Source organism: Triturus cristatus, chromosome 1_2, assembly GCF_964204655.1.
Source record: "Triturus cristatus chromosome 1_2, aTriCri1.1, whole genome shotgun sequence".
In the NCBI taxonomy this organism is placed as follows: Eukaryota; Metazoa; Chordata; class Amphibia; order Caudata; family Salamandridae; genus Triturus; species Triturus cristatus.
The window spans coordinates 502,474,222-502,618,400 of NC_140580.1; positions in this window are offsets into that span (position 1 = coordinate 502,474,222).

Below are 144,179 nucleotides of genomic sequence, written 5' to 3' on the forward strand. Positions count from 1 at the left end.
GTCTGAGACGGTCGTCAAAACATTCATGTGCACTCTGAGTGGGCAAGCCCCTCCTCCCCCTGGCCCTGCTCTGTCAGCAGAGCAGCCCCTCCCGGCACCTGGAAATGGAAAATTAAAATGATAATAACCTTGATAACGTTGGTTATTATCATTTTAGTTCTCCTTTAACTACTGCTCGCAGAGCAGTGGGGCGACGCTCCTCCGCCTTAGTGGAGGAGCCGCCTCTGTAAGACATGTGAGTTTCACACTGCGCAGCAGTGAAAATGGTGCTGGTTATCACAAGAGCGGATTCAGTGATTCAAAAACAGCAATCTCCAAGTGAGGCAGTCCCCAATCAATATAGTATTGCTTTGAATTGACTTTGTACAGTTTGCGTCAAATTATCACAAGATCAATGTTGTTGGTAAATGATCATGGGATCGTCACGTCACTGATGATCATAGATAATCAGATATGAATTGAAAATAAAGATAGACAGACTGTTGCAAAACATATTTTCTTTTTGTTAAATATTCTATATAACAACTGAGATTTTAACATTTTGTCATGATTACCTCGCTCCACCTTTAAAGGGTGAGACGTTTTCATATTTTAATCTAGAAAATGAGTCACACAGAGATTATTGTGCATCAGATATAAACTCTTTTGAGTTGAAAAGCCGGCTAATACCACAATACCATGTCACTATGGTATCTGAATGGTCAACTCATATAGGGTCTAATTTGACCAGTACTGCCAAATTGAGCTTGTTCTTGTTTTTTAATTATGTTTGCATTTTTACTTCAAAGCTTGCTGCATTATGTTTTATAATATATGGGAATCTGCAGTCCCTTCTCTAATTTGCTTATTACCAGCAACTTGTGAGTCCTCTAGTCACTTGTAATACAGAAATGGCACAGCTGCTCAACTTCAGCAAGTTATTCCAGTTGACTTCTGATGTCTGATGTCACATTGTCTGCTTCCAGAAACAGGAGCTAGGGTGAAAGGTAGGCCACATAGCATAACTACAGCCACAGTTTAAGAAAGGGAAATGGGAATAAGCTTTTACTTTATCTGATATATCTCTCTAAAAAGAAAAAGTGACGAAAAGAAAGGATATATTTATGGTAACGTATTTATTTATCTCACTCTATAAATCAATGAAGATAAGATAGAATCTCAGCATGTTCCTACACAATCTAACCACCAGCATATTTTAACCTGATTTACATTAAATTGATTCTAATATATTTTTGCAAAATTACTTTGAAAAATTGGGTTGCTGGTTGAGGATTGTGTGAGCCCTTCTCAAGCAAAAGCCACAATCCTTGTCAGGGTGAACCACAAAAAGTCACTCAATTAACCTGTGCTTAACCATCTTGCAGCTTGGCACAATATCAGTCAGGCTTAACTTAAAGGCAATGTGAAAAGAATGTATGCAGCCCTTAAACAGCAATAAAGTGAAAACACACACAAAATCAAACACTAAATTGGAAAAATAGAGTACATTTCAATACATTATATGACATAAAAATGACCAAAATCTAAACAGTAGAGTTATGAATTTTTAACGTTAAAAGTGAAAATTAGCGCTTTAACGATCAAAGTTTTACCTTCGTACATCTAGACATGCAAGACCGGGGCAAATTCAAAATTTATGGCCGACTGCAATGGAGCGTGGTTCAATTATAATAAGTGGATTGGGCTGGCCTCCACTTACCTACAGACTTAAAAGTAATTTTGGAAAAATATGTTGGTGAAATTAAAGTTTAGCAGGGCAAGGCAACTGGTGTTATCCACGGAGAAGGCATCATTGTCTGGGAGTTGGTGAACGAAAATTCATTGAAAATTTCAATGTTCGGACTTAGACTCTTTTTTGGAAGTCAAAAATCTCCAGCGGGATAAAGCAGCTGACTGTAGTGGGCAAGGATTCCACAAAGGCGGATATCCTACCAGGGTCTGCTGAACAGGATTTGCTGCTGCGGAGAAGAACGTAGCTTCAGGCTGACTGGTGATGCATAAGGAATGGATTGGCAAGCAGATCGTTCCTGGTCTCCTCTTTATTCTCAGGGCACGTTTGGCTGAAAATGTTTTCAAGTTTTGGATTTGGTTCATCTGAGCACCTTTAAGCGCCACCTGTGAGGGTCCAGGATGGGAGGGGCACTACTTGGAAGGACATGACTCACTGAGGCTGGGTCCAGGTGCGGGTTCAAGATGATTGGAGTCTTTTCCATCCCTGAGGCTCTATTATCAGGAGGCCAGCAAACTAGCACTTGGAGTCAATCTGGAAGTCTTGTGTTCAAGCAAAAAAGTAGGTCTCAAGCAGCAGGGCAGGCCTCTGAGGGCACAGGGCAGGCTTCAGGCAGAAGGACAGTTCTCTTGGTGCAGCAGGCAGTACTCTGAAATACACAGTAGGCCATAGGTAGCAGGACACTTCTCTGACAGTCCTCCACAAGTCCAGAATTTAACTGAAGAGTGGGTCTGAGGGTCCTAATTTAATACCTGGTGTCAGCTTTGAAGGTGAAGAAACAAACTTCTGGATTTTCCCGCCAATATAAGTGTCTGGAATTTCCTGCCTCCCTGCCCTGAGCCTAGCCTGTCAGCAGTCACAATAGGCTAGTGTGAAGTTTTTGTGTGTAAACTGATGCAGTGTCTTTGAAGTGTAAGTGGGGTAGCACAGCTCTGCACTCTCATCCTGCTTGGATGGCCCATCTTCCCAACACTCAGTCCCTCTATTGTGTCGCTGTCTAGGATGAATACACAAAAGCAACTGCCAACTACACCTAGTCAAGTGACCCAAGAAACAGGGTGCAGGCACCACATGGTTAGTACAAGAAAAGGCCAGCTTTCTAAAAGTGGCATTTTTAGAATTGTAACTTAAAATCCAACTTTACCATTCAAGAGGATTTTAACTTACAATTCCTTAGGCAACAAACATTACATTTCTACCTGCTCCTAAACAAAGGTTATCACTTATTAAATGGAATAAGGTAACCCAAAGTTATGCTATGGAAGCGGGAGGTCTCACAGTAATGAAAAACAAATTTGTGAGCTTTTCACTATCAGGACATGTAAAACTTAAAGTCCATGTCCCACATTTAAAATACTCTGCACCATGCCCTATGGGCTGTTTAGGACATACCTCATGGGAGACTTTTATGTATTAAAAAGGGAGTTTCAGGTTTAGCAAGGGGTTTATTTTACCAGTTCGAGTTGTCAATTTAAACTGCGCTCAGGCTGCAATGGCAGGCATGAGACATGTTTTAAGGGGCTACATAAGTGGATGGCACAATAAGTGCTGCAGACCCACTAGTAGCATTTCATTTACCATCCCTGGGTATATAGTATACCACTTTACTAGGCACTTATAATAAATTAAATATGCCAGTCCAGTGTAAGTCAATGTTACTATGTTGTAGGGAGTGAGCGCAAGTTCTTTAGCACTGTTTAGCAGTGGTAACATGCACAGAGTCCCAAGGCCAACAAAACTATTTCAGCAAAACAGAATGGGAGAAGGCACAAAGTTTGGGGAAAGACACCCTAAGGCTGACAAGTCTAGCATCTACTTACTGCTTTTTGATGTGTTTAATTTCTTAGTACTTATTCTGCTTTTATTATTCTTGCCTGAAATGAATTCACAAGAGCAAGGCACTAAGGATTTAAGTGGTTTATGGGAAGGGTAACCATGTTTAATAAGGAATAATGTAACCTCTGCCATACACTTGTTAATGCAATTTTGCTTTCCTAAAAATGTTTGACCCTAAATTATTACTTTGAATGTCCTTTGGAGGATCCAAAGGACTATGATCCTGGAATAGAGATAAACCAAGTCAAAGCAAACTTACACCAGACAAGGTTCAAAGTCAAAACCATGAAGGTTTATTTACATTTTAGGAATCATTACAGAGGGGTAAAATAGTTAGTTAGACTGTTCAAATTTAAACAAAAATATTCGCAAAATGCAAATATGCGGGAATTAACATAGGGCTCTATTCTAGTTACTGCGCCAAAAACAACTATGGTTTAGCACAGGCAAAATAATGAATTTGCAGAAAGGCAGACATGAAGTTTGCAAGATTTAAAGGTAAGACCAAACCCAAAAAATCTCTACGTTCAACGTAAAGTGGAGTCTGCTCTCTATAGAAAGCCAAAGGAATCTGGCTCAGTTCACAAGTACATCATTATATAGGTTTTTCAGTTAGAGAAACCACACTGTCACTATGGTCTTAAACAAATGGTGCATCACAATATCCAATCGTAAAAGATAAAACACATCATGGATAATGAGAGCCCCATTAATAATAATCAGGGACATTTACCTAAAAACTAGTGAATAGTGCAGCTGAACAAAACAATAACATAATTTGAAATTACATATACAACCCCCACTAGCCAGAGGGCAAGGCCTTGTAAAGATACAGTCGAGCTCTGCTCCTTTCTTCAGGAACATTAGAAACATACAAAAATTAAGATGCATAAGGCACCAGACCATAAAGCTGGCTGAATTAAGGATATTTTACAAAATTCTGAAGGACTCATTTTAATTGGAGCTGCACAGAGAGAGAAACGAGAAATCATGCTTTTGAAAATGTGTTCAATGTACAACTAATGCAACTGGATTTGAAGCCTATTTGTCACCTTGAAATGCTTTTGAATGTTAAGTACAGCTCAACTATTGTTATTTATGACCTATTCATGTCAAGTAAACACACATTATTTGTAGATTCAAATTTCACGTCTGCACATATAAAAGATACTGCTAGTCACCATGGAGCTCAATGACCTTATAAAAGAATTCAGCCTTTAGCATTGTTCCCCTGTATGGTCACAGAACTCCTATGTGACTTACAATAGTCTTGTAATATATGGCAATTTGCACTTTATCCCATATATAAATGAATTCTGTAAAATTGGTTAGGAGGGTCGCACAGTGAGTGACATGAACATCTGCTTGCATGTTTTTGGCCCTATATGCACTGAACACATTTGTTTTTTAAAAACGCATGTGCTGAGCTACCTGACGCAATCATTTGTCCTCAATATAAAGTCAACTGGCACAGCCAGTATGCTACCCACCCAACATTTAAAATTGTTAATAGTTGACCTCTACGTACAAATAGTGTTCTATCTAGAGCAGAGCATTTCTTTGTAATTTGGCTGCTCTGCATGTTAGTGGTGGGCCGACTACATTACAAGAACGATAAGGCAGAAACCGAATGGAAAACATAATCAACATTCAGCAATGAATGATACAAAATAGAGAGGTGCTTACATCATGGAATACTGTTCTGTTGGATATACCAGAACTTCACAAAAATTGCTGCCTCCAAAATCACTTGCTAATTCACAACCAAGAGTGTTTAGATATCAACATACAGAAAGATGTGTAGCAGTTGTATTCCTATTTACCTAACTAATATCTGGCGCACCACTGCAGTCATATGTTTATTTCTACAATAGGAGACAACCTGTTCAATCTAATGTGGATTATACATTCAAAATCTTTGCTGTAGCTTTTCATTTTTGAGTTTGTAAAGATGCTTTCTGGAAGCGTTTGATATGAGTTTCCTTATTTTGAAAATTGTTTTTTACCCATGATTTTATTCAGTAGTAGAAAGATAAAAACATGTTAAGAGTGTGCAACCAATAAAATGTCAAGTCTGTAGAACTTGGCGGGGGCGTGGTCTGCTGAGCTGCGGAATGGCCGCTAGCTAAGCGAGCTCTGCCAGCTGAGACCCAATCCTTTGATTATCCGCACACACAGGGAGCTGTGGCTGTGCCACAAATACCCTCTGGAGGTGCATGATAAGCAGGGGAACAACTGCGCCGATCCCGGTGTCTGTGGCCTGTTCCTGCAACGAACGGCACACCCCGGCCGGGGGCTTGGCTGCGTGACCTGGAGCGGCTGGTGCCAGGTCCGGCTACGCATGATTATCGAGACAGCGGCGTGATTGCCAGTGTGTGCCGCGGGCTGCGCCCGGACCAGCGGGCCGACTTAGAGATCGTGTGAGGAGTGAGCGAGGAGAGCCGCAGCCTGGGAGGTGGGGAGCCGGGCAGAAGGGCAGGGCTGGACTAGATTGAAAGGCATACACCTGCGCAGCTTGTAAGAGGCCACGGGACGGAGGCACGTTCGCCCGGGGCAGAGAGGGAGATCCCACCGAAATCCTGAGACACGGTTGGAAGAGGAAAGGGAGATAAGTTCTGACTGTGGGACATCTGGGGCCACGAACAGCACCTGGGCAGCAGACATTGCGGATACGGACTGCCAAATCGAGCAGATTGGGGCGGGGCGCTGGGCCCGGGCTCCATTTTGCAGATCAGTGGAGGAACCTCGGCTCAAAGTGGAAACCAGAAATACAGGCAGGCACACTATCAAGGCCCTGAGGCATTTGGAAGCTACTGGATCGTGGCAGCTGGCTCCAGACCTGGAGGGCCCAGGCCTACATAGTGAAACACGAGTAAAGTACGGGTGCGAGAGGATGAAGTCATAAGAGGGAACCCGATTTGAGCTGCTACAACTGGCGGAGCCGCCATATACGCACAGCATGTGCCATTGATAACTGGGGTCTGCTACCACACCGCCACAAATATTAGCAATTCTATCTCATTGGGACAGCGGACATGGGCTGGAATGGAATAGATTATTGTAATACGGTCTACAGTGTCGGCGGCCCAGGGAAACTAACTGCGAATTCAACACCAAATTATGGTGTGTAGGAAAGTGCGCGCAGTGGACAGTGAGGAAGGTGGCCGAGTCTGTTTGTGCGGTGCACCTGTGCCATGCTGTGGCTGCAGTTTGTGTGAGGTTAGGTGGCTGTGACCAGTCAGAACACAGGCAAACAGGATGCAAAGCAGACAAAGCTGAATTTTGATGGCAGAAGGACCACGAGGCAGGCAGAACCAGACCCTGAAATCGGCACCGACAGACCACCCGAGACACAGACGGAGGACCATGGAGAGGATTTGCGAACTTTAATGCTAGAGATGAGATCGAGTCTTCGGACCATTGACACCATGCTGGATGCGCTCACCACCCAACTAGACACTCTTAAAACGCAGGTGGGATCCCATGAAACTCGATTAGACGTTCTTGAAATTGAGCCACGGATTTCCATGAGTTTCAAGTTGAAACTAACGAACAGTTGCTACCCATGGATAAAGTGCTGGGCATCATTTGTGCAAAGAACAAGGACTTGGAAGCCAGGTCCCGTCAAAATAACCTGCGCATCACCGGAATACCGGAGACGACTGCCATCTCCAAGATGGAGACCTATGTCACTGATCTGCTACGTGAGCTCTTTGATCCAAAACTGTCTACAGTGCTTGCCTTGAAACGATCTCATCGTGCCCTAGGTCCCAGACCTCCAGTTGGAGCTCCACCCAGGCCCATCCTGGCCAAAAAACTGAATTACCAGGACCGTGATCTGATCCTACGCTTGGCCCGTGAGAAGGGGAATATTACACACAAAGGTAACACAATTTCCTTTTATCCAGGCTTCACTCCAGCTGTGGAGGCGGCAAAGCAAGAGTTTCTCCCTGCAAAATGAATCCTGCTACAGGCTCAGATTCCCTATTTGCTTTTATATCCAGGTAACACAGGATGGTACTGCTCATTTCTTCACAGACGCAAAGTCAGCCTTGAAGTTCGCTAAACACATTGGTGGGAAAAAGCCGAAACTGGGTCCTAACTCGGCTGACTCGTTGGCAGATTGATTGAGCGACAATGACTGAACCTGCTTTGGTGTTGTTTTGCTTGCTTCCTGGGATGCGCTGTTATACACTGGGGTGGGTTGGGGCCCGCCAAATCCGTCTAGTTTTGGGTTTCATTGCCGGTGTGAGGTTTGAGACTGCCTGACAAGTTATGTTGGCACCACTTTATAATGTTGAAGGATAAGCACAGCTCTCCGCAGTTCTCTCGGCCACCCTGTTCCTGCAGGGGAGTAAGCCGACGTTACTGCGCCCCCCTGGGAGAGCTTCCAACAGTTGTTTTTCTTCCTTTAGGATGTTTGGGAAGGGCTATCTACAACCTGATTGGGGGATTGGAGGGGGAGGGGGCTTGGGGGCAGGGTTAGTTGTTATGTGTTTAGCCAGTACATTGCGATACAGCTCAAAATACCACCATTGCGTAATTTTATCCACTGACACGTGCGCTGTTCCTAAAGTAATGTTACATTATAAACTGCAAGCTACCATATGACTAGCCTACATTTTCTCACATGGAACATCTGGGGGCTAAATGAATTTATGAAGGCTAGGCTCGCTCACACCTATTTACTAAGTCATCAAATAGACATATGTGTGTTGCAGGAGACACACCTAAACATTACTCCTTCGCCCAGGTTAAAGCATAACAGATGGGACCACGTGTATTCCTCAATTTATTCAAATTATTCTAGAGGGGTGGCAGTGTTGGTCACGAGGGGTCTGGACTGGAAGGCCAGCGAAATACAGGCACACTCAGAGCGCAGATTTATCATATTACGAGGTGCTTTAGGCAGGGTCCAGGTAGTCCTGGTTGCAGTATATGGCCCGAACGTTGACTCTCCTGGGTTCTTTCAAGATATGTGAGCAAAGGTAAGAGCGACAAATTGCAAAACTATTATCTGAGGAGGGTATTTTAATGCTATACTGAATGACGAACTTGATAGGAAAGGTACATCTAGATCACTACACCCCTCAGCTAGAGCTGCATTGAACGCCATAATTGCAGACGGAGACCTGGTTGACATTTGGAGGCGGAGTCACTCACAGGCCAAAGAAGGGACGTGCATCTCTGAACATCATAGGGCGTGGTCCAGAATAGATTTTTGGCTTGTGTCTCGAGACGTGGCTGCATGGACCAGCGAGGTCTCTCATCTTCCTAGTTCCCTATCGCACCATGCACCCTGACTTCTGTGCTTGACTTTGTCACACTCAGTTCCACTCATGTTCACTTGGCGTTTGCCACCTGACGCCCTGTTGGATGACGCGTTCAAAGAGGAGATTAGAGGAGACCTCATTCATTATTTTATCCTCAATGACGGCTCGGTTAGCACGGAAGTGACGCTATGGGAAGCATTCAAGACAGTGATTAGGGTGAATTGCAAAACTCGTCAGGCTGGAGTAATGAAGGCCATACGAGGTACGCTGGCATCTTTAGAAAAACAAATTAAAGAGTTAGAGACACAATTTTACTCCTCTAGCGATGATAAAACACTGGGCCTGCTGAAGGAGAAACTGCTGAAATTTGAGAAGGAGGCGCAGCGCGAAGTTAAATTTTTAGGGAAACATGCCCAGGCTAGAAGGTATGGTGAGGGGGATAGGCCGGGGAGAACTCTGGCGGCAATGCTTCTTGCCCCAAGGTCAGCTGCATATATCTTGGAAATAAAAAGTTAACAGCAATCTGTGATTAGAGGCCCAAAAGAACTCTTAGATGCATTTTCTCAGTTCTACTCTGAACTTTACACTACCACTCAGGAGTCGGTTCAGGAGGGTCTTCAGCCCGTTCTTGAATCCTTAGAACTGTTATGGCTGGGTCGGGGACATAGAGAATATCTTGATGCCCCCTTTACAGTGGAGGATGTTGCCCAGGTAATAAAAAGTCCACCACTAGATAAGGCCCCAGGGTCGCGTGGTCTAACTACTGCCTTCTATTAGGCTTACGTGGAAGAATTGGTACCGCTCCTTATAGCGGTGTATGAGGAGGCCCAGACATCGGGCATTCTGCCACAGACAATGCGAGAGGCTATTATAATTACATTGCTGAAACCCGTGAAGCCTAAGGATGAGCTGGACTCATATAGACCGCTGTCATTAATAAATGTAGATGTGAAGATCCTGGCGAAGTTGGTTGCTAATCGGCTGCAGCCCCTACTTCTGCTAATTGCTCATCCAGATCAATCGGGCTTTAGTCCCTGGAGATCTACGTCACGCAACCTCAGGACCTTTTTTAGTATGGTAGACTATTTGCACCCTGACTGGCAAGCAGCCGCAGTTTTCCTAGACTTTACGAAAGCGTTTAACACGCTTGAATGGCCATACCTATTCATATTCCTGAGTCGGATGGGGTTCAATCCTCTGTTTCTTATCTTGATACGTCTACTATATACAAAGCCCTCTGCTCGAATCCGGGTGAACAGCCTGCTATCGCCTTCATTTGGCATCTCGCATGACATTAGGCAGGGGTGCCTACTGTCCCCTCTGCTTTTCGCGATAGCGATGAAACCTCTGGCAGCAGGTATTAGACAGCACCACACCAACAGGGGCATTGGGTTCAGCACCAGGTGTCTTCTTATTTCACTATACGCTGACGACGTCACACTGTATGTAACTGATCCCAAAAAGAATCTAGCTCCACTCCTTCGGGAATTTACCAAATTTGGGGGCCTCTCTGGCATCTCCATTAATTGGACCAAATCAGTTATCTTCCCCCTGACAGACAACACCAACCCGACATCCACTATATTTCCCCTTAAATGGCCAACAGAGCCAGTGAAATACCTGAGCATATGGCTCAGTAGAAACATGCAGGACATATGGGACATGATCTTTGGGCGTGCAATCACATGGTTGGAAGGAAAAGTCACTGCATGAGCCAGACTCCCATTGTCCATAGTGGGGAGAATAGCATTGGCCAAGATGGTGGTTTTGCCGAAACAACTCTATCTATTCGTAACTATCCCAATCCCCCTTACACAAGAATTTTTCAGAACCCTCAGATCCCTACTTGTGTCACTGGTCTGGGCGGGCAGGCAGGCACACATTTCATGGGAACTTTTGACCCTTCCCCTGCACCAGGGCATGCTTGGTGCCCCTGACATGCCATTGTATGCTTGGAGTGCTCAGGTGCATTTCCTTCATTATTGGGTGCACCGACCCCATTTCAACCTCACATAGCTGTTGACGTCGATGAGGCGGCCCCTGTCCCCCTGCAGGTAGCATTAAATCAAATCTACAAACATCCCTGGGAGGGTGTAGACACGGTCGAAACCCTGCGATGGGCGTGGGATGCGCTAAGGAAAAGAGCCAGCATTCCTATCCTATATGCCCCGTCAAAACCCCTCGCACACAATGTCACCCACCATGGGGGAAGGCGCTAGTAGAGACCTAGCACAACAAATGGGGCTGCGCACGTTTGGTGTCCTATATCCAGAGGAGACATTTCAACCCCCACCAGATCCCATAGAAGGACAGGCTATATATTTTTCTGAGCTTTTTGTATATTACAAACTCCAAGCCACATGTCGGGCAATACACAACACATTCCCAGGTCCCCCACCAGCCTTGCCTGCTTTAGAGAGTGTACTCACGTCAGACTCGTCGCGCAGGTTAATTACATGAACCTACAACCACATGCAAAGATCAGCCCCATTGATGCAGCCGTGGGCACTGCAGGCATGGAATAATGACCTGCAAACTCCACTCACAGAGGAGCAATGGGCCTACTGTTGCAGCCATCTCACGGCCTTGTCTACCAATTACAAACTCCGCTTGATACACTTTAAGTACCTTCACAGGTTCTATAGGAGTCCTCCTGCACTGCATTGCATGGGACGAAAGGAGGACGACAGCTGTTGGAGATGTGGCTTTGCCCTGGCTACCTTTTTGCACATGGCGTGGGACTGCCCGCTGCTGTCGTTGTTCTGGTCCAAAGTATTCACCACGATACATCAGATAACAGGTGTAGGGGATGATCCAAACCGTCTGCTGGGCCTACTAGGCTATGTGAAGGATACGCCAGTTAAAGTTCGGAAGCTACACGCTATACTACTCCTGTTTGCTAAACGTCAAGTGGCCATGCACTGGGAAAGGAAGGGGGCACCTACTAGGAAAGAATGGCTCCTGGACGTAGCATTTGGACATTCACAGTTGACTACCTTTTGGGAGCTGATGCCATCCGCATCTAGACCTAGAGACATATGGGAGCCTTTTGTACTGTGGACCCGAGAGAGACAGGCGGGTGAGGGTGGCATGCCAGAGACCCCTATGGCTTTGTAGACTTACACAGGTGACCTGGGGAGAGTTGTTGAATTGTGGTAAACGTACAACACACATTGGACACATTTTACATTGCCGAGAGTACCTATTTGTGAATTGCCTTGCGATGGGGTGAAATGGACTGTATACTGTCATCCGAATGTTAACCAATATGTTTATATCAAGATGGCTCTCAATCATATCACGAGTCATGTAGAGGAACGTGCATGTTGAAATAACAATTATAATCAGAGTGGTAAAATAATGTACAGTGGACTATGTACACATTAGCAACTGGCTTGTTGTGTTGAAATGTTTGTAACATTGATTGAAAATGCCAATAAATCAAATTAAAAAAATCTAATTAAAAAGTCTGTAGAACTTTGTTTTTGTTTCCTTTGTTTCTGCTTTAACAGCATGTGTGTATGTATATATGGGGTATGTATATAGCATGAACCTAATCAAAAAACCATTAAGTTCACTGAAGTGGCAAAGGCAAATATGATAGGAGGTGTACCTATTTCTACAAGTGACACTGGTCTGTTACTGCATCATAAAGTAGAGTCTTTTGAAGAGCGTGTGTCCTAAATTGAAGCACGGTTGGTTAAGTCCTGATGGAAAGAAGGGTGTCGTTATAGATCATGGCTGCTTAGATGCATTGTTTTTTCATTTCTGCACTTGTTCGTCTCAAGCCTGATGGTCCCAGGCTGCAGACTGGTCGACAACCTCTGGGGAGAGTGAGCTTATCATTCAGATAACATCAGTAATGATGGCTTTGTAAATGATGCAGCTGGTTTTGAAGATGGTGTGTGCTGGCAAGTGGAACGAATGGAGTTCCATTACGGTGATGGGTGATGCAGCCATATTTCTTCAGGTCTGAAATAAAGCATGCTAAAAATGTAGGTTGCCCGTAATGGCGAATGGTGTGGTATCTAGGAGGCCACCATTCACATAAAAAAGTGTGACAGCTTGAACAGCCATTATGAAATCACTTTCTGGGAGGAATGTTTTCACTTTCTTTAGTGGAGACAGCTGGTACCAGATGCCTTAGTTTTGTTGCAATGTGCTCCATGAAGGGCGATTGGTGTTCAGTGCAAATCTGAGTGACTTGGCATGGGGTGAAAGCAGGGCCTCGAGTCCATTTAGGTTCCGGTTATTGAGTCAGGTTTGGAATACTTGGAGCTGTTTTTGATGAATAGTACCAGTTAAGCTTCAGGTGAGTGATGTATATCCAGCTCTGGATGAGTTGCTAATAGTGTTTGAGGCACTGTATGTCTGAAGTAGGGGAGACTTTCAAATATAGTTCTCTGTATTGGCGAGTATTGATTTTATTATCTGTGTGTAGATCCCCAAGAGGAGCGATATATAGCTTGTAAATGACAGGGGACAAAATGGAACAGTGGGAAACTCCACAGTTGATTGGCATCCTCTGGGACCTGCAGGAGCCTATGACAAAGAACTGACCAATGCTATATAAAGTGTCCTGAAGGTGCTATAGGCATGTGCGACCACTTGCTGTGCTCCTAAGGAAATTTTGTATTACAGAATAGGTTGCAGATGCTTGTGCAATCCGTTCTGTAATGTAAATAGCGCCAATGTACTTCTAGTGTGTCCCTGTACTAAAGGGTTATTTCTCATTTGAATGGAAGGGTGGCCCAATGCAAATGAGGGAAACACTTCGCCCCATGGTATGAACTTGAGTGCAGAGGCAAAGAGGCAATCAGGAGGCCTACTCACTCTGCGCTACAAAGAGGTGACACACGGTCAGCCCTCTCCCAGAGCACCATCTGACAAGGGGAAAATTGGGTGCCCTGGATTCCCAATGCATACCCCTGGAGAAAGTTGCAGTCACTCACTATAGGAGAATCTATGCTCCCCTTTCAAAGTACAGGCCCAGTCCGACCTGATGTTTGAAATATGGAGCAGCTGATTCAAATAATCACTCTGCCTTTCAATAATGCACTGCTCACAAGGCAAGCATTAGTTTGCCTCTGGACTGGGGAATAGCACATTATCTGTTATAGGGTGCACTGTCAATATTTACACCTGTTGCACCTGCTTAAACATGCATTACTGTTAAAACTGGTACAGAGAACCCTATATCTAAGAAAGCATCTGGTGCCATTTGCATAGGTGAGGGAACTAGTTAAGGATGTTTCCAGTGAATCTTATTTGTAATTCAGGATGTAGATAAGGGTGGGGTGGTTGGCTCCATCAAAAATAACTGAGAGATCTAGTAATATCAGGAGGTGGGCCAATCTTTATCTGTGGTCAGGAGGGAGTTGTCTATTATATGTAACATAGCTGTCTCAATTATGCAGTGGGATGATAAGCCAGATTGATAGTCACAAAGAAGATCATTTTCATTGCAGTGAACTTGACTTTATGTATGGATACATTTTTTGATGCTCTTGCTGATATGGGCAAGATCAGTGATGGAGAGGTAGTTGAAGAGCCTGTCTATATCTAGCATGTATTTCTTGCTGAGTGGGGAGATCTGTTTTCAAAGCTTCATTTAACCCCTTCAGCGCGGCGCGGATTTCCGCGCCGCGCTGAAGATTCCGTGCGCTGGCGGGGCCGTGACGGAGCGGTTCCGTCATGCGCACAGCGCAACCGACGCACGTGACGGAACCGCTCCGTCACAAGCGTCGAAGGGGTTAAAATGCCTTGAGTGAGTGAGACATTGACAATTGTGTGTAGGTATGAGAGAAGTTGTCCAGAGAATGGGTTAATGGCAGATGAGTGTAAGACATCATCTCCATAGGCTTTGGTTTTGATGGAGATAAGGATGCTGGCAAGATCTTTGAGACATATTTGAAGAATGATCATTGTGGAATGCAGTACAGAGGAGTGTATTTCAGAGGAGAAGCAGGGTTAGCATTTTTGTTGTGCTGGAGAAGTTCTGTATTTTTTTCTGAAAACTTGGTGTAAGGCATTGTTCTTGTTGTGTGGGAAAGGAGGGTCAGGAACGGGGATGATGTCGTTCTTAATCAATTTGAACAGTGTTCTTCTTCTATTGCCAGCTTCAATGATGGTCTTGGTATAAAACTTGGCTATGGCTGATGTGATACATTGTCTACGTGTTGTAAGAAGAAATAGTAGTATATTCTATGAGTAGCATTTTGTTGTGATCTTGCTTTGCTTTAATTAATGCCTTGGTACTGGTTAATGGAATGTTGTTGTATGACTATTCTGTTGCGATGGTGCTAGTCTAAGAACTCAGCAAGACATGCAGTTGCCGCTGGCTGGTGAGAGGAGCACCAAACTTTGAAGAGCTGTGTAATATAACATGCAGGATACTACAAGCTGTTATCCTAATAAAGCTTTTCACAAGTATCGATTGTGTGAAGGACCCCGATACAACATAAATTGGAGACCAGTAGCCAGCCATGTGAACCCATGTCTATTCAAGTGTGGATGAGAACCAATGCATTGAGGGTACACAGATAAGTGGCATATAACGTGGAGTGAGTTAATTGTGCTAATAACTGATAAGATAAAGTGCCGTGTATACATGCCAGCATGGTTAGCATGGTCAGCTGTGCATAAAGCGTGGGACAAACACTTTCATGCAACTTGGGCATTAATCCTAGAGCGAGGTAAACTGGCATTTTACACGCACTGTCTACACGCTATCATTAAAAGAATGCGAAGAGCGGCCCGCACGATCTATGATTAACTATTGCAGCTGTCACTGTTGTAGAGACAAGCCCATGCGGCCACGTCCGGTAGCCAGATGTCGTGGGGGAATGTGAAGTGTGGCCTGCACTTAGTACAGCTGTGCTCAGCCATTATCTGTGAGTGTGGGCTTCACAGATTCTTAAATGCTATTGACTTACTGGATGGTGTTGAGCATTACGCTCTAAGTGGGCTTGCCGTTTTGAAAAGCGGATATCTCTACATTTAGTGCCCATTTAAGGAGAAGCTCAACATATCAGTCTGCATCAGATGTTGCAGGAATGGAGATATGTTGTGATCTCACTTTGCTTTCATTAATTCCTTAGCAGTGGTTAATGGAATATTGTTGTATGACTATTCTGTTGCCATGGTGCTACTCTCAGAAATTAACAAGACTGACACTGGCTGGTGAGAGGAGCACCACACACTGAAGAACTGCTAATCTAACAAAGCATTTCACAAGTATTGATGGTGTGAAGTTCCCCTGATTGCAACACAATTTATCAGGGACTCAATTTTTCTTACATGTTCTTTCCTGTGTGTGGATGTGGCATTTGCTGGTGATAAGATTTATGGACTGCCAGTGTGCTGAAGGGTTCAGATTGCACTTTTGTGTTTTGTTGGGGCACTGATCTTCAAAAGTTATTTTTACAGAAATGCTGTGAAGATATTTTAAATTGTGTTAATGACAGATTTGGAGGTGGGAGATGAGTTTGCAATTAAGTTGTCGATGGAGCATCCTTTGAAAGACCTGATTGTTTGTTTCTGTCTTTTTGGTTGACCAAGATGTGTTGGTTGGATCCATGAGGATAGCGAGGTGGTTGCTCTAGCCAAGGGGCATGGGAGAATTACAGTGGATGGCTAGTAATGTATAGAATATGAGGTCCAGGATGTGACCTCTGGAGTGTGCAGATAGTGTCGCACACAGTGCCTCAATGTGAGTGCTGATAAGGCTAAGAGTGATGTCACTTATATTTTGATGCTTGAGTTGTCTGGGAGGTTGACGTCACTGAGAATGGTGGTGTGGACATGTTGGGTGGATGAAGTGTTCGGGAGTTCTGAATATTTGCCCATGAACTACTTATTCTGTTCAGACATCTGTTCAGACACCTGTAAATGTATAGTGGAAGGTGGCAGCCTGAGGTGGGGAGAGTGGGTAGTAGCATATGGAATTAAATGTAGGCCTGGATTAAATTTTAATTACACTGCCAGAATTGGCATAATTTTGGTAATTTAAAGTAACAAAATTTACATAAAATTACTGAGATTATGTCAATACGCCACATCACATACTTTTGGGCAGAAATGTTAATGCAAGATGTACCATTTGGATAATTTTTGGAAGGGAGTAGCATTTCAGGTAGATTTTTTACCCAAACAAAGCATTCAGGTACTTTTTGAGCAAGTAAGTAAACATTTGAATGTGAACAGTAATGTTTTGAATGCAAGCAGCAGTTCCACTAACATGGGCGGTGAATAAATATTTCAGGTAGATTTCTTTACTAGATCAGACCATTCAGGTAATATTTGTGCACAAACTACAAAAATCCAAATGCCAGCAGGACTGTTTTGAATGTAAGCTACTGGAAATCAACTCGAAATTTCATTTTCGGGTTGAATTTTTTCCCAAATTTAACCGTTCAGATAAATCTAAGTGGGAGATATATTTTCGCATATTTCTTGTAATTTTGCGGTTATTTCGCATATTTATGCTAGAGCCAATAGCTAAATTTTTACACATCTTTAGTTGAGTGCTGTTAAGTTGCCGTTGGTGCAAGACCAGAAGTACTTATGGATGATAGTAAGGTGAGGCCACCTTCACTCTCCTGAGCACAGTCCACACACTGGGTGCTGTAGCCTATGGAAAGAAGTATATCTATGATGTGTAACAATGAGAGGGTGAGTCGTGCTTCTGTGATGAAGTGTGCATCGAGGTAGAAACACTAAAGTGTACTAAAAAGTGATGGATAGCATGCTTGATATAATCTCAGCCACTGGTAATTACTCAGGGCTGCATCCCAGTCCACTGTTATTTTGCACACCATGCCACCTCAGTTTGAACCCAGCCATTTGCAAATCAGATTCAACCCTACTCAAATGGGAACAGTCCAGCCAAAACTTCCGGGCCAGATCCTCCCTTAACCAGAACATAAGCAACCCCAGACCAGTTTTGCCCTTATTATGGCTCATCTGCCAGGTATAGCTTGGTTCAAGTGACACAGAGTGCGTAGGACCCACATCTGGGCATACCTGTCCCACTTAGGGCAACACAAAAAAGTGTACAAAAAGAAAATCATCGAATGCTTGAATTAATCTCAGCCACTGGTGATTACTCAAAGCCACATCCCAGTCCATCATTATTTTTGAACAGCATGCTACCTCAGTGTGTAACCAGCCATATGCAAATCAGTCTTGACTCTGCTAATGGGAACAATCGAGCCTTCACTGCCAGTTTGCAACAAGGTTGTACTAGGTGATAAGGTTTGAAAGGCATGTAGCACATAGCACTGCAGAGCGTGTATTGATGAGCATGAGATGGACCTTTGGCTTGGTCATTTGATGGTATGAGAAGGTTAGTGGAATTTATTTGAGATTGGGCCCATGCATTGTGAGACTCATATGCAGGTTTGTGGTGTAGGTCTGTGTATTATTGTGAGGATAGGCAATGAGGGATGTTGAGCAAGTCTCATGATGCCATCATACCTTTAGCCTGCAGTGGAGCTAGGCTCTCGCCCAATTCCCTTCTTGTCCCAAACTACAGCAAACAAGGGATTCTGCTGTCTGTGCTGTCCTTCGGAGGCCATTATAGGGCATATTCTTGCCAGTGTCTGCCAATAACCGTGATCATGCTGGTGGTAGAATGCCCTGAGGAGCTGATAGAAGTATGGGAATGTAAAAAGTGAGGTCACTTCCTTTGGGGATGGATGCTAAGAACTGCAGGGATGTCACCTTCTGTGGAGGAAGATGCTTGAAGCTGCATTGAAGTCGATTAATTTGTAGATAAATGCTACAAAATACAATACCCGAAGAATATATATTTATAGTTTAAGAAAGTTGAATTCAAGGCTGGTATTTTATTCCTATCTTAAGATTGTACTGTCTTCTGCAAAGTGTGTTGGTTGGCTTTGAAAAACAAATACATTCTAATAAATGACAAGCATATAGTGTATGTGTATTAGACTAGAGTACACACCATCAAACCTTCTTTACACATTGAATACCTTAGGTTCCCATGCATCAACTAAACCATGAGGTCATCAATTGATCACAGCAGAAGGCTTTGAACATCAATGCCAACACTACAGATGTCAACACTATTTTCTTCACAACACTAAAGCCACAAGTATATCCCACCAACCTCAATGAAGACAATTGGTCACTGCAAATCAGGAACACTACTCAAAATATTGAAGTTAAATACCAAATAATATACATAATGATGTCATATAAGCAAATAAAAAGCCATCACAGGTCCCAAATTGAGGAATTGATTTAGTGACATCAAAATCCAAAGTTCTGAAGAAGAAGGCAAACACTTTTGTGTCCACGCCCTAGAATAATTTTAAGAATAAAAGGCCTACTGTACTACCATTTTGTTTGCAAAAGGCGGCTCCTGCAGACCAAATTTTTGTGAATTAAATCACCTTTTGTGAACTGACCTATGTACTATTAGGTCTGTTTGCACAATCACCATTTGGAGTGGGTCGCAATCTAACCTACCTTATGAATAATAATGATGAGGAGTCTGGAGCCTATCAGTGGTTTGCAACCACAATTGCTGTCGCCAACCACTGATACATAAAATTACAAATTGGAATTTGGAGAGGACACCCAAAACATGCCCGTACCAAATTGTGAATTTTAATGCCTTTCTAAACCCATTTTGCGAATTAATAACCAGTTACCGAATCACAAAATGGGTTTAGTACATTTGTAAAAGCCACATATTGCTCCCAACCCCTGAGATATAGAGAATTTCAGGCTTAGTGACTGCTAAATGGCTTTGTATATCTAGCCCCTACTAAGTTATTCTGCCCTTAAAAAATAAGCATGAACCAAGCACTTTCACAAAGACAGACATCCCACTGAAAATCACAGGCATGCGTCTTTGCTTGATATCGCAATCAAACTAATACCTAAAAAAAAAATGATCTATTTTACACCAACCACTCACCAACCACTTGCTACTCTTAGATACACTGAATTGGTGTCACAACTACATTCAGCAGCAAAACCCTAATCTCACAAGGCAGCCTCCCCCCTAATCAGACTCCCTCTATGGCTCGAATATAAGTTGTTACCCGATTGTTAAAAGAAATTTAAATCCAATCAGACATGTAACCAATATTTAGTTGGTCATTAAAATACATTCATTCGATTACAAGAACACATAATTGCAAGGATTTCGAATGGAATTATATTAATTATATAGCATATAACAGTCTTGTAACACGTAGCTAAGGATTTCCTCTGTGTGGGAATGCATACTGAGGCTGATCATCCTCTTGTCACCCCTCAATGTCAAGAACCAATTATTGTCATTAGTTCCTAGAAATAGCCTGTTCTCCCTACTCGTGGTGTATCATTCCCAGCTAGTCAAGGTCGTCTCTCAGTTTAAATTTATCTCGGCCCAAATGTCTTGCTTGCACAATAGATCAGATATCAGATATTGATCTAAACCAATATCAGCAAAATCAGAGATGCAATTCATTATCAAAAATGCACGTACATTCCTTTAAAATCGAAAAAACAAAGACCCAGCAGTGGGAGCCCATTCTGAAAATGATTCAACTGGTTGTAAGGAAATTCTGGGCACTTGTAGGAAAGGGAAATCTTGAAAACTCACCCCCTCTTGCTAACAATATACCACCTAATGCATGGCAAGAGCACTTCGGCGCCTTGTACATGACTTTCCATATCCATAACATGGGGCTAATCCCCTTTGACCCACTCAAATCCACACAAGGCCTCTCCTTTACCAAGGAGGAAATTTTGACCTCTATAGAGGCAATTGCATCTACCAAAGTGGCTGGACCCGATGGCATCCCGGGAGATCTTTTTCGCTTCGACAGGGTCAATTGGGCCACCTATATAAAGTCACTTTCCAACGATATTGCTAGGGTGGGGGATATCCCAGAATTGTGGAAGGGGATTGAAGTGATCCCCATCTTTAAAAAGGGCTATAGTAATCCTTCCAACTACCTGCCCATCAGCCTGATCAATTGTGTCCAAAACGTTTTCTGTCGCTCGCCTTTGGAGAAGGTCCAGGGCTGGATGGACGAGAATCATATTCTTTCACCCCTTCAAGCGGGGTTTCGCCAGAAAATGGAAACAATAGATCAGGTTTTTCACCTCCTCCTTCTTTATTGGACGGTGGTATTGCTGGGCAAGGGGAGTTTATATATAGCGTTTATCAATCTAAGTCAGCATTTGACCTTGTGCCCAGGGATGAGCTCTGGCGGGTGCTTAAGGAGATGGGTATACCCCTGGAAATCCTGGCATTGTTAATAAGATTACATGAAGTTACTGATCCCATTAAAATCCAGCAGGGGTCCGCTGGGGTTGTGTCCTGCTCCAACTCTGTTTTCACTATATATCAATCAAGTAGTCTAATTCTTCTCTGCCATTCTAGCGGATGCTCCCTCTTTAGCGAATCAGAAAATCGCCAGTCTCCTATTCACAGACGATACCCTTCTCATTTCCAAAACACCTATGGGCCTGCAAAAATTACAAAATCAATTTAAGTACTTTTGCGGTGAGAGGAGCACTAAAATAAACACTCACTAACAAAAAGTATCCAACCCAAAAGGAATACTAAAGGGTAATGTACTTGCCTGTTTCTCTATCTGAGGGATAGTCAATTGCTTCAACCACTATTGGGAGCAATACCTCTTTGTATAGTTACCCTCACACACTCTAATAGTGTCATGCTTCATCATCGGGTCACCCTGGCTCCAAAAGGCCAGGGTGGGCTCAACCGTTTTTCGGGGAGCTCTTATGAGAAAAGGCCAGGGGGGTTTAAAGATTAAAAAACTACCATACACTCTAGGTATCCCTATTAATATGGAGAGATGATAGTTATTAAAATATAAAAGAATAGGGTGTGCCCAGGATGCAATGGTCCTATGACCCTACAAATGCCAACATGTTTCAGCCAATGAACGGCCCTATGGGTCCACGGCTTTCTTCAGGGCATACGTAAAAGATATTTTCCCTCCCTAGAAGTATAAGAAGAACAACACAAAGACAAAACTGATGCTTCTGAACCCCCATAAATCCTTCAAAAGGAGCTTGACCCTAGATAACATCCCCTTAGAGAGAGTGAGCTGCTTTGATTACCCGGGAATTAAATTATCGGAAGGTATGGCCTGGAAACAACATCTCAATAAGGCCTACCTCAAGTTTTCACAGGTAACTGGGGCTCTAAGTAAGAAGCATTGTCTCTCCCATACAAAACCAATTGCACCAGCCCTGAAGTTATACAATTGCAAGGCTGTGAGTAGTGCCCTATAGTGGCAGAGCTATGAGGCATGGAAAAAGTAAGCGATCTCACAACATCTGAGAACAAGTTCCTTAGGAACCTCGTGTTCCTTCCGTGAAGCACTCTACTTTGCCCACTAAAGCTCGATATGGGCATTAAACCAATCGATGATCTAGCGAAGCTTCACCTCCTCCTATTTTGGCAGAGGCTTGTCACCACCCCGGAACTGAAATCACATGGAGCTGCTTTCAATGAGGTTTGTGCCCTAGACTCCATGAACAAAATAGACTGGATTAAACACCTAAGAAACCTTATGTCTAGTATTGGGCTACCAGGGCACAGCATCAATTGCCCTTCAACTCCTACCAAAAAACAAATTAAAACGTTGCACTGGGAATGGGTTGAGCAGAATGGTCGTAACAATAGCAAACAGGGCAGATTAACCGAAGAATTTAGAGACTTCAAGGCCAGTCGCTCCTTAGAAACCTATCTCGATTTTATCAAGGTGCCGGCCGACAGGAAGCTCTATATACAATTTAGGCACAGCAATCTGCTGGTTAATGCATTTAAAAACGCTTGCTTATGCAATGATGCCCAACCTAAAGGTTGCCCTTGCTTTCCTGCCTTGATTTAATCAATAGGTCACGTTCTTTTTGCTTGCACTGCGTATTCAAAACCAAGGGGTAAATGCCTAATACCCATTTGTAGACAACTTGGAACTTGCGACTTTAGAGCGGCCGTGTGCATACTAAAATCAGACACAAGACCATTATGTGTGTGCGCAATTGCGAAGTTCCTGGGCCATTCCTGGGGATCAGAAGGAAGGCTCTGACACCAGCCCCGACTCATTCTTGAGATGCCTGGACCATGCTGGTGATGGAACTGAAGTTGCTGTGATGATCTGACATTGTTATTATTAAGGTCTACTGATTACATTCCATTTTAAATGTAAATAGCTCTCCCTTGCCCTTCATATAACAATTTCTAAAAGGTTTGTTGTATTTCCACACTAGGTATTATGAATTAAACAGCAGGCAGTAATATGCTATTTTTGCAAACCGTGATATAGGGATATTAAGTTTGCATTGATGAATTGTTGTGTTTTAATCGTGTGAACATCTACATTTTTATATGTATTTTAAACCCTGGTTGTGTAATATTTATGTATTGTACTTTTATGGTCTCACGACCGAATAAAGTTTAATGACTCAATACAAATCAGAAAGTAACCTTGTAAACCTACAAAGCACAAAACATATTTAAACACTGTTGAATGTATAAGAAAATTCTTTATTTGTTCAACTAAAAATAAAACAAAAAATATATATATAATATTGGTAATGAGAATGAACTTGAGTCCCGTCAAAGGGAGATTTTTCAAAAAAATGATTAGATCTGTTATCTCAACTAGACATCTGAAGCCTTAGATAATTCGGAAGCCAAACTTACTTTCAATACATCTTGTTTTTTTTACTATATTAAGAGCATAAGCTAGTTAAAGTAAATCTGTAGAGGTAATTGATGATAATAAACAGAAGGGGCATGAAGGATCCAGGGACAGACAGGCCTTATATTCCACTGTGCATTTCCCCAGTGGGTTGAAGACCTTGGCTATTGATTTTCATAGCCCAAGGTCACTCCTGGTGCATCTGTCACTTTCCCCAGCTCTCCGAGGTCACTTGCATTAGGCATGGGGAGGCTTCAAGGGGCATATCAGCAAGGCGATAATTTTTTCGCCTAATTAGAAAGCTAACGCGTGAAATCTTGCGCTAGCATAGGAATTCCTAACGCCCACCTTTGCATCTCTAATGAGATGCAAAGTGGGCGTTCCTGACCTGACATGACAGGAGAAATGTCGCTAAGCAACATTTCTCCTATCATCAAGCCCCACGCTATGAAGCATAGCGGCAAGAAAAGTAGCGATAACCCCTGTTATCGCTACTTTCCTTATGCCTGCTTCAGGACTGACTTAGCCATGATATCCTATAGAAGGTGGATATCATGGCTAAGTTTGTGGGGCCCTATCAACTAGCTAACACCACATTGCGTGAGATTATCGCTGGGTTTCCAGCGATAACTCACGTTAGGCAGTTAGCGTGAGGATTTTTATCGCTTTTGAGATAAGCGTTGCAAATAGCACTCTATCTCAGCGATAAAAATCCACGCTAGCCAGCGATAATCATCCTAGCGCTAAGTGCGCTTAGCGATAATTATCGCCGGTTGTTGCTGATATGCCCCCAAGAGAGCAAGAAAGAGAGGTGAAGAGATAGACATTAGAGAGAAAGTGATCAAAGAGGAGGACAGAAGGAGAGAGAGAGAGAATGGATGGATGGAATGAGATCGAAACAATGAGAAGACAAATGGAGTGGGACTGGTTTGAGCATTTTTGTTGGACTGCTTTTGGTTTCTGAGTTGAACCCTGTAAGGGTCACCCTCAACTCAAACTGACATTGAGCGACAGTGAACAATAATTTTGGTGCATACATTGACATTATAACCTGGAAGTAGAAAGCATCTATTCTTGTGGTCCAATATCTTGTCTATCAGCAACAGTGAGAACAGAGGCTATCCTTTGCTTAATCAGTTTAAAGGAAACACAGTGTGCAGTGATTCACGTATAATCTGTAACCTGACAAATGTTTCATATATCTGTTGCTAGGTGGATGTAGTGCACTGTTCTCTCCTTCATTACTTCACCAACCAATACCTGCACCTGACGGTGCAACTGTTCAGTTGGAACCTTCTACTTTGTGCAAAGGACTCCACAAATTCCAGAAACCTCTCTCCTTCCACAAAATAAATAGGCAGAAGGTCAAGTGCAAATGTGTTGGGCAGTTCCCCATAGTATGGAAGGCCAAACAAATGAGGTCAGTGGGACTGCAACTCCTTGCTGAATACAGACTTTATAGTGTGTTGTTGTGTTTATTTTTTGTGTGACATTCCCACCACAAGAGACCTCCAAGTATGAGGTGGACTGCTTGGACACTTTTGTGTGGCTATGGTATCCCTCTTTTCCTTGGGCCAACCTGAGATTGCTGCAGGTAATGACTACATACTATAAGTGACAGGGATAATTCTCCTAATGATGACATCTTCTTTTTCATCACCACTCTTTCTATCTGTTCAGTTTCTTGTCTCTCTACAGCAACTATATTTTTAGGTTTCGACCGGATTAATTGAATGTTGGTTTTTCATGGGGTCCAATTGGCCCTCAGTACGAAAATGTCCACCTGTATCCCGTTAAACACTGGGCTGCAATTCTCAGTATGGTACTCGTGTGACCTAGAGGTAAAGAAGTCCCAAACTGGGAGGAGAGATACCTGATGGAGCCCATGCCTGCAGTTGTTGTAGTGGAGCTAGTTGATTCTGAATGCCTTTCCCTAGTGCTGACTGTGACTACAGTAGATAGGGTGGCTAGTGCAGGTGAGGTTTTGAAAAGGTGGAACGAAATGATGTTTGGTGGTTCTGCGGGAGCAGTTTAATAGAAGTGATCTGCACTTCCTGTGTGCCTCTGTCAACATGGACAATCACTGATTCATCTTCCTCTCTTCCAGCTGGCTTCATGAAACTTTCCTTATCCCTTGTCTGCTGTGGCAGGACTTAAGGTTCCACTCCAGGTCACTTTCATCTGAAGGAGGCTTGAAGAAGATGGGGGAGTGTTTTTTTTTTCTTCACAACAGATGGTTAAGATGATGATGTGACCAATAGCAGTGAAGTCATTACATACTGCTGCACAGCAAGTTCTTCTTCCTACTCTGCTCCTACCGCAGGAAAATCAGGTGTAGGAGATGCTTGTTGCTGCTAAGTGTAGTGTGAAGATTCAGTTTGCTGGAACATTTCTATTTTAGACTTCCTGGGCTCAGCCATGACTAGAGTTACAACAGCATTGAGAAACATCTGCTATTGTTTTTGGTGGAATGGTGATATTGTTGATCTAAGGATGATCCTCCTTCCAAGAAGGACCCCAAGAAGAGCAGGTAAAGACTAGCCTATTAGATTAAATTAACCAAAGACAATAACAGCCATGGCCCAGAGGGCCAAATCCATGAGGCAAAACATGCGGTAAAAATCTAAAAATGATAAAGATGTGAGCCAGGGGTAGGCAGGCTTAAACTGATTACATTATTTTTAAACAACAAACAAGTTTTACTAACTACTGCAAGGGGTCAAAAACACAAATAAATATAACAAGAAATATATATGAAAACATGAAAAGTGGACATAAGTAACATGGCTCCTACAGAGCCACAACAATCAATGCTCTAATGATTAATAGTCAGACACAGATACTGGTTTAACAAAATGGTCAAGAACCATTTAGCACGGAAGGAGAAAATATGGAGAGAAAAGACAACATGGCCACCTATGATAAACACACTGGTTCCACAAAATGGTTGTTGACCATATGGCAAAGAAAGAAGCAGACAATGAGAATACATAGAACATGGCTCCCCTACCATGGCTAGAGCACCCTCATCATACAAAAACATGATGAATTACAGGGTAAGAATTGCACAAATACATACCCAAAATGTGTCTAAGTACATCCATTAGAATATGCACAGTACCAGTACCAGTAAACCAGCATTTACAATTTAAATACAATCAGCCGAGATAAATATAATCACAGCAAGGCAACACAGAAACTGACAATGAAAATTTAAATATATTTAAAAATGTCCTAACCACAAATAGCAATAATTTCCCAAGCCAAGGATTTCTGAAAATTGTGGAAAATCACATTAATTCTTCGTATCACATATTCGCAAACTCACAGATAAAAAAGTGTGTGCAAGCACAAGGTGAAGAAGGAGGCTGAGAATAAAAGAAAATATATGCTACATGAGCATTGACTCCTGGAGCTACCCTGTCCTAACCACCAAAGGGTACATGCGGACAAAAATTACCATAATCGAATCACAGTATATTAGACCGGAGGTTCAGTCCCAGAGACATTATCTCTAACTGACCACAGGTAGACGAAGTATAGACCCTAGCCTACTTGTGGGTCTATAGGTGAATGACACTTTACAAAGCTAGGGACCATTATTTTCCCAATTTCTCTGCCAATGTTTTTATGCTCAACATGGACCAGGAAGCTCACATTAAATATATTGCAGCATCTGGTTGATAGTTGATCTTATACTCACACTTTCACCAATCTTCTCACATCTTAGGACACAACATCTTCTGTCCTACTGTACTCATCCGGCGAATTTATTAAAAGATCTCCAGTAAAGAGCCCTCTCGCAGGGCCCACCAGGCATAGTAGAGCTGGCCTGTCGAAGAGCATAGCCCAATGATGAAGCATGTCACCTTTGGGTGAGTGAGGGCAACTGGTCTTATAAGCACATGCTTTCTAGGGTACCTGAATTCGGTAATAGATAATGTCTCTGGGACCAAACCTCCAGAAGAGTTTACTGTGATTTGATCACGATTTATATGAGGAGTGTGTATACTCAGCCGTCATTCTCCTCGTCCTCATTTTTGATATGACAAAAAATAACCTACATTTGGCAGGAATTTAATGCCACCCATGAGCCTCTAAATTAACAAACAAAATATCTCCAGCACAGTACTACTAGGTAGGTAGAAAAAAGGATTAAAAACTATATCAAGGGCCTAGAGAAGACTAGGAACCCAATGGGAAAAACACCATAGTATAATGACAAATCAGAACAAAATTCACAAAACCCCAATTAAATGGAAGATATATATTTTTACATATATTTCCTACTGGCTGTCTTCAGTAGGTAGTTATAGTTAGAACCTTGTCTCCATAGGAAAAGTGTTTTTTGATTTGCCAATATGTTTTGCATTGTTTGACGAATCTTAGCAAAATGTTCAAAACTAATGGCCCGCTCACTCAAGCTGCTGTGTTGAAAGATTCGGGGTGATTCGTGAAGCGGGGGCCAAGAAAAAAGGGGGGGTCCCAAAATGCTTTTTCTCCATATTAATTTCTATAGGAAACTGTTGACGCAGCTACAGCTCGAACTGCTGAACGGAATTAAACCAAATTTGGCAGAAAGGTAGCGCTTGGTCCAGAGTGCACTCTTTTTGTTAAATGGTGTAAATCCGTTCAGTAGTTCCTGAAAATTATAAACATTTCTTAGATATACAGATATGACCGCGCAAACCCTCCCGATCTCGAGCCTGCGATCTGATTGGCTGCGGACAGTTTCAACCAGGAAGTGTTGGCAGCCATCTTGTGACTCGGATGAACCGAGTCAATAGGCAAAAGGTTCAAAAACATTCAAAATTAAGAAAAGGGGGCAGGCAGAAACACTCTGACACCCTATGACTGCTGAGGGGATCGCACAGGTACCCCCCAGGGCCCCAAAAATATAATTTATTTTAATTCTCCGCCTGAGTAGCATTGGGTCCGCGAATCTTGCAGAAATATTTTTTTAAAAGAAGCACGGGCTCTCACTCTTCGTTTAATTAGGCCCCGGGTGGACTAGGTCCCGGGGACTTTGATCTAAATATATGCAGGGGAACATGAGGGCCCCCACAGCCCCGGAGGCAGCCACCTATCCACAGCTATGTTCATTAATTGTGGGGGGGACACGGGCCCCCGCAGCCCCATGGACCGCCACCTTCTAAGAGCTTTATTGTTTTTTAAAAGGCGTGGGGGGCTTCTGCCCCCCCACGGAGCCCTGGGGGCCGTCACCTCCCGGGCTAATTTTGTTAAATGCAGGGGGCCCTGTGGCCCCCCCCATTGCCCCGGGGACTGTCACCTGCCCGGGGCCGCATTGACTAGATGTGTGGGGGACTCCAGACCCTGACGGAGCCCCGGGGACAGCCACCTACCTGGGGCTATATTACAAAATAAGGTGTGGGAGACTCGAATCCCTCCACACAGCCCCGGAAAACACCACCTCCTCGGGCCTTCAATACTGTTGGAGGGGTCTGCGCAGCCCCCTTCGTGAAGCCATAAATGGCCCTGGGGACCACCACCTCCCAGGGCCAGCTCCAGCAATGTCCCAGGGTGCCCACCCCCGGGACATTCCAGTTTGCTATGGAATGGTGGGAGCACCGCCATCCCATAGCAAACAAGTGCTCTTCTTTGAACAAGTGAGAGCATTTTTGCTCTCACTTGTTCAAAGTGGAGCACCTTACTTTTTACCTCAGGGAGTTGCATGTCAGCAGCTCCCGGGGTAAAAAGCAGCCGGCCGGGACCGCGGGGCTTAATACTCCCCCTGCAGTCCCCGAACAGAAAGCCATGCCCCAGGGGATGGGGCCTGTTCACCCCCCTCCTTTTAAAATGAAAACAAATGACCATGACCCGGAGGATGGGGTCCCCGGGGCATGGCCCCCACCTTCCTAAAAAAAAAAAAAAAAAAAAGTCAATAACTCCCCAGAGGCCCCACCCCCTCAATTCACTACTCTGCAAACGCGCCTCCTAGCGCACTCTTGGTTGGGGATGAAGTCCCCTTCGATGCTGAGGGTCTTCAGGAGCAAACTAGCCCACCTGTTACTTCCAGTAAGCCCCTGTTGGAAAACCACTCCCACACTAGAAGGGGTGGTGGTGGTCTTCCAGGCACACTGTGGTAGCTTGGCTCGAGTGGTCAGGAAACAGGCGCAGTGCTAAGCATACAATATACCCATACAATAACCATGCGTGCATCCGTTCCAAAAACGACTCTACACCGTAAAAATTATGAAAATATTCTTTCTTTATCTTTTTCTCTTAGTTGCTGATTGGAAAAATAAATAAGACAATCACAATATACAAATTTAAATAGTGCAGGTCAAATAAATACTGGCTGTTTGATGAAATAAATAGGGGTGATCATAAATAACAGGGCATAAATACAAGTGCAATATATACAGACAATTAAATACTTTGAGGCAATAAATACTGTACCAATGAATATTGTACACCATCAAGTCCTGTGGACCTATAAATCTAGTGCAGCAATAAATAGATAAAAACTCAATAAATACAGTATCCCCAATAAATAATTAAAAGTATACAGCAACACTCATGAATCAGATGACACTTCAATTCTTAAGGGCTGATTTGGCCCAGGCACAGCTTGTAGGGTGTGGAAGGCTTGAGGGGGGGCTACTCCCTGGCTGGGACAAGGCTGAGGCCTAAACTGAGGTAGATCAAAGGGGGGGAATACCAATGCCCTGGCTTTCCTTCTCCACACAACCTCTCTAGGTTAGTCCCAGTTCACCCCAGGCACAGTCAGGTGGGTTTCAGCACCTCCCTAGCCCCTTAGAGTAGTCTCTCAGGTCTCCACAGGGCCTTAGGCGCCCTCTACTCCACTTACTGCCCTTTTCTGATGTTCCGACGCCGCTGGAGTCGTGTCGACGCCGTGAGGCGGTTCCGGTTCGGTCTCGGCGGCCTCGGCACAATGTCAGTTCTTTGACGACGCCGGCAGGCGGCTCCGGTCCGACGTCGGTGGCCTCGGTTCGATCTCGACCTCCGATTCGACGGCGTCGGGCAGTCTCTTCACGAAGTCGATTTCGGGCGGCTCCGGTCCGATGGCGCTCTCGGCTCCAATGACGTCGGCCGGCCTGGCCTTGCTGTCGACTTCCGGCGACTCCGGGGTGCGATCCTCACCCCCGACCTCCGGTGTTCCTCCTCACAGGTTCCGGGCGACTCCGGAGTGCGATCCTCACTCCCGACCTCCGGTGCTCCTCTACCTCGGTCTCCGACGACTCCGGAGGGCGGACTTCACTCCTCCGATGACGCCGCTCGCACGACCTCGGTTCACTTCCTTCTCGACCCTTGGTATTCCTCTCGACCTCCGCCGGCGCCCTCTTACGACCTCAGGCGGCTCCGGGTACGACGTCTGCTACCTCAGTCAGCGCCGCTTCTCCACCTCGGGCTCCAGGTCTTCGGCTACTCGACGCCAGGCTCCAGGGAAACCAGTTCTCAGGTCAGAATCTTGCTGCTTTCTTGGTTCTAAGGCCTGTTCCTGCTGTCCAGGTCCTTAGGATGGTTTTCTTCTGACTTCTTCCCACACAGGGCTATAGGCTGGGATCCATCAGTAGGGACAAGTATCAAGGGTGGGTTTATGGACCCCACTCCAGGCACAAGTTTCCACCCCTGCTGCTTCACTCCTTCCTCCTTCACTGTTGTGCTCCTCTCTCTTCACCAGTCAGGTGCCAACTGCCAGCTCCAACTGCCAACTGCCTCTCTTATCCTCCCAACATTCTAAACGGTTTCCAACTGTCACACAGTTCTGGAATCTCCTGGAAGGTTCTGGAAGGTGCTGGTAGGTTCCAGTGGATGCTGGTGATGTCACAGGAGGCCACCATTTTGTGCTCCAGGCCCTCAGACAGAAGTTTCAGGGGTAGCTAAAATGGCTCCCTGAATCTGCAGCAACACTAAAAAGTCTGGTGGTTCCCAAAAAGGAAAAATTCAAACAGGGTTTGAGGCAAAAGTGGGACAAAATAAATAATGATGAGGAGGGACCACCCAAAGGGCTGACAGGTCTAACACGCGTCCCCCCCAGCTGAAAGTGGGGAGAGCTACCCAACCCCTTGGGAGTTCTCATCACTAAGGCGGAAATACCTTGAGAGACCGTCTGCATTGGCGTGGTCCACTCCAGGCCGATGTTCCACCTGAAAGTCCATTCCCTGTAGGGAAATAGACCACCTCAACAACTTGGGATTCTCCCCCTTCATTTGCATCAGCCAACGAAGGGGTCTGTGGTCGGTCTGAACCAGGAAGTGCGAGCCAAACAGGTATGGCCGCAACTTCTTCAGAGCCCATACCACTGCAAAGGCTTCACGCTCTATTGCACTCCACTTCTGTTCCCTGGGAAGTAGTCTCCTGGATAGGAAGACCACGGGTTGATCCAGACCCTCTTCGTTGAGTTGCGATAACACTGCCCCAATGCCATGTTCTGATGCATCTGTCTGGACAATGAACTTCTTGGAAAAGTCTGGGGCCCGTAAGACCGGGGCCTCGCACATGGCTTTCTTCAATTTCTCAAAGGCTTGCTGACAAGCCTCCGTCCAGACTACCCGTCGAGGTTGTTTCTTGGACGTGAGCTCCGTGAGAGGGGCTACGATGGTACCGTACCCCTTCACGAAGCGGCGATAGTATCCCGTGAGGCCCAAAAATGCTCGGACCTCAGTCTGTGTCTTGGGGGGTTCCCAGGCCATGATGGCCTCGATCTTCGCCTGGAGGGGCTGCACCGTTCCCCTACCCACCAAGTGTCCAAGGTACACTACCGACCCCTGCCCGATCTGGCACTTGCTGGCCTTGATCGTCAATCCAGCTTGTCTCAGGGCCTGGAGAACAGCTTGCAGGTGACGCAAGTGATCCTCCCAGCTGTTACTGAAGACGGCTATGTCATCCAGATAAGCAGCAGAGAAACTCTCCATTCCGGTGAGGATCTGGTTTACCAGGCGCTGAAACGTGGCAGGTGCGTTCTTGAGCCCAAAGGGCATCACACAGAACTGGTAGTGGCCATTGGGCGTGGAGAAGGCTGACCTTTCCCTTGCTCCATTAGTCAAAGAGATCTGCCAGTACCCTGAAGTAAGGTCAAAGGTACTTAGATATTGGGCAGCTCCCAGCCGGTCAATTAATTCATCCGCCCTAGGGATCGGATGAGCATCAGTCTTTGTCACTGAATTCAGTCCCCGGTAGTCCACACAGAACCTCAGTTCTGGTTGGGCACCCGGTGGTGCAGCTTTTGGTACTAACACCACCGGACTGGACCAGGGGCTGCTAGAAGGTTCAATCACTCCTAGCTCCAGCATCTTAGTGACTTCACTATGAATGCTGGCCTTCACCTTGTCTGACATCCGGTAGATCTTGGACTTCACAGGTGGGCTGTCTCCTGTGTCCACGTCATGGACGCACAGGTGAGTCCTACCCGGGACAAGGGAGAACAACGAAGAGTACTGCCCCAGGACCTGGCGACAGTCCTCCTGCTGTTCAGGAGTTAGAGATGGGGAGAGAATCACTCCCTCCACTGACCCATCCTTTTCCTGAGACGCAAACAGATCAGGGAGAGGCTCGCTTTCCACGTCCTCTCCTCCGTCAGTCACCATCATCAAGATGACTTCGGGCCTCTCGTGGTGGGGTTTGAGGCGGTTGGCATGCAGCACCCGCAGGGGCTGACGAGGGGTCTTCAGGTCCACCAAGTAGGTAGCCTTACCCTTCTTCTCCAACACCTCAAAGGGTCCTGACCAGCGATCCTGGAGGGCACTAAGCTCTCCAGGTTCGATCACCCACACCTTCTGGCCAGGCTCCAACTCCACCGGGTGAGCGTTGTGGTCATACCACGCCTTCATCACTGCTTGGCTGGCTTCCAAGTTGTCAGAAGCTTGCTTCCACAACTTAGCCATTTGGCTCCGGAAGGCCAGCATGTAGCTCACCACATCCTGGGGGAGCTTTCTGGGAGTTCTTTCCCATCCGTCTCTCACCAGGTTAAGAGGTCCGCGTACAGGGTGCCCATACAGAAGCTCGAAGGGGCTGAAGCCCACTCCCTTCTGTGGCACTTCCCTGTAGGAAAAAAGTAAACAGGGTAGGAGGACGTCCCATTTCCTCCGCAGGCTTTCAGGCAGACTTCTGATCATGCCTTTCAAGGTTTTATTAAACCTCTCCACCAGACCATTGGTCTGGGGGTGGTAAGGAGTTGTGAACCGGTAGGTCACTCCACACTCCTTCCACATTGCCCGCATATATGCTGACATGAAGTTGGTCCCCCTGTCGGACACAACTTCCTTGGGAAAACCCACTCGGGTAAAGATTCCCATCAGGGCCCTAGCCACAACAGGTGCTGTTATGGTCCTCAGAGGTATTGCCTCTGGGTACCGTGTGGCATGATCCACCAGAACCAGGATAAACCTGTGACCAGCTGTAGTCGGTGGATCTAATGGACCCACAATGTCGATGCCCACCCTTTCAAAGGGGGTGCTAACGACAGGAAGTGGTTCCAGGGGAGCTTTCAGCTTCACCCCTGTTTTCCCACTGGCTTGGCAAGACACACATGTCCGGCAGTAGGTATCGGACGACACTTTCATCTGAGGCCAATAAAAGTGTGGGACAAGACGGGCGAAGGTCTTGTCTTGCCCCAGGTGTCCTGCCAATGGTATCTCGTGAGCCAACTCCAGAAGGAAGGCTCGATAACGTTGAGGAACTACCAAGGCTCGTGACGATCCATGTAGGGGTGCCTTGGGTTCACTGTAGAGGAGGCCATCCTCCCAGTAAACACTGTAGTTCCCTTCAACGTTCCCTGCTGCCTGGGCTTCGGCCTGTCGCCTCAGCCCCTCAAGGGTAGGGCACTCCCTCTGGCCCTGGCAGAATTCCTCCCTGGACGGGCCTCCCTCCACGTGCCACTCGGCCGGGATGGGTAGGTCCTCCAGGTTGGTAACGTCCCCCTCCGCAGACTCCTGGTCCACCACCTCCGGTGGCCTATCCGTCCTACGGGGTGGAGACGCCGAGGCAGGCTCCTCCTGTCCTCGGTTCTTCCCTTGACTGGCAGCTGGCTGGGCCTTTGTTCCAGGCTCCAGCCGGAATGAACTCCCTCTTCGGGTAGTCACGGACCTTGTGCTAACACAGGCCCAGTCAGGTGTACCCAGCATCTCGGTATGAGTCCGGTATTCCACCTCCTTCCAAGCGTTGTGCTCCATGTCATTGCCCAGCAGACAATCGACTGGCACGGCAGGGCTTACGGCAACTCGAAGTGAACCTGCAACCCCCCCCCATTCAAAGGGAACCTCAGCCACGGGATAGTGGCCGGTTCTGCCGTCAGCCATCGCGGCTGGGTGGAGTACATCGGGAATTACCTGCTCTGGAGACACCAGTTGGCTACGCACCATAGTCATACTGGCTCCTGTGTCTCTCAGAGCCTCCCCTCTTTGGCCGTTGATGGTGATCCACTGCCCATACTTTGCGGTATTTGCGGGCACCTGGATATTAGGAACCATCTCCCGTTCTCCCAGGGACACTAAAGTGACTCCCGCCCACTCCCTTCCCTTAATTAAGGGCATCTCCTCCCCGAGCACTACACTAGCTACTCCGGGGGGCTTTCCTCCAGTGGGAGGGGGTGGTCGTTTCTGGCACTTCGGATCTCCTTTATAGTGTCCAACGCCACCGCACTCGTAGCAATGGACAACCCTTGGCTGCTGACTCTGGCCAGGATTAGGGTTTCTGGGTGGGTTAGCCTTAGAGGTGAATCCTGTTCCCTTCCCTTGGAAGTTATTTTGGGGGCCTTTGGAGAACTCCTTTTTCTTTTCCCCTCCCTCTTTCTTCTGGGGGGCGCCCTGTCCGGCCTTTTGAGTATCCCCTCCAGTCCCCCTTGTGGACACCCGGGTACTAGCCCAAATGTCCGCCTCCTCAGCAAGCTTCCGGGGACTGGTCAGCTTGCTATCCACCAGGTGTTGCCGCAGTTCAGGGAAACATTTCTCGAGTAGGTGTTCCTTCAATACTAGGTCAAACAGCTCCTCGTAGTTCCTTACTTCACTGCCTTGAATCCAACCTTCCAGTGCCTTCTTTGCATAGTCCAGAAAGTCCACCCAATTCTGTGTGCCCAGTTTGTGACTACCCCTGAACTTCTGTCTGTACTTTTCCGGAGTTAGTCCAAACTTTCTGATGAGCGCCAGTTTCATGGTGGGGTAGTGGGTTTGCTCCTCCTCTTCGAGGGCCAATAAAGCATCCCTACCAGCTGGAGGCATGTACTTATACAATCCCCCTCCCCAATACTTCACTGGAACCCCATGGGCCCTCAATGAGACCTCATAGGCTGCTAGCCACTTGGCGATGTCGTCACCCGCCCCATAGCTCGCTACAATGTCCTTTGGCAGGTAAGGTTTGGATTCCCTAGTGGACTCTTGGTTTTGGCTGCCACCATTAGGAACAGGTTGTGCCCCGATTCTCAAAATCTGAAGATCTATTTCTTTCAGTCGCAATTCATGGGCCATCCTCTGCTCCTCTTTCTCCTTTTCCAGCCTTGCTAAGTCCCATGTAAGCTGTCTCTTCTCTCTCCGGTCTGCTAACTCCACTTCGGATAAGCCCCCACTAGAGACAGTGCTGCCCTTCCTAGAAAGTGTCCTGGGCCCTGCGGACAGGTTCCCCACCTCAGGTTGGTACATCTCAGCCCCCTCGGGGTCAGGCTCTCCATCCCTGTCTTCTTCCTCAGCCTTGCTTTCCCTGCGTGCCTCCCCCCAAGCCCTTAAGCTGGTTTGAAGTGCACCCTTCTTTGCTCCTGGGGGACAGTACACCCCCTCTCGCTGGCAAAACTCCCTGAGTTGGGCCACAGTGTACGTGTCTAGATTTTCAAGAACAAACTCCATCTTGCCCACTCAGGTTAGAGGACAGGTTTTTGTGCAGTAACTATGCAGGGGGGTACCTTTAATAATACCTCCTCCCACCACCAGAGTAAATTTGGAAAAAACAAAAACCCACAATTAGGAAGGCCGCTTTGAGAAAACTCCCGGTGTAGGCCTATGGACTACCCACAGTTATTGTTGAGTATACGTAGGCACAGCTCTATCCCACCACTGAACACCAATTTATGTTGGAAAACCACTCCCACACTAGAAGGGGTGGTGGTGGTCTTCCAGGCACACTGTGGTAGCTTGGCTCGAGTGGTCAGGAAACAGGCGCAGTGCTAAGCATACAATATACCCATACAATAACCATGCGTGCATCCGTTCCAAAAACGACTCTACACCGTAAAAATTATGAAAATATTCTTTCTTTATCTTTTTCTCTTAGTTGCTGATTGGAAAAATAAATAAGACAATCACAATATACAAATTTAAATAGTGCAGGTCAAATAAATACTGGCTGTTTGATGAAATAAATAGGGGTGATCATAAATAACAGGGCATAAATACAAGTGCAATATATACAGACAATTAAATACTTTGAGGCAATAAATACTGTACCAATGAATATTGTACACCATCAAGTCCTGTGGACCTATAAATCTAGTGCAGCAATAAATAGATAAAAACTCAATAAATACAGTATCCCCAATAAATAATTAAAAGTATACAGCAACACTCATGAATCAGATGACACTTCAATTCTTAAGGGCTGATTTGGCCCAGGCACAGCTTGTAGGGTGTGGAAGGCTTGAGGGGGGGCTACTCCCTGGCTGGGACAAGGCTGAGGCCTAAACTGAGGTAGATCAAAGGGGGGGAATACCAATGCCCTGGCTTTCCTTCTCCACACAACCTCTCTAGGTTAGTCCCAGTTCACCCCAGGCACAGTCAGGTGGGTTTCAGCACCTCCCTAGCCCCTTAGAGTAGTCTCTCAGGTCTCCACAGGGCCTTAGGCGCCCTCTACTCCACTTACTGCCCTTTTCTGATGTTCCGACGCCGCTGGAGTCGTGTCGACGCCGTGAGGCGGTTCCGGTTCGGTCTCGGCGGCCTCGGCACAATGTCAGTTCTTTGACGACGCCGGCAGGCGGCTCCGGTCCGACGTCGGTGGCCTCGGTTCGATCTCGACCTCCGATTCGACGGCGTCGGGCAGTCTCTTCATGAAGTCGATTTCGGGCGGCTCCGGTCCGATGGCGCTCTCGGCTCCAATGACGTCGGCCGGCCTGGCCTTGCTGTCGACTTCCGGCGACTCCGGGGTGCGATCCTCACCCCCGACCTCCGGTGTTCCTCCTCACAGGTTCCGGGCGACTCCGGAGTGCGATCCTCACTCCCGACCTCCGGTGCTCCTCTACCTCGGTCTCCGACGACTCCGGAGGGCGGACTTCACTCCTCCGATGACGCCGCTCGCACGACCTCGGTTCACTTCCTTCTCGACCCTTGGTATTCCTCTCGACCTCCGCCGGCGCCCTCTTACGACCTCAGGCGGCTCCGGGTACGACGTCTGCTACCTCAGTCAGCGCCGCTTCTCCACCTCGGGCTCCAGGTCTTCGGCTACTCGACGCCAGGCTCCAGGGAAACCAGTTCTCAGGTCAGAATCTTGCTGCTTTCTTGGTTCTAAGGCCTGTTCCTGCTGTCCAGGTCCTTAGGATGGTTTTCTTCTGACTTCTTCCCACACAGGGCTATAGGCTGGGATCCATCAGTAGGGACAAGTATCAAGGGTGGGTTTATGGACCCCACTCCAGGCACAAGTTTCCACCCCTGCTGCTTCACTCCTTCCTCCTTCACTGTTGTGCTCCTCTCTCTTCACCAGTCAGGTGCCAACTGCCAGCTCCAACTGCCAACTGCCTCTCTTATCCTCCCAACATTCTAAACGGTTTCCAACTGTCACACAGTTCTGGAATCTCCTGGAAGGTTCTGGAAGGTGCTGGTAGGTTCCAGTGGATGCTGGTGATGTCACAGGAGGCCACCATTTTGTGCTCCAGGCCCTCAGACAGAAGTTTCAGGGGTAGCTAAAATGGCTCCCTGAATCTGCAGCAACACTAAAAAGTCTGGTGGTTCCCAAAAAGGAAAAATTCAAACAGGGTTTGAGGCAAAAGTGGGACAAAATAAATAATGATGAGGAGGGACCACCCAAAGGGCTGACAGGTCTAACAGCCCCACACAGTGGGATTGCTGAGAGGTGGTCAGAGGCACACCCCTTTTTGGAGTACTCTGCAAACGACCATGTCATGAGTGAAGTAATATGTAATGTCATAAGCAGTGCATTGCGGGGGTGCGAGTTATAGTTAGCTATAATGGCTGAATTTCTCTGGTTTTGTATGAGTGAAATGTCAGCCTAACTATAAAGTCCCTGTAACCTTTGTTTTTTCCGTGATATATATATATATATATATATATATATATATATATATATATATATATATATATATATATATATTCAATGAAAAAACCAAAGGTTTCACACATGTTATAGTTAGCTGGACATTTCACTCGTAAAAAACCAATGAAATTCCCCCGTTATAGTTAGTTCAGCTAACTATAACTCGCGCGCCCGCAATGCACTGCTGATGACGTCACATATTACATCACTCATGACATGGTCAGTGACATCACTCATGACATCACTGATGACATCTCAAATGACATCACTGATGACATCACTGATGACATCATCCAGTGAATGTGTGTGTTTCTGAAAATAAAATATGTTTTATATATGTATACCTCAAGGTCGATGGAAGAATAAATGGGTATATAAGTGTCTAAATGGATGATTTGTTTTTGAAAAATTGATTGTGTAACTGACTGATTAAGTGTATCATAGTGAATACATGGCTTAGTAAGTAATGTTTAAATATGTAAATATCTGTATCAGTCTCTCACTTTGTGTATAAGTGGCTGCATGGGTTGGTGAGTAGCTACATGGGTGTCTATATTGGTTATTAGTTGGTTTTATGAGTATCAGTCTGAGTGTCTGCATGGTTCGGTGGGGGTATTACGTAGTGCATAGGTGCATGAATGAGTGACTCACTCTTTGTATGTGTTGAAGACAGCATGTGTGCAGGACTCTATGGGTGGATGAGTGAGTGTATGGGTGTGTTAGTGGGTGAATGACTGTCTCAATAGTGTCTTTATGAGTAACTACATATGCTTTAAACTAGTATATGTGACTATTGGTGTATATAAGCGAGTATATGTGAGAGTGAGAGATTGAAAGAGTTCCTGTATGAATAAGTATGTGTTTCTATAAGTGATTGTTTAAAAGACTAAGTATGTGTAAGTTTCCGTAGAAGTAAGTGTGGTGGTGTGTGTATAACTGTATATGCAAGTAAATGGATGTTTGATACTTTATTAGCATGAGTGACTATGTGTGTAAGTACCTCTATGGATGAGTGGCATTGTGTAACAGGATGTATAGGTGTATGAGTACATATGATGAGTGAGTACATGTATGAGTGACTGTATAGGACTGTTGGTGAATGAGTGGATGTGTATGTGGATCTTAGAATTACTGTATAGGTTGTTGTAACTGGTATTGGTATGTCCATTGTTTTTAAAATTTTAATTTCTATTTTTGAATGTGTGTATCAAAGGTTATATTAGGGGAAGAGGTGGTCTGCCACTCTATCACAAGGATGATGTAATCAGTGATGTCATCAGTGATGTCATTTGAGATGTCATCAGTGATGTCACGAGTGATGTCACTGACCATGTCATGAGTGATGTAATATGTGACGTCATCAGCAGTGCATTGCGGGCGCGCGAGTTATAGTTAGCTGAACTAACTATAACGGGGGAATTTCATTGGTTTTTTACGAGTGAAATGTCCAGCTAACTATAACATGTGTGAAACCTTTGGTTTTTTCATTGAATTTGCAAGGTTTTTTAAATGCTAATTCCTAACTATAACGTGTGTGAAACCTATGGTTTTTTCAGTGAATTTGCAAGGTTTTTTAAATGCTAATTCCTAACTATAACGTTTTTGAAACCTTTGGTTTTTTCAGTGAATTTGTACGGTTTTTTATATGCTAAGTTATGTATTTTTAATTAAAGATATTTTTTTTTATTAAAATAAAATTACTATATATTCATTTATATATTATCTGTATCTTTTTTTTTAATTATTTTTTTAAAAAATTCAATTAGGATATATTTTTTTTTTTTAAATTTTTTAAATTATTTTATGTCCACTTTTTTTTTTTTTTATATATAAATTCTTGGGGTGCGCGCTCTGAGCGCGCTCCTAGTACTATTTCGTAAGTTTTTTATGAATTCCGGCGTACGTTATTTACGTACGCAAATATACTTCATGGTGCGTGCTGGGAGCGCGCACCCAGTACGTATGCGTACGTACGTACGCATGCGTGCATGCGTCCTACGCGGTTTACTTCCGCATACGCTAAAATTATGCGCAATAACGGTCGCGTATACGCGTGTTCAACGTATGCGCGCTAGGTACGCGCATATGACGTATGCACCTGCGCGCTTACGCGTTCGTGCATACGTCATCACGGGGTGCGCGCTCGGAGCTTGCGCAGTGCGCGCACCTCGGGTTTATACATAATAAAACAATATTTCTTATTGGTTATCATTACTTTCAGTTTCTAATTGTTTCAATACCACACCCAATCCCCTCATGGCAAGTCATGTGATCAAGAATCATCACTTTTGATTGGTTTGAAGTAATTTCTGTTCCAGATTCTTCCCAAACCACACCTACTCCCCTCATTATTAGTTCTGATTCCTTTGGAGAAGGAGCTATTCTGTTGTTGAGAGACAATGGCTGAACAGCAACCTACTTCAGACAGTGACCAGGACACTCTTGAGAGGCAGAGGAACAGGAAGCAGAAAGACAGCTTTATATGGCAGTTTTTCTCTTTTCCAGAAGGTGAGAAAAAGGTAAATGCACCGAAAGTTACATGTCTACTTTGTAAAAAAGTCTTATCTCGTGGGAATCCTAACAAGAAATATTCTTTTAGCATTCACACTATGTTGAGACATGTTTACAAAATGCATCCAGTAACTTTTCGTCGAGCTTCTGGAGAAAACCCTCCACCTGCTCAGCCGACGACATCAGCAGCAGCTCAGCCGAGCACATCTTCGGCAGCTCAGGGGAGCACTTCAGCTGCGATGGTGCCTTCACCTGTTTCTATACCTCTTGTTGGTCCACCTTGTTTGGCGAGGTTGTCTACACGGTGCACTGATTGCGGTTCTCTTATTTCTGTGGGGGAGACCAGTCTTGATCTCCTTCAGAGAAAATTTGATGCGCATCCGTGCACTAGGCCATAGATGTTTTTTCTTTTTTTGCGTTTTTCTCTTCCTGTTTCCCTCCATTAACTCAAGGGCTCTTTTAAGAGCCACTTATAAACTAAACCAAACAAATTTTTTTTTAGATATTTTTTTTTTTTGGAGAGACTACAATTAAAAACTGAAAATGGGATTGTAGAGAAGTAGAAAAAAAGGAACCATGATATTGGTGACTTACCATACCCACTCAAAAAAATATTTATTCATTTATTTTTTTTAAAAATTGCTTTAAAAATGGTTCTAGTTTTCGTAAATTTTCTATATCAATCTGAAAAAAAAGAAAAAAGTATTAATATTTTTAAAAACATTTTATAATACAGTACACAAATTTACATATTTATCAAAACAAATTTTTGCCTTTTTTTTGCTGTTTTCAGAATATATTGCATTTCACTATAAATTGTGAAAGCAATTGCATTCATCATTTAACAGCGGGCAAAAAAAAATAACAATCACAAAGATTGTATTAAAAAAGCCCAGAATCTCTTCTCACTTAAACTTAACATTATAGAAATGCATAATATTCTAAAAAAATATCATCTAAAAACAATACTTATTTCTTTAAAATACCGTCTTATATTTTTGTTTCAGAAGTATAATCACAATATTATATCTCAAATAACTCCACAATACATCTGATTCCATTTCCTTTAGGCCAAATAGTAATTTTAAAATTCTTTTTTGATTAAATTTCCAATGGTAATCCAATAAAATTCTAAAGTTAAATTTGTACAGATCTCACCGATTCTCTGCAACATTTTGGTTCCCGAAAGATTTATTAATAATTTATTAAGTCCACAATAGAATTGGTTACTTTTCCGCATGGCCAAATAGTAATTTTAAAAATCTTTTTTGAAAAAATTTCCAATGGCACTCCAATAACATTCCAAAATTTGAACTGTGCAGATGTTACCAATTTTATCTAAATTTTTGGTTTTTGAAAGTTTCATAAAAAATTATAAAAGTCCACATTACAATTGGTTATCTTTCCATTAGGCCAAATGATAATTTTATAAATCTTTTTTTTTGAAAATTCCAATGGTAATCCAATAAAATGGTACAATTGTTTTGTCCAGATTTTGCCAAGTCTCTCTAAAATTTAGCTTTCAGGAAGATTAGATAGGAATTTGCTAAATCAAAAGGCAAACGTTGCTTAAAAACCAATTGGGAATCATTACACAGTGTCCAGCCTTTTTCACATTTAAGATAAACTGTGTAATGTCCAGAAGTAACAGTAGGTCCTTCATGGAAAATTATTGCAACAGTTACAAAAGTTTTTCCTGAAATTGATAATTGCTGTCCTGTAAACTTCTTTATTAAAGTATCCAATTTTGAACCATCAGCTCTACATCGTTGCATCATTAAAATTACATACTGTCCGTATTCCTTTAAAATTAATGTTGAAAACATGTCAGATTGACACTCACCGCATTGCATGCTATGATTAGCATCTTTAACTAATTTAGCAAAAGTGACTGTTTTACTCTCTGGTAATGTCAAATAAATAAACCTTTCATTATCAACATTAGAGCCACATATATTATAACAGTTTTCACAACTATGTTCCCATTTATAAGAGAGACCAAATAAAATATCAATTGCAACTTCTTCTTCTTCCAGTACTTGAAGAAAAAACATCAAAAATTTGTGTGCATCTTGCTGTTCATTTTGAGAAAACTGTGTTCGTCCTGAACATACATCTAAAAGTTTTCTAATTTCAGTAGCACTTTCTATTTGAGTTTTATCATTACTCAGCTTTTGAAAAAGGAGACTCAGCTCAGAACAGAATCTTTTTCCCTGATTTACTATTATCTGCTCTTGCAAACTTTCCAGATAAAATGCAACATTCAGCACTACATTAGCGTAGCAGTTGACACCAGAGCTATTTTCAAAATGACATCCTACAACCTGTTCTTCTTTTTCCTTACTCTTTTTGCTTGCAATTACATCACTCCTCTTTTTTTTCCTCCTCTCTACATCTTCATTACAGATATTCTCATTTCTCCTTTTACGAGAAACTACACGTTTCTCCAATAAAGGATACTGACCTAAATGAGGAGCATAGGTTCTTCTTAATCTACTATACTCCTTTACACAATTTGCATCAGCACTAACTTTTGAGTCATCAAAGTCTATCATGAATAAACCAGATAATGTTTTCACTCGTGACAAAGCTACATAAGCCATACCTTCTTTGAACACAGTTGAACCAATGTTCACAAATGCACAATCTACAGTCAATCCTTGAGACTTGTGAATAGTTACAGCATATGCTAGAGAAAACGGAAACTGCTTCCTACGTACATATAAGTCTTTCACAAGCATGAAACGAACTGAACAACGACAAATATCTTTAACTTCTTCTATCTGATCAAATTTTATTTTTAAACATTCAATTCCATCTTTTTTCTGATAATTAATAAAACCCACAACTCTTCCCATAGCTCCATTAACTAAACCTTTTTCAACATCAAAATTTCTCCTTAAAAATACTCTACAGTTCATGCAAACATATAGATTTTTTTCTAATCCAGCTGTTTTGGAAATGTTCTTCTCTAGTGAATTCAATTTATTTTTCAGTGTGCCTGTTACTGTGTCAGTAATTCTTCCATTCTCAATTTTGTCAACTGCTTCCAATTTCCTGATCTCTTCCTTTTCCAATTTCAAAAGCTCCTCATTGAATATTGAGCATTCACGTAGAGTTGGCATTAAGCAGATGACACTTTTGTTTTCTGCAATGTTCTTGTATATCTTCTCTGCAACTATTTCTTCCTTTGGAAATAAATTATGTAGCAGCCGACTCTGTAATGCTTTTTTGCCAGCTTCAGTGAGTAGTCCAATACTGATATCTTTCAGAATACTTCCATATTCTTCATCGCTTGCTTGCCTCATATTAGTAGTAAGTTCCTTGTACTCAAAGAAGGACCAAATATTTGTATTTCCAATGCTTCCCAATGACTTCTTCGTGTCTTCATGTGTGACAGTATTAAACACTGGTTGTCCTTTAACTGGAGTAAGTTGCAAAAGATCTCCAAAAACTATGACGTGTTTTCCACCAAATAACATGTCATAGTCTGTCTTCAAAATTTGCTGCATTCTTAAATGCACAAAGGCAAGCATTAAGTTTGATACCATGCTCACCTCATCAATAATGAGAACTTGCATCTTCTTCAATACTCTTGAAACTTCCAAGGATGCTTCTCCAGTTAGCTTGTTGTATTGTATTTTGTTCTCATGCTCCACTGGTAACATTAGCAAACGATGTAAAGTGATTCCTTTTATGTTATATGCTGCTAACCCAGTTGGAGCAGTAACCACACAAGACAAAGTAGAATCCGTTTTTTGCTGTAGGTAGCTTCTGATGACTTTTATAAGGAAACTTTTCCCAGTTCCAGCTTGTCCGCTTACATACATCCTGATTGGATGAAATGATGTGCATGAGCACTCTTTTTTTTCATGTTGAAATCCGTGATCAATTTTGCTTCTGATCTCTTCATAAATTTGTTGCTGCTCTTCATTCAGTTGTCTTTCCAAATTTTGTAAGTCTATAAATTCTTCTTGAGCTTGATTCATAGCCGTTTCCACTTCATTCATGGCTATTGATGCTTCATTTTCAACGATTGGTTGTCCTAGGGGATCTTGACTGAGTGTTCCTGAACTTTGGCTGTCTTGAGAACTGTCTCTAGCTACTTCTGCTGCAATTGTAGTTTCCTGTTCAATTTCTTCATTTAACATTTGCAGATAAGTTGTGAATGTACTGCATTGTATGCTGTCTTTGCAAGCATTAAAAGAATCTTCATAGCTTTGAAATTCTCCCAGTAGTTCGTCCTCTGAACGCCATGGTTTAAACAGCTGTAAAAGAGCCAAGTAGTAAAATTCCTTTTTGTCAGTAGTGTCGCAACTCAGCTTCCTGTGATTTATCAAACTTCCTTTTGTTTGCTTCACCAAACATCCTTCCTCACCAATGACTTTATATTTTCCATTGTTGATGTCTTCTGCGGCTTTCCGTGAATAAATGTAGTTCTGCAGCACTTCATAGAGACACATGTTCTCCAGATGTTGACTTCTTTTTGGATAATATGTGTCCAACATGTTTGATTTCAAAATATCTGTACTTTGTGGGTCATTCTCGGCCAAATATTCAATTTCTCCAACAGATTTCAGTACCCGATTTCTCATTGCTGCAAGGCCTAAACTTGCCCAAATTATTCTTCTTGATTTCGAGTAGAGACTTGCAGAAGATAACCTATCTGAACATTCGTAGGATCCAATTTCTCGATGCGATAACATCTTCAAACTGAAACTGTACAGCTTCTTACTGACAGTCTTCTCGTGAGAAATCTCTTCCCACATTTCCTTCAATTCTGTTTTTTCTGATTTCGTAATGTAAGACGTTACATATCGAGCAACAGCAATGGAATTGTCAGCTACATACTGTATATCCATGTTAGCGTTCCACATGGATAAAATGACTGGGTTGTAGTCATTTATATTTTTTGATTCTTCTTTTCTTTTTAGGTTGTAGGTATTCTTAGGTGATTTTCTTGTGATAGTATGTCTCACAGCTGACATAAAACTGTTTACTCTTCCATTTGAAAGAACAGGTCTAGGAAATCCAAATCGACATTTAGTGTAGTATTTATCTTTGCTCTTGTATTTCCGTCGACAGTACTTTCCACACCGATGACTTTGGAAACGTAAAACTTGCTCCTTTAACTTTTTCTCTTCTGTGCTTTTTGGTATAGCACATGTTGCATATTCTTCAATGTAAGATAACACTGCTTCATCAGTATCTGTTCCAAACTTTGGGGCATCCTTGATCCACAACAGCATATGAATATGAGGAGCACCTCTTGCCTGGTACTCTTTTCTCCAAAAGAAATCTACTACTTCTCCAAGAGGTGGATTTTTTTTATTGCAGATGAAGGACATCATAGCCTCAAATCTATGATTGAAATATCTGCAAACATTAACTGGATCCAATGAGCACAGTTCTCCTGCTGTCTTGTATTCGATGTTTTTAATGTTTGAATTTGCCTCTCGTAGAAAATCCAGTAAATCATCCCAAGCGTACTCGGCACAGCTTAGGGTAACGAACCATGTTGGTGTTCCTAAATTCCGTAACATGCATTTTAATTCACCATGGCGTCGGTACCAATATTCATTTGTCCCACGCTGACAAGCCATCAGATTGATCAGTTGTGTTTCCAAATGATCATCTCGGTGCTGCACTTTCTCCATAAAATCCTTAGCAGACACATTTTGTAAATGTACTCCACTTTTTAAAATGTGATTTACTGCATATGACAGTGCAGACAAATCGCTTTCAAATAAAAGATGGAACAAATAAGGAATACTTTGTCGAAATCTGGGATCTTCAGCATATAGTCTTGTAGTCCGATACTCAGAAGCTGGAATCTGTTCCGGACGTTCATCATATCGTCCTCCTTTTCCTTTAGGAAACAGCTGGGGAAAACATCGAGCTTCCAAGCTCTCCTCCCATACACTCACGGGAGTTCCTTTTGCTTTCTTCATCTGAAAGAGATCAATATTGTCTCCCATAACTTCTTTTGAATGAAGAGGATGTATGCTAAAATGTTCATAAATTTCTTCTTCCTTTGACTTGTCCACTTTTTCAATTTGTCCAGTTGGTGTTTCTGTGTCTTCTTGTAAATCTTCTTCTTCTTCTTCTTCTATATAAATTGATTCATACCATTTGTTATTCCTTTTCAAATACAAATTTGCTCTTTGTATTTCCGCACATCTACCAGCTCCTGCCAAATCTTCTTATTCTTTGTAGGTACACCATTAACCAGAATAATTAATGGTTCAGTTTCCAAAGTATCTGCATCAATAGTTTCCATATTTTTTTTCAAATCCAAGGGCAAATACACCACTCTACCTTTTAAACCTCTCAGTAAATCTGAAGGAGGTAATTTACCAGTTTTGGGCTCCATACGTACTATGGTCTGGAACGGATGAACACATTGAATGAGTATAGACTCATATGTATTTAATTCAGAAAGTTCAGCAGGAATAGCATCCAATTCTAAATTATTATGTACAGCTCTGGTCGGCATTCTATTTTCCTCTAACTTGTTGTAACAGTATTTACAAATACGCTGATCTTCACCCAAATCAAAACAATTTTCAAGAAATATATATGTGGCAAAATCCTTCCACTTATAATTATCTTCATTTTCACTCTTTCTGTAGAGATCAACATTCCTAGTTTGTTTTCTATAATGAGTTCTGCGGCAACAAATACAAGTAAAATGTGGTCTTTCATTAGAGATTATTGCAAATTTTGTTATATGATCATTAAATGTGTTACTTACAGAGGGTTCTACGTTCTCTTCCACTTCTTCCTCATGTACTGTGTCCTTCTCTGCACTGTTTTGTTCAGGACCAAAGTAACAAAACTGAATTTCACCAACAACCTTCTCTACATCTGATACCGTTCCTCGGAACAGAGCCCTATTCAATTCATTTAACTTTATTGCTGGACTTTTGGCAAAATACAACCGTCTCACAAACTTTCTCATTTCAGTATGATGAACAGCCAGCATCCTAAAATGATGGAAAACACTATTACACACTTTTCTAGATAGACAAGCCAGAGAATGACCCTGCAAACCAGTATTCTCTCTCACTCTGCATGGATCCAGACTTTGAAGCACCTTAATCTTCTGTTTTATACTTTTTTTTACTATATTCTCTTAGAAACTCACGAAATTTGTCAATAGATTCCTGACGCACAGTGCAAATACTACTACAATTCCAAGTGTACACTGGGGCTTTAGGACGTCTCCCCATAGCCTCATCCGCCATCACTTGTACCTCATCTCTTGGAACCATTATCTCCTTCTCCATTATGCAACCATTTGTCACTTCGTAACCACGACCTCTGGTGTCAACTGCATGCAGCAAACTATTACTTTGAAAATAGCTCTCTTCATTAAAAAAAGGTTCACTACTTGAACTATGCATCCACTTTCCTAAAAACACTTTACAAAAGTTTGTTCTGTTCACTACTCTTTTCCTTTTGCTATGTGATTTCAGTACATTAACCATTTTGTCTAATGTACGCATCCTATTCAAAATTAAAATGAATAGTTTCCTTTTTAATTCTAATGCCTTTGCTGCAATGACTTCAATTTCTTTTTTTCTTTTATAAAACTTACTCTTTTGCTTATATTTCTTCACATCCTTTATCAAATTGGACATAACTCTTCTCTGAAACATTTTTCTACGTATCTCTTTAAACGCTGTTTTTCTGTTTATGTAAATCTTTTAAGTTGCAGAAGGTATATTTGCATTAACTAAATTCTCAATTTTTTCCTGTCCTTTTCTTTTCAAAACATTCTTTCCAGTACAGACATTTTGTCCATTTTTCCTTCTTTTGAATATATTTTTAAGAAATTGTTTTTTCTGCTTACCAGAAGATTTTTTCTTTTTCCCAACATGAGCATCTTCTACTAACTTTGGTCCTCCAGTTGTCTTCAAATATACGTTTTTTTTCTGGGTTTTTTTAACTCTGGATTTTGTAGGCATCCTAAATTTTGTTCACTGCTCTTCAGCAATGCCTGAAAAAAACTAAAAAAAAAATCCTTTATTTTATTTAAATATATTACTACATTTCTTTTCACATTAGTCACAAAACGAAATTTCTTTGCCAATTTGAAAGCACACTTACTGCTCTTTTTTTTTGGCAAGTGATAATCACTTTTACAGACTGACACATTATAAATCCACTTTTCAGATTTTTTTAAAAGCACATGTCCAAACTGCTTTTTCAGACCACCGCCATGTGTATCCTGGGTGACTGCCTACACTCCAGCAAGGGCAACCAGCCTTAGTGATGCTGAATGTATTTGCATTACAGACTGAAACCTCAAACCCCACTCACTTGTGAATACTGTGCATGATTATACATGGAAAGGAGCTGGGTGTGTGCTAAGAGTCTGCTTCTGCACCAAAAAAACGCTCCCCCTTTTTCCTACTAATGCAACTGTGAAATCACCAGAGCAAAACGCAATAAATCTCTGCCTGTAATTCCTATTTGCACACAGAGTCATGTTTTCACATTAGTCACAAAACGAAATTTCTTTGCCAATTTGAAAGCACACTTACTGCTCTTTTTTTTTGACAAGTAATAATCACTTTTACAGACTGACACATTATGAATCCACTTTTCAGATTTTTTAAAAAGCCCATGTCCAGACTGCTTTTTCAGACCACCACCATGTGTATCCTGGGTGACTGCCTACACTCCAGCAAGGGCAACCAGCCTTAGTGATGCTGAATGTATTTGCATTATAGACTGAAACCTCAGACCCCACTCGCTTGTGAATACTGTGCATGATTATACATGGAAAGGAGCTGGGTGTGTGCTAAGAGTCTGCTTCTGCACCAAAAAAACGCTCCCCCTTTTTCCTACTAATGCAACTGTGAAATCACCAGAGCAAAACGCAATAAATCTCTGCCTGTAATTCCTATTTGCACACAGAGTCATGTTTTCACATTAGTCACAAAACGAAATTTCTTTGGCAATTTGAAAGCACACTTACTGCTCTTTTTTTTTGACAAGTAATAATCACTTTTACAGACTGACACATTATGAATCCACTTTTCAGATTTTTTAAAAAGCCCATGTCCAGACTGCTTTTTCAGACCACCACCATGTGTATCCTGGGTGACTGCCTACACTCCAGCAAGGGCAACCAGCCTTAGTGATGCTGAATGTATTTGCATTACAGACTGAAACCTCAAACCCCACTCGCTTGTGAATACTGTGCATGATTATACATGGAAAGGAGCTGGGTGTGTGCTAAGAGTCTGCTTCTGCACCAAAAAAACGCTCCCCCTTTTTCCTACTAATGCAACTGTGAAATCACCAGAGCAAAACGCAATAAATCTCTGCCTGTAATTCCTATTTGCACACAGAGTCATGTTTTCACATGAGTCACAAAACGAAATTTCTTTGCCAATTTGAAAGCACACTTACTGCTCTTTTTTTTTGACAAGTAATAATCACTTTTACAGACTGACACATTATGAATCCACTTTTCAGATTTTTTAAAAGCCCATGTCCAGACTGCTTTTTCAGACCACCACCATGTGTATCCTGGGTGACTGCCTACACTCCAGCAAGGGCAACCAGCCTTAGTGATGCTGAATGTATTTGCATTACAGACTGAAACCTCAAACCCCACTCGCTTGTGAATACTGTGCATGATTATACATGGAAAGGAGCTGGGTGTGTGCTAAGAGTCTGCTTCTGCACCAAAAAACGCTCCCCCTTTTTCCTACTAATGCAACTGTGAAATCACCAGAGCAAAACGCAATAAATCTCTGCCTGTAATTCCTATTTGCACACAGAGTCATGTTTTCACATTAGTCACAAAACGAAATTTCTTTGCCAATTTGAAAGCACACTTACTGCTCTTTTTTTTGACAAGTAATAATCACTTTTACAGACTGACACATTATGAATCCACTTTTCAGATTTTTTAAAAAGCCCATGTCCAGACTGCTTTTTCAGACCACCACCATGTGTATCCTGGGTGACTGCCTACACTCCAGCAAGGGCAACCAGCCTTAGTGATGCTGAATGTATTTGCATTATAGACTGAAACCTCAAACCCCACTCGCTTGTGAATACTGTGCATGATTATACATGGAAAGGAGCTGGGTGTGTGCTAAGAGTCTGCTTCTGCACCAAAAAAACGCTCCCCCTTTTTCCTACTAATGCAACTGTGAAATCACCGGAGCAAAACGCAATAAATCTCTGCCTGTAATTCCTATTTGCACACAGAGTCATGTTTTCACATTAGTCACAAAACGAAATTTCTTTGCCAATTTGAAAGCACACTTACTGCTCTTTTTTTTTGACAAGTAATAATCACTTTTACAGACTGACACATTATGAATCCACTTTTCAGATTTTTTAAAAAGCCCATGTCCAGACTGCTTTTTCAGACCACCACCATGTGTATCCTGGGTGACTGCCTACACTCCAGCAAGGGCAACCAGCCTTAGTGATGCTGAATGTATTTGCATTACAGACTGAAACCTCAAACCCCACTCGCTTGTGAATACTGTGCATGATTATACATGGAAAGGAGCTGGGTGTGTGCTAAGAGTCTGCTTCTGCACCAAAAAAACGCTCCCCCTTTTTCCTGCTAATGCAACTGTGAAATCACCAGAGCAAAACGCAATAAATCTCTGCCTGTAATTCCTATTTGCACACAGAGTCATGTTTTCACATTAGTCACAAAACGAAATTTCTTTGCCAATTTGAAAGCACACTTACTGCTCTTTTTTTTTGACAAGTAATAATCACTTTTACAGACTGACACATTATGAATCCACTTTTCAGATTTTTTAAAAAGCCCATGTCCAGACTGCTTTTTCAGACCACCACCATGTGTATCCTGGGTGACTGCCTACACTCCAGCAAGGGCAACCAGCCTTAGTGATGCTGAATGTATTTGCATTACAGACTGAAACCTCAAACCCCACTCGCTTGTGAATACTGTGCATGATTATACATGGAAAGGAGCTGGGTGTGTGCTAAGAGTCTGCTTCTGCACCAAAAAAACACTCCCCCTTTTTCCTACTAATGCAACTGTGAAATCACCAGAGCAAAACGCAATAAATCTCTGCCTGTAATTCCTATTTGCACACAGAGTCATGTTTTCACATTAGTCACAAAACGAAATTTCTTTGCCAATTTGAAAGCACACTTACTGCTCTTTTTTTTGACAAGTAATAATCACTTTTACAGACTGACACATTATGAATCCACTTTTCAGATTTTTTAAAAAGCCCATGTCCAGACTGCTTTTTCAGACCACCACCATGTGTATCCTGGGTGACTGCCTACACTCCAGCAAGGGCAACCAGCCTTAGTGATGCTGAATGTATTTGCATTACAGACTGAAACCTCAAACCCCACTCGCTTGTGAATACTGTGCATGATTATACATGGAAAGGAGCTGGGTGTGTGCTAAGAGTCTGCTTCTGCACCAAAAAAACGCTCCCCCTTTTTCCTACTAATGCAACTGTGAAATCACCAGAGCAAAACGCAATAAATCTCTGCCTGTAATTCCTATTTGCACACAGAGTCATGTTTTCACATTAGTCACAAAACGAAATTTCTTTGCCAATTTGAAAGCACACTTACTGCTCTTTTTTTTTGACAAGTGATAATCACTTTTACAGACTGACACATTATGAATCCACTTTTCAGATTTTTTAAAAAGCCCATGTCCAGACTGCTTTTTCAGACCACCACCATGTGTATCCTGGGTGACTGCCTACACTCCAGCAAGGGCAACCAGCCTTAGTGATGCTGAATGTATTTGCATTACAGACTGAAACCTCAAACCCCACTCGCTTGTGAATACTGTGCATGATTATACATGGAAAGGAGCTGGGTGTGTGCTAAGAGTCTGCTTCTGCACCAAAAAAACGCTCCCCCTTTTTCCTACTAATGCAACTGTGAAATCACCAGAGCAAAACGCAATAAATCTCTGCCTGTAATTCCTATTTGCACACAGAGTCATGTTTTCACATTAGTCACAAAACGAAATTTCTTTGCCAATTTGAAAGCACACTTACTGCTCTTTTTTTTTGACAAGTAATAATCACTTTTACAGACTGACACATTATGAATCCACTTTTCAGATTTTTTAAAAAGCCCATGTCCAGACTGCTTTTTCAGACCACCACCATGTGTATCCTGGGTGACTGCCTACACTCCAGCAAGGGCAACCAGCCTTAGTGATGCTGAATGTATTTGCATTACAGACTGAAACCTCAAACCCCACTCGCTTGTGAATACTGTGCATGATTATACATGGAAAGGAGCTGGGTGTGTGCTAAGAGTCTGCTTCTGCACCAAAAAAACGCTCCCCCTTTTTCCTACTAATGCAACTGTGAAATCACCAGAGCAAAACGCAATAAATCTCTGCCTGTAATTCCTATTTGCACACAGAGTCATGTTTTCACATTAGTCACAAAACGAAATTTCTTTGCCAATTTGAAAGCACACTTACTGCTCTTTTTTTTTGACAAGTAATAATCACTTTTACAGACTGACACATTATGAATCCACTTTTCAGATTTTTTAAAAAGCCCATGTCCAGACTGCTTTTTCAGACCACCACCATGTGTATCCTGGGTGACTGCCTACACTCCAGCAAGGGCAACCAGCCTTAGTGATGCTGAATGTATTTGCATTACAGACTGAAACCTCAAACCCCACTCGCTTGTGAATACTGTGCATGATTATACATGGAAAGGAGCTGGGTGTGTGCTAAGAGTCTGCTTCTGCACCAAAAAAACGCTCCCCCTTTTTCCTACTAATGCAACTGTGAAATCACCAGAGCAAAACGCAATAAATCTCTGCCTGTAATTCCTATTTGCACACAGAGTCATGTTTTCACATTAGTCACAAAACGAAATTTCTTTGCCAATTTGAAAGCACACTTACTGCTCTTTTTTTTTGACAAGTAATAATCACTTTTACAGACTGACACATTATGAATCCACTTTTCAGATTTTTTAAAAAGCCCATGTCCAGACTGCTTTTTCAGACCACCACCATGTGTATCCTGGGTGACTGCCTACACTCCAGCAAGGGCAACCAGCCTTAGTGATGCTGAATGTATTTGCATTATAGACTGAAACCTCAAACCCCACTCGCTTGTGAATACTGTGCATGATTATACATGGAAAGGAGCTGGGTGTGTGCTAAGAGTCTGCTTCTGCACCAAAAAAACGCTCCCCCTTTTTCCTACTAATGCAACTGTGAAATCACCAGAGCAAAACGCAATAAATCTCTGCCTGTAATTCCTATTTGCACACAGAGTCATGTTTTCACATTAGTCACAAAACTAAATTTCTTTGCCAATTTGAAAGCACACTTACTGCTCTTTTTTTTTGACAAGTAATAATCACTTTTACAGACTGACACATTAGGAATCCACTTTTCAGATTTTTTAAAAAGCCCATGTCCAGACTGCTTTTTCAGACCACCACCATGTGTATCCTGGGTGACTGCCTACACTCCAGCAAGGGCAACCAGCCTTAGTGATGCTGAATGTATTTGCATTACAGACTGAAACCTCAAACCCCACTCGCTTGTGAATACTGTGCATGATTATACATGGAAAGGAGCTGGGTGTGTGCTAAGAGTCTGCTTCTGCACCAAAAAAACGCTCCCCCTTTTTCCTACTAATGCAACTGTGAAATCACCAGAGCAAAACGCAATAAATCTCTGCCTGTAATTCCTATTTGCACACAGAGTCATGTTTTCACATTAGTCACAAAACGAAATTTCTTTGCCAATTTGAAAGCACACTTACTGCTCTTTTTTTTTGACAAGTAATAATCTCTTTTACAGACTGACACATTATGAATCCACTTTTCAGATTTTTTAAAAAGCCCATGTCCAGACTGCTTTTTCAGACCACCACCATGTGTATCCTGGGTGACTGCCTACACTCCAGCAAGGGCAACCAGCCTTAGTGATGCTGAATGTATTTGCATTACAGACTGAAACCTCAAACCCCACTCGCTTGTGAATACTGTGCATGATTATACATGGAATGGAGCTGGGTGTGTGCTAAGAGTCTGCTTCTGCACCAAAAAATCGCTCCCCCTTTTTCCTACTAATGCAAATATAAAATTACCAGAGTTGTACACAATAAATCTCTGCCTATATTTCCCAACATGTGTAACCTGGGTGACTGCCTACATTCCACCAAGGGCAACCAGCCTTAGTGATGCTGAATGTATTTGCATTACTGAGTCCAACCTCAAACCCTTAAACTATTCTTTTTTTATACCAATACACCTTAATTTATCGTGAAAACATAGTCCATATTATTTTACATGTTCCTCACATTTAAATTTCTCCCAAAACAGAAAATAATAAACACAACTTCAACAAAAAGAATTACATTTCTATTATTCATTTCTTAATTTACCATATACATCTCCTCTCAAACTCTAACCTCACCTTTAAAATTAGTTAGTTGTGATAGAAATGTGGCACTCAAACAGCAGATTATCAGAGCCAGGATCTCTGTTCTCTACACCTCTCTCCTCTCAGCAGAACCAGATAATGGCAAAGTTTCCCTCTATTTTTCCACACATATACATGTAAGTTTCAAATCTCAGTGCTTCCCCCTTTTTTTCAAATGTAATCACACATTTCTATTGGTTGAAAACCAACCCTTTTCCAAAAGTACCCTTCCCCCAACTTGACTTCTGCCTAGTACCCTTCCCCCAACTTGACTTCTGCCTGCTACCATAGCAACAGCTCATGGAACACTGCTGTGTGGAGTTAGGTCAGAAGTTCGCCAAACAATGTTTCAATTCCACAGAGCAAGAGTGCTTGACTTTTCAAACCTTACAGCAAATCCATAGTACTGTTCTTTGGTAACACATTTTTCTGTACCAATACAAAACATGCTTCTATAAATTTACACATACAGCCTAGTTTTTAGTGTAGAATGGTATGAAACAGCCAATCAGTTCTTTTTTTTTATAAAAAAATATGTATGCCTCCATTTCCAAACTGTCTTTCATTTCTTTTTCCCATTCTACTGAATTACACCTCCTGAGTGCATCCAGATCTCCTTTGAAGATGTTCACAGTGTGGATTATAGGACACAGCTATGTCTTCTGGAGTGAAAAATTTGCAGAGAAAAGAGGTATGGTGAGAGACCTTGCTTTGCCAAATGTAGACATCAAATGGATTGGTCAGAGAGGGTTAAAGTGGCACCAATGAATGCCTTTGGTGAAAACCTTTCTACATCTCCCACAGCCTAACCTTATTATTGTGCACTGTGGTGGTAATGATCTAGGCACTTTAACTGGGGTAGGTCTGGAAATGCTTATTAAGGACACCTTTGTGCAATTGATGTCGCTTTTTCCACAAACTGCCTTTGTATATTCTAATATATGCCAAAGGCAAAAGTGGAACTGGTCCAACCAATTTTGTCCGCAGATTGACAAAGCAAGGAAGCACGTCAACAAATCTATTTCTGCTTTCCTCAGAGACTATGGTATGGGTTCCATTTACCACAACAACTTGCGTTACGACATGCAAGACATTTATAGAGGAGATGGTGTGCACTTCACTGATGAAGGCAACGGAGTCTTCCTCTTGAACCTTAGACTCTGCATCGGTACTTACTTGTAGGTACCAAAAAACAAACAATAAACACAAGGGCTCTTTTTAGAGCCACCTTATATCTAAACACTTAAATGCGATTTTTTTTTAATTTGTTTAATAAAGTTTTTTTCCGGGTGCGCGCTGGGTGCGCGCACTCGGCGATATTTTTTAACAAAATATAAATCATTTTTTTTGCCCTACAAGGTCCTACTTTGACCCCCTTACAATGCCTACTGGGTCAATTTCTACCCACTCTGCCCCCTTTTCAAGTTCTCCCCCTTTGTTTATCACCCCCTCTTTATGCGATAGACAAAATGGCGGCCGCCGCTTCCTGATTTCCACCGATTCGAATGTTTACTAAGATCTAACAACCAATCAGAATTGCGCTCGCGCACGGCGAGGTGCGCGCACCCAGCGCGCACGGAGCGCGCTTACAGATATATATATTGATTGAAAGGCTATTTTCTCATAATCTACTGAACAGATTTACACCAAACCTACAAAAGGCACTTCCTTGACCTGAGGACTACCTCTCTGCCAAATTTCTAGTAATTCTGTTCAGCCGTTCGGGCTGTAGCTGTGTCTAAAGGTCCTATGGAAAAATGCATGGGAAAAACGCGTTTTGGGACCCCCCTTTTATCTCAGCCCCCGCTTGACGAATCCCCCCGAGACTTTCAGGGAAGGAGCGGAGCGTAGCGCCCCACCTATTTTGAAATATTCGCGAGGATTCGTCGACCGGCGCCAAAGTTATTCAAAATAGAATGTTGCGGATTTCCTATGGAAACGTGGTCCTAACTATAACTACCTACTGGCGACCGCCAGTAGGTAATATATATATATATATATATATATATATATATATATATATATATTACCTACTGGCGGTCGCCAGTAGGTAGTTATAGTTAGGACCCTGTTTCCATAGGAAAACCGCAACATTCTATTTTGAATAACTTTGGCGCCGGTCGACGAATCCTCGCGAAATTTTCAAAACTAATGGGGCGCTACGCTCCGCTCCTACCCTGAAAGTCTCGGGGGGATTCGTCAAGCGGGGGCTGAGATAAAAGGGGGGTCCCAAACCGCGTTTTTCCCATGCATTTTTCCATAGGACCTTTAGACACAGCTACAGCCCGAACGGCTGAACAGAGTTCCTTGAAATTTGGCAGAGAGGTAGTCTACAGGTCAAGGAAGTGCCTTTTGTAGGTTTGCTGTAAATCTGTTCAGTAGATTCTGAGAAAATAGCCTTTAAATCAATATATATATCTGAGCCAGCTTACGGTGCGCTTACGGTGCGTTTACCGTACGCGTACGGTGACGTGCGCGAGCGCGATTCTGATTGGCTGTTAGATCTTAGTAAACATTCGAATCGGTCGAAACCAGGAAGTGGCGGCCGCCATTTTCTCTCTCGCACTCTGAGAAGGGGTTAAAAAACAAAGGCCAAAAACATGTAAAGGGGCTGTTTAGACAGCTCCTAAGCACCTAGCCATGTTGAGGGAGTCCTCAAAGATCCCCCAAGGTAAAAAACGGTATTTTAAATTTTTCGATAATTTCGCCGATTACGCTTACCGTACGCGTACGGTAAAAATTAATTAAAAAAAAAAAGTATCCATACTCTCCCCACCCCATGTGCAAATGGTGCCCGAAGGGCACCATTTGTGCATTGCATATCACCCATCTAAAAAATTAAAATATTACCTTTCACAACGAAGCGCATCATATGTCCTCCATGTGCGCACGGTGCGCGCAGCGCATCGTGCGTACATGGCCCATCTAGCGTAACGTGGGCACGCGGTGCGCGTAGCGCACCGCGTGCCCACTGTGCGTGCACGGCACTAACTGCGTAAAGTGGGCGCGTGGTGCGCGAAGCGCACCGTGCGCGCACGGAACGAACTGCGTTAAGTGGGCGCGCACGCCACGAATGGCGTAAAGTAACTTAGCATTTAAAAAAACGTACAAATTCACTGAAAAAACCATAGGTTTCACACACGTTATAGTTAGGAATTAGCATTTAAAAAACCTTGCAAATTCAGTGAAAAAACCATAGGTTTCACACATGTTATAGTTAGCTGGAAATTTTACTGATAAAAAACCAATGAAATTCCCCCGTTATACTTAGTGCAGGCAACTATAACTCACGCGACCGCAATCTTCTGCTGATGCTAATACTGTATTTAGACACTTATTTGCCCATGTCTTCTTCCATTAAATTTTAGCTATACATATATTACAAATATTTTTTTTTCATAAAGACACATATGTCATCAGCAGAGGATTGCGGTCGCGTGAGTTATAGTTGCCTGCACTAAGTATAACGGGGGAATTTCATTGGTTTTTTATCAGTAAAATTTCCAGCTAACTATAACATGTGTGAAACCTATGGTTTTTTCACTGAATATATACATATATATATATATATATATATATATATATATATATATATATATATATATATATACACACACCAAGGCCTCCACCATCCAAAAATGTCCATCATTACCCTTGCATGAATATACCTTAATCCCACATAGACCTACTTGCATTCCTTATTTCAAACTCCAGGGCATCCAGCCACAATCAAACAAAATGACAAAATATCCAAAACAGGGGACATAATAGTGGTGCTTTCCCTCTCTCAAACATCAAACATTTTGCAAAGCACTGCAGTGAACTTTCTTGATTCAAGAAAATGCAGAAATTCTAATGGTTAAAAATACTGCAGAAATTGCAGACAACAAAGGAGTGATACTTTCTCTCCAGAATCCAAATCCAAAATAACTAAGGACTAACCATAGAATTGTTAGAAGTCTTCAGAACCAAGAAAGACAGTTGATACTATTTGCACAGTAGCCTCACTCTTTAAAACACTTCCCCAATAAATATTTAAAAAAATTAAAGGATTTAAGATGCAAAAGAGCCAATAAAATAACCAATTTAAAAGTGAAATGTAGGTGGCTAGCAGCCTGCCAGGTAGAACTGTATAGGAGTATGCGAGGAAGGGAACTAATAGTTGTGATCAATGTATATATTCAGCCAGGTGCAATAATAGACTATGAAAAGCAACTGGATCTGCTAGAGAAGGATCTAGAGGCTATTAGTACAACAAAAGCACCATATCTGATAATGATCTTAGGAGACTTTAACCATAAACTAGATCCTTCCTATAGCGATAAACTTTTTCAAGACCTTTTAAACATTGCACAAGTACCGGCAGCAAGTTTTGCTGGCGCAAGCAAATCCGCACGAGATAAACATTTAGTAAGATTTTTTGGATCCATAGGATTATTTAGTGCCAATGGACGGTCTAATACCGACGGCCCTGCAAGGAAGACTTTCCGCATAGGGAATCAGAATTGCCCAATTGATTACGCCCTTATAAACGCATGGTATTTCAAGGAAGTAGAACGATTTCAAATACTGCAGTGTGAAGGTACCGACCACTGGCCCTTACAATTACTAATAAAGATGGAACAAGAGTCGGAAAGAGAAAAAGTGGTTCCCTTACAGATTGAATACCCTAGACGTATAACTACGCGCATAACAGAGGACAGCCTGAAATTGGTTAATAATTTAATAATTGATTAAAGGGCTGTGGATGAAGTGGTGCGGTATGAGCATACAATAGAGCAGGTCATAAACTGTCTAAGGATCCAGGTAAAAGCAGGGCCCGCCTTTAAGAAAAAAGCGAGAACAAATGGGTGGTTTAATAATGAATGTAGGAAGTTAAAATTGAGGGTACGAAAATGGGAAAGACAGTTAAGAAAAAGGCCAGATAAAGGAACTCTGGAGAGCTTCCGAGTGGCAAAACAGGAATATAAAAATAAGTTGAGAGACAGTAAATTAGAATATATGGCCAAAAATTGGGATACAATGTTAGACGTGATAAACACAAATAATATAAGATCATTCTGGCGTCTGGTAAAAGAGGGATACGTACAGGAGGAAATGCAGTGTTTAGTGGGTGAAGATGACTGGGCTAGTCATTTGAGTAACTTGTACAATGGTACAAATAGGGAAATAAGGTACGAGGAGTCAGAACTAAAAGGGCTGCACTTCTCCATTCAAAACATAAAAGAAACTATTCAATCCCTAAAGCTAACCAAAGCAGCAGGGCTAGATAATCTGCCTGCAATCATATTAAAAAATAGTACAGATTGGTGGGCAAGGTTTCTAAATGCGACCTTTCAACATATTATAACTTCGGGAGTATTCCCAGAAAGTTGGAAGGGAGCCATTGTGAGGCCAAGTTATAAAAAAGAGGATGCTACACTACCTCAGAATTACCGCCTAATAAGTTTGCTGGTTGTAGGGGAGAAAGGTTTCTCTTAAATACTACTAGGCGTAGTGAAATCCTGGGCAGAGCAGTATAACCTAATACCAATAGAGCAAGGTGGGTTTCAGGAGGGCCATTCAACCATTGACCATTGCCTCAGTCTGTGGGCAATGGCAAAAAAGTCAATTGAAGTGCGAGGTAATCTGTTTTGCTGCTTTGTGGACTTCCGAGCTGCTTTCGATTCAGTAGATCGTAGTCTACTGTGGAGTATGATAGCAGAGCTCAGAATCAACAAGGCAGTACTCGCTTTAATCCAGGAAATGCACTCAAGTAATTTGGCCCGGGTTATCTTTGACACCCAGGGAACCCTATCTAACAAAATCCAGATAATTAATGGTTTGCGGCAGGGTTATGTTCTTGCCCCATTGTTCTTCTCCTTATTTTTATCTGATTTTCCCAATATATTGAGTAGGGCAGGTGGGGTAAGCCCTAAGATGGGAGGGACCCACATATTTTGTCTGTTATATGCAGATGCCTTAGTGATAATGGATATGACAGAGTTGGGCTTGCAAAAAAACTGGATATTTTTTACGAATATTGCCTAAAAAAATGCCTCACAGTCAACCTAGAAAAAACCAAAATAATGGTATTGGGAAAAAAGAAGAGCTCCCTGTACTGGAAATTTGGAGAGGTTAGAGTGGAAGAAGTGGATAGATACAAATATTTGGGTATGTGGTTCGACAATAAGTTAAATTGGAGAGATCACATACAGTCACTTAAATCAAAGGCGCTCTCTTCAGTATGGGGCCTCAAACATTTTAAGCAAAAGTATGGAGGCCCCTCTCTGGGGCCAAATCTATCGGCTTTTAATGCATTGGTACGTCCACAGTTCCAATACGGTGTAGAGGTACTATATATGGGAGGTAAATCGTATTGGAACTTGGAAGAGGGTAAATGCATCAAACAGCTCCTTGCACTCCCCTCGTCAACAATGATACAGGCTGTACGAGTAGAATGTCATCTTACAGCCTGGAATTTTCGGGGTATGCAAGCAGTGTTGAATTTTTGGCAGAGAATGAATGGAGAGGGGCCCGCCAAAATAGCAAAACACTGTAAAATAGAAATAGAGGCTAGCGAACTAAATTGGACATCCCAAGCTAGAATTAGGCTAGAAAAGTTGTGCGTCAAACTATCCCTAGAACCAGACCAATGGAGGCTGGGGCAGCAGATTCCCAAGTCGGTGTTGCGTGCTATTATTAATACGAAGACCCGAGAGGAAGATTTGGGTTATTTGAGGAGTAAATCGTCCTCCCGGTTCTTGATAAACGGGTGGACTAACGATCAAATATTCCCCTATATTGAGGCCATGCCTAACCCAAAACTTAGAAATATAATCTTGAAATTTAGAGTGGGCCTGAACCCATGCAACTCTGATTGGAAGATAAAATCTGCTGCGATGAATGAATAAGGTCTGTGCACACGTGGATTACAAGTAAAATGCAACGCCCACATATTCTGTTGGACTGCTTGTGGTTCTTAGAAGAACGGAAAACATTTTTGAAACCCCTTTTTACTGTTTATGAAAGTTTTAGTAGGGATCAAGCGCTAAGCTTAATGGTAATTATAAGATTTTTAAATGTGACATGTGCAATGGCAAGATTTTTAATTGCTGTACAGGAGTCGTTGAAGGAATTGGTTATATAATTTAAATGGGGCGGGGCAGAAATGTGACGATGCCCATGTTTGGGAATACCCCTGGCCCTTGTTATTTATGGTGGATGTATAAATGTTTACCTAATGTATAAGTGATTCCTTCCCCTCGCTGATGATGAATTAGTTTCTGCCTATGGTCTGGTCAAGTTCCTTTTTTCGATTTTAGCAGGATTTTATTGTGTTTTATACTGTTTTATGGCTATAGGGTTTGTACAAATCAGATTTTAATTGTATGTATCGCAGCACTTTCTTTTTATGGCCATATATGCCAAATAAAAATATAATAAACAAACTAAAAAAGTTACTCACATGATCTACGTGGGTAAATAAAAATCGACTCTATTTGAATTTTCAAGTTAATTTTATGTGGTTCAATAGTGTTGTTGCCAAGCTTCCATTAAAGGATTTTTATCCAAACAGAAACCTTGTTTAGGCTACGTGGTGTATTGGAGTAATCTTGATCCTAACGTGTCACATCGGTAATGTAAAAGGCCAGAGTTTATGTGAAATTACACCAGTAAAAACATAATTATGCACAGGTTTACTGAGAAGCAGAGACAAATGTTTGAAAAAGTTGCCCATGTTGTTTGGATTACTTCACTAAAAGTGATGCTTCACAAAATGATTCACAGGAAGTTGCAAAAACAATTCCTGTGCTGTCACAACTCAAGTTTATCATTCAGATAGCTCCCAACACACTCTCAATTATAGAAAATGGTTGGTCGAAGAATTTGTGCCAAAAAAATCAGGTTTTTGTTTCCATATTCGCGGTTCCAATGCAAATCCAAAGCTGATTGTGATCATAGATATTCGTTGTTTCCCCGTGGAATCCATGTCTTCTGGACCAAAATAAAATCTAAGTGGTTTTTTTTCCCAGAAGGTTTTATTTTGACTCAATGTTCTTCCATAATACCTCAATACCTGGCTTATATGTCTGCTTTTGATAGGAGTGGCTGAGTTCTTCTGGATTCCTGGGATGAAAGAGCTGGTATATATACACACCAAGGTGAAATGTAATTTACACCAGTATATTCTTGTGCACGTTCAAGCATTTTGTTGTAGACTTTTTGCACCAGATGCCTAAGAGTACGCCATTGCACCACTTTACATAATTGGTATATGTTTCAGTAAAAAACATATTGTGGAACCATGGGAACAATACAAATCAACTCAACATCAGTAGATGTTGTTTGAGTGATGTGCGATTCTATGCTATTTTTTTAACAGCAAACGTATCCTCATGTTCAGATTGGCATTTCACATAATTTCATGTAATTTTTTGTAGAAGTTTGCCCAATTTCCACATAGGAATTTATTTGAATTTTGCACAGAACTGCTTTTAAACTATGGTGAACACTTATGAAGGTGTAAACACTAGGACTTGATTCACAGAGGTAAACTTACACTTTAGTGTAAGTTTACAATTGTTTGCTATTCACAAAGGGATTTACGAGTAGCATCAGCACATTAAAAGATAGGGCTGTTGTGTTTATGTGTGGAGATTCCACACCCATAAAGATGCTCCTTGCAAATCACTTTACGAATAGCAAACAATCGTAAATTTATACAAAAGTGTAAGTTTACCTTTGTGAATCAGATCCTAGGAGAGTAACGTACACCCCACTTTTCATGGTGGCGCATTTGGATGATCTCCTAAGCCCCAGGAGGAATATAATAAGTAGAGTACTCCCTTTGGAGAAAATCAGACTGGGAAGGTTTCTCTCACTTTTCACCACTATGAATTATGCTCATATACATAAGAAGTGCCAGGAGTAAGACAATCATGTGAGAGTAATGCTGGTCTGCAAGGGGAGAATTGTATATAAATACGGATCCCCACCCAGCCCCTAGAAACAGTAGACACAAACAGTTGTTAGTATTTTTGGATAAAAACGTTATCTATTATGTCTTAGTTGTACATAAACCATATGTATCAGAATTATGGTAATTATCACTGTAATCTCAGTAGACATAATACAAAACAAGGTGAATGTCAAAAATACCTCAGACACTTTACATTACACATTCCTACTCTCTCAATTAGATTAGTCTAGTCCCTACATAATATATACATATGTGTTATCAGCTTCATGGTTAATGCATTTGCTGAATCTTTAGTTGTATTCCCTATTGACATGGCTAGCTGTGTAAGCATTCTCCCATACCTTGGAGATCTGTGAGGTCTGCAGCCGGGTAGCGATACTTCATCATATCGGGTGGAGATACGTCATCATATCTCTGTAGCCATCAGTTCTCATGTCTGCCCACCCAAGTCTTTCGTACTCTATATAACTTCTCTACCAATGATGGAGAGAGGATAGGGAACTCCTATGCAGCCTCTTTCATCTCTGCTTGGGTGTGCTATTACCGCTTCTGTAACAGATGCACAGAGAAGTCATGCAAGCGTTGCCATTTTAGTTCCTTTCAAGCCTGATTTGTACAAGACTTGATGACGTTGCTACTCTAATCATTGAACATAGTACTGCAGCTTTTCAGAGAGTGGAAAGTTTCACATCTCTATTTTGATGAACAACTAATAACTTACAGGTCTGAAAATAATGTCAGCCATTATCCCAATCATGCACAGACTATTAACATTGCAATGCAATACATTAGTTTTCTTGGCCCTATGCCTGACACACATACTCTAAAAAGTTAGGTCCTAATTTAGATGTTGGTGGATGGGTTGCTCCGTCTCAACGGTGAGGGAAATCCTTTCGCAGAAATCTAAATCCCATGGGAAATGACGGGATTTAGATTTTGGCGGACGGGATATCCGTCACTATGTGATGGAGTAACTCGTCCGCCAACATCTAAATCAGGCCCTTAGTCTCTCATGTTCGAATATGATCATGCCTGATTTTCATGTAACATGTAGGTATTACCAGGGAAGCCCTGCTGTTCGTTAGGTGGGGGAAGTGATACACTACGGCAGTGAAGTTGTGAAACTTCACGCTTTGCAAGGAAATGTGGAGTTCCCAACTTCAGCTACGTTTTGTTCACTTTACCTGGCCAGTAATGCAGAACATTGTGCGCCTCTGCTGTCACTCAAGCATGCCCTATACCTTAGACACGCCTGGGAAGCACAAGAGCCACTGCTCAGCATTCACATCATCCCTTTCAATGCTGCTGGAAGTCCCCCCAGGGGACTTGAAGCAGCAGGGAAAGGAGACATGTGTAGTGCTATTAAAAGCAATCACAAATGTCTGCTAAATGCCATGCTCGTGACCCTGAGAGGCAGCAGGTATGTTACGGCTTTAGTGGAGAGATCCAGTTTTGCCTCGATTTTAGGTCTGGTCTACAGGGTAGCTGTCTGCTTGCTTATTGTTGCCAATTCTTCAATATGTTCACAGTTTGGGTTTTGTTACATACAGGTGAATAATACTCTCTCACCTCATGTTGTTGGCTAAGTGGTGTATTTTAACTTCCAGGAAGTGCTTCCATTAGCACGCATAACTGAATAGTTTATAGCTGAAAATTACTATCTTGATGAATTTTATCCCATTCAATTCTGTTTCTCCTCTGTCCATTCATCACAGAAAACAATATTTTGGATATTTCCCCCCAGAATTGGTAAAGCTAACAGTGCAGGTGATAAACATAATTTCTGCATGCAAAACATGTAAACAGCATTTGAAAATGCCTTTGTTTCCATGCGTTGCCACATTAAAGGCACACCTAGCAGCATTGCTGATGCTGTTTTCTAGAAAATGTGCTATCTGTGATGCTAAGGGCTTTAAAACTTTGCACAACTATTGTCTACAGGGTTCATCGTGTGAAGTGAGATGGGTAAAGGAACAAGGTCTCTTTTTTATCTAACGTAAAAGAGAAAACTGTCCCTTTTACCATTACGGCGTCAGGCTGTTGAGGAGTTACACATTAAGGGATTGGCCCTACTATTTAGTTGCTACACATCCGCAACACTGACTCTCTTAACCGTCATCTGGTGCTCAAAGAAATGGAAATGACATATCACGCATACTAAAATGCCTTAAATAGCTGGAGCGACTTAGATATTCCTTAATAACAACCATTGTGTTATGAAAAAACTGCTTCCTTTGCATTTCCTTCCCACAATGACTTACTGAGGAACGCATATCCCATACGTATAGCACCTCAGGGCAAGAATAGCAAGGTTTCCTTTATGAAGCTGCATGCATCGCTGTTAGCTCTATCCAGGGCCACTGGAAGTATGCAATTCTGTGACTGTTCCTTTTTTCTGCATAATTATTGATTTGCCGCATTTGCCACATAATCAGTTGCCTACTGCATAATATGCAGATTTTAACCCAAAAAATTAGTTTCAAACTCAAACGTGATGAAAAGTAACTAAAAGCATGGTGCCATCTGTTCACACTCAGTAGAAGCCCCTTCATTAAGGTTAAGTATGCACTGCTGTTAAGTTCCCAAGCAAAAATAGAGAATGCAGCCAGGGGATTTGACACTGCACAGCCTGGAACAGTCACTACAAATAACAAAGAAACAAGTAGAAACAACCGTTGCCCACCTCAATAGTCAGCCGTGCATTTACCATATATTAATGAAAATAAATACACAAAACGAGAGGCAACAGGAATAGTTGAAGAAAAACACATTCAATAACAAGCATTTGCAATGCAATAGGTCTCGCATTTGCGAGAGTTTGAGCTATTGGCATTGTAAATGACGATGCCTTTTATTTATGCGTTTGAAAACCTGCAATCTGTGCGTAAACAAGCACTTTGTACTTATAGTCCTTGCTTATGAGAAGCAAAGCTGGCAGTCTCTTTTACTGACAGCCTTGCTTCTCGTAATTAAGAATTATAGGTACAAAGTGCGTGTTTATGCACCACTTGCAGGTTTTCAAAACAAATTAATAAAAGGCATTGTCATTTACAATGCTGAAAGCTCCAACTCTCGCAAATGCGAGACCTATTGCATTGCAAATGCTTGTTCATTATACGTGCACCACAAAAATAACTCTTATCACCAAACATTTGTAATTTGTTCAGGACATTAAGAACACCCATAGCTCGGTGCCTGGAAGAGAGAGAAATAAACAGGAGGGGGAGGGAGAGGGAGATATAGAAAGAAAAAAAATCAGGGACAGAAATTAGGAATTCCAGATAAGGGCAGAGAGAGAGATAATGAGAGACAGGCAGATCAGGACAAAAGTCAAAGATAGGGAGAAAATAGAAAGTCAGAGACAAGGATACACAAAGATACAGAGAGAGGGAAAAAGAAGACAGACAGGAAGTGGCAGAGAAAGGCAGGCGGAGAGACAAGGAGGGAGCGTCAGAATGACAGATGGCTAGAGAAAGACGAGGAGAGAAAGGGAGACCAGAGAGGCATAGAAAGAGGGAAAGCAAAAGAAAGACAGAGACTAAGAAAGACAGAGCCAGGACGGGAGAAAAAATGGAGAGAGAGACATACCAGGAGCCAACAAGAGAGCACACACAAAGCAAGCAGGCGGCCAAGGGAGGGGGATGGGAGGGGAGCAGAACAAGCCTTTATGTATACACAGATATCAACGCTGCCGCCCACGAGCTCGCTGAAAGCAAGAAATCGGGATAAAATAGAACAGTGCAAAAGGTTTTACCTAGAGGAGGCAACCCCTTGTTTAGCAAATGAAAACTTCCCATTGAGGTGTATGTCCAGACTCCCTACAGTTAAGAACTTGAGGGAAATGTTTAAAAAATCCTAAGCATATGGCGGCCACTTCAGTTTTTCCCTGAAGTAACACACGAGCGCACACGCACCAAAGCCCCAGCGCTGCTGTCTCTGAAAGTGGGAGAGGCGAGGCAGGCAAGGCTTGGCTCCGGCCGGATTGATCTTCTGTTTAGCAGGCTCCAAAGAGCACTAAAAGATGAGGAGGGAGGTGTAAAAAGAAGAATGAATACAATTTCCATCCGCTTGATCTACAAAATGGGGACCGTGCAGTTGTTCTGCTCGGTGTGGTCAGATGCGTAACACCAGCTTACAATGTCGCTGCTTTGCTGTTAGTGCAGGTAGTCTATACACAGTGACAGCTAACATCTTATTAAAAAAATATATAACCGTAGCAGGACAACAGAGCAAGCCAGTTTAAAAAAGACAAAATCAGCCTATAGAGTGGGACCAATAAATAAATGACACTAAAAAAAATCTTGCATGGCGAAGAGAAAAAGAACAAGACAAGCCCGGCGGAGCGTGGCGCGCGCGCTTGGCGGGGGCAGGGGAGCGCATTCCAGGCGGGGGAGCGGACCCTTTGAAGTGCTCCCAAAAGCGGAGTGCATTGCGGCACGATGCGCGTGATTGTGCGCGTGCTAGCCATGCAATCCGCTTTTGGGAGCACTTTGAAATGCCCCTTTACAATAGTCTCGCTTTGCGAACGCTTACGCTATAGAAAGGCGAGACCTAAGAATGGGAAATCGTGAGTCCTGAACTGATAGACACTGTGGGAGACAGGACGTGAGTCTGTGGCTATTTAGAACTGCAAGATGTTTGATGTACCTAGTTGTTCCTCTTTTGAACCTTACCGTAAAGGAACAAACAATGGATTTAACCTCCTAGAAAGATTCTGTGAACCAGAGTAACCACTGGATGGTGTTTTGAATAGACAATCTGCATGTATGACACACATTACTTAATCAGGAGTTTCGTGCGGTGAACACTAAATATATATTTTTTCAGCAGATATCAATATAGCATGGACTGTTAGTACACTAGTACGGCCTTGTGTACATGGAGGTGCCTTGCGTCCCTGTTGGATCAAATATTTGGCCCCGATGAAGCCTTTTGTAAGGTGAAACACATTGGCTGCGCTATCTTGACAATATACAATAAAGAAAAATTCTGCAACATCATTTAAGACTCCCGTTTTCGCATTTTGCTTTGATTTCCTGGACTGAGGGGGGCATACGCTACCGGTCCCAGTTTTCAACGCGGCCGGAGCCACTCACGTCAGCTTCCAGTGCCTGGATGTGCATTAAAGATCAGCGATGGCTCCCGCAGTGCGGGACACCCATTTCTTCACTGCCACATTTTGCTTTGATTTCCTGGCCTGAGGGGGACCTACAGTACCGGTCCCAGTCTTCAACGCGGCTAGAGCCGCTCACATCAGCTTCCAGCGCTGAAGGTGATTTAAAGATCAGCGCGGGCTCCCGCAGTGCAGATGCCCGTTTCTTCACTGCTGCATTTTGCTTTGATTTCCTGGCCTGAGGGGGACATACACTACCGGTCCCAGCCATCAACGCGGCCAGAGCCGCTCACATCAGCTTCCAGCATCTGGAGGCGCTTTAAAGATCAGCGCGGGCTCCCGCAGTGTGGGATGCCCGTTTCTTCACTGCCGCATTTTGCTTTGATTTCCTGGCCTGAGGGGGACATACACTACCGGTCCCAGCCTTCAACGCGGCCGGAGCTGCTCGCAGCAGCTTCCAGCGCCTGGAGGTTCTTTAAAGGTCAGCGTGGGCTCCCGCCGTGTGGGCCGAACGTTTCTTCACTGATGCATTTTGCTTTGATTTCCTGGCCTAAGGAGGGCATACACTACAGGTCCCAGCCTTCAACGCTGCCGGAGCCGCTCACGTCAGCTTCCAGCGCCTTGAGGCACTTTAAAGATCAGCGCGGGCTCCCGCAGTGCGGGACGCCCGTTTCTTCACTGCTGCATTTTGCTTTGATTTCCTGGCCTCAGGGAAACATACACTTCTGGTCCTAGGCTTCAACATGGCAGGAGCCGCTCACGTCAACTTCCAGTGCCCGGAGGCACTTTAAAGATCAGCGTGGGCTCCCGCAGTGCGGGACGCCTGTTTCTTCACTGCCGCATTTTGCTTTGATTTCCTGGCCTGAGGGGGACATACACTAACAGTCCCAGCCTTCAACACAGCCGGAGCCGCTCAAGTTAGCTTCCAGCACCTGGAGGCGCTTTGAAGATCAGCGCGGGCTCCCGTGACTGATCGATGCAGGGCCGGGCTTATCCTCTAAGACCGTGGATAGCTAGACCTGGAAAACTTCTCCACTTCTGAAACAGAAAGTAAGCGCGGTCCTGGAGGTTTGGACACGGTCTGCTTCCTCTGACAAGTAGCGATTAACTGTCAACAGCGGATAATTTATTTCGGACCATATGTGTCCATTGACTATTGCCTATTGACTGTGGATCTATTCACACATACTCAGCCGCGCTCGGGTTAATGATTTATCTGATTAATATTCTTGCTTAGTAATCTAATTTGTTAGTCAATCTTTTCTTATAGTTCCTATTGTGTTTTCTGGGAGGAGTCTAGGGATCTAAAAATGGGGAAGAGAAAGGCTTCCACTGTTCGCCCCCAACTTGCTAAAAAGGCAGCAGCAAAAACCCATCACACGCTAATGAGCTACCTCACAGGGGCAATGGGGGCTATTTAGAAACAAATATCCACTGTAGAGGAGTCATGGATTACAAGAACACTAGGCATAAAGGATGTAGTAAATGATGAAGTCCCTGAAGTTTCCGTAGTGGCCTCTTCAGCATCCCCACGAGATATCGTTCCTCAGAACGGCTGCATTGTTAATACGTCAGATCACATAACAGTCAGTGATCAAGATTCCACCATTCAGCCCCCATTAAAGCGTCACAAAATACCAACTGATGTGAGTAAGACATGCGCAATTCCAGAAAAGGATGTGGTAATTAGTATGATACCTAGGCATACTTCATCTCATACACGCAAAAAAGCATTTAAAGCTAGGTCGAAACGTATTCCGTCTGAAGCAGGAAACAGGGAGAAGCCTAAATCCCTGGCCTATAATATGGGCAACTTAACCTCCTTAGTAGAAAAATGTGATTCCTTCGTACGAACCTCAATGACATCACTGGAGGAACAAGTCACCCAAATAGAAGTGCAACTGGACAGTTGTTTAGTCAACCAAGGGGCGGTATATCAGACAGCACATCACAGTAATCCAGGGCAGGTACCTTGTTGCAACCAGAGGCCAGTAAATCATATTGAATCTCACATTGTATCGCAGATGGTAAAAGCTAGAGGGCTCAGTACTGCTAACTACCCCAAGACAGAACCAACGACGTTGGGAGCTCTCACTACATCCTCTTTAAATAATCCCCAACTGAAAGAAAAGTTATACAAGGAAAATAAGGGCACCAATACACAATACACAAGTAGGAAACTCAAGGCTGGTACAGAATAACTACAGCTCTATACCCATACCCTCTAGGCCAGATAAAGCTGACCCGGTCTGCTTGGATTTGCCCCCAGCAGTAACACCATACACAGTTATCTTGGCAAACGTACCTAGACTGAGGTTACAAGAGACAGAAGCATGGGACACTTTAAGAGACAAATCCTTGCACTGGTTGGGCACAAAAATAGGGCTTACGGAACAACTTTTTATGGAATTCAAGATAGTCCGTAAGGTTGATTGGATCGGTAAAGACCATAAAACCCTCCACGGGGACTGTGTGATATTGACATTCAAGACCCGCAGTTAGTGGAGAACATTCTTTGGAGGGCAGGCAATGACACAATAATGCCAACTGCCATTAACATACTTCCTCTGGGCTTTTTTTTACCAGCCACCATTTAGACATTGGAGGGACAAGCCAGAAAGAGCCTTTAATGAGCGTAACAACTCGTATGTGTATAATGTGGCAGTTGAAAATCGCTTTGACCTCCTCCCTTCTCTTCAAGAAATAGACTGACTCACACCTGCTAATGATAGACTGCCTGATTATATAACATCAGCTCTGGGTACAACCGGTCCCAGCCCAAGGGTGCTTTCTCTAAGAACTCTCGGAGCAGTGATTGAAAGTGGGGATATTAGCGCATGAAGCACCCAGAGGGGGGGGCGGACATCCATATCTCAGGGAGGGATATAGGACCTGCTCTAGCAAATAACTCGAGAGACGAGGCTTCCGCCCATAACACCACATCGCAAGTTCTGGAAAATGGGTGTAATAATCATGGGTCTAGTGTCTTTGTTCTATTCTGGAACATCGGGGGCCTACGATCCAAATTGGCTAATCCTACATTTGGGGATTTTAATATACTCTGTCTTCAAGAAACATGGTCCGTGGATCCACTTCACATAAATGAGTTTAAGACCTTTCACACACCTGCCATTCCGGCAAGTCATGGAAGGCCTAAGGGGTGTCTTAGCATCTATATATTAAATATGTTGAGCATGCACAAAACATTACTCATGAAGTCAGAAACGCACTATCAAATTGTGATTTTAATGTTGGATAACAGGAATTGCTTTGCGTTGATCAATTTCTATAATAATGCTCCAAGGGAAAGTGTGGTGGTTATTCTGAAACAACTCATGAATTATGTATATGAGATACAGAACGATCAGGCAGATGATGTTTGTATTGTTTGGGGGGGATTTTAATATTGCACTGAGCTCATTGGTCAATGATATTACTTGTGGATTAATGGACGATAATCATTGTAATCTACCTCATTTCCCACATTCTCCATATGGGGATTTTCTAAATAGAATTATATTTGCATTAGACCTGGATTTTGCTAATTTATTAGGTTCACCATTGATTTCCTTCACTCAGACCTTCAATGGAAGAGGCCTAAATTCTATTATAGATTTTATACTCATCCCAAATAGATATGCAAACAGACTTCTTGATTACAAAGTACACAAGAATGTTATGAGTGACCATTTTCCCCTGAGCCCATCATATCTAAACTAACTAACTTGCGATATTCTCAGAGAAAAAGGGTTTATGAGGCCCATGACTTAGTTTTGGATAAACATAACGGCTACTCCCTGAGATAGGATAAGCTAGAGCCCACAGAGATTATTGAGAAGATCTTAAAAAGTAATTATAAAAATGTTGAAGTTTGCTTAGATGTGTCTGTGTCACCCTAAGGAATCGTGGAGTCTTACATGCAGATCGCGGAGACAATCAGAAGTACAGTAAAGGTCAAAATCAAAGGCCAGGGTAAGACTCTAGGGTGGTTTGACCACAAATGCACAAAAGCATACTCAAATCTAAAAGAAGCCTTACAGGAAACTAACAGGGACTGTAAGGAAATTAGGGAGTGTAGAAGGGAATATAAGTATGCCATGAAACTACGTAAAAGCGAACTTAAAGATAAGGCTTGGACTGATTTACAAGAGGCTAGCAAAAACAAGGCCAGCACCGCCTTTTGGGGGGCTGTGAAATCCCCCTTTCTTGAAACCAATGAGAACCTAAGTATAGAAATTGCCATTGAGGAAGGACATTGGGTGGAACACTATTCTAGTATCTACAGACGGGCTGAGGAAGTGGAGGGCATGGATTTTAACTCTACTTACAGGCCCTAACTCCACTGATATTTACCCTGGAGGAAGTACTCCACGCAATTAATGTCTGCAAGAGATGTAAGGCACAAGGACCAGATGGGGTACCCATAGATCTTTTCAAGACTAACATCGATCTATGGGGCCCACTTTTAACACAAGTGCTTGCAGCTTGTTGTGAAACTGGCCTCATTAAAACTTCGACAGAATCCACGGTGGTCCCTATCTTCAAAAAAGGCGATAGGCAGAATCCAGCCTGCTATCGCCCTATTTCATTGCTTGATTCTCTGGCTGAAGTGGCAGGATGGATAGTACTCAACCGGTTGCAATCATGGGCAGAGGCCAACAACGTTTTATCCGACCTGCAGTTTGGGTTTAGAGAGGGTCTGGGACCATTAGAACAAGGCCTCAACCTTAATATATTAATTGGCAAATATACAAGGTCAAGAAAGGGGAAATTATTTTTGGCCTATGTAGATCTCACTGCCGCTTTCGATTGTGTTATTTGTGAGAAGTTATGGTACATTTTAGCCAGCTTGAGAGTGGAGTAACCGCTAATCCAATTTTTGAGGCAGCTGTACACTGATGTGACTGCCAGGGTCCAGTATGGGTCCAAGGGCGAGTGTTCAGCATCCTTCAAGGTGAAGAGGGGGGTTAGGCAGGGCTGCGTTTTGGATTCCTTTTTATTCACACTATACACTAATGGGTTAGAACAGGTGATGGTAGAAAAGTACCATGATTTCCCACAAATAGCCAGCGCCCCCTTCTTTTCCTTCTCTACACGGAGGGCGCCGTAATAATGGCTCGCACACCGCTGGGCCTACAGCAAGCCCTTGACATATATAACGAGTTTATGAAAAATCTGGGCCTGAGAGTGAATACCAATAAAACTTTTATAATGATTGCGGAAAAGGTAGCATGAAGACTAGAGATATCCACATCGATAGAAAAAAGGCAGAAACTACCACCACATACCCCTACTTAGGAATTATATTTGATTCTAAGGGTTCTTGGCGCCAGGCCATTAAAACCAGAAACCTGCATTTTATGAGAGCAACTACTTCCTTGGTCAACTTTTCTAAAAAATTGGGCAAAAAACCCACCGCTGAGTTGCTCCATATTTATAGAGCAAAATATGTTAGCACAGCTACATATGGTGCAGGGATTTGGGGCTATTGTGATGTAAATGTAATCCAAAAGACTGAGACTGCATTTTTAAGATTTTGTTGGCAGTCCCACGTAGCACCTCGTCTTACATTTGCCACGCAGAATTGGGAGTCCCGTATATAACTGATATAATAGAAGCACAACCGGTCCTTATTTGGCATCGGATCTGGTCTACAGCCAATACAGCATTTAACCGTGAAATCTTGATAGACAGTCCTAAATTAGATCATGCATTAGAAATCCGATGGTTGAAATATATAAAAGATTTCACGAGTGACTTGGGGGAACAGGGCTATTATTATGATTCCCCCTCTATGGGTTCCATCTCCAGAAAAACTTTCAAAAAATCATGTGTGGCTCATCTGGATGCACTTAGACTTGCTGGGAAGGCTTCACATCCAACAGTACTCTCAAATCAAATGCTGCTAAGTACTCCTGGTATCCAGTTATACTTAACCAATATACCAAGTGGGTATGACAGATTAGTTTTGAACCGTTTTAGACTGAGTACTTTTCAACGTCTGGTCAGTTTCCCAACAACAAATGATTGGTCTAAAACGTTGTGTAAATGTCCGCGTGATGAGGTCTCCCAGCAATCCTCAATGCATGTTGTTCTTTTTTGTAAGTTTTACAAGGCAACAAGGAGGAGATGGATCATACCTATTTTAAGATTATGGGGCTTGAAGCAATGTCGTCCAGCGTTTATCGCATTGCAGATTTGGGAAAATGAATGTGTTACAAGAGAGATAGCTCCGTTCTTAAAAAGTTTCATCAAATGTAGAAAAAATATTGAGAATTTTACCTATGTATTGTGAAATGATTTGATGTAGTATGATTTTTGTTTTTAATATTACGCCAAAATGACACAGTTGTATTTATTATATTCTGTATGCTTTTATGATTTTTATGAAACAAAAATCGAAAAAAGTTTGATTTGATTTGATTTGACTCACTGTTTCCCGTTTTTATCGAATGTGGTTTTCGTCAATTATTCCTGTTGCCTCTTGTTTTGTGTATATGTCATTGTTAAGTTGTTTAATTCTGTATTTGTTTTTTGAACTGGTAGTAATGAGGTTAAATCTTTGCTCAGACAGTACTCCTAGTGTAAACATGACAAAATATTAAAGTAATACTATCAAAAAATTAGCTGCATTGTGGTGTCTAGTTTATCTTTACCTGCCGCATAATTTAGTCAACCCTGCCACATAATTTGGTGCTCCCCTGCCACATAATTCCAGTAGCCGTGTCTGTATCAAACCGCAGGTAAGCAAGAGCGTGCTTAGAGGAAACACAGCGTACCATTGCAATGCACACAGCACTGCATGTATAATAGAGGAACATGTCCTAAATATTTTTACATCCTTCTTTCCCATGGTAACATGACAAGGTGTATGTTGTGCTTCTCTTTCCTAAAGAATTTGAGACATTGCACCATTTCTGAAAGCAGGTGATGGAAAAAGCTGTAATTTTTTTACAGCCAATCTGGGGAGAAAAGCAGTACGTTCAAAAACATTTCAAAAACATATTACCTCTGCAAAGCTGGAGGCAAGATTCATTTCAACAGTTTTCACTGTCATTGGTGTCACCGAGTGGAAGCTTGTTTCACGCGGAGTCGGTGCTCTGCCAGGACTCGGCATTAAAATGAGCAGTTAGTGCGAGTTAGCCATAAACATGGCAGATCTGTGAGACTGGCAGGAGCCGCTGCGCGCTCCCTGGTGCAGCTTTTAAGCACTTGGCACGCTGCTAGCTCAAACTGGAGAGGGGGCTGCGTGCATCATTTGGGCCTGAGTGCAATGCACTCGAAATAATTACTTTAATCAGCAAAAGTTAATTACTTTAAATCATAAATTAATGGCGGAGCATTTGGCAGGGCCTGATGTGCGTGGCGAAGCTGTCAAGCAAAAATCACAGGTGAACCAGCGACCCCCTGCTCAATAGGACTGGATGAGGGGAAGGCGCTCACCTTCGGCGCGTGCCACCTCTGCCGCGCGAAAAAAAAGTCTCCTTGTAACAAAAGAACAGGCACCTTAAGCTGCCATCTATAAAAAATAACGATAAACAAGCAGATTGGTGCTAAGCAGGTGCTGCCGTAGTAGTTGGCCCTTGATAATAATAAGATTTTAAAATGGCATCTGCCTTTATTTTACAGTGCAATTGCAGAGACGGTTAAAAGTAATAAACCCGGCTATGTTTTACGAGTTAGTAGTTAGCACTGTTTGCTGTGCGTGAACCAAAGAATTCTGACAAGATAGACAGAAAAGTGTAAAGGCACATGAAGAAAAAAGGGGCATATCATCAAGGAGGTGCTAAAAAATTATCGCCGCTTTTGCGTCCGTTTTGGGACGAAAGCGGCGATAATTTTATCGCCTAATCAGCAAGGTCAGCTATCACGTGAAACCTTGCATTAGCGCCTGTTTTCTGAACGCCCAGCTTTGCATCTCTAATGAGATGCAAAGTGGGCGTTCCTGCCCTGACATAACTGGAGAACAATTATCAATGGGCACGCTAACCTGCAGAGCGACAAGCAAAGTAGAAATAACCCCTGTTATCGCTACTTTCCTTAATCCTGCTTCAATACTGATTTAGCCATGATATCCTATGGAAGGTGGATATCGTGGCTAAGTATCGCCAAACTTTGTGAGATTATCGCTGGATTTACAGCGATAATCTCACATTTGGCAGTTAGCGCTTGGAATTTTATCACTTTTAAGATAAGTGTTGCTAATAGCAAACTATCTCAGTGATAAAATTCCACGTTACCCGGCGATAATTAGCCTAGCGATAAGTGCGCTTAGCGATAATTATCGCCGGTCCTTGATGATATGCCCCGAAGTCTTTCTTTCGGCAAGCACATTGTTGGGACTGAATTAACGCGCTGTTTCCATTGGTCAGTGTAAACTGCATCATACTTTTTATACTGTTCTTTTTATCGACAGAGACAGCATGCGATGCCCCACGAAAGAGGTTGTTTGCTTCGTAGTCACTTTTCATCATCATTTTGCGCTTGGTGACCTTAATGTGAAACGCATTAGAATAGCATTTAGAGCATATATTGTAAAGATGCACAGCAAAAGGCCATATATCAATTTCAGCACTCTTTCCAACGTCACGCAAGGTGTGAACCAATGTGAATCTAGACTTTTGATTCTATACGAGTTCTAAACGTGGGTGCTAGTGCTACGGTTCTGCGTGCACCAACAGAAGTTGAATTTCCCATCAAACATTGCAGCGCACACCTGACATCTGCCCCGGAACCACTGCATTTCTTTGCGTGCGCACGAAACATCATTCACGCGCGAGCACGTTCTGGAAACAAATGTACGCGGTTCAGTGCAAATCCATTCCTCCCACCTACAGCGCAATTGACTCATTTCAAAAGCACTGCAAAGCCTCACTAAACGGCGAAGAACTAGCAAGTGAAAAACACTAGAACTCTGTCGGCTTTTTAGGGAAAAAGTAAACGGCCTAAACACCTTAAAAAGATGTGTTTATTTAAATGAACCCTAACAGCTAGGATTTGGGGGAGTGACAAATCTGTTGTTAGGCGAAGCCATCTGGCCCTACTTCTGGGCAAACGTGATAGCTTTGTCAATTGTGTGTGAGGGGTTTGGGATTTGCATCAGCCTCCAGCCAGCTGGGGACAAATTACGGAAGTGTTAATACCCATGGCCTCTGATAGGGCTGCGACGGGATTGGCAGGAGCGGTTTTCGTTGCATATGGACTGCCTCCCGAGTTTCTGCCCTCTCAACCAGGATATTACTGATGATGGCATCTGGGAGCTCGTCCAGGGAAGGTGAATTGTACATTTATGCTAGGCTTTCTCTAAAATGGGTAGCATGTAATGCTAATGCACAATACATACTTTTATAATAGATGTAGAGGCAAGGGGCAATACTGCAGTTCGTGCATTTCAATAATCTGAGAAAATAGAATACAAAGTACACATTGGAACGAAGACATTTTTCAATTGATTATATAGCACGGTTTATTTGCAGTGGTGTGGCAACCTCCCAATTGACATATCATTGATTAAAGTACGCAACTTCCATATAAGTGTGTTTTTCATTCGGGGAGAAGAACAATTATAACTTTTGAAGCTAGGCACATCAACGTGTAGACTAATTAGAACCACGTCCTTCTTATGTATAACTTCTGTAAACTATGAGAACATGTGGGGAAATTTGTTTAGTAGGCATAGGTAACAACAGCCCCCACCCTAAATTCCAGTGCTTAATTTGAGCCGGTGGTTTCCTGAGCTGGCCTCAGCACTTAATTATTAACACCAGCACTAGTGAAATTACACCACATGGTGGCTCTGTCTGTCTAATTTTGAGATGAGCACAGCCAGTGTTTAATAATTCAACATACATTAAAAGGGCAATTCAAACAATTCCAAGCCATGCTTATCGTTTTGGGTACCATGGAATAGTCAGAATTGTCACACTTGTAAGAGTGCGAATGTTAGTAATTGCGTTGGTACTGCTTGTGGCAGTGCTGACAGGGACAAGGAGTTGTGCAGGCTGCCGTGGCCTCGTAGCGCTTATTTTTTTTAGTAATTAAGCACTGCAAATTCAGCTAAGCACAATTTTATTTAAAAATCACCTCAAATGTTGGGACTGCATATTTTCCAACTATTCAGAGGCAACTGACAGAATAAAAAGTGACAGGCAGAATGCTTCAATTATTCTCAGCCACTGATAATCACTTGGAACCTGATTCCAGCCCATTGTTGCACTCCAGTTCTTCTTTCCCTATTGCAAACAACGACTGGCCATATGTAAAACAGTTTTTGATACACCCCAAAAGCAATGGTCCAGCCTGAACTGTTAGGCTGGATCCCCTGTGAATAGGAAAACAATCAACCTCAGACCAATTTCGACTGTGAAGTGCCTCATCAGTGAAGCGTACCTTGAGACACGTGGCACAGGAAGCTTGGCACCCACATATTGGTATACTTGTCCGACTTAGGGAGATTCACTAAGACAGGCAATTGCATATCTTCAGTTAATCTCACTCACTGACAAGCACTCAGACCCACGTTTCAATCCATCATTTTTAGCTCATCTGTGCCATCGCAGACAAGAACCGACCGTAAGCAAATCAGCTCAGCCTTGGGCCCCTAAAAAAAAACACTGTCCTGGCCATGTTCCTTCTCAGCAAGATCACAATCAACGTCCTCCGTACAAAAATCTATATTTTTAAAGGACATGTGGTGATATATTCAAGTGAGGATCTTCTTGTCTGAATTTACTTCTTGAATTGAATTCCCTTCTAAAAGGATAATACATCTAATTCCCTAGCGGGGTTGCACAAAAGACCCAGGGGGGTGAAATGTGTCCAGAGTGTAAACAACCAAAATCTATCATCTACTTGCGAATATGATCTGTTTTTTAAGTACTATAGAGGTCTCTGCCTCTAGGAGACCATTCTATTCTCTGAGCAAATCTTACATTATTTAATGGGGTTGGGAGAGGCAGCACTTCCAGACACAGGTGGGGATAATTTAGACACCCTGATCTCTACATGTGATAATACAGACACTGTAAAAGGGCTGAATCATTCAAAGTCTCCAGACCGCCGTCGAATTGTTTCTGATTTCGACGAGTCCTGTGTGGATTTTTTGCAGTAGCCCAATGAGGCACTAGCTTTGGGCTCTTTCGAGTCAATAATACCATCCCTGCAGGTTTCCACTGTTAATATTCCAAGCATCATCCTTGTGCTTGGAATTCAAAAAGTAAGAGCACCCAATATTCAATTTTATCGGTAAATAGTCATACCTGGTGGGACCACAGAGGAACATTTGCAGGTGATTTACACTCACGTATAGGAACAAGGATGATCTGGACTAATGGCTATCGTGAGGATTAGCTTTTATGAAAAGCATAACCTTGATCATTGTGTGATCATTTGCATTAACGTCCTCTCCTGAAGACGGACTACATATCTACTTTGTGGGGCTTCAACTGATCTACCTTGGAGCTAGAGAGAGGGGTGGCAGGGGTGCCAACTGTTCTCACTCCAGTGTTGCCCAGTAGTGGAGGCTTGAGTGGCTGCAGTGAGATGAAACTGCAGTCAAGATGGCTGGATTGCCTTGCAACACCCACATGATGTCACTGTGTGCAGACAACAGCTTGTTCTCAGAGAGATAACTCCCCATAATGTAGGAGATTGTAGAGGATTTTGGAATAACGTTCATGCTTGAAGTTTCATAGTCTCGATCGGAAAAAAAGTAGGGACAACCTAGACAGAATAGTTCCAATACAATAGAGACAATTCTCTATTAAATCTTGGGGGTTTTGTTGCACTAGAAGTCCTACACTCTGCACCTCCCTCTGCTTTCATGGTCCACCATCCTCTTGTTTACGAATCCTAGTGCTGGCTGAGTGAGCGGAAGGGGTAGCTGTCCCACTAAACTTGAAAGTTCCGCTTGAGGGGCTTTTGCTATGCACACTCCTCACTGTATATGATAATGATAAGAATGGAAGAGACACTCTTGCACAGACCAGAGCTGCCCCCATCAGACTGGGAACTCAATCAGGCAATTGTTTGTCATGTGCACTCTGCATAAAGAGCGCTTATTTGGTCGCAGAGCATTGATTTGGCCTCATGTCGTTTCATTCACAATGTTTGAAGAATGTCGGAAAAATATACTTAATCCAAGTATTTTTATTCCATTAAACGCCACCTATTTCTTAAATGTCTGTTCAATGCATTCCATTACATCCAAATATTTAGACACATAGTGCATTTCGATGAATTGCATTATACCATCGGGCGAATCGTTTCTGAAGGTATATAGCCATCCATGGAAGGTAAATAAAGGAAAATATTTGAACAACCACACAGAAAAGAAATTAATTGAATTATTTCAAGATCAGATTTTTCTAACAAAATATAGATCTCCGACATGACATTTCGACAGATCACAGCCAGCATCAAAAGTCAATTAATCAATAAAATCTTTTTTAGGCTAAATGTAGCGATAAAAGTTCATATTAATGAATGCATCACATAAACACATTTCATCAGTACATACAATTATTGAATATGTAGATTTAAACATATTAAAACAATTCATAAAATATTAAAACATCAAGTGTCTGCTCTTCCTATCTAAGGACTTCAACAGTCATTAAATGGGGGCTTTCGGCTGGAACAATGGAGCAAAATACATTCGTAAGATTTTGTAGCATTACGCCCAGCAAATTCCATTATCAAATACACCAATTAAAATTATGTTAATACTATTATCAGGGAAGTTGTTATTCGAAAAGTGCAACTACTATCCCTTGAGAAGGCAAGAAATTAGATGTCAATAGATTCCATGATTCAATAATGGGGGAACAACTACAAACAGCTGGGGATGGGCAGGTTGCCTGCGTTAACGTGAATCCGAGACGCCAGAATGTTGAGTCAGCACTGAGGGGTAATGCAGGGGAGGTTAGAAATACGAAAATCTTCCTAATTGGTACAAGTTACAGGTGTGCCACTCTTCAATGATTCCCTCACAATCAGCCTCCAACAGTTATTCCCATATCCCCATAGACCCTCTCTCACATGTATTTGATTTGTTTTATAGCACCTCTCATACCAATTTAGTGTGTCAGGGCATTTTACATCCCCCACACATACAGAGACAATGAAACACACAAGTGTAAATCATTGTATAGAAAATGTTACACAAGGCAAAGTGGACTACAAGCTGTGTAATTCAAGTGTCATCCATACTGGTAGGCATTTTTTAAGAGTCCTTGGTGTGGGGGAACAGAATCTCAGGATTCAAAACGTAACACAGTGGTTAGGGTTGGCTTTAATAATAAACATTTATTCTTACCCAAACAACCCCTTTTTAGCAAAATTAGGATAATGAAAGACTGGAAAAAAACATAACTTTCTAACCTAGATTATGATTGTAACTTATGAACTGCACAGTGGCAAGAGGTAAGAGGTAATTCTTTATTGTACAGTTAATTAAAACTCACAATTTAAAACTCTCAATTTAAAGCCATCAACATTAAAATACGAAACAATCCCTGTTTGTACATTAACATTTTTAGATACAGACTGCTTAATTAGCTTATTGATATTGTACAATGTCTGTTCGTTCCACTGTGGCAGGTAAAAACTTGTGGCAAGAGGGTCTCTGTGACAAAAGCAGTAACCCACTGAGCTATGCACATAAAATACTGTTCTGTGATCTGCACAGTACATGCTCTTAGGAGCAGCCATATTAACCCTCTTTGCTACCTTAGATGAATCAAAACCACCACTAGACAAAACTCAGGTCTCTGTCCAGCAGGCACATTAATCACCAGAGTTAGCTTGGCACTTTATTTGTTGCTTGAAAACAGTTGGATATACAGTTGGATATAAGAGGACGCTTTTAAAACTGCTGCACTGCTACAAAACCTGCCCAAGGTAACAAAAGCAGGCGCTCACCATTCCAGCCTAACAGTATAATGCCCCATGCCCAGTATCGCCATTCCGGCTTTGTTTATCAAGCAGTTGTCATGCATTTTGCTAATAGGATATATAATTCCTCATATAAGCAGGTTACTTATTGTCATTTATTTGAATTATTTATAATGACCTCTCTGCGGCCTTCAACACTATCTCCCATAACACCTTTATCAGAAGACTGCATGAGATTGGCATACAAGGATCGGCTCTCAAATGCATCTGTTCCTTCCTCATGGGAAGAAACCAAAGGGTCAGGCTGCCATCTTTCACATTGGAGACCAAGAGATTAAAATGCGGAGTCCTACAGGGATCACCCTCAGCCCTACCCTTTCCAAAATACATATGACCCTGCTCACCAACATCATCCGATCACAAGACATCACTGTCATTTCCTACGCCAGTTACACCCAAACAACTACCACCAGGACTTTACCAACTGCATGAACATCGTAGTAAATTGGATGCAAACCAACTGCCTGCAACTCAACCCCAACAAGACAGAAGTACTGTTCTTCAGCAACAAGACCTCCCCATGGTACTTCCCCTGATGGCCGTCAGAGCCAGGACTAACACCCACGCTAGAAATCTAGGGGTCATCCTAGATGAAAAGCTCAACATGACGGCTCAAGTCAATGCTGTGTGCACCTCATGCTTCCACATACTATGCTTGCTATAAAAACATCTTCAAATGGTTTCGTCAGAAGACCAGACGGACCGCCACGCAAGCACTAATCACCAGCAGGCTGAACTACAGCATCACGCTCTACGTCGAAATCTCCAAACAACTTCTACACAGTTTCTAGACCATGCAGAACTCCACTGAAAGACTCATACTCAACTTCAAACGCTGCACCCACATCACACCGCAGCTCAAGAAGCTTCACTGGCTCCCCATTCAGAAGCACAGCCTATTCAAAGTTCTCACGTACACATACAAAGCACTACACAACACAGGACCAGAATACCTGAACAGCCGCTTACACTTTCACCAACCCACCTGACATCTATCCTCTGCCTCCCTCTCACTCGCACACATTACCTGCATCCACAAAAATAAAACTGGAGGTAGCTCATTCTCCTACATTACAACCAAGACATGGAATAGTTTCCCTCAAGACATCAGAGCCTGCTCTTCACTTCTTGAGTTCCACAAGAAGCTGAAGACCTGACTCATCATATAAGCATCTTTGAGACCACACACCTACACACCTGTCCAAGTGCATGTGTACCCTCTTGGGTGATTAGTGCGCTATACAAATCAACATAACATAACATAACAACGTATACTAATATTGAGTTTGTCATGCATTAAGGGCTAGCAATAGTCCTGGTGTTTTTTTACCTTGTGCTTTGTGAGTGCAGAAGCAAAGCAATACGGTTAGGTTAGTTTAAGGTTGCTTAGCTTATATTAGGTAGGTTAGACCTGGCTAAATTATGCCTATACTTTGGCAAGGTTTGAAGAATCTTCACAAAACTTTCCAAAAACAAGTTTATCCATCTCAGCTTATTCCTGGGAAGCTTCACACAGATCCATCAATTCAGGTCCTAGAAAAAGGGGGTGTTCCAAGACATTCATTTCCCTTGTTAACTCCCATAGGAAATTTTGGCAAGTGGTACAGAAAAATAGCTGAACTGAATTAAACTAAATTTGTCAGAACTTTATTAAAAAAGCATGCTTTTTTGTTATTTGTTGTAAATGGGTCCAGCCGTTTTCAGAAATTTGTGTCTAAATCGGTGCTTTGGTTGATTAAGGAGGGGTTAAAAAGGCAGGTATATCTGGAATGTTGGTGTCCAGATATGCACTGATCGTCCATTTTAAGGAGATCTAGTAAATCCTGATTGGCAGGCCACGGCCTGCACAATATATTTTGCGAGCCATTACAGGACTCTGGAGCATGGTCCCTGCTTCCTGAAAATGAATTAAAAAACTATAAGGGGGCATGGTGAACATAAACTAATGCTAAGGGGCATGCAGGGGGGTCTCAAAGAGACACCTCTTTATTGACTGGTCAATATGGACAACATGTTGTGATAGCCATTACAAGACTCAGAAACATAGTCCCCATTGAAATCATTTGTTGTGAATGCCAGGTTTTGAGGGTCTCACAAAGGAGCAAAATTAAAGGGTGGTACCACATTTTATTAATTTGATGGTGGTACCATCGAATGTTTAGGAATTGGGTCTGTTCTCAAGAGATTTTACCATGTGAAAAATGTTGACCCTCTGCTGGGATTTTATGAACCATGCTTGAACAAAAACAGTTTTCTCTTATGGTTTTCTTATAAAGGTTATAGAAGGTCTTCCAGACACTAAAGTGAGAGCACACACAAACTTTCATTTTAATACCTATAAGTCACCCCTAAAGTTGGCCCTATATGTTCCCTAGTACAAGGTTCATGGTATTCAAAAAGTAGTGCATGTGTATTTATGTTTTACATGCTCTAACGGTGAAAAATCTCCAAAGTCGTTTTTTACTGTGATAAGACTGGCAGGCCAATAGAAAACACAATTGGACGGGGAAGCTACCTCAGAACTGGTTTGAAGTGACTGCAAGGGGGGCTTGCTCATTATCCTAACCATGCCACCAGTTGGGAGCCCTGCATGGTGGAGAGAAGCTTTGCCATGCTGGTTTTAGGTCGAGAAGGGCACTGTGGGATAGTTTACAGTATGACATCTTGCATTTTCCCCCCTTTATCTTTTTTCCTCTCGCTATAGCATCATGGATTCTATTACCAGTACCCATGTGGCAGCCTCAAGGGAGATGACTGCCACCCCACCATCACCACTACTACCATCATGAACTTGGTGTAGATTATGTCTGGCAACCCCACATTCACCAGCACCATCACCAGTGCCACTGCTGATCTCACTGTCATTGTCAGTGAGTCAGTGTCACTCATCCAGATGTCAGCTCATTGTTCATGTTATATGTTATACTATTTTATAAAGCGCAAAGCTGCCCCCGCAAAGGGGTGTCCCAGCACTAACATCAGCAGATTAGGAAACCACAAAAGAAAGACAATAAGACCTAAAGTGGAAGGAAGAGGTGTGTTTTAACTGCCTTACGAAATGCCAGGTGATTATTCATACTACGGCTATATATAGGAAGAGAGTTCCAGGGTTTGGACGCCGGTGTGCGGAAGGAGCGCCCACCAGCACACACCCTCATCACCCTAGGAACAACCACCAGATGTTGACCCAAGGAACGGAGTTGGAGCGTGGGTGTGTAAGGTAAAAGCAAGTTAGACAAAATGCCAGGAGAGGAGGAGTTCAGAATTTTAAAAGCAATGCAAAGGGAATTGAACTCCACATGACTGGCCACTGGTAACCAATGTGGTCGGCGGATAGCACTAGAGGTAGGGCAAGTTCTAGGGAGGCCAAGAAGAGTTCTGGCCGCCGCATTCTGGACCCTCTGCAGTCTCAGAATCTCTGTCTTATTGGTACCAAAGTAGAGTGAGCTAGCGTAATCCAATGTAGACAGAATGAAGGCCTGAATGATAACCTGGCGAATGGATGGATTGAAAAACTCTAGCAGTGGTTTGAGCCCCCGCAGTATTCCAAAGCAGGTCCCTGCCACTTTCTTAGTTTGGACCCGGAAGCTGAGGGCCGAGTCCACCCAGACACCCACATTTTTACCACCTGTTTGGGGTTGGGTGCACAGCCCAGGGTTGTGGGCCACCAGCACTTGCTCCTCAGCTCTGATTCCCTCCCAACCAGCAGAACCTTAGACTTGCTAGCATTAAGCTGCAGATAGTTGGCAGACATCCACTCAGTGATAGCTGCAAGATCTCTCTGGAACTTGGAGGTATCATGCACAGAATTGTCAGAGAGTGCCACTACCAGCTGTGTATCGTCAGTGTACGATACTACTGTCAACCCTCTGCTCCTAGCCACAGCTGCTAACCATTGGACGTACAGGTTAAATAGCGTGGGGCTCAATGCTGAGCCCTGTGGCACCCCTTGTTTAATGGTGTGGATCAGGGAGGAGAAAGGGGGGCCGTCACCTGGAAGGCCCTATCATAAAGAAAAGAGGCCCATTACTTTCAAAGACAGCTTCCTGGCTGACTAAATGCATTCATCTGTCCCAATGCAAGGAGAGGCATCATAGCAGTAGGGTATTCGTTGTTCACTGCTTCGAAATCGCTCTTCCAGGGTCTTCATTCAACAATAGCACCATGAGTACCAACCACACCTGCTGCAATGCTGAAGACAAAGAAACAGTTTCCACTGCTGCCACTCATCATCCCCTCTGCTGCTCAAAATACAGTGCGGAAAAGGAAGACCTTTTCAGTTCCCACTCTACAAGTGAAGAAGACCAGTGAGACCAATGTCATCAGCAACAGTGGCAGTAGCACAATCCACAGAGGTGCCAGTTGTAATACTAGCAGAAACGTCCACAGCAGCAACAGCACCAAAAGTGCTAGCAGCACCATCCACAGTGCAGACTTTAGCACCAAAAACAAAATCAATGCACCATTGACAGTGGCACAAGCAACAGTGGCACCAGCTATAGTGCCAGCAGCTCTATGCACAACATCACCAACAACAGTGGCACCAGCCACAGTGACATCAGCAATATCCACTGCGGCACCAGTGACAGAGACACCAGTGAAAGCACCAGTTGCACCATGTACAGCCAGAATAAGTGGCACCAGGAAAGTGTCAGCAGCATCATCCGTATAAAAAATATCATCACCACCACAGGAAGCTCCAAAATTGTGGAGTTGGCAGTACTTTCACCTAACAGAGAGAGGGGGAGATGCTGAAGTCTGCATCAGTTGTGACCTACCAGCACTGTTGTTGCCAGGTGAACAGCAGCCACTGGCTGTCCAAAGTGTGTCTATTATCAACCAGCATCACCACCATCACCTGAACGAGCCTTTAGTATCCACCACCACTACCTCATCCAGCAGCACCAGCTTAGCCTTGACCAGCACCATTCCCACTGCTTTGACCAGTGCCACTTCTTTGGCTAGAAAACTACCCTCATTAACAGCAAACGTGTGCAATTTCTTCTAGGCCACACTGATCACGGGAAGCACACTTTCCCACATGCTCCATTCATTCTGGGGTTGTGATCTTTTAGGGTGCAGTAACCCTGTTCCAAAACCTACAGCCAGATCACTCTTCTAGGCTCTATATATGATGATGAGTCATGCCTGATCTTTTCATTTGTGGAGATTCTGCCTTCAGTAATAATCAAAAAAGGAATAAATGGGAGGTTGATAATGGTCCATCACAGGTCCTCCTTGGACTATACGTTATGTCAAAAAATGTGACATTCTGGAGAGATCCATTTGCTACTTCCACTATCACCACCGCCACTCATGAAGGGCAGAAAAAGATCTCCACCAAACAGCTCTCATTTGAGAGCCCGGCTGGACATTGCAGCACCTGCCTAGTGTGGAGCACGACTAAATTATGAAGTATGCCATCTAGGTCAGTGAGGGTCCTTGCATCATGAAAATGTTACTTCTGGTGATCTCTGAAGCAGAATAACTAGTAGAAATTTCCATTTGCAGTTCTCTAGCCCTGTTGTATGTTAGGGATTCTGGCTTCAGCCTTGGTGAAGACTCTGCAGGAGTACATGAGACAACACCATCCTCAGCAATTCCTACAACTTCATGAGTTACATTATGAAAACCTGTGCACCAAGATTAGGTGAAGGAGGCAGGAGAGGCAGGTGCTGGTGGAGATGATGATGACATAAATGCACAATGAATCCTGTGTTACACTAATTTCTAGTTGTGTTTCTGGTTCATCTGTGATCTTAATGTTGATGCAATGCTCATTTAATCTTGAATTATGCTTTAATGAGCGGTAGGGAATTGTTTATCCCAACGCTTCTCATTGATGATGAGACACTAGGACTACTAATGGCCTCCAAAGGTCAATGAGTCCAAGTTTTACATTTTAACCTGTGGGCACAAAAGGACAAAATCGAGAAATAATTATAGCACCTCTGCTGACACAGAGAGCCATACAGTTTTCTAGAGCTATTGAAGGGATTTTTCGTTTTTCCTGTAATTTGGGACACAAACTCATAAAGGAAATGATGACATTGTTTAAATCACAAATGTATCTCTGTGGTGTCTTATGGGGCAGGAGTGTGGGGCATTGTAGTACAGATAATCTCAGAAAATACAAAATAGCTTCCTCAAAAGATTACTGGCAGTTGCCGCAGGTATAGCCACCTTTTTTGCCACTCAGAGGTTGGATTGCCCAATCTTGAAAATCTTATTGGACTTGCCCCTCTTTTGCCATGGGTCAAGATATGTCAACCGAGTGACCTTGGCCTCACAAAAATAATTATTTTAGATTGTATGGCCCTGGAAAAGGGGGTGAGACTCCCTGGCTATGCCATATCAAGAATACCTACTTATCCTTGGAATTGCCTAAAATATATAACAATCCGAAGCTGATAGTCCCAGCCCCGAAAGTTCGGATTAAGTCATGTTTTTCTGATTATCACCAGGGTTCTTGTACAGTGGAGACTGTAAGGATGACTTCATTAGGGAGATATTTTTATAATGCATCCTGCGTTCAAGCTTTAGTTTAACCCCTTCGCCGCGGTGCGAATTTTGCCGTGGTGTGGGGAGGCTAGGGGTTGAGCGCGGCGCTGCGGTGCTCGTGACGGGACCACGCTGTCATGAGTCACGGTCGGCGTGTGCTCATGACGGCGCAGTTCCGTCATGACCCCACCCGCTCATTAATTTGCCCGCACAGGCGGGGAATTAATGCCGCATGGACAGAGTGGCAGCCACATGACGGAACCAGGCCGTCATGAGCACACGCCACCCGTGACTCATGACGGCGTGGTTCCATCATAAGCACGCAAGGGGTTAATTTTGTTTGTAGAAAACAGTCAATTTAGATTTTCCTCACTCGGTTTCGTTTGAACATATTACATTTTTTCTTTGCATTTCCACAACAAGGCACATGGACTGACCTTCGCCCTTGTGACAATTCTTCTGTTCAATCCACTATTCACTTAACATTGTTTTGTTCATTGTATAAGTCTGCTGGCATTCGTTCTATTTTTCCAATTCTGCTGCTATAATTTTTTTGTCACACAGGTTGGGTTTCCAATACATGCAGCAGTTGGGCTCTACTGAAAAATGTACTGTGGGTATTTATTTCATTAGAAGTGCATTGTCTATTGGGAGTGGGTATTCAATTGCTTTTAAGTATTATAATGTCGGACATAGAACATATTGTTCAGAGCTGGCAATTATTTTAACAAATTGTCTCTTTTAAGAGTTTTAAACTACTTTCTGATCTTAAGATGAGATGAAATGTTATTAAGATTCTGTGATTTATTGTGATTTTATTATGCACTATTATGGCATTCTATGCTGAATATCGTTTATTTGATTTGATTTGTTTACTCTAATGTTTTTCTCATTATGCCAGGAGTGGTGATGAAGGTGTACAGAGTGGAGAGCAAAGGAAAGTTCTGTGACTTCACTCAGGAAGTCAATATGCCTCCCTTACTTTCCCTTGCCTCTTAGGTGTATGACTGTGTCCAGTGCCAACGAAAAGAATTAGTGTGGGGTCGAAACTGCTGATGAGCAAGTTGAGTATTTTTTCTTTCTGATCCTGTTCCTCTCTTTCTCTGTTCCCAATTTTCCCTGTCTATATCTCCCTCTATCCTTTCCTCTCACTTTTACTGCCCTTTCCTCTCTTCACGCTCTCTTCTTTCCGTCATTGCCTTACCCTCTCTTCCCCTTTCTTTCCCTCCCTGTTTTGGCCTGCATATCATCTCATGATCTCTCTTTATCTCATTTTCTATGTTCCTCTTCTCTCTCTCGCTATTTATTTATATATATATTATCTACTGGCGGTTGCCAGTAGATAGTTATAGTTAGGACTGTGTTTCCATAGGAAATCTGAAAATTCTATTTTGAATAACTTTGGCGCCGATTGACGAATCCTCGTGAAATTTTCAAAACTAATGGGGCGCTCCACTCAGCTCCTACCCTGAAAGTCTCGGGGTGATTCGTCAAGTGGGGGCCAAGAAAAAAGGGGGGTCCCAAAACACGTTTTCCCCATGCATTTTCCCATAGGACCTTTAGTCGAAGGTACAGCCCGAACGGCTGAATAGAATTACTTGAAATTTGGCAGAGAGGTAGTCCTCAGGTCAGGGAAGTGCCTTTTGCATATATGGAGTCAATCTGTTCAGTAGTTCCTGAGAAAATTGCATTTAAAAGCACATACATATCTATAGCCGAGCACCGTGCGCGCACCGTCGGCGCACCGTGCGGGCACCCTAACGTGCACAAGCGTACTTCTGATTGGTGGTTACATGTCAGTCAACGTTCGAATCGGTCGAAATCAGGAACTGTCGGCCGCCATTTTGTTTGTTGTGGGTGCAAGAGTGAAAAAGAGAGGTGGCGAACGTGAAAAGGGGGCAGGGTAGAGAGTTCCTGACCCCCTAGCCTTTGTCAGGGGGTCCCTAAAGGACCCCAAAGGGTAAAAAACATTTTTTTTTTTTGTTAAAATCGCGGGGTGCACGCACGGTAAAAAAACATAAAAAATAAATAAAAAAAATTAGCATTTAAAAAACCGTACAAATTCACTTAAAAAACCATAGGTTTCACGCACGTTATAGTTAGGAATTAGCATTTAAAAAACCTTGCAAATTCACTTAAAAACCATAGGTTTCACACATGTTATAGTTAGGTGGACATTTCACTCGTAAAAAACCAATGAAATTCCCCCGTTATAGTTAGGTCAGATAACTATAACTCGCGCGACCGCCACTCTATCACAAGGATGATGTCATCAGTGATGTCATGAGTGATGCCACTGACCATGTCATGAGTGATGAAATATGTGACGTCATGAGCACTGGATTGCGGGCGCGCGAGTTATAGTTATCTGACCTAACTATAACGGGGGAATTTCATTGGTTTTTTACGAGTGAAATGTCCACCTAACTATAACATGTGTGAAACCTATGGTTTTTTAAGTGAATATATATATATATATATATATATCATCGCATGTGATCAAGGGCTCCCGAGGCCTGAAACGCGTCGTGCGTGGGTTGTGAGTTACAATAAATATCCTACCTGAAGTCCAGCGGGGTCTGAGTTTCCTTCTTCGCCGCCGTGGAGTGGAAGTAGTAGGAATTGGAACTTTTGATATATATATATATATATATATATGTCCAGTAAACTCCTTCAAGAAAAAAGAGCAGAGGCCACACAGGGGAAAATCGAAGAAGCCCTTTATTGCAATGTAGTGGCGAATGCATTTCGGCATATGTTTGCCTTCTTCAGCGCCCAAGGATTCAGGAGACTTCCCTTCACATTGTATGAGTCCTGCCGCCCTTTTATTTGTTCAAGCGTGCTCCGCCCCCACGAGTGTCAGCTCACCTGTTTCCTGTCCTCGGATCTTTTGTGGACTGCACAGCCCAGAATGCATTGTAATGCTTCCAGGTAGGTGATGCATGGGGGTAATTCTGCCAAGTGGTTGCGCAGGATGCAAGATATTGTGCGAAGTTAAAAACCATTTTTCCTGCTTGTGTTTATATACAAAAAAGTGCCTCCTCGAGTCCCCAACCGCTTCAGCCTCTGTGTTCAGGAGTCCATTCAACGGGGACTGACTGGCAATGCAAGCCGCCCTGCATGAGGTAGAATATGTGTGTGTATATATATATATATATATTTCTCATTCTTTTTCTGTCACTGCATCTTCCTGCCCCTAAATCTCTTTTATTTGTCTCCTAGTTTAATGATCTGTCCAATACTGCATGTGGTAAGAAATTGCAGAGGGCTGGAGTTAGTAATGAGCAATTTATGTTTCTCTTTCTCCTCTCCTCTTCCCCTTTCCCTCTATTTACCTCCTCACTCTCTCTCATCCCCCACTCTCTACCTTTCTTCCTCTGTAATCTCTACTAGGCGGTGTCATTTACATAATTTTGGGAATCTCATGTTATGCTTGTTACGTCAAATTCTCGAAATTACACTATTAAGCCACACTGTGTAATTGCCCACAATTTGTAGTAAAACTTTACGGTGAAGCGCGCCATTTGTGGTAAAAATTTAGTGCACATGCACAGGAAATCTCAGTGAGAGCAGCTGTTCGCAGTGCTTTTGTTTTGTAGCAGCTCACAAATTGATGCAAGAACTCATTTGTTGCTAAAATATAGCACAAAATAATGGATTTGAATATTATGGATTTACGCATAATTTTGCATATTTTCCTGAAATTTTACTTAAGGACATGAAAGCACACCCTTATACATTACTCCCTTTCGCTATTCACACTCTTTTTCTGTCTTTGTGTCTTCATGACCCACCCTTTATTTTCTGTCTCTCCTAGGATGGCAGTTTTACTGCTTGAGATTATGAGAAGAGTCAGTATATGGCTGGAGAGTGCACCAAGATAAGGCAGAATTTTATGCATACATTTGCCATGTTTGTTTTCAAATCAAGTAACTACAACTACTACTTAATTTTGATTTACTCCTACTTAATTTAAAAAGTTGCATGGACATATGTTCTATGTGGACATTGGATCGTTTGTTTGTGGGCTTATGTCTCTCTCTCCAAGAGTGCCAGAGGTGTTTGAGGGATGCATGGTTGTGTGTCTGTCTCCAAGATGCTAGGCTTTTTTGAGAGTTGCATTGTTAGGGCCATCTCTTGAGGGATGTCAGGGGTATTGATTAGTCACGGCTGGTGCAGGTAAGAACGGTGGGGTGGGGCGGTGGTGGGGGAAGTCGACAGACACCGGAATAGGAAAAATAAAAAATAAATAAAAAATAAACCCATTTACCTTGCCCTCGCCGCGTCGTTGATAAGGCGAGTGCAAGATATGTGTTTTTCTTCTTTTACATTTTATTTTCCCTATTCCATCATCTGTCGACTTCCCCCCACCCGCCCCAATGCCCCACTGCTCTTAGCTGCACTTGCCGCAACTATTTTTCATGAGTTGTGTAGTTGAGTCCCTCTATTCAGGGGGGTCAGGGTTGTTTTGAGGAAATGATTGGGTCTCCCTTTCGATGGGTTTTGTGGACTTTTGTTGTGTGTTTCAAGGAAGTATGGGTGGGTCTCCTTCACTGGTTCAGGTGTTTTGGGAATGCTTGGTTGGGTCCCAATCTCTAGGTGTGTCAGGGGTGGTATCAGAGGTGTTTGTAGTATACATATTTGGGTCTCCGTGTTTGGAATGCACATGATTGGTTGTCCCCTTCTAGGAGTCTGTAACACAATAGTATCAGAGGTGGTTGCAGGATGCATGATTGGCTCTTCCTCTCCAAGAGTGTCAAGAGTGTTTGGGGAGGCGGTGCTGGGTCTCCCTCTCGAGGGGTGTCAGAGGTGTTTTGGGGATGAGTGATTGGGTTTCTCTCTACAGGGGTGTCAGAGGTAAGTGGGGATTGCAGTGAGGACATATTTCCCACCCTCACATCTAAAAAAGATAACACACTAAAAAAGATTATATTGCTGAGCAAAAGTGCACAGCTTTTTTATTCTTCATTTTTCATACAGCAAAGCAGATGCTTTTCTCATCACCCTCTAAAAAGTGTGCACGTGCAACATTGTCTCGTATCAGTTACTGGTTTATCTTCAGGAATGTTAGTCTCTCAGCACTCTAAACTGACAAGAAGGTCCTTTTGTCAGTCACAATGCCTTTAGCATTAAACCCTGGTAGTCAACTAACATCAGTCAATCATCCCGTAGATCAGGTCTCCCCCAAACCATCCATTTCACACCAGCCGTGCATGCAGGCATGCATGATGTCCAAGGCAATTGGCCCTCTGTGAGGCACAACACCACTTGAGCCTTGCTGTGAAAGAAACCCAGATTCAATGGCTTGTAAGCACATCAGAGACTGCAACAAGCAGCACCAATTCAAATGAATCTTTGTGGCCATCTGAACTTGCCTTTGCTACATCAGCTTCAGAATCAAGGTCTGTTTTCCTTAACGTGAGCGCCCAAAAAATCTGCTTGTAACATATTAAGAGCCTAAGCACTGGGAGAGTAGCCTTGCTGCCAAGATGGTGGTCAAGCTTTTGTAAAGCTCTGTCTGAGGCCCCACTCATAATTTGCACGCTGCTGTGTGACCGGCGATGTGCCCCCAAGTACATCTGGAGGGCAGACTGGCCAGAAGAAAGCACATTTTCATGGCTGGCGGCTTCTGCTTGAACCCAATAGAAAGGGTGTGTTAGCCCAAGGACAGCAGCTCAGCCCATGAAGGGAGCAGCCTGAGTGTGCTAGGGCCCTGAAGATAATGGTGGCAGAAATGATTGTGCCCCTACCACTGCATGGGGTTTGTGGTGGTCAGCACAGGCCTGGTATAACAGACTTCTCAGGCCAAGGGCTGTAGCGAGGTCCATAAGGGTAGTGTCAGGGACAGAGAGACCAGTGGAGACTTCACACAGAGCTTCTGTTGCCTGCCCCCTTCCCTGGTCACTGGTGAGTGTCCCATTTGCGTCCCCCACCATGGTGAAGGGAGGTCAAAAGTCTGCCTCCTCCCAAGGGAAGATAGACTGTGTAACCAAATCGGGTACCGGTACAGTCCCCCCACAACCAGAAGAAGCATCCAAAGATACAATACTCCTGGGGTAGGAGACAGCATCCTCTGCAACAATATTGCAGACAATATGAGTGGCCCTGGAGGATTGATTGATTGATGGATGACCACTGATCTGTCTCTCCTGCAATGTAACCTAGATAAAGTGTCAGAGTACGATGGAGTTGGAGACCAGAGCACCCTCTGTGGAAGAAGAGCTACACTCCCTCAGGCAAGACTGCATGAACTACAAGAGATTGTGCTACAACTGGAGAGGCGTGCAGAACATGCAGAAGGTAGATCCAGGTGCAAACACATTAGACTGGTGAAAGTCCCAGCAGGTCTCGAGGGCACACACCCGATGCAGTTCATCTTTCAGTGGTTCTAATCCTCAGTGTTGGGATGCCGCCTTGTCCAATATAGGGGTGGGAGCCCTTTTTAATTCCGCTTGCAAAATTGGAGTAATTTAGTAATCCTGCGTTACTCATGTAACGCGGAATTATAAATTAATTTCAGTTTTCCACAAGTGGAATTAAATCTGCACTGAAGGCATTCTCAAACATTAATTGGGTGTCCAGGCTATCACTCTGGTGGTCTTTCAAGGAAGAACACAGGCTCAGCTGTGGAGAAAATTGGGCCAAGCCTAGCAGATTGGGAAGCACTTCGATCTGTGACAAAGGAAAGTGAAACTGAAAAGTTCAATAAGGACCAAACAAGCATTTAATTGCAATGCACCAGAAAATACGGTGTATCTAATTACACTAAGTCACCATGAATGCAAGCTCTGTTCCTGGAGGCTTTAGTTTCACAAAAAACGTGTTTTCAGAACTTTGGTTCAATTAAATTAAGGGACCCTGTTCTACAGCTCCCAGAACGCACTGGTTGTTATAAAACAACACAGGACCTGAAGTTAACACGGTGTGCTCTAAGTGCTTGTCTTGCAGTTAAATGGTTGATTGTTTAATTTAAAATGCCACTGGGTTTACAGAATGATATAAAAGTTATACAAGGCTGCTGCTACAGTGCTCCACTGACTTACCTAATGATAGATTGCCGCAGTATTATGTTACTCCCTTAGCATACAGAAAGCCTTGAATAGAATAGCAATACTTATTTAAGGTCACCATGGGTAAGTCACTGCAGATTGCAATGCCCACTCTGCCCCTTCGCAGAATTCAGCAGAATTAGGTGGAATTTTAATGTATTTCTGCAGAATTCCACGGAATGAAACTCCACCAATTCCGCCCATCTCTAGTCCAATCATTCTAAGGCTGCTCAACTACTCAGATTGAGACTTCATCTTCAGGGATTCCTATGTCCACCAAACGTTCTTGCTTGACTCCGTTTGAATAATGATTCTTCTTGGCTACACTCTGAGGCTCTAGCAGCAATTATACATATTCACGGAGGTGGATGACAAACTATGAGTGATGCAAATCAAGTACATTCTCTTTTATCTGGCTCAGGTGAAGACTATCCATCAGAGGAAAAATCACATCTTTGGTAGTGCAGAGGAAGCCTAGTTTTGGGTAGAGGAAAGACTTTATGCTGGCTCCCTACAGAGGAGGTCGTCCGATCCATGAGATCAACACTTTGAAAGTGGTGACTCCTCCTGGCCCAGGTGCTGCAGATTCCACAGTCGAACAACATAAGTCCCTGGTACAAAAGGTGTGATTAGGCTTTATCAACGTGCATGAACTTTACAGCACCGAGGGAGGCATGGACAGGCAAGCCAGCCAACCGAGCTAGAGATGCAAACAAGTCCCCCATGAATGGGAACGGGGGCAGGCACCGCAGCACCAGGAAAGCATCTGCCCAACCTATATAGAGACCCTTCAGGGCCCCTGAGGGCCACACAAGCATACCAGCATTATGTTGCAATGTAAATTGGAGTGAAGGAGTGGTGGCAAGCCATTGCACTGTGCTTGAAATGTTGTGGGAATTTCTTGTTTGGGATGACAGATATTTTCTAGGCGTGTAGGGTGAGGGGAGATCATAAAGTAGATACCGCTTGTATCTACCAGTTGGGGATGTTTAAGTATAAAATCCTCCAGGGAAGTTACCTGCACTAATGGTCAGTCCACTACCACTATAGGGAAGTGGGTACACACAATACATTCCACCAAAAACCACGATCATTCACACGGGGCTTTCGCCCTGGCAAATGAAGAAAGAAGGTGACTGGTGAATCTGCACAAGAGACTGTCTAGTACAACTTGATTGACACAGGATACTCTACAGGTTATTCAATGAGATGGGGTGATTTGACAGATGGCCAGTATACATAGCACGCCTGAGGGTGAAAACACCAACTAAACATCTTGTCATGTAATATCAATGGCCTGATGGGTAAGCTCAAGCACACAATATTTTAAGAGACAGCTCCTACACCTATATTACTAAAGGAAACTCATCTGACAGGCAGACATGTTTTATTCCTAATTAGGGGGCAATAGGTGAAGCTGGCTCAATCAGGCTTCAACACCGAGTCCTAGGGGTGGTGATCCTGGTGAAGAAACCCCGCCTTTCCAAATTGACAGGACTTGGCTCTGTCTACAGGGTAGATATCTGGCGGTCCACAGCACTAGAAGTAGCATGCCCTTGTCAGCCCTGAGTGTTTAAGAACTCCCCAGTAACTGGTTGCAGAGGCCCTATGGCCTATCCTCCTGGAGGAGGAAGCCAACATACACATAGTGGATGGAGACTTTAATAAAGTTATGGAAAGAACACTTGGCAGATCTTCACTAAACAAAGCCCAGTCTCAAGCTGAGTCATGACTGGCATGGTTCTCACACGCACTGGACCTCCTAGATGTATGGAAGCCCAAACACCCCACGGACAAGGCAGTACTCCTTCTTCTCTGGGGCCCACGGGACCGTCTCTTGACTCGACTATGTATTTGTACCAGCTGGAGAATGCCCCGACCACCTCATGGCAGAATACCTACCAAGAAGAATCTCAGACCATGCCCCACTAAGGGTCATGCTAGGGGTCAGGAGTGGCAAGTGGTAGCTTAACAGTTGATAACTCCAGGACAGTGAAAACATGGACAAATTGAAAACCGCCTCCTCCCTCTACTTTGAAGAAACTAAAAACTTGGTGACATAACCTAGGACGCTTTGAGAGGCGTTTAAGATACTCCTCCTAGACAAGGATCAAAACACTATAGCCTATCAGAAGAACCTACAATAGCCCCAGCAAGTTCAATTGGAAAACGTGATAGTAGACACTGAAAAACTCTGCTCCACAGCTGGGGACCCGGAGGCGCTAATTTGCCCAGAGGCCATGAGCAAGTAGCACTGGCACATACTGCGGCAAAGAAGCATTATCTGACCACCCTGAGGAAATTATAGATAGTAGAGTACAAGGCGGATTGTCTTTTGGCCCGGCTTAGTAGGCGGGAGGAGGCGATGAGATGGGTAGGAGAGCTCCTGGATGGAAGGGAACCCTGAATCACTTCAGATATTTGAGGCCTTCACACACCACTATCGAGCACTATATAGAGAGTGACACACCTCCACCAAGTCCGACATTATGGCCTTCTTAGAGGAACTGCTACTCCTAAGATTTGACTCTGACAGTAACACTCACCTTGACCAAGAGCTCTCCGAAGCAGTGGCATTGACGTACCGAGTTAGGACCCCAGGCCGTAACGGAATGCTAGTGAAATTTTACAAATGCACCCTGTCAATCCTTGGTGCCTACCAGCCGGCCATAATCAATGAGGCGCAGGAGATGGGCGAGCTACTGCCAGACTAAGGACATTTGACAATTGTAGTAATTTCCAAAGTGGGGAAACCTGGAGCTGCATGTGCCTCTCATAGGCCAATCACCCTATTAAACAGAGATGTTAAGATCGTAGCAAAGATTCTGGTGCTTTGACTAGTGTGAGATTTTATGCCCCTGATCTCCAGAGACCAGACGGGCTTTATGCCCAATCATGCAACACGAAAAAATCTGTGCCGGATACATAATTGGATTGAAGACATGAGGGACAGATGAGAGAAAACTGCTCTCCTGGCCCTAGCTGCTGAGAAGGCAATTGTCTCCTTAAACTGGGGCCCATATTTATCAAGGGTTTTGCACCACACAAGGGGACGCGAGGGGGACGTAAAACCTAAATGAGATTTACCAAGCCACGCCTTGGGTGACTTGATAAATGTAGAGTAACGCAAGGCAGCACAAATCAATGTCTTGCATTTCTCTGTGGAAGGGAGGTGTGCCAGGGGTGGAGTGTGGGTGTCTCTACACATCTTCCCTCAGCATTCTGACACAATTCCAGATCTACTAATACTACTAGATCTGGGAGTTTGTCAGAATCATATGCTTCCCTACTATAGGATCAACGAGGAGAAAATATCTTTATTTCTCCTAGTTGTTTCCTCTTTCTTAGTGTGCTGCAGTGTGCAGCACATGTAGAAAGATGAAAATGCATCTGAGGATTGTTTTGGTGCAGGAAGGTGTCCTTTTCTGCACAAACATAATCCTGCCTATATCACAGGCCTCAATGCACCATGGTGCAAGGGTGACTGCATTGGAGCTAGGCAGCAGTTTGTGCATCAGAGCAGTCGGAGCGCAGTAGTGTGTCGTTTAATGTTAAATATTACACATTCCTGCCCTCTCCCTATCATCACTGCACACAGCAAGGTGGCTTGCTGCTTTACATTGCGTGAATTGTTGATAAATATGGCCCCGGGTGCTCCTGTTCCAAGTCTTGAAGAGACAGGGATTTGACCGGGTCTACTGGTGGAGTTGCTATAAAAGAAACAGATGGCAAGGGTGAAAGTGAATGGCCCTTATTTTACAGGCATTTCCTTTGGAGAGGGTGACTGATCCATCTTGTTGTTTTCCCCTGTCCATCCTGCTGTTTGCCATTTGAATGGAGCCATGGGTGGCCTGCGTACACAAAAGGGGAGACATATTGGGTTTCTCTGACGTGGTGGGTGAACCTCAGAAAGTGTTGGTGTATGCAGAAGACATACATATTTGTCTGACCCCAGAATATCGAAACAGGGAGTCCTGTTGGTCTTTACCAACTTCAAATGATACATAGGTTTTAAGAGCAATTGGTACAAATTAATTGTATTAAAAATGGGAGAAATGAATGCGATGATCTTGATCTTGATCCCATTGAATATAAAGGATGACCTAGACCCCTCCCAGGAGTTTCTCTAACTCCAAATATCCATGCTTTAAAAGCAGAATCTGTAGACTGGGCAGCGCTGGAGGAAGAAGCCTTATCAAGAGTATAAAAATGAGGGAATAAACAACCAAAAAGGTAATTTCACTGTCAGAAGCTTATTCAGGGGACATGAGGCACAACAGTGGGGGTTGGGTCCTTTTACCCCTGATGTCCCTGGGACAAATTTACTATGGACTCTGAGTAACTGGGCCAAGTAACCCTTCTGCCCTTGACTCTCAGGGTTGCGTGGTCCTAACAGTCCAATGCCCTCTTGAGGGGAGATGTGGATACAAGATAGTGAACTCAACATGTGTGCAGCAACAGCAATAAATCAATGTCCAAACAAATACTTTTATGACAAAAGAGAAGCATTTTATTTCTACTGCTAATAATTACACAGTACACCCCTGAGGTCAGGGCTCTAGTGTTTCTTTTGCGGTTCCCTGTCACACTCACACCTCACCTTAGTGACCCTGGCTATTCCCCATTCACTACTGGTAACATCAGGGTACGCCCCACTAGTAGTCTAAGTCTCAAGAGTCCACTATGACTCTGACTTTAAGTCAATAGTGTTCCAGCGATATCCCGATAAATTAGAAGCAAGTTTCCCCGGGGTTGACAGGCCTGAAAACAGATTTACCTGCACCTGCAGGTGTGAAGATTTCAGAGTTACAGAGTGCGCTCCATCTGCAGCACAACTGCCTAGTCTAACACTCACAGATGTGCTGCCAAAGTGACCAGATGCTTTTGTAGGGTAAGTGCTCATTTTCTCCTGCTTGAGAGTTGCTATACGATCCTGTTTTTGGTACCTCACCTGGGAGATGGTGTGCAGTGGCTACCATGTCGTCCTCACTTCTGCGGTGGGGGAAAGAACAAGTTGCAGTCCCAATGATCGTCCCTGACATTTGGGGTAACCACAAGCCACTGTCCACTGGCTCTGGGCCAATCAGCACAGTGAACTTCTCCACAGCAGCCTCTTCTGGCATACGGGATCACTGCCACAGCACAGTACCTACTGCACGTAACTATTTTCAACACTGCTAAATTCACTGCAGCCCTCTCTTGGCATTTGGGGGTTGCCAACTCTGTGCTTCACAAGGGCAACAAACCAATGGGTTCGGTAACCATATCCTCACATCTCACACAGGTAGTCTTCTCAATAGGGCTCCCCAGTAGACCTTGCTCCCTCCAACGCTCTGTAAGCAAGCAGACATTGGTGCTACAGGCTCCCTGGTGAGGAATCCCCACCCATTCAGGGGTACTAGCAGGCCATGACCCCTCGTTCTGGTCACAGGCAGAAGTCTTGCAGAGCTTCCCCTCTTCACACTGTCAGTCTGACTGCTTGGCAGATGACAATGTTTGGGATCTCAAACTTCCCTTGTAGTTCATTTCCAAATACAAAAAGTAATTTAGGGTTTGAGTCTTTGAAGTTTTGTTGGGGATCTGCTGCTTTGGAAATGTCCACTTCTCAGCTCCTTGGTCCTCTTGAAAAGCAGTCTGTCAGAGAAGGAGTGTCTCCAAAGATGATAATCCCACAACACAGGTCATGGAAGTGACTATAGTTCCCACTTGGATGTCAGCCACAGTGATATGTGCATCAAAGGGATAGCCAGGGCCCCCAGTCCTGCTCTTTATGATTCTCTTATCAACCCCATCCCATTCCTGAGATTTGCCAAGCCCTTCCCTTGTGACCTCGCACTGAAACAAAGAGCACCCTCTGAAGTGTACAAGGGAATACCATAGTATGTGTTCCACCCAGTTACAGGAATGCAGCAATACACAAATTTGTCTTGGTGGATCTCTCTACCTCCTATTAACCCTGGGCGTCGTGCTCCGCTTCGCCCACGGAGTGCACGTAGCGCTGCCTGCTTCGCCGTTTACGAAGTAGGCAAAGCAGGCAGCGCTACGCACACACCGTAGCGAAGCAGAGCTGCCCGCCACCTGCCTCCCGCCCGCCCTAATTTTAAAATAATTTAAAGAAGGTTAAAGGTAAATAAACTACCTTACCTTCAGCGCGGCGTCCCGGGGCTCCCTCTTCTTGCTGACGGTAACTTCTTCATGCAAATGTGCATGCGCGGACCCCCGCGCATGCGCATTTCTCATGAGAAATGCGCATGCACGGGCTTCCGCGCATGCGCATTTGCGTGAAGAAGTTACCGTCAGCAAGTAGAGGGAGCCCCGGGACGCCGCGCTGAATGTAAGGCGGTTTATATTTACTTTTAACCTTCTTTTAATTATTTTAAAATTAAGGCGGGCGGGAGGCGGGCAGCGCGTAGTGGGGCTACGCGGAGAGTGCGAGTGTGCATAGATTTTGCCACACTACGTGCTGCTCCACGTAGCCCCACTACGCCCACTACGCCCACTACGCCCAGGCTTGCCTTCTATCCATGTTTCACCATGCAGGCCTGGGTCTTCCAAAATGAAACCCAGGGCCCTCTATGTACTGTACCATTCACCGGCACACCCACAACCAGTGCAAGTGTATAGCACACATGCACTGCACAGTACTGTATTCTACATATACTGTAACCCTTATAGGCACATATACATCCAGCACATGCATTTAACATGCACACTTTGCACCTTTCATGTATTGTACTACTCAGAGATGCACATATTCGTAGCACATGCATTTAACCTGCATGCACTGCACGGTACTGATTATTCCTCTATTTTACCCGTCCCAGGCACACATACACCCAACACAGATGCACCACTTCTGCACAGTACTTTACACCAAACCGATATAGGCCAAAGGTGAGCTAGGCACACAGCAAAGGAACTTTAAAAGTGAGTGAGCCCGTAGATGCACTACAGTGACACAGTTTAAACAAGCATTGGCATAGCCAATAGGTCTCACTTTTGGGACGTATAAGTATGTAGTTATGCTGCACAATATCCTTGGTGCAACAACATCAACTGTTACATGGGTAAAACACTTATAAGGTCCCAATGGCGAGACCTATTGGCTATGCCAATGCTTGAACGCAAAACAGCCAATGGCTCTTTTGTCTGTAACCTTTTGTGGGATCATACCAGTGTTTACGAAAGGTGAGCGGTAGCTCTGCTGTCAGAAACAGGCGGGAGATAGGTTTGCTATCTGTGATGAGTGTGATATCAGCCAGCAGAGCAAGACATCGATTGGCCAATATGGAGGTGTTTTGGGCAAGTGAGGGGCAGCCCTGCTGAGTGCTGCAAGTGAGGAGTACCTCTGTCTCTCACAACACGTGAGAGATAGTTGTGCGGTCTGCACTGAAGAATAAGTCAGGTGAGCAAGAGACAGCGTTGCTCTTGGTGGCAGGTAAAAATGTGGGCTATTGCTCCTGTCTCTGACAAGTGCAAGTCTGTTCTTAAACCGGTGCTTGTCTGAACTCAAATCTCTGCTCAGAAGGACTGCAGGAACAGACTGCCTGCCACAGCAGCTTCCTTTCACTAATTAAGACATTTAGCTGCAGGTAAAGGCAGGCCTCCTCACCCTCTTGCTGCTGGATACCTTTTTGTGTAGAAGAAATGGAAAGCTGGAGAGAGTGTGGCGTAGGGGTTTTAACGGTCGTACTTGAAGCTGGAAAACCAGGAGGCTCAACATCCTGTGATTCTGGGCAAATCCCTTAATCGCTTGTGTCCGCCCCCGCCCAAAAACAAGTGGAGAGGATTTCTCTGAAAGGCATCTCTGTGCTTCCTGCTGCTCCTGAGCATGTCAAGGGAGCACCAAATAGAGAAGACAGAATGGGGCTTGGGGTAGAGTGGAACTACTAAGAGGGGTAATTAATGAAAGGAAGTAAGAGAGGTGGGAGACAGAGATGAAAAAAGAGACAGGTGAGAAAGCCAGGTGAGAGAGAGGAATATGTAGGAGATATTAAAAGGAAATCAGTGATATAACGAAGGAGACAGGAAGGGTAAGAGATAGCAACTGTTGAGAAAGAGGCAAAAGGTAATAAAAAAAACAGACAGTTAAGAAACTGCTGCAGGGAGGGTGGCAGGAGATCAAATGTAATATGACATCACTTCCTGTGATGTTATTGATGTGAAATGACCTGTGACGTCACTTCCGCTACCCCTCAGATTTTGGTTAACCTATGCTCTAAGTATTGGAATTGTACACAATAAGTCTTCAGACAAGATATAAAATAGGTACAAGTGTGTCTTGCATGTACCTAGAGATGTATTTTACATGTGAGGATGTGTGCTAGAAAGGTGCCTGTCCTCTTTTAAATGAGCAGGCTGAAAGTCTGCATTTTGAAGGTTGTATCAAAACAGCAAATATTCACAATGTCAATTCGTTAGGGGCCAAACGCCTTATTAGCAGCCCTTATGAGGGGTTGCCCCTATTGAACTCATCTTCACTCTCCAACCAGTGAAATGCCTCCCATAGACTTCAACAAGATTGCCTGCTCGTAAAACGTTCTCATGCTCCACAACATTCTTCCCTTCCATTGATGTCCATGGGATCGCCATCCAAAACCACATGATCTCACCCTCCAGGCCATAAAAACTTAAGCATCACACAACTGCTGCTGGATAAGAGGGACATAGTGCAACGGGTTCTTAGTTCTGAAGGAATTTGTGCTTGCGATTAGCACCAACCTGCGCGCAGCATTGCTGCTTCGGGGATCATCTACAAATTCATATCTTCGCCAACATGAGTTCAAGGAGGGCTTGCTGAGTAAGTCTACCATCAAAACATTGTTTTCCCTTCGCAGAGCTGGCCTTTGCTCAGAGAAGGCACTGGTAGAATTTGACACCCCTTCCTACTCATCTTCTTTAATTGCCTTTGTATTTAAAATGTTGCGAGCAGTAGGAGGAGCGTAATGAAAAGAAAACAAAAACAACTAGACTCAGAAAAAAAAAACCACACAAGCTATTCACAGTCTGTCCTTGCACTAATGCACAACGCAGCACGAAACTGTAAAGCAGCCCAAAATATATATATATATCTATAAATAAAACCAAACAATTGAAGTGTACACTACCTGAAAGACAATGGGAAAAGAAAAGAAAATGAATCGGAGGCAAACAAAACCACGAAGAAAACCCTCCTTTGCTTTTAAAAAAAATACATTTTCGTAAAATGACACATACAAACACGAGCGAGAAACTCAATTTACTCAAGGTGCTTCTGCCATCTAGTGGCAATCATAAAATGGCAGTTTTAACTAGTAAAGAAAAGTTGAGGGGAGTGCGGCCGAAGCGTTTCCCTTGCGGGATCGAGCCAGGGGCACCATGTGTTTGTGAGTTAATTACAAACATATGGTGTCAAGCTCGCTCCCGCAAGGGAATTGACAAACGTGCACGTGTTGCTATTGAAGGCAATAGAACGCATGCATGTTTAAGGAACAAAAACCGAAGCGATAGCTTAAGGTATTTTTCCTATGCAGCACATGTGCGCTGCGTAGGCGAGACCTAAAAAAGGACCCTTTTACCTACTGACCACTTCATGGTATGCTGCCACCACTGAGGTCGTGCTTTGTAACTCCTGGCGAAGGCAGTAGTCTTCCACTACTATGAGGGAGCTCTTGGTGCCCCGCCTGGTCCAACAAGATCGCAATCCATGAGACAGGCCTATGTCATGACACACACACATGATTCACGTTTGCCTATGACAACAAAAATCAGCATTAGGGATCCAGACATCAGTAAAATTGGGCCCTCAGGGCAGGGTGGCACATCCATTACTATGCAGGGAACTGTTCCATCTCAACATTCACCCACGTATTGAATACTTATCTGTATCCGGCCAGATAATCTACAGAACCTTAGGGCCTGCTGGTAACAGGACCTGGGAAATATGTACAATATAGACTGGAAGGCAGCATTAATCCAATTGCGCGAAGTAGCAATTAAAGCGACCTTGCAGCTTATCCAAATGAAGAAATTACATAGGACAGAAGGCGTGTAACATCCAAAATCAGGACAAATATAGGTCTCAAACAAGGATGTGTTCTGGCTCCAAGCCTGTTTAATTTATACCTATCAGATCTTGCTGACACGTTGGATTTAGAAAATATTCATCCACCAATTCTTGCGGAAGAGAAGTTGGGCTGTCTACAACATGCAGACGATATAGTCCTATTAAGTAAAACACCAATAGGTCTACAACGGAGTATGAATGCCCTAAATAAATATTTGGCAAAACAAGGGCTTGATCTGAATTTAAATAGAACTAAAGTGATCGTTGATTTTAAGTTAAAAAATCATGCGTGTTGGTTGGAAGGAAACAAATTGGAAGAAGTGAGCTCCTATAAATATTTGGGGTTTATTATGAATAAGCAAATGACCAGCAAATCCCTCTTGTTATCAATACAGGCTAAGGTGCAATCAGTAACATATGGCTTCAAAAATACTAAAACAAAAATTGAATTGTCAGTCATTAACCCTCTTACTTAAGGTTATGGAGGCCCGGTTATTACCTTCACTATCATATGGTACAGAAATTATGCAGGGTTTCGAAATAGATATGTCAAATAGAAGCCAAATACAAGTCTATAGAGCTGTATTTAATATTCCAAAATCAGTTTCCCAGCACAAATAAGTTTAGAGTTTGGACTAAAAAATCAGAAACATCATTGTGGAAGTGCTTTTATAAGATTGTGTTGGAGACTGCGAGCAGCGGAAAAAGAGGGTCTTTCAGCAATTTATGCTGGAAGGAAATTGAGGAACAACTGAATAGTACTACAAAGGGATTCTGGGGAAGTTATTTAATCTTATCTATCAAGGATTTAGGAATACAAGAAACTTGGGGAGCAACACTGGGAAAGGCTTCTTTCAAACAAGAGCTAAGATCTGTAATGCAAATGTCATCTAATCTAACAGATAAAAATACTTTTGCACTAAGGAGACATGCCTGGACAGTCATAAATTCATATTCCAGCATAGGTCCCCAACAGTATCTGGCAGAACATTTCTCATTAAGATTGAAACATCAATTTATGCAATTACAGTTTGGTAAAATGGATACTAAAGACCTCATTCAATACTTGAAAAAAACAGCCACAGACCCTCTGGTTATTAGAGCGAATCATTAATTCATCTATTTTGTGTTTGTCCTGTTTCCTTAGCACAAAGGAAAACTCTTCTGAAATCACTATTCAAACATGGGAATATGCACATGACGGCAAGCCGTCATCACCTTGCTAAGTGAATGTTCAGCCATTCTTGCGTGTAGGGGAGTAAAGTTTATATCCCCTTTATTTAAGGAAATTTCAAATATGGGGTGACAGGACTAAGAATATTAGCTATACTCTGTTTTTTAATAATATTGCTCAGGAGAAATTAATTACTGTTGGCAGTTAAAATGTGTTGTTTTTAGTCTTTAATATAACGGTGCTCGTGAATGATGATTAGGAAAAGTAAATAGTGTATTTAAATTAAATTATGTCTTTTTGTAAATTGGCATTTGACATTTTTGTTAGCTCATTGTTTTAAATATCCTGTGAGAATTAATATGTACTGTTCTAATGGTTTTAAATAACTAAATACAATAAAGATTCTTCTTCTTCTTCTTCTAATTACATTGAGTCTACAACAATAGAAGCAGACTGTTCAAAATGGGGAGGGCTCCCTCCACTAATTGCCTGAGGTGTGTTGACCATGAGGGTACCTTTCTACATATGATCTGGGAGTGTCCCCTTCATAGAGAAGTAATGGCAAGAGGTAATTGCTGAACTGTCAGTAATCCTGGGAGTTTCAGTCTGAGCAACCCCACAATTTTTTCTAGGGGTGATCCCAGGCAATATTGATTTACCTAGGAGACAGCTACTGTTTTGTGCACTGGGGTTTGTCCTAGCGAAAAGAGACCTAGCAAGGCGTTGGGATAATAGGCATGACTCTCTGCATGGAGGTGGAAAGTGTGGTATATGCAGCACGGGGTTGCTCTAGAAAGCTTGAGAAAGTGTAGAGAATAATAATGAGTCTTATGGGAAACTGGATTGACCCCGGGGTCTTCCCCGGTGAAAAACATTGCCCACATTACTGAACATGACCATGAACGTGACACCGCCGCCACTGTCCCCTCGGCTACAAAGTAGGTGGAATGCCCTGACAATATCAGAAATACTGTTTAGAAGGTTTTAGTACCTGTTGATTGCCTCCATATGGGTTGGAAACTTCTATGGTGCAAAGTGATATTTTGATGTGCAATAGATGGTGGAATGTTGAGTGTTGCTATGGAAAACAATAAAACCATTTGTTTTGTAAGATTCTACGCACTGTGTTGCTCTGTAATAAACAAAGCACCAACACTGTCCTATAAGCCCTATAAAAGTGACCCGCAAGTAGTACTCACTGTCCTTGATGTTTCATATCCACATGTTACCCTGCAAATAAGTAATCATTTTCCAAGCAAGACCTTTGGTTTCAGTGGCCGTATATTCTGTTTTGACCAGTTGCAATTTTGCTGAATCTACCTCCATCCAGTGAGGCAAAATCTTGCTGAGGCCAATGTCAAACCTGCTTTTCCTACAAGGGTCTGCTCAAACTATTGTAACACCATGCTTACAAGTTGAATGGGCTGCACAAAATGGCTGTTAAGGTTGTGAAGTAAAGAACCCTTTAGTGCTGTGCTGCAAGTGAATAGTCTTCAACAAGAAGCCATTGCTCTAGAAATCACTGATGGACGTAGAGCATTGAGCTCCATGTGGTCAGCACATCAATCTTAATTTGGTGGTTGGGGAGCCTCTGATTGTAGGATTTTAGGACTTTGTATACTATCGTCAATCAGCCTAGGTATGAGCATAACTCGTCACTGCAGATCAGACTGTGGCAACCTTCATGAAGCGATAGACACTATGGTTCCTCACTGAGCAAAAGAGTATGTGTGCAATCTTGCCTAGATTTAAAGGGACAATTGCATTACTCCAAGTTGATAACTTCAACGAACCTACGCTCCATTAAAAGTGGCTGCATCCACTCCTGTACAAATATTTCCAGCTTAACAGTCACATCTAAAGAATTGAGTTTGAGACCATCATGATTCTGAAGGCAGAGTGTTGGTTTCTGGCTTGTTGCAGTGGGAGGAGGATGCACCGCAAGCAAAGGACATCCAGTGTGCCATGACAGGCATGCAGGGAAATCTTTGCACTAAAAGTCCATGGTGCAATGTATCAAATCAAGCTCTACTTTTTTCAGTGCTGAATGTATTTCACTCACTGTCTGCTGATGAATGTTTGTCACCACTGTCTTGGAAATATAGTGGTGACTTGGTACAGTACAGTGCTGTGCCAAGAACTTAATAATCCTCATGGGGAGCCTTTGCTCTACAAATGCAAAAAGAACAAATGATGGACAGAATGCTGAACAAATCAAACGTTCAACCCCAATCACAGATCTGGGTTTCATCTCTCATATTGTTGCTCACCATGCCACCCCTGTTTGGACCTAGCCATATGCAAATCAGTCTTGACCCTGCTCCCCATTGGAACAGTCCGGCCCAATCTGCCAGGCCATGTACTCCATGGACCAGAAATAAGCATCATGGGACTGGTTTTGGGGTATCAACCCTCATCAGCCAGGCTAGCTTGAATTCAGCGGCATAGTGAGCACGTGGCCCACATCTGGTCATACTCTTCCCACTTAGAACAACAAAAGCAAAAAGAACAAATGATAGACAGAATGCTGAACAAATCAAAGATTCACCCTGTTAGAACTGGGAGTCAACAGTTGGCAGAGGTAAGCACCTTTGTCCAAATAGGCAACCTTGCTTCTAGTCAGGGTAAGGGGGATAAACACTTTAGATAACCCCTGCTCACCTCCTTGGTGGCTTGGCACGAGCAGCCAGGCTTATCCCAAAGGCAATGTGTAAAGTACTTGTAGCCAAAACACACAGTAATACAGTGATAACACCACAAATAGACACAACACCAGTTTAGAAAAAAGAAAGTATCTTTATTTAAACTCAACAAGACCAAAATGACACAAATCCAATCTACATGGACTAAAATAGCACTTCAAAATGGTTATTTCCAAAATAAAGCTTGTAGAAAAAAAATAGCTTCATCTGGGGCTAACAGTACGATTGGAAGATGAAGTCTATGATAATGCGCAGCGTCATGGCGGTGAGGTGTCGGTGCGAGGTCGAGGCCGGTCCCTGGCAGCCACAGGGGAGGCAAGGCATTGTGTCCGCGAGGAAGTGACATGTCAATTCCAAGACAGGGGAAGTCAGTTGTGTCGGCGGTGAGGCGATACAAAGTTATCGAGTTTGTGAAGTCACCCTCAGCCGTTATCGGTGCCGCAATAACAGTTTGCAGGTGCTGGCGGTGAAGGAGTCGGCGCGAGCACTGGCGTTGACATTGCCGATAACTGCAGGCATCGGCCGGCACGAAGGGCATCTGAGCTACGGGGCATGCCGGGCGGTGCCTTGTGAACTTCACGAGCGGTGCCCCTGGCCTCGGTGCAGGTCACTGCGTCACAGCGATATCGCTCATGGCAACAGAGATTGATTTTCTTGCTTCTTTTAGGTTTCTTGCAGCTCCCAACATCAGGAACAACCTCCAGAGTCCCAAAACTGGAACAGGCACCTCCTGGCAGGGCAGAACTCTCAGCAGTAGAGTTCAGGGGAGCTGCTGGTGAAGTCTTTGTGTCCCTGAGACTTCAGAATAGGAGGCCAGCACACACAAACCCTTGGAGATTCTTCTTCAAGCAGGTTTCTCAGCAAAGTTCCAGTCTTTGTCCTTTCCTTGGCAGTAGCAGCAACTGCAGGCCAACCCCACACAACACACAGCAAAGAGGCATCACTCTTCCTAACAGCTCTCCAGCTCTTTTCCTTGGCAAAGGTTCCTCTAGAGTCGCAGGGTGATCTAAAGTTCTGGGACTTAAGGTCCACTACTTATATCCCATTCTGTCCTTGTTCTTCTTTGAGTGAAGGTCTCTGAGCCCAGTCTAAGCCACTTCTATCCTCACTGGTGCAGTATAACCACAGGGGGTGGAGACAGCATTGTGTAAGGGATACAGGCCCTATTCAGGTGCATGGAAAACTCCTCCCACTAATCAAAATGCAGCCAAGGTCTATTCAGCTCAGCTCTGAATCATCCTGGAAGGGCTAGGCACACCTCAATCCCCCCAGTGGCTGTCTGCAGTGAATGCACATCCCCAGCCACTCTAAAACCAGTCAGCCACTCCACAAACAGGCAGAAGCAAACAGAATGGTTAAACAAGAAAATACCTACTTTCTAAAAGTGGCATTTTCAAACACACAATTTAAAAACCATTTTTACTAAAACATGTGTTCTGAGTTCAGAGAGCCTAAACTATATTACCCCATCTTGTCGTAATGGGAAGTTATACTTGCAAGATGTTACAAAGTATATCCCATGTTATCCTAAGGGGCAGATAGCCTTTCAATGGTGAAAAACGAAATACACTGTATTTCACTATCAGGAAATGTCATACACATGTCCTACCTTTCAAAAAACAGAATTGCTGCTTTTGGAGTGTGTTATACTCCTTTTTTTTCTTAAATAATCGAGGCTGCTCATTTTCGGGCGGCCATCCTGCTTTTGCCACATGTTTTTCGCTGGTCAGCGCTCTAGTCTTTGCACGCCGTCCTGCAATTACTCTATTTAATGGACATGGATCGGTAGCGCAGTGCATGTGAGGTTCTCTCCCAATGATTAATTATTGCTCTGTTTTGAATCTACTTTGCACTATTGGGGGGTTTTAAAATTAAAAATTGAAACTGATGCATTTCGGAGTGTGTTATACTCCTTTTACTTGTTTACTGATCTGCACTAGTGGGGGCCTTTAAAAATCGAACTGCTGATTTTATACTATCGGGGGGGGGGGTTAAAAACTGAATTGCTGCTTTTGGAGTGTGTTATACACCTTTTTTCTTGATTAATCGAGGCTGCTCGTTTTCTGGCAGCCATCTTGTTTTTGCCACATGTTTTTCGCTGGTCTTTGCACGCCGTCCTGCCATTACCCTATTTAATGGACATGGATCGGACACGCAGTGGTCGCGAGCAGCAGGCGCGCCTTTTACGAGCCGAAGGCCTGCAGAAGGCAAACCCGTCTGCGCCCGTCTGCGTCCGACCAGGACCAGGGGCCACGACCCCTGGTCCAAACAAGAAGACTACCATAAGTTACTCCTACAAACAGTTGGTAGACCTCAATAGTGGACCGCAGGCGGACTGTGTGTCATTGAATACTGAGATCACAGACTCAAGCTGCCCCTGTTGTAGCTTTGTATTTGACACACAATCATGCAAAGGATGCAGCTCTTTTATTACTCCCCTATGGACTAAGAAGGCCCAGGGTAATGCTTTTTCTAAACCTGGTAATGTTCTTGATAAAGAATTCACTTTCTTCAATATAAATTGTCGCTCACTCCCTACGCATAAGTCAGATATTTTTGACCTTTTGACTAATAAGCAGCCTGACGCTATTTTTCTAACAGAAACATGGCTGCATGAGAGCTCCAATTACGCAATAGTTAGGAGAGATAGAGGAATCAAAATGGGGGGAGGCATTGCGGTCATCTATAACAACTCCTATACTTGCAAATTTGAAGATCTATTTTTTGCGGGCTGTGAGGCTGCACTATTCAAACTTGCCGTAACCCCCTGGCTCACTGTTTCAGGCATTCTACTCTATCGCCCTCCTGGGCCTGCTGGGTCATGGGCTGTTTCACTTCCCGATTTAATCACGCCCTACCCCTTAGACGCCGCTAACTTTACTATCCTGGATGACCTGAACCTGCACTTTGATGACCCAACATGTACTATTAGCGCAGCACTTATTTCTGATCTAGCAGCTATGAACATCCCGCTTTGTAATTCTGGCTCCACCCATGCTGCTGGCCACTTATTAGACCCGATATTTTCCAATCTGCCTAACATCTGTTGCCCCCTCAGCTCTTCCAATACTTTGGTCGAATCACTTTTTGGATGGACTTCTGGGTCGAAAAATGTCTCTCTAGTTTATCCTCGAATACTCCTGGCCTTTAGTCCAAATCTCAAAATTGGGGAAAATTGGATATCAAAGCTTTTAATAAGCTCCTATCCAAGACTGCCCCCAGCTTTAGCCCAATTTCTATAGCAGACGAGGATGCCATACATAATTGGATCCTTAACTCCATTGATGTTTGCCTACCATCATCTGTCAAGATGGTGAATAGTCACTGGCCACCTACCCCCTGGTTTTCCGAGAGGCTAAAAGTGGAGAAAAGCAAATGCAAAGTACTAGAGAGACGCTGGAGAAAGAATTACGCTCCAGACGCCAAATTAGCAAATAAAAAAGGTAAAAAGAGATTATCATTAACTCTGTAAAGTTGCACGTGCAGAGCATGTGAATTACCATTTCCAAGACACAGAATATTGCCAAGACGTTGTTTAAGCTTGTCAAAGAACTGTCTGGTGCAACATGCCAACCTAAATCCCCGGATCTTACTGAATTGCAATGTTAAGATCTTGCTAGGTTCTTCCTTAACAAAATTGAAAAAATATACTCCACACTTAATGAATTCAAGCCTACCAATGAATACTGCAAACTGTGAATCCCTCTCAGTTAATTAGAAGTATGGAACCTCAGGTTTGTGTGCCCTCTGCACCTACCAATGAAATAGAAACTTGGGCGCTCCTAGATAGCACCTCTTTCAGACAGATTTTGGACAGCCTTAGATCTGGTTCTCCCAGGGACCCGATTCCCATCACTGTGCTTCAGAAACTCAAACAGTCCTCCTTGTTGTTAATTATGGAGTTGCTCAACGCCGCCTTAAAGAAAGCAATGGTTATGTCAACATGGAGGCATGCAATAGTTCTCCCACTTCTAAAAAAAGTTAATGCTGACCAGCGCAACTGTCTAATTTCCGGTCCATCTCCTTGCTTCCAGCCTTCTCCAAAATTTTAGAAAAGCACATTAATCTTCAACTGACGGCATTTGTTGAATCCCAGAAATGTTTGCAAGGCTCACAGTCTGGCTTCAGACCAGGCTTTTCAACCAAAACTACTCTGCTTGGAGTCACAGAAATGCTATGCAACCGTGTTGACTCTGGGGACACCGTGGCACTCATACTCTTAGATTTAAGTGCCGCTTTTGACACGGTTTCTCACATCGTGCTATTGAATGCTCTGCAATCCTTAGGAATAACTGGTTCTACACTCAACTGGCTTGCTGATTTTTTGACTGATCGCACGTTCCAGGTCTTCTCCCCCACGGCCAGCACCAATACTCATTTCTCACCTTATGGGGTTCCTCAAGTGTCCATCCTTAGCCCTCTTTTGTTCAACATTTATGTCAGGCCTCTGGCGACGATTGCTGAAGATGCAGGGTTGTCCCTTTTCTCCTATGCCAATGACACCCAAATAGTTTTCTCCCTTTCTGCTGAAAGGGCCTCAAAATCATCTTCCGTTCAGACTGGGCTGAGGAACATAGCAGGATGGATGCAAGCCAACCTGCTCAAACTCAATGGTGAAAAGACGTAGGTGCTGATTCTGGGTAAGAACAAAAACCTATGGGGACCGCAACACTGGCCGCCTGAAATGGGTGCTCTGCCCCAGCCTAATCATCAGGTCTGGAATGTTGTAAGCGATGACCAGTTATCAATGAAGCAACAAGCGGTGAAAGTGTCTTCAATCTGTTTTACTATCATTAAATGGCTCAGGAAAATCCTTTGGATGCTACCTTTGTCTACTCGACATACAGTGGTCCAGGCTCTTGTCACTTCTAAACTGGACTACGGAAACATTCTGTATCTAGGAGCCAACAAGGATGTGTTGCGTAAACTGCAGATGGTGCAGAATGCAGCGGCTAGGCTACTTTGTAAGGTTCCTAAAACAGTTTCCATCTCAGGTTCTCTTAGGGATCTACATTGACTCAGGGTTGAGAATCGTATTAAATTCAAAGCCCTAAGCTATATGTTCAAAATCAAAGTTGGTAAGGCACCCTAATATTTAAATGCTTTAGTTCATCCTTACCTTCCACCACGTCTCCTACGTTCCGCCACTCAGGCAAAATGTACGGTGCCTAGAACCAGATTGTCGCTTATGGTCGGCCGGTCCTTCTCTTGTCCAGGTCCCTCTCTATGGAACTCCCTCCCGATGTCTCTTCGGACAGAAACTATTTACGAGAATTTTCGTAAGTGTTTAAAAACCTGGTTGTCCAATATGTAGAGCACTTTCTTTTTCCTTTTGTTCCTATCAGGTGGCACGCGGAAACCCTTGGGTAGCTGTGTGACTTATAAGATTAAAATTACAAAATACCAATTTCACAGACACTGCACCCTGCCCATGGGGGTACCTTGAGTCTACCTGAGGGGTGTCTTACATGTAAGAAAAGGAAAGGGTAGGGCCTGGTAAGTGGGTGCACTTGCCAGGTCAACATGGCAGTTTAAACTGCACACAAACACTGCAGTGGCAGGTCTGAGATACTTTCCAGGGCTAATCATGTGCTGTAGATCCACTAGTAGCCTTTGATTTAGAGGCCTTGGCCCTGCCAAGGGGACATATTTAGGTCAACCTCCCCAGACCCTGCAGAGGGCAGAAAGACTGGTTTGTCCCATTTGGGGTGGGGGTGTGGCAAATGGCAGTTTTTCTTTACCCCAGACCAGATAGGGGTTTTGCCTTCCGTAGGAGGATAGAACGCCCACTACACATCAGGGAATTCCAAATGGCATCAAAACACAAAAGAGGGTGTGGCCTACCCTTGCATTGAGTCATACTACTAACCCAAAAGGGGGAATAGTGTCTTTCATCCCCCCAAGGGGCAGATAAGGGGTTTATCACATTTGGGTGAATGCCTCTATTAGAAATGGGGTTTCTGGTTGGCTAGGGTATATTATATATACCTAAACCAGGCAGAACCCACCACTTTAGTCGGGGCAAGGGAGTTACACACCCAAGATAACCCCTGCTCACCCCCTTGGTAGCTTGGCAGAGCAGTCAGGCTTATCACAGAGGCAATGTGTAAAGTTTTTGTGCAACACACACTTACACCAGCAACACACTAGGCACACCACAAAAAGAGACTCCCTGCACGATTATATAAAAACATCCTTTGTATTCATACATAAAACGCATTAGACCACAATCACAGAAACCACTGTGCCACTAGGCACTTGTCATGACGTCACATAGATCATAAATGACTTGGTAGTATTTTAGACCACCGCTAAATCACTATGCCACTAGGCACTTGTCATAAAAATGCATATAAAGCATATAGGCTAAAAATCAGTTTGCCAATTAGACCTTTGTCATAACATCACCAGTAGTGCACTAATGTAAACACTAAAAAGCAGCACATGCCATAAGATTATCATGAACACATTAGGCATAACATCCCAGTTAGGGCAATAAAGCAACCACTGATAGTTTGCCACTGTCATAAGAACATCCTTACTGTCCACCCTCCCAGGGCATATGGTGCAGATTCTAAGAATAACAGTACTTGTTATTCTGCCATTGTCAGGATGAGCCCAACATTCATTGTACCACCAATCAGAGTAAAAACTCAGTTCCCAGACACTCCTGTGACAGGTACATGCATAAAAACACATGAATCACCAAATATTACATTTAAAGCATAGGGCACAGCACCCCTGTACTCCTATTACATATTATACAGTAATCTAGGCACCACAGACTGCAGAAAACCTGCCCTCCTATCCGGGACAATTTGGTAATGTCCGGGAGGTTTCCCTTTAATGTAGCCCAGTTCCGATTGGGAGCCCACTCCAGGCTCTTCCCACTGCGGCAGCCTGACATCGTGGCTAAACCCCTCTGGCTCTCTGTCTGCTCTCCCCTGCCCCAGCGGGGTGGAGCAGGTAAAACAAAAATGTGCAGCGCCTCTTCTGATCCCAGCAGAGATTCTCATCCTTCAGTGCAGCACTCCGGCGCCTTCCTACCGATGCAGGTCGTGCTGGAATTGGTTCTTCTTTGGGGTGGGGCCCTGCCATTAGTAGGCATTGGTCTTGGACTAGCAATGTGGGGACTCCAATCCAGGCTTCCTTGGTCTTCTTTTGTTAGTGCTCACATGTCACAGCGGTGAAGGGTCAGGGAGAGCACTTTCTCCTCGGCCAGCTCTCCCCACCTACTGGCCACAACACAGGGATGCCTGAGGTGATCAGCACGTGCTAAAAGCAGGCTTGTACAGCGGTCCCAGTTTGGAGTGCTCCTTGCATCAGGAAGCCCTCCTCCACCTCTGTGCCTCTAAAATCACTCTCCACATGTGCTTCACCACAGCACTCACTACGCTCCAGGGATAGAGAGAGCCCTTCCTCACTGATAGCTCTCCCCTTTTGCTGCTCTGGCCATGAAGGACAGGGCAGCACTCGACGCGCACTGGTTTCTAGTACAGCAGAGAATAAATCCCCCGGCAATTCTCTAGTAAAAATCACCTAAGACCTTTCAGGTGATAAAGCTCTCTTGCAGGCTTCCTTTCCAGTCCTTCTGCAGCTCCAGTCAGGTTCTTTTTAAATCCAGAAAGTATCTTTTCATGAAGTGTTTGATATCCCTGAGACTTCCAACAGGAGGCAAGCACACACAAGCCCTAGGAGATTCTTCACAGGCTGGATACCACAGCAGGGCAAAAAGAGTTAGTCCTTTTCCTCCACCACAGAAAGAAGCAGCAACTGCAGGTCAACCCTCTGCTCACTCAGAAAAGGCAGCGCTCCTCACCCAGTCCTTCCGCTCTTCTTCTTGGCAGGGTTCTCTTGTTTCTTGAAGTAATCTAAAGTCCTGGGGTTTTACGTGTAATACTTATACCCCAAAATGTCATTGTTCTCTTTGTGGCAAGGGTCTCTGAACCCAGTCCAAACCAGTCCTGTCCTTCCTGGTGCAGCATGACCAAAGGGGGTGGAGACAGCATTGTGGAAAAGGTGACACAGCCTATTCAGGTGCAGGCGAAACTCCTCCCACCATTCTTAATGCAGATCAGCTCTATTCACCCCTGTGATGAGTCACCCAGGCAAGGCAGAGCACATCTCAACCCCCCTTGTCACTGTCTAGAGTGAATGCACATCCTAGCTCCTGTCACACACTCACCAGAGATTGAATGCCACAACAGCCAGAGGCCCAGAGAATGGTAAAGTAAGAAAATGCCCACTTTCTAAAAGTGGCATTTTCAAACACAGAATTTAAAAAACGCCTTTTCCAAGAGGTATGTTAATAAAGTCTGAATTCAGAGAGTCTAATCTAAATTTTCGTATCTTGTCCCTATTGCAATTTAGACATGTAAACATGATACAGTGCAACCCCAATGATTAGCCTATGGGGACAGATAGCCTTTCAATTGTGAAAAATGAAATGCATAGTATCTCAGTGTCAGTACATGTCACACATAGCAGGACATGTCCTCCCTTTCACATACACTGCACCCTGCCCATGGGGGTGCCTTGGGGGTACCTTAGGGATGCCTTACATGTAAGGAAAGGGAAGGTTTGGGCCTGGCAATTGGGTGCACTTGCCAGGGCAACATGGCAGTTCACAAGTGAGTGCGCAGACACTACAGTGGTCGGTCTGAGACACATATATAGGGCTACTCATGTGAGTGGCACAACCAGTGCTGCAAGCCCACTAGTAGCATTTGAATTACAGGCCCTGGCACACACTGTGCACTTAACTAGGGACTTACCAGTAAATTAAATATGCCAATCATGGATAACCAATCATTTTCACAATTTATACAGAGAGCATATGCACTTTAACAATGATCAGCAGTGGATAAGTGCTCAGAATCCTATAGCCAACCAAAATAGGGTCAGTAAAATAGGAGGCAAAGGGCAAAACGTTTGGGGATAAACCTGTCAAAAGGGCAGTTCTAACAGCCTCAAATCTGCCCCCTGGGGGGTAGAAAGTCCACCTGACACAAGGGTTTTTGTCTTTGGGTTAAATGAAATTGGAGCAGGTGTTGCACTCTGGTACTGGCCTTACCCCTGCTCCAAAAGGGGACAAAGCAGTAGTTCTGTCCCCCTCCCCTTCACGGCACACAGGATGTTTGCCTCCAGTTTGCCCTTGGAAAGGCAGAAAGCCCATAGTAAGGCAGGAATATATTTTCTTTAAATAATGGGGTCGGTCTGGCCCATCCTAACATCAGACCCCAACCTCACTCCTAAAGCCACAACAGTCTTTTTGCTCCCCTTTGCAATACAAATTCCCTCACAAGGGCAAGCATTACCAGACCCAGACAGTTGTGAAAAGTAGAAACCTGGGGAGTCCAAGGTGGTGTGCTTCGTGTGGATCCCACAACATTGTCTAGCCCACAATGCCCTGCAAACTTCAACGTTTGACTAAAACACACATTTTCCTCACACTTCGGGGAGAAAAATGTCTGGAATCTGTGGAAGCTACAAATTTTCTACCACCCAAATTTCCCACATGTCCCCTGATAAGAGTTGTACCCCACTTGTGTAGGTGCCCAAGAGGCCACAACACAAAAGGCCCTAACGGACTACATTGATAGATAAGCAATAAGGGTAGCAACAATATTTGAGGCTATCATATGAAGCCACCCATGTAAAAGAATAAACCACAGAAATGTTTTAAAACAAGTCAAACAGAGGATTCCAGGGTGGTGTGCCTTGCATAGATCCCATGAGGTTTTCTTACCTACAATGCCCAGAAAACCTAAAATTTGCCTGAAATCACTCATTTTCTTTACATTTCTATGATAGAATCTTTGGGAGTCAAAAGGAATCTATAAAATTACTACTACCCAGCGTTATACCAAATGTGACACTGGAAAATGCTGCACCACTTATGTGGCTGGGTCAAGTGCCCGCAACAGAAACAAATCAAGGCAAGGTCAAAGGGAGCCCTTGCGAGGGGATTCCCATTGACTGCAATTTGTCAATTTCTGTGGTCCCAGGATTCTTGTTTCCAGTTCAGGGAGGACCTGGCTTGGTAGTTCGGACTGGACTGTTCCCATGAGGAGTAGGGTCAAGGCTGAGTTGCATATGGCTGGGTCTAAACTGGATGTTATGGTGAGCAAAAGAACATTGGATTTAACTCAGATCTCTTGAGTGGGTGAATGTTCAATTAGTTCTGCATTCCATCCATCATTTGTGTGTCTTTTGCTTTCTCACCCTAAGTGAGCTGGGTATGCCAATAATTTGGTCCTGGGCTCACTGTGCCACTGGATATAAGTTGCCTGGATGATAAGGGATGATACCCCGAAATCGGTCTCAGAATGCTTGTTTCTGGTCCAGGGAGGACCGGGCTTGGCATTTCGCGCTGGACTGTTCCTATGAGGAGCAGGGCCAAGGCTGATTTTCATATGGCTGGATCTAAACTGGGAGGCGTGGTGAGCAGAAGAATGATATATTTAATCCAGATCTCTTGACTGGGGTTGAATGTTTGATATGTTACACATTCCGTCCATCGTTTGTGTCTTTTGCAGCCACACAAGTGGGGCAACATTTTTATTGGGACAAGTTGTGCAACACAGGTTTGTAGGAATTTTGTGGATTCCTCCTGATTCCGGAAGGTTCCGTCTCAGAAATTTAAGGAAAATGTGGCATTTTAGCCAAAGTTTGCAGGGCATTGCAAACCCTCACGTGAACTATGCAGGGCACACCACCCTGGAATCCTCTGGTTGTATAGTTTTTAAAAATGTGCAGGTTTGCTAGGTTTCTCTAGGTGCCAGCTGGGCTAGGGCCAAAAACCAATGGCTACCCATATTGCAAAAAAAGGGTCAATTTTTTGTCAAAAACGTGATGTATCCATGATGCGTTTTAGGTCGTTTCCTGTTGCGGCCATTAGGCCTAACCACACAAGTGCAATACCATTTTTATTGGGAGACTTGGGGAAATGCTGAGTGGGAGGAAGTTTGTGGTTCTCCATAGATTCCTGAACTTCCCATCACAGAAGTGTGAGGAAAATGTGTTTTTTTTTGTCAGAGTTTGAAGTTTGCAAGGGATACTGGGTAAAGAAACCTGGTGAGAGTCACCCAAGTCACTCCACCCTGGATTACCACAAGTTTTTAGAATTGTGTGGGTATGTTTTCTTTCACTAGTTTCTGGCTGAGCTAAGGCACAACATTCACAGCTATGCACTTTGCAAAATAAAAAGGTTAGTTTTGAATGGGAAAATGTGATGTATCCATGTTGCATTTTGGGCCTGTTTGCATTGTGGTCAGTAGGCCTACACAGACAAGTGAAGTACCATTTTTATCTGTAGACTTGGAGGAATTCTTGATGGAAGGAAGTTTGGTTTTGGGTTCAAGATTTTGATGAGTCCATGTTGTGTTTTGGTCCCTTTCCTGTCACGGCCACTAGGCCTACCCACACAAGTGAGGTACCATTTGTATCACAAAACTTCAGGGAATGCTTTGTGGAAGAAGGTTTTTGGCTCCCCACAGATTCCAGAACTTTTTACCACAGAAATGTGAAGAAAATATGTTTTTAGGCAAAATGTGAGGTTTCCAAGGGATTCCGGGTCAGAAAACCTCTGGAGAGCCTTGCAAGTCACCCCACCTCAGTTTACCCCAGGTGTCTAGTTTTCGCAAATGTGCAGGTTTGTTAGGTTTCTCCAGGTGCCGACTGGGTTAGGGACCAAAATCCACAGCTATCCACTTTGCAAAAAAGAAGTCATTTTGTAAAAACCCCTCTAAATCATATACTTGCATGAGTACCGACAAATTCTGAGATCTACGAATAACCACTGCTCCTAAACTCTATATCTTGTGCTCATTTCAGAAATACATTGATGTCCTTGATACCCATTTCTTACTCTACATATTTCAACATATGAATTGGTCTATACTTGTTACACAACGAAAGACCATTGTACAGTGCAGCTCAGCTGTTGGCTTTGTGGACCTCTGTTCTTGGAGAACCTACAAACTCTATGTATCCCCGCACCAGATCGGTCTAGCAGATGTGATGGTATATTGCTTGTGTAAGTCGGCCATAATGACAAAATGTTACAGGTGCAACTGTCACAAATGGCTGTTTTTCCTGCTCATTTTCAATATGTCTTTCTTTCTTTCTTTCTTTCTTTCTTTCTTTCTTTCTTTCTTTCTTTCTTTCTTTCTTTCTTTCTTTCTTTCTTATAAGGGTAAAACCAGAAGGAACAGTTATTTCCAGCCTTTACTTGTACCCAGCAAGAGATATTGGTAGATATAGGCTCATTTTCATTATTTCTTTATTTCATATAGTTAGTATGTTTGGGAAAGCCTTGAGGGATCTACACATATAACCATCTGCTGAATTCAGAATTGTAACTAGTTTTCGGAAATCTATAGCTTTCCCTGATCACCCATGGATTTCACACTGGTTTCTACCACAAAGTGGAATTAGGTTGAAAGAAAAAAAAATAGGACAAATGGGCTTCTTTTTTGAAAAATGCCAAAACTGTGGTAAAGATTATTTTTTTGTTTTCAGCTCTGCATGTTCCTGAAAGTTCGAAAGATGGTGACTTTAGCACAGCAAACCATTTGTTGATTCCATTTTTAGTAAAGAAACCAGATTCTTTAATCAAGATCACTTTTTTCCGATTTTTCTCCAAAAACTTGAAATGTAGCTACATTTTTCTTATGTTTTCGGTCCCCTCCAGGGGATTCCACAAACCCTAAGTACCGTTAGAATCCCCAGGATGCTGGAAAAAGGGCACAAATTTGGTATGGATACAATTATGTGGGGAAAAACGGTATAGAGCTCTAAGTGCAAACTACCCCAAATAGCCAAAAAAGGGCTCAGCATTAGAGTGAGAAAGCCCCAGCAGTTAAGGGGTTAACATGAATGATCAAGTTTCATACATCAAGTTCCTTGTATCTGCAGGTAAAACATGCACACATTACATGCTCCACAAGCCCAGTAACATGCAATGCCTCTCCCACTAATTCCATACAACAAATAGTTTTAGCTTCCAAATAGTCTGCAGCTACTTTACGTCCTTCCAAATGTCCCCTGAATCACACATTCCTTGCCTCCACAAAGCCACCCAGTGAAAGGTGTTTCAAGCTTTCCAGTACTCTTATCAGCAGGAGGTGCAAGCCTCCATATGTCCTAGTAATTGGTATTGTGATTCTCTACGTGGCCCAATATTTATCATTTCAACCTCCACGTAACTTCATTAACAACTCTTGCAACCCTCCACATGAACGATCGTATTGGCTTTGCTTGTTTACAAATCCTCCTTGTAAAAGTTGCTTCCTGAATTCCCATCACAGCAGTAACTTATCATTTAAGGGTCAGACCAGAAGTAGCAGTTATTGCCAGCCTTTACGTGCACCTAGCAAAATATATTGGTAGATATATGCTACCTTAACGCCCGCTCTGTTCCTCTGTAATTCTGTATGATCAATGTCCACAGTACCGGTGTATCTCCTACCCCACTGGCATTTTGTACTAGCAGCTAGGCATGGTGGGCAGGGGTGCATCTTCAGTGCAGTGTTTGAGCTGTTCCATCCCCCCTAATACATGTATTTTCTGAAAACTAGTTGGGTACAGGTGCTTTCAATTGGGCATGGTGAGGTGTTTGTCGGATTTTTGCATGCGCACACTGACAATAACACACACTAGCTCTCATCTCTGTTTTGAAAGCCCTAAAAAATGTTGATTATTTTAAAAAATATATAAGGGTGCTCTCAGTACGAATCAGCATTCCTCTCCCTCTCCATTGCCTCCTAGGCCACTCATGCTTGCTGCATAATTATTTAACATTATATGTCAGCCTGATCGTCAGGAAATCTGAAGCTCACCCCCCCCCCAAATCTTACTGACCAAGCTACACCGCTGATGGTGGATATTGTAGTCCCCCCAGAACATGCTTCCATTGGCCCTTCAAATAGGAGGAGGGGAAGGATTGTGTTCAGTTTCTTTTGACGGGGCCAAATCAAGTACAGATAGTGGGGCCATGGGGGCTCTTTTGGGGTGATGCTTTAGCAGTCTGGATCATATCCTCCTTTCAGGTGCACCAAGAAACCACAACCATCAGCATAAAGAGCCACAAACACTCATCCATCATCCAGAATGTATGTGTCTGTTAATGGACATGCAATGGGCAGGCAATAGAAGACAGCGGAGCTTGAAAGAACGAAGAGGGGGTGGACACCGATCAGGCCTGAAGGCAGGGCCAGCTGTACAAATGTCCCTAAAGGACTCAGGTTACGCCCAATGTACATAATGGAATAGGGTGACACATTTCTAATGGAAACCACATTTGACGGGCCTGTGAGTTGTGTTTACTAATTGGAGCTTCAGCTCCCCTCACACTCTGACTTTTGCCAAGCAGAGGTCGCTGTAGAATGTATGCGCCATCTCCTGCCCGCTGATTAGTCAATTCATTTTCAGTGGTGGGGAATTTCCACAGAGCCCAGTGCGTGGACGTGGTGCCCGCTCTTCATCAGCACCGTGAAGCCATCATCATATTCAAAACGGAGTCTCGAGTTGCGGATGCCCTCCACTGCCTTTGGTGGGAAATGAATTGTCCTTTAATAAACCCATTTGGCTTTGTCCCTAACTTTACATCGTTCAGTCTAGGCTTTTTTCACCTTAAGGAATATATGAATGCATTGAAACACCTTCCTCTTCGAAGGTCAAAAAGCAATTGTCTGTATTCAAATGAGTGTGTGGAGTGGAAATCGCATCAGAGTGGGTGCACACGCGAGCATCTGCAATTCCTATGAAGCCTATCACATACAATCACATAGTCCCTTACATATCAGCACCGCAAAATATAAAAACTTATAAATGACAAAATCACACTGCGTGTTGTGTCTATATGTCCTGTTGATTATGAGACATATGTATATACCACCAAAGCCTGGAAGATTGATTTGTGCTGTAATAGTCTAACAGCATTAACAATTTCTTTTGTATTGGATTAGCTAAAGAGCTGGTTACTGAATTCAGTCATAGCAGCAACTTCAGGAGGACAGATGCTTAAGAGAGCGCAGCTGGGATGCATTTTGAAGGAATCGTTTCCTTTCCCTCGTATTCTGCCTACCAGGGTCGTGACATAGAGGGGCAAATTATCAAGGGCAGTATCACCGCTTTAGCGGCACTTTTTGCCGGTAAAGCGGCGATAATCTAAACGTCCTATTAGGAAGGCGGCGCTAACATGCATTAGCGCATGCAAGCAGCCGAATTCCCAACGCCACGCATCTTAGCGATATACATCGCTAATGAGATGAAAAGTAGGCGTTCCCTCCTAGGACAACATGTGTAATGCTCGCAAAACCAACATCGCGCTATTACCATGGCTGCCCGTGAACAGCTAAGCGAAGAGAAAAGGCACGCTAAGCCCCCATTATCGCCGGATCCTAATGCCATAATAAAACCTGACTTGTCATTAAGGGAGGTGGATTGTATGGTTAAGTCCACACTCCCCTATTACCAAGCTTGACATTAGCGTTGTGAAATCATCGCAGGATTTCACACGCTAATGTTCATTATCGCAGTCTATCGAAAGGATTTCACATCACCTGTCAGCTAAGCGTTGCTAATACGGCGATGAAATCCAGCGATAGCCGTCGATAACTAAAATCGCGCTAAGCGCGCTTTGCAATATTTATCGCGGACTGTAGATAATATGCCCCAGAGACTTCTGTTTACATCTCTGTTCTTACCGTCGTCACCAGAACATTTCACCAACATAGGATTATATGTTTCTAAAAAAGCACTGTTTGTAAATCGCATTCAGCAAAACGTGTACCTGACCTAAAACACCGTACATATTTCTGGGCTCATCCCAGTGCCGCCTCTTTTCTGTCGCTTACTCAAAACATTTTAAGTTTTATTTTTCATTTTGCTATTAATATTCCGGTGTGGATGCAATGTGGAGCAACTTAGAGTAGAGAGGTAGGGTGACTTAATTCATTTTTCTCACTACCCGAGCTGTTTAATATTAAACCGACTCCGGCACGGGATAGTAGAGATACTTTAATCATTCCAATATGTCCAGTGTGGAGAAATGAACTCAAATGGTGAATATTAATAGCTGTGGAGTTCAACTGTTTCACGAATGAGCATATTGTAGCATACCACAAAACTGGGCGGCACCTAACTTGTAATCAATATTTCCAGTGCATTGAAACTAAATTGAAGTTCTTGGGAGAAAAGAAACAGTGAAATCACATCATGTACCAGTGGTTTCATACTTTCCAATGAAGTCTGTTAGATGTAACGTTGATAAATGTTTCCTACAGAATTTACACAAGTCAATGGTTATGCAGCCTTGAATGAGAAGAATATACTGTCATTGATAACCCTCCAGAATGTACTCTCTCCTACCAATCTTCTCAATGTCTCTCGGTTATCCATTATATTTACTATTTTAACAAAAACCAACAAGTCAGTAGGAGGCAATGATATCTTCTGCAGTCAATGGAACAGCCATCGCTTGGCATAGGAATTTTCGTTAGTATAGTTATAGACTATCGTTAAAGTGTTCTATAGCATGGCCAACACTTTCTCAATAGAGACAATAATTCCACTTACGTAAGAACAGCAATGCCGCTACTTTCAAATGGCAAGGAAGGTGGACAGATAAGAAATTGTAGATATTTTTTAAAAGCCTGAGGATCCTTATTATTTGTTGTGATATTCCTCTTCACCTGCTGATGCACTTGTGTGCATGCTTGTAGGTAAGTGCACGCACATGCATGCTTGTATGAATGCATGTGTGTATGGAATCCATAAGTATCTGTAGCCATTGTTGAGTGCTATTTCGAGCACGCTAGATGCTCAGCTAACTTTCTTGAAACACGTTTACTATGTTCCTAAGGCCTATGGTGGCTACAGTGATTACAATCAGAGGTAATTAAAAGATGGTAGGGACATCTTAAGGCAAGTACATATTTGGAAGATCTATATTACCAACAGGAGCAAATACCTTGCTGTATCCACAATTCAAATTAGTGTTTTGCAGAATCTTTCCAGCTTTCAGAAAGGAATGATTGGAACAACGTTGAACATATGGGGGTGATTTTACTACCACAAGAGATGTCATACACTGCAAGAGATACCTCTGTCTTTGCAGATTCATTAGGAAATTAGATAGGTAAGCCCTGAAACTGTTGTAACAGTGTGTTAGAACATTTAGAGTCATCATCATCATCATCATCATCAATCCACTTTATTCGATTAATTATAATCATAAAATTACAAAATACAATTAGAGTCAACTAGGGCTTATGTGAAAGGTTCCTACTAAATAAATTCTAACCTCTCTTCTGTATAGTGTCACATCGGATCCACCCGCTCTGTAGTACATGTCAAAAAAAAGGAAAATTGTTCAAGAACCTGGAAGCTAATTTAGACTTTGGGGAATGAGCCATCAACAATTGGCAGTTCATCTGTCCTCCACCACAATGTACCAGCCAATGTCTTTGGAAATGGCTGCATGGTGGACAAACATCTGCCGTCCATCTGCCACCTCGGTCACCTGCCACTACCTCTGTTAATGGGATGAAAAATCACGGATGGTTCATTGTCTGCAGTTGGTTGCATGGAAGTCAATGCTCCTCACCTGTTACTGAGGAAAAAACTTACAAATGGCTAAAACCCTGCACACACGCATTCTAACATCAACATAAGGAAGATGTTCTTGCTGGTAGATCACCTGGAAATATGTGACAGTGGTAGTGGACCAAATGGCTGTTTTATTCCAAAATCTAGGGTAAATCTTCAACAAAGAGAATTACTCAAATATACATTGTGGACGAAAATACAAATGTTAAGAAATGTACAATTTTGATGTACTCAAATATTATATATAGGATAAGGCAAAACATATCACAAGTGACTATAACGGGGGGAGCCGCTTTTCCAAAAACTTTCAATACTGCGGGATTCGGAAGGGGACTCCAAGCCACAGAAAGCCCTGCCCTTCGCACCAGGAGGCGCCGACGCTGCTGCTGTGTGCCCAGGGAGCGTATTTAACAACTCGCACAGGTGCGTGCTGGGTGAAACCCGGGCAAAGGGCTGGCCTGTCTGCACCTGTCAGCGACAGGAAGAGGCTGGATGACCCCTCTGAGAGTCGCCTCATTGTTAGACTGTGCGGCAAGCCTCATTACCAGTGCTGCAGGCCTTCATATTATTCGATTGGGACTTGAGAACTGTTAATTTTGAATATTATAAACCTATCTGTGGCTTAAACGTTTTAAGAATATGAGTAGGCGCAAAGGAGCTGCGGGCACCTTGGACGCCTTTATCATTAGAGCAGAAATCACTCTTAACACATTAAATACAATTAGCAGAGAGGTGCTTGTCAATTGATCCCACAAAGCTATCTACATATAGACAAACATGTTCACCTAATTTGAATGATACACCCCAGCTATTCCCACTAAGTCCTACAATAACTGTTAATAATGGGGCAAGTTTACCTGCCTTGTCAGTTTCACCCTTTGCTCCCCTGACTATTGTGCCAGATGATCCAAGTAGACCAGGCATGGCAACTAGGCTACGTGCTCCGAGGACAATGGAGGAGTCCAAGGGGAAAGATCAACGGCCAAAGGAGAGACAAAATATTGGTCTTAGGAAACATAAAACAAAGAAAAAAAAGAAAGCAGGGGAGTTTGGGCCTTTGACTAACTCAAATTATCTCATAGACGAACAAGTTGGAACGCTGAGAAAATCGGCCAGCACGCAGACAGAAGTAGACCTTACCCTGCATTAATTTTCACTGAAAGAGAGCACTGGGAACTTTGAGAGCCTCATAGCATCGACACTAGAATCTGCACTTGGGTCAATGTTAATGCAGATTAATGAACTCATGGATCAGAAATTTAGCATAATGGACATGAAGATAGAACAGTTGAATACCGCTATAGGACAATTGAAAAGTAGTAGTGGTACTGTCCCCTGTGATGTCGTTGGAGGGGTGTGCCAATTAACACAAGCAGAAGACCCGCTAACATACAGACAAGTCAGAATGAGCAATGGGGGTAAAAACATGTCTATGGTAAACCCCATGATGATTTTGAACAACAGTGGTAGATGCACATGGGGCAGAACACAGGATTTACATGATAATCCAGGGGGGGGGCGCATGATAGATATACCGCACATGCAAGTTCCAATTGACCAGAAATCCATACTGGCCCGGCTGTAACATACAGCCCTAAAAGTACCGATTTGATACCAAACACTGAAGTTCTAAGCTTGCCACCTGCTTTGTGTCCCTATGTACTAATTTTAGCTGGGGTCCCCACTCTTAAAAGAGAGCCGAAAGAATCGTGGTCCAATCTACGGAATAAAACTGTTGAATGGTTAACCAAATTAAAAAAATTTAATCCATTAAATATGAAAGATATCCTTATGGTTCGTAGGGTAGGGTGGCTTGGTGATTCCCCAAAGAATATAAAAGGTCACTGCAAAGTAATAAACATTTGACGACCGCAGATGGTTCGAAATTTACTAAAAATGCAGGAGGAGATTTCCCCCCAAAGTACCTGTATCTGTGCTCTTCCTTTAGGATACTTTTATAGACCGCCACCTGGGAACACTGTCAACGACGAGGGCACCCATGTTGTACTATCAAATAGGTTCCAGGGGTTATCAGTTTTAGACACTTTAGATTGACAACAAAAAACTTTCTACGATGGAAATAAAATTCCGGTCATTACTGAGATAAACGGCAATATGGTCCAGACACGATCTTTAAATGTTCAGTGCTTAGATGAGTTTCAGAACTCTCTAAATGTTGACGGGATACAAGAGTCAAATAAACAACAGGGGGAAGGGGATATAAATATTTCTCAAACAGTTGGTAGTACGACTCACTTCATGGAACATAGCAGGGCTCTATAGGAATCCTAGAGATATGGAATGGCATGAATACATAGAATTGAGTGATATTTGCTTTTTGCAAGAGACCTGGGCATTAAAAAACCCCCATAGAGTTGGGTTTAAGACTTTTAGTGTGAACGCCAGCCCATCGGTAAGAGGCAGGCCATCAGGGGGCCTTGTCATATGGGTAAGAGTTACTCTTGAAATTGGTTTAACCGAACTGTGTATACAGTCGCAGGACTTGATTGGAGTGAAAATTATCACACTGGATGGAAAAGAACTATATTTAATTAATGTCTATAATAGACGAAGCCCAGCTACAAAAGAATAATTAGTAATAGAACAGCTTGATTCGCTCTTAAATACATTAGAGCCGAAGACAAGGGTAATTGTTGGGGGGGATCTAAATTGCAACTTTGAACCAGTGGCGTGCTTTGACAACCTCTTTGAGGACGAAGACATAGCATATAACATTCCTGCCATAGAAAGTAATAAAATAGTGCCATGCACTGTAGCAGTTGCACAAATTATGAAACTAATCTCAGGGCAGGGATTAAGAGCTTGCAACGGTCGTTTACCTTCAAACAGACCAAATGCATACACATTTTGTAGAGGTAACTCCAAGAGCAATATAGATTATATAATGGTTTCTATGGAGTTCTGGCTAAATGTTCTTGATTTAATAATAGACTCCAGAACCGAGAGTGACCATCGAGCATTACCATTGACACTTTCAGCCCAGCTCTTTATTTCCACCTCCTCGAGCAGCAAAGATAACAGCACCTTCACGGACGATACCTTCGTGACCAACAACCGTCGAACTCCTAAAGTGGTCTTATTTTTTAGGAAATAGTCGGTCCATGTTACATATTTATAACATATTTGCAGACACTATTTCACCCTACATAGATACACCAGTAGAAAAAATTCCAATGCTAGACCTACATAATGTCCTCTTAGATGCTTTAACTCCGATTGTGAGCAACATACCAAAGGAAAGCAACGGAGGAAGGAAATACCTAAATAAAGGAGCAAACCCCTGGTATAATAAGGAGTGCTGTGAAGCAAAAGCTGAACTCATATTGGCAATAAAAAACAACAATATAATTGCCATAAGGGAGAATAGGATCAAATATAAGAGAGTTCTTGCTAATACAAAAAAAACATGGGACGATGATATCTGGACAGACCTAATTAGTGCGGCTAAGTCTAAGGACCAGCTATCCTTTTGGAGACTGATAGCAAAAGGAAACAAGAAAGGCAGGGATTCTAAGGACCTCCTCCTTGATGCCCATACTTGGGTCGACCATTTTAGCCGCCTCGATGCAGCAGCTGAAAGCAAGCAAACCCCCACTGCTGAAGACTTGGTACTTAACTTAAAGGTTATTAACTTACATTTTAGCTTGAAGGAAACAATTATGGCAGTTGATGCAGTAAAATCAGGGAAAGCTCCCGGTCCGGATAAAATTCCGGGAGACTTATTGAAACACAACAGTGTCTGGGGACCATACATAAATTACTTATGTAATGCAATAGCCTCGGGCACACCAATACCCGAATCTTGGAAAGGGGCAGAAATCATTGCGATTTTTAAAAAAGGTAATCGTTACGACCCCGCAAATTATCGCCCAATTAGTTTAATAGATATTTTACAAAAAAAATTGCTAGGCATATTTCAAATAGATTAAACGATGGATAGAGGAATACAATGTGCTTTCAAAATTCCAGGCAGGATTTAGAATTAAAACCAGTACAATTGATCAGGTCTTTAGATTTATATGCCTATGCTGGAAATATATACATTTAAGAAAGGGCCATCTGTATATTGTTTTTGTAGACCTAAAGGCAGCATTCAATTTTATACCTCAATATTTACTTTGGGAATCGCTGAGATGTCAAGGGGTCCCAGGCGAGTTACTCGTGCAAATAATAAGACTACACAAGGATAATTTAGCAAAAGTAAGATGGGGCCCAAAGGGTGAACTCACCAAGGCAATCCCTATAAGAAGGGGTGTACACCTGGGGTGCGTTCTGGCACCTACCTTATTCTCATTGTACGTAAATGATATCCCCAATTTTCTGCACAGATGCTCAAATGATGCACCTAAGTTGGGGGGAGACCTGGTACCAGCTCTTTTATTCGCTGATAACACCATACAAATATCACAAACCCCCAAAGGACTACAATGCGTAATGGACTCTTTCCATACATATTGCACTATGAAAGGCCTTGAAATAAATTCCAGCAAAACTAAGTACATGGCAATAAATCCACATAGATCCTTCAAAAAGAATTTAGTGTTAAATAACCAAAAAATTGAGTATGTACAAAGTTTTAATTATTTGGGTGTAACCCTAGATACAAAATTATCTTAGAAGCCACAATTAGAAAAAAACAAGATAATTTTGCTCCAAAATTCCTTGCCGATAATAAAGAAACATGGGAGCAGTATCTCGAAAGCGGTGTCCCCCGCTTTGGAGGTATTTAAACACAAAGCACAATCAGCCTCTCTTTATGGGGCTGAACTATGGGGGCCCTACTGTAGAAAGAATTTTGAACTGGGGGAAAACAGATTTTTTAGAAAACTATTAAACCTCCCAATACGAGCACCACTAATTCTGATTATTATGGATGTTAAACGCACTGATCACTGTGTTTTATTAAGACCACTTTTATTTTGGGTGAGACTTTGGTCAACCATATAACTGTCTCATTACAAGGAAGGCTTAGAGGAGATCCTGAAGATTGACCAGAGCGGGAACGTTCCATGGCTAAAGCATGTTTCTTCTTGGTTTATGAAGTTGGGTCTACCTCATTACTGGGAAGACCCAACTCAGTTGTCATTGTCTTTGAGGAAACTGCTAAAATCCACTTTTTGGGCTTATATCCAAAATAGTCTGTTACATAGCTCGACTACCGGATCACTAACAACAAGGTTCCTTCTCTTTAAAGATGTAGCAAGCTTTGAGCCTTTCTTGGATGAGGTGCGCCCTCAATTAGCGAAATCCTTATACATGAAGTTCAGATATGGTGTGCTACAAACAAATGCTAACAAATCAAGATGGGTTAGTAACCATGATGGAAATAGAAATGAATTGTGTACACTATGCGAAAGTGAGACTAAAGAAAACGATTTACATGTATTATTTTTCTGTTGTTCATATGCCAAACCCAGGAAGAAATGGATTAAACCAGTTTGTAAAAATATGAATACTAGGTTTTGTCAAGAGGCAGAAAGAATATTGAAAACAGATACATCCCAACCAAATTGTTTTTAATGTAAGTAGATACTTATTTAATGTAAGTCTCATAAGGGCTAAATTCAGGCTGAAGTTTTAATAGCCCACGACTACGTTGATTTAAGGCTATGATTGTAATAAACCTTGCACACGTACTTTATGATCTATGGAAGAACATGGAAAACTGTGATCTTGTATTGCATCAAAAAGAATTTGTAGCATTTTGAAGTCTTCATATGACTTATGGAAAAGTACAAATAACGGAAGAAGAGGTTAGGGACTCGATATAAATGATTTTATATATTTATTAAATGCCTAGGTTTAATGTATTTATTGTATTACATATGTTTTAATAGTGATAGCGGGGACAGATTATATTACTGCCATCTTTCTATTAATGCACCTACCACGTCGAATGTATTTAACACAGCTATATTAACTGTATTTAAATAACTGAAAAGTGATTTTATATGTATCGTTTATGGTTTTAACTGAACCGAAATAAAGATTTTTTGATTTGATTTGATTTGACTATAACAATTTCACACATCTAATCACATCTAAATATGGAAACATTGTAAAGAATATTACAAAAATTGTTAATATTTATTATTGTAAAAAGTAGAGTAAAAATAAAATTTTACACCTTAAAAAAATTGAAAGGCATAAAAAGCATCCACTCATGGAATAATGCCTATTATTCTCAAGTCCATTCTTACTTACCCAAAACCTGTAGAATTCTGAGTCAACAGTCAACATGATTTTGTCTTCATTTTTCAACCATTGCACAGAAGATTAAGAATTTGTTCAGTGTATGTTTTTTTATACATGAGTACTAGACTCCAAGTACAACAATTCTTCACAGTATAACAACATATATCAGGAAGTACTAATGTAGAAAGATGTGTTTTTGATACCTTACAATCACATATTTATAATATAAAATGCCTCAATATAATAAAAACGTACAGCTGTAACTTGAAAAAAATGATTTAAAAAAAAAAAATCAACATCAATACATCCCAGACTTTTTGGGGAGGAAGAGGAACGGCTATAAACCTGAAGGGAGGGAGAAGAATTAGTTATTTGTGTTGCCATTTTAACTGATTGTCCTCTTCCTCATCATTTGGGGAATCCTTAAGCAATCATTTTGGAGGCCCAGACACCTCAGGTGGAATGGTTGCAGAGGGAATAGGCAATATAAAGGTGGCAGAACAGGGGAAGAGGGGTGTCTGGGCTCTAGGAATGGTGTAGAGTGGGTATAGGAGTAGTAGTCTTTGTTTCCAAGAAGGCACTATCTGCCAATCCACTCTTTTATGGGAAGCCTTTGCCAAGCAACTATTCACCAGGATCTGGACCATTAGGCCCACCTTCTATTCCAAATTATAGAGGGCACACAACACTGCAGTCCTCCCAGCACTAAATTTCTTCAACACCCGTAGTGCCTTCTCAGAAATAAAGAAGTGTTGGTACGGGAGCACGGTAGAGGCACCTGGGGCAAAGGAGACTCCTGCCTGCTGTTTGCTGGCTAAGGCCTGGCACTCTCTAGGGGAGGCTGGAGCAATGAGGGTGATGGTGGGTGGTAACTGCAGTAGAAGATGGCACAGTCTGTGCACCATCAAAAGAGGCTGGCCAGTGTCATGAGTGTCATTATCTGACTATGTGTTGGACTCTCATCGTGAGCTATCTTCCAAATCAACCCCTTCAACCGCCGTGCCACTGGGTCCTTCTATGCTACTTGCGTCTCCTGCTGACTCCAATAGCTGCTTCAGCACTTCACAGATGAGGGCTAATCACTCAGATTGTGCAGAGGATTATACATTAAATATATAAATGAAAATAATATTGGAATAAGAATTGATTGTTACATATTAGACAAATGCCCTTTTAGAAATTATCTGACAAACACGTTTCAAACACAAGATATGTCACATGCCTTCCTTAAAATAGGAAACAATATTAACTTGATATCTTCAAACTATGCTATAATATAATATCTACCGATATATAAATGAAAATTGTTATGGGTGTAAGCATTCAAATAATTCAAAGAAATAGTATTTATGTCTGCCTGGGTTGTCAGACACTCTGTCACAAATGTGGTGGAAATTCCAACTGCCATATTAAAAGTGGCATTGACTTGACCACGTTGCAATTGTAATATGGTCCATGTCATCGGCCTTGTTTGTTACACATTAAGCTGCCCGACATATGCTAAAGAAGCCTCATTGTTTATTCTTGATATATGTCACGACATACTAATATTTGTGTCTAATTTTTTCATAATGCACCAACACATTGCAAATGGATGAATTAAAAATATATACCTCTGAGTGCGTTTTTTGTAAAAAATATTTAAGTATGGGTCTTATTGAGATTATTCTGTAGCAGGACACTGTCAAAATGTGGTAGATATTCGGCTATATTGGGAAGTGTCAAAGGCTTTAATGCACTAGTGATTTGGCAGATGGGACATCACATATGTGACAGAGTATACCATCTGTGAAATTCTAAATAAAGTGCAACAGCCCTTAGTTAGCACTTGGCAGGTGCCAAACATCACTCATATGTCCTTCATACTAAAATACCAATTTCTCAGGCAGGTTTATCAATGCTGAGGAAGGAGGAGCCCCACTGCAGATTCTCCTTTCATTGCAGTTACATTTTTTAAGTTCATGTTCAAAGCAAATTATTTTCCTTTTTTTTATTTGCAAATAACGAACTTGCAGAGTGATATTTTTTTGTTACGAATACCAAAGAAATGCACCAATGACCAGGATAATGTTCACTGTGTCTGATGAATGTATTTAATTCTCAAAGTCCCTATAAAGTAGACTTAACTTGTGACTCATGGACTAGGAAAAATAGTTAGGGTTGATCTTTTCTATAGGGTAGTTAAACCAATATGTTTGCAGGGTCGGTGGAACCTCGTGTTATGGCTTTCCTCCCATTCTGTTAGACGACAATGATGCCCATATCACTTCTTTCTCAATGTTATTGGATGGCTAACTATCCATATATAGTTTAAATTGATTTGGGATAAAATGTAATGCTTTAAATGCCAGGAAATTATCAAAATATTTCAGTATACTCGTAAACCAGAATTTGTTTTGATTTTGTAAAATATATATCAACTATGAATGACTAACATAATTTTTTTATCTACCACATACAAATCTTTTTTAAATGTTTGATCATATCAGTTATGGTGCTCACCTCTTTTCTGTGGTGCTCTGGACATTAGATGCTTAGCCAAGTTGGGTAGGCCACTTTCAGTATACAATGAATACGGGGGTAGGGTGGGTGGTGTCATTGAGCACCACACTACAAAATGATTAAATTGCAAATTACATGAACAGTTTATATTTATATACTCTTTTTGAATAGGTATTAAAACTGTTATTTTAAATCTGAAAAACTGAAAGTATAAAACATATTGACATATTTTTCTTATACTCTAAAATAGACACTAATTTACTATTACGCAATAGGGACGCAGTCCCGCATGAGTTTCAGAAGTCTTAGCCTATGCCACCCTGCCAGTTAACCGTCTACCTAAGTAACATATCTGTACCTGCAAGCTGGAAATATCAATGCTTCAGAAAATCAACTGTGTAGGTGCCTCCTTTGAAGGCACACACATCTCCATCAGGCAGGCAGACATCTCTAAATGGGCCAGGCATCAAAAGCCAGGATGGCATAAATTAACACCCTGCTCCCTTTCAGAATGGTGGCCCACCCACCAAATTATAGATTCGCACTAATGGCTTTTTTTTTAGATTTGGTGGGGGGATGAGATTCTCAAATGCACCTGAAATATCCCAGATGGGACAGCTGCCTCATTTGGTGGATGGATCCTTCCTGCCAATATTATGTAAGGACATTATTGAGCATGGTGCATACTTAGAAAAATTACCTTCCTTTTAAAAGTCTGATCTAGTTATATTAAAAAACATTAGCCAAGTTTAATTTCAGAAAGCAGAGTAAGAATATAGGTTATTGGCAAATATATAATGCTATAATGCTAAATCATGTGAGAACTTAACTATGTTGGCCGGAGGATTTTATTATAAAATTATTTAGCACATGAAAATAATTTAACGTAAATAAACCGATCCAAACTACATCCTCTTTTTAATAGTATAATAATGGCTCTTAAAACATCAAATTACAAATCTTACCAAATATAAATTAAAAATTAAAAATTAAAAAAAAGATTATTATGAAAATTACAGTGTCCATGACCTCATAGACCAACTATTCACGTAATAAGGGTATATCTGCTAACCTATTTGTGTGCTGGCCCACACAACTGAAGATATTCGTTCAGTATATTTTCTCCCAAGGTTCGCATATCTCCCATCACTGGATCCCTCAGACAATAACTCTCCCGAGATGAGCAAGATGATTACATCAATTGAGGAGGTGTTGGCAAGTCAGTGATGGTAAGGCAAGTGAAACTTTCAAGAAGCCAGCTTAAGTATGCTGATGTGTCAGATCTCCATTGGCAAACATTTCAAGACAGATTGCACACTGCTGTCAATCCAAAAGTAAGTACACTAATAAAGATGCGTGCATAAAGATGCGTGCTCCCACCAGATAGGAATTATATCTCATAGACAATGATGGCCTCCATCATTAGAGTCCAATAAACTCATGCAGAACTGTGTTTCCCCAGGAATCATTCAATCTGTGACGAGTGCATGATACATAATACAATTGACCAAATATTCATACATGATAAATGTAATCAAAACAATTTCAATAGTGGTCAATGCTTTATATTGAAGTATGATAAAACGAGTCAAATGGATAGTCAAGAAAGTCATAACAATGCAGGTGTGCCAAGTGATGGTGCAGTGTAAGTGCAAATAAGTGAGCCACACAATATCAAACATTGATTTCTTTGTCATTATTTACAGTTTGTACAAAAGGTCCCCGCCCAAGGGACGAAAAGGCTTCTTAGAAATCCAATGACACAGATATTTGGGTTTGAACAGTCCAACAATCAGTGATATGAGTGGCACCAATAAGTCAATGTTTTGACAGTGGCGGCTCCTTGAGGGGGTACTGCGGGCGGTGGGGTGGGGCAGGTGAGGGGCAGAGTGGGGGGTAGTAAACTCCGGAATACGGCCGAAAGGAGTTGAGTAAATAAATAAATAAAACAAATTACATTGCGCCCTGCATCGCCAATTTGGCGTTGCAGCGCGAGCAATGTAATTTATTTTATTTATTTACTCAACTCCGTTCGGCCGTATTCCGGAGCTAACTACCCCCACCCTGCCCCTTCCCCGCCCTGCCTCACCACCCCGCAGCCCTCCCTTGAGGAGCCCCCACTGTGTTTCGACCTCTTAGTCAAATGGGGTCTTTATCAGGACAGCAAAAATAGGTAGCAACCTGACCAAAATAATCTGATCTGTTTCTAATAATCTCGAGGTATACTGGACACTAGACTCTGATTCCTATTAGAATGCTTTTTACAGGCTTACTGAAGTGTGCTGGTTCAGAACTCAATATTATAAATAAAAATGTATATAAAAAGTATAATACATTGTCATTGATTTGTCAGCATATAATAATTTTGACACAATGCTAAAGTGGAATGATATTGATATTTTATTTAAACATATATTAGATAATATTTTCTATGCTTTATGAGGAATTTCTCAGGTGATTGGATCTATTAACTGCATGATGTAGCCTTGGTTCCAGCATAAGGCAGTTGTTGTGTGCCACAACCAAAACCACTTTCATACAATCAAGGTGCATTGGCGTGCTCTGAACACTTCTTTATCATCAGTGTGTGAGAAAGAGTTCCAGAATCAACCTTGGACCCGATGGTGCTTTGCAACAGCAGTGTACCATACCAGATGACAGCCGTACAACCAAGAAGAGCATGGATTGTTGCTAAGTTAATGCACAGTATTAAAAAATATATATATTTTAAATATTTTAGCATATACGGACCTAGCAAAACCAGAGAGGTAGATTAAAATGAAACACATGTCCGAGCCAAAGGGACTGTGGAACATATGCAGCACTTTAAACAGTAATAAAAAAATGGAGGAAAATTAAATAAATAATTTAAGACCAAGACAACAACAAAAAATCAGTAGAACTGGAGACATGCAATTTTGAAGATTTAAGTGAAAACAGCACCAAAAAGCACAAAATGCCAACTATGCTTATCTGCTTGCCTCGGACTGGAACAAAGTCACAAGTTAAGGCCGACCACGATGGAGTTCGAGACGCTTATGGGGACCCAGTTAGGCCCGCTGAACAAAGTACCATAAATCCTGGTTGCGCAGCAATGAGCAGTCCTATATCATGGATGCATCTCTCAGCAGAGGAGATGAGAGGTCTTAGGTTGGAGATGCGTTCAGCAGCAGTGGTTCTGAAGACAGTGCAGGGCTTGCAATGCGGAGTCCTATGTCGTTGTCAAGGATGCTGTTGACAAGGGTCTCGCAGTGCAAAGGCCTTCATCAAGGATGCATCATGCAGCAGCGGTTTCAATGTGAAGGTTGATGTTGGGGAGGCATCACGCAGCGGTTCTGATGCGGAGTATTTGTGAGGTGGTGCGTCGCTCTGCATTGGTTCTACTGGGACCACAGCAGGGATGGCAGAGCACCTTGATTACCATTTCCAAGTGCACAGAATTGGGGTGGTGCCACTTGCGTGGGAAGGACTCACAGCTGGTTGTTGGAGCCTGTTTTGTCCCTGTGATTCTGATTAGGAGGCCAGCTAACTAGCTTTTGAAGGCACTCTGGTGGTCCTGTGTTCAAGATGCAGGTCCAGTCCTTCTCACTCAGGCAGGAGGGTGGCAGGGAAGCACAGCTGGGCAGCAGAGTGTACATCCATCTCGCAGCAAAGCAGCACAGCAGTCCATCTTCTTAGTCTTCCACAGGTCCAGCTGTGTACTCAAGAGCTAGGTTTGAGGATCCAATTTTTATACCTGGTACCCCCATTGAAGTAGGAGATGGGTCTAGACCATTCCACTCCCAGAGGTGATTGGAATTCCTGCCTCTATGTCCTGGCCCCAGATTGTCTGGGGTCACAAAAGACTAGTATCAAACCCTTTGTGAGTGCGCTAAGGAAGAGAACTTAAGATGTGCATGTGTGGTGGGGATAGCTCCTCTCCCTCATCAAGTCAGAGATGGCCCATCCTCCCAATATCTATGGTCCTTTGTCTCACTGTCTGGGAGCAATACACAAAGACCAACTGCCTGCTACAACTAGTCGTGTAACCCAGTGTTAGACCTGGCTTTTTCAGCGGGTTTGTCCCCGGACATTTTGCTTTTTGGCCTCCTGTTTTTGACCCTTTGTTGGTTGGGTGTATGACTCTGGGCACTTTACCACTGCTGATCAGTGCTAAAGTGCATATGCTCTCTGTGTAAATTGTGATTATAGATTGTTGTTTCCATGATTGGCCTATTTCATTTACTGTTAAGTCCCTAGTAAAGTGCACTGTGCGTGACCTAATGCTGCTAGTGGGCTTGCAGCACTGACGATGCCCCCCAGACAAGCAGCCTAGCAAAAGGGTCTCAGGCCTGCCATTGCAGGGTCTGTGTGCATTCTTGTACTGCCATGTCGACCTGGTAAATGCACCCACTTTCCAGACCCTAACCTTCCCTTTTCTTACATGTGAGACACCCCTTGTGGAAATTTAGCTTGTAACTGAACATTATCTGCGCCATCTTGCCTCTCCCCAGCGCCACGCACAGCGAATGCACGGCCGCCATTTTAGGCACCCCACTCTCTCCCCGCTCATTCTCGATCGCCAGCGCTTTCCCCTGGCGCTGCGAGCATCCCCCGCGTGCCGGCCACCCCCGCTCTCTCATACACGGGCCATAAACCCTCTCATTCTGCGCGACCCTGCCATGGAACCACATCCCACGCCTGACCGACATCCCATACATGGTCATGCCTCTCTTTGATAACCCCCTTCCTCTGCGCCCCATTGTCCGAACCGATCCCAGGCCATCACCTAGCCCTGCGGATGCAGTTTATTGCCCCTACTGTAAGGGAAACACCCCACATCAAAGGGATTACAGTGGATCAAAGCCCCTACCCCCTGGGACCCGGCCGGTTGCACACACCCCCGGGAATTGGCGGAATGTCCAGCTGCGTGATAGCCATCTCCTACTGTAGATGGGGTGGGGACTTCTACTGTAGATATGTGTGGGAACGAGCTTGAAGTGGGGGTTCCAAGGATGTCTTTCCGTACATCAAAGTCTCAATAAGAATGTACCATGTGTAATAAAGCAATAAACCTGTGTATAAGAGGCCAGGCCTCAGAGATGCAGTTAGAGCACCTCGTGACGATACCTTGCTGTCTGATCTGATGTGTTCTGCTCCGACGGAATAAAACTTTGTTTCCTGCCTTCCAGTCTCCGGCGCCTGCCTCTTTCATTGGTAAATTATCGAGTGGTATGAGAGGCGATTACCGCCGGGCAATACTTGAAGGGTTATCGACTGAAATTGCCGCTACCATTTAACAATTGGCGTCCCAAGCGTGGGGCCCATCAGAGACACGTGGATCCAGTGGGAGAGGTCCTGACGACAGAGTGAACGACTGCAACGATCGGGAGAGCTCCTGCCCAATAGACCCTCGTCTGGCAGCCGATCATCCGAACTTCACTGGTTCCGAGCAGACCTCTCTCGAGTGATCTACGGTCCTGACTGGGAACCATCAGGAGTGCCGCAGCAATAACGGAGAGTAGAGGACGATCGGGCGCTGGAGGCGGAAGACGAGAAACTGTCCACGCGGTCCGGGTAAGGTCGTGATACACGAAAAATTGCGAAATAATTGATTGATTGTTTGAAGTTTTGAAAATACTAGTATTGCTCATTGATTGTTCTCTTTGAGATATTCGCTGTCTACAAACGGGGAGGAGTAGAAATACTCTCTCTCTCTCCCTTTGCAGATAGTGAAGGGTAGGTAACGCAGACTTTTGTCCCCGTTGAAACCCGTCGTGCCTATCTTTATCTCCCCACTGATTGATTGTCCGAACATTGATTGTTTTGAAGAATAGTGCTCTTTGAGATATTCTCTGTTTGCAAATAACGTAGAATAGAAATATTCTGTCTAGTCTTTGCAAATAGTGAAGGGTAGGTAACGCAGACTTTTGTCCCCGTTGTAACCCGTCGTGCCTATTTTTATCTCCCCATTGATTGATTGATTGATTGTCCGAACACTAGTTGTTCGATATTGGTTCTTTGGAGGTATTCTCTGCTTACAAATAACGAGGAATAGAGATATTCTGTCAAGTCTTTGCAAGCAGTGAAAAGATAGGTAGTGCTGACTTTTGTCCCCATTGAAACCCGTCATGCCTATCTTCTCCCCACTGATTGGTAGTTGGTTCTGCCCGGACCGCTTATTAGAGGTGGACCATCCGGCTCCACTGGAAGGCACCCCTAATAAGGACATGTTCACTAAATATGGACTAGTCGCCGTAGCTTATAGCAAGCTATGGCATAAATATACAAGGAAGGACCCCGAGAGTCAGTGGCCACTGATGGGATCCTTCGACGACCATAAGATAGAAGTGCTAGAAATGGCTCTGCGTAGCAATAAGACGACGCCTACTATGCTTGACAGTATCGGCATGTGGCGCAAAGAAGCAACGCAATGGAAAAAGAGGGAAGAAGTAAAAGCAGAAAAGGAATTACGAAAGGCAGCTCACCTTGCCGCTAGAAAGTTAGAAGAAGAAATAAAGGAGAGAAGGGAAACTAAACTAAGACAGGAGCCCGAAACCTCAGGCCAGTACGCTGTTAGGACCCCCTCTATGCTCTACCCTGAGTTGTCCTCTAAGCAACGAACGAATGACGAATT